The 105,273-nt window shown below is 38.0% G+C and overlaps 3 protein-coding genes across 4 annotated transcripts; all 3 read left to right on the forward strand.

The window, feature by feature from the left end:
• The first annotated feature begins 34,629 nt into the window (after positions 1 to 34,629).
• On the forward strand, positions 34,630 to 42,029 carry LOC149835831 (uncharacterized). Its single transcript, XM_090010687.1, has 6 exons — positions 34,630 to 35,032; positions 37,285 to 37,786; positions 38,516 to 38,717; positions 39,982 to 40,452; positions 41,179 to 41,814; positions 41,914 to 42,029. Exons 1-5 carry the CDS (start codon positions 34,636 to 34,638, stop codon positions 41,620 to 41,622), a joined length of 2,016 nt encoding a protein of 671 aa, XP_089866813.1. The 5' UTR covers positions 34,630 to 34,635; the 3' UTR covers positions 41,623 to 41,814; positions 41,914 to 42,029.
• A 20,386-nt stretch (positions 42,030 to 62,415) lies between these two features.
• Positions 62,416 to 81,143, forward strand: LOC149835832 (trihelix transcription factor GT-1-like). 2 transcript variants are annotated; one of them, XM_090010689.1, is made up of 5 exons: positions 62,416 to 62,437; positions 75,054 to 75,101; positions 78,888 to 79,022; positions 79,111 to 79,374; positions 80,734 to 81,143. In XM_090010689.1, exons 3-5 carry the CDS (start codon positions 78,890 to 78,892, stop codon positions 80,943 to 80,945), a joined length of 609 nt encoding a protein of 202 aa, XP_089866815.1. In that variant the 5' UTR covers positions 62,416 to 62,437; positions 75,054 to 75,101; positions 78,888 to 78,889; the 3' UTR covers positions 80,946 to 81,143. The 2 variants fall into 2 exon arrangements, with proteins under 2 accessions (XP_089866815.1, XP_089866814.1); XM_090010688.1 differs by lacking the exons at positions 62,416 to 62,437; positions 75,054 to 75,101 and having other exon boundaries at positions 78,780 to 79,022.
• Positions 81,144 to 83,231: 2,088 nt separating this feature from the next.
• LOC149835833 (uncharacterized) lies at positions 83,232 to 91,678 on the forward strand. Its single transcript, XM_090010690.1, has 4 exons — positions 83,232 to 83,313; positions 84,143 to 84,467; positions 91,280 to 91,376; positions 91,460 to 91,678. Exons 2-4 carry the CDS (start codon positions 84,149 to 84,151, stop codon positions 91,530 to 91,532), a joined length of 489 nt encoding a protein of 162 aa, XP_089866816.1. The 5' UTR covers positions 83,232 to 83,313; positions 84,143 to 84,148; the 3' UTR covers positions 91,533 to 91,678.
• Positions 91,679 to 105,273: the final 13,595 nt, after the last annotated feature.

Genomic DNA, 105,273 nt, shown 5'->3' on the forward strand with positions numbered 1-105,273 from the left:
AGGCGGCAGCCAGCGTGTTGGGGGGCAGACCCGCGTATCCGCAATCTGCAATCAATGCACTGGTCCCCAGGCGGAAGCAGCAGGCCATGCGCAGGGTGCAACCCAAGCTGCTGTGATATGGCCCGCCGCACAGCATGCTGAAAAGGGTCAGTGCGTCAGGCAGCTGGCCTGCAGGACTGGGCTCACAGCAGGACCCTGCGCAGGCTCCAGGAGGAAACAATAGAACGCAGCCATGCGTCTTGCAAGAGGTCATGCACAGTCTTCCATGGCAGCCACTTTCTGCTGCGCTGGCCACTGACATGCAGCAGTTGCAGGTAGACGTATGCATGCTTCTCAACCTAAAAGTGAAAAAGCACACCGCCCAATGTAGGCGACCTACAGTGGGCCGGGTTTGGCAACAGGGTCCAGATGCTCAGCCTTCTGCAGGGATGGCAGAAGGTTGAGTGTTGACTGAGCAACCTGCTCCCTTTTTGTAAACGCAGCCTCGTGAGGGAGGTTTCATTTTGAAAGGGCTATAAGAGTGCCCTTGTAGGAAGTTTGATATATATGAATTTTTGGAATTGAAAGGCCCTAACGGGTTTCCCCCTCTATCTCTTCAGCCCCTTGAGGCGCAGGCCCTGGGAAGAGCCCAACTTCACGGTGGGCTACCTGAGACGTGGTTCTTCTCAGGTCGGTCGCTGGTCACGTGGTTCTTGACCCCGAAGTTCGTCGGTTGGGGCAGCAAGGCCACCAGCACCTCTCCTTCACGAAGGGAGTGTTCGTTGGCTGTCGCTTCCCAACCAGGCCGGATGCACGACGTGAAGACGTGCACTTGGTGCTGACACGGCAGCACACTCCCACCTCGAAGGTCATGGACTCGCACAGCGAGTAGCCAAGGGGCGTGGTTCTCCCCTTGGCAGGTCGGTGGTTGCGTGGTTCTCAACCTCGGATTGTATGGACTCGCTTGGCGAGTAGCCAAGGGACGTGGTTCTTCCCTTGGCCGGCCGGACGTCGCGTGGCTCTCGACTCCGGATCTTCTCCTTCAGCTTCGGCAGCAGCAGGCCACGGCGTCGTGCACCTACCCCTTCCCGCAGCCGCTCCTCCACTCCGCAAGCTGCCGCGCATGCCTTAGCTGCGCGGCGCTCCACCCCACCATCAGCACCGCACCGCAGGCCTCAACGCCGCGCGCTCCACGCGCTGCCTCCGCAGTCGCCCCGCGCGCCACAGCACCGCGCGACTCCCCGCATGGTCGCCCCCGCGCGCCACAACGCCGCGCGCTTCACGCGCGGCCGCCCCAGTCGCCCCGCGCGCCACAGCGCCGCGCGGCTCCCCGCATGGTCGCCCCTGCGCGCCACAACGCCGCGCGCTTCACGCGCGGCCGCCCCAGTCGCCCCGCGCGCCACAGCGCCGCGCGGCTCCCCGCGCGGTCGCCCCCGCGCGCCACAACGCCGCGCGCTTCACGCGCGGCCACTGCTGTCTCACCTGCGGGCTGCGCACACGCCCAACGCCGCGCGCCCCACGCGCGGCCGCCCCTGTCGCCCGCGCACCACAGCGCCGCGCGCTACGCGCGCGGCCGCCCCTGTCGCCCGCGCACCACAGCGCCGCGCGCTACGCGCGCGGCCGCCCCTGTCGCCCCGCGCACCACGGCACCGCGCGACTCCCCGCGCGGTCGCCCCCGCGCACCACGACGCCGCGCGCTTCACGCGCGGCCGCTGCTGTCTTACCTGCGGGCTTCGCACGCGCCCAACGCCCCGCGCTCCACGCGCGGTAGCCCCTATCGCATCCCCGCGCGCCTCACGCGCGGACGCCCTGGTCGCGCTTGCACGCACCACGCCGCGCGCCCAACGTGCGGCCGCTCCCGCCGTGCCTCGCGCCCAACGCGCGGCCGCTCCAGACGTGCCTTGCGCATCAAGCGTGTCTCAAAGCCGCGCACTTCCCGCGCGGCCGCCCCTACCGCACCAAGCGTGCCTCAACGCCGCGCGCTCCACGCGCGGCCGTCCCTGTCGCCCCGCGTGATCCAACGCCGCGCGCCGCCGCCCCTGTCGCCCCGCGAGCCACAGTGTCACGTGGTTCTCCGCGCGGTCGCCCCTGTCACACCCTCGCGCCACACGCCGCGCGCTTCACGCGCGGCCGCGGCTGTCACGCCCTGCGGGCTGCGCGCGCGCCACCCGCCGTGCCCTACGCGCGCGGCCTCCTCTGCCGCATCTCACCTTCCTTGCACGCCTTCAGGCCCGCACAACCTCTCTACATCCACGGGCCTGACGCGGCGCATTGTCATCCGCAGGTCCGCCTGCGCCCTCAGCACGCGACCCGTATATGGGTCACCCACAGCTCGCTGACCGCCCCGTCTTCCGCCACTTCCCCACATCAAGCTCCGAGGGTTTTTTTTGGAGGTTAATTTTTTCGGGGAGTATCACTAGTAACCCGACCACAGAGGAGTACCACCTGCATCACCACACCACTTGCTGCCTTCAAGTGGGCCCATAATTATGTAACACAGTAAGGAGGAATTTTGTATCTAAGCTCCCTCGCGAGTTTGGAAGATGTCTGGCATTGAACATTTTTGTATTGGTTAGTTTCCACGAGAGTGGCGTGTTGAAGTAGTTGCCATTGCTGTTCTCACGAGTTTATTTTATGATTTGTAATGAGTTAAGGTTTGGGATTTTGAATGTATGAATTTAACATATGTAAGTGCTTCAATTAAAATATCAGAGTCTAAATCGTTTTGTATGATTTATGACAGATTTTTTAACGTCAAGCAAATTTTTGCATTAACAGACTTGTGAGTGAACTGTTTTTGGTTTGAATGCATGTGATGGTTCTAGAAGTGAACCAAGTGGACTTTGTGGCTTGTTATTGAGCAACATGTGAACCTATTGAGGCAGTGTGCTGGTGCAATCTTTTGTGAATATTATATTGAATGTAATTTTAAATTTTGTCATGATGCATATGATGAATGATACATATTTGCATATATCGGTATATATTGGCACATGATGGGTGCATTGTTGTGTCTGAGTGAAGAGATCACCGAATTGGATGATAAATGAGATCATATGCTTGTTTGAGCTACATGGCGCTCATGTGGCATGAGTTCATGCTATGAATATTATAGATCCAAAACCATTTTTAGTAGAAAGAAGATCTGAAAATTTAAGATGTAAAAGATACTCAAATAGTGTACTAATTTGCACCTTGGTTTCCCTCTAAGATTTGATACTTGAATGGTTGTTGTGGAAGAGGGGATGGCACTGAACTCCATAGAATTTTTTCAAGTGCATGATATTTGGGCTCATTATTCTCGACCATGATAGTCGGGAACATTTTCTACCATTAAGACCCGAGAATGGTAAGGTTTTGGGCTTCAACTAATAAGCTTTATTGGTATACCAAGAAGTGACCTCCTAGGGTATTGTATCTTGATGTCGCCTTGAGGAAAAGGTGTATACCAAGTTAATAAAATATAATTGTGTGAACGAGAAATATACCTTTAGGGATTGCTTTGTACTTTTTTTTTTTTTTGTGAACAGTACCTACAGTTGGGTCAGGATGAAGCTTAAATTAATAGCATTCAAAAGTAAGTGTCAATAAGAAAGATAAAAGTTACCTCATGCATTATGCATTGGTTTATGTATCTTTTGTTATCGCAACTATATTTGAAATGTTTCACGTACTTTAACATTTTCTAATGTTGATGTTTGTTAGATTTATGCTTTATGCCAGACTTTTGAATTATGTAAGGTTTTGTGAGAACTGTAGTTCTCACCCATTGTTTTATATTTCTTAGGAAGTGAGACTCAGACACAATTGAGTGGTATGATGGTAGGACTGGTGCTGGAGAGGACAAATCTATGAATTATATGGCGTTCTTTTCATAAGCGGATGGATTAAATAAAAAATTTGTGAACTAAATTTGAAGTTTATTAAATTTTTATTAAGAGTTTGAACTATTTTGTTTCATCAATAGTTTGAAATGAATGGTTGGCTTGATGATAGAATGTGGGTTCCGAGTCTCTGATGTATCCTGAATCCTTGGGATGCATTTCTGTTTTCATATAAAGACTTCTTTAAAAAAAACAAGATATTCAAGATGATTTTGTTTAGGGCAATGACATTGATATTTTGTTAAAAAGAAAAAATGTCAATAAATTCTTGATAAATTTAAAATATCACAATTTTGTTGTTTCAACAAGTTTTCAATAAATATATTTCTAGCAGCAAAATTTCAGAAAATTTTTCATTAACTTTTTTTATATATTTTATGTTTTGGCTCTTTTTTTTAGTGTGCTTGATTTCCTTGGCTCTGCAATCATCGATCCTGGGGATTTGAGATCCCTAGATCTTTGGTTTGAAGCCCCCCCTGCCTGGTTTTGGATCAAATAATATTGAAAATCAGCCTCTGATTTTCAGTGATTTGCACCAAATGCCAAATTTCCTAAAATTGTTTTGAATGGGGGATTTAGCATCTGACCCTTGATCCACCAAGATGGGTAGATATTGAAAATCACCATGACCAGATTTTCCTCCCTCTCCACTCACTACTCAATTGGATTAGAAACCAGTTGGGTTTTTTTTTATGGATCTCAGTTCCTCAGGTCTTAGATCTCTTGTTTGCTTGAGAGTTAGATCTGGTGCATGCCCGATCCCAAATTTTACAAGGGCAATTAAAGGCACCCTAAAATTCTTTGTTTTTTTTTGTTATCAATATTTCCCAAAGAAATTGAGAAAATTGCACATGTTGAAAAAACTCATTGCAAGTAAATTGCTACTTCAAACTTTTGTCACGCCGATCAGATATTGAGTGATAGGAATTAAGCCAAACAGAGCAACAATAAAAACAGTGGATGTAACCCAAAACCCTGCTAATAATTATTGATGAATCCTTTTCTAACAATTATTGTATTAGACGTACAGAACATTCAAGCAAACAAACAACAAGCTCCTGGTAGGTCATCAAGACGATAACCTTCATGAGCATTCCCACAAGTACTATCAATAAATAATCAACCAACTTAAGAGCACTGTGTCAAGTCAAATCCTAAAGAGGATGAGGTCTAGATCGACGTCTTGGGGTATGCGACGTCTAGAGGGCAACTTTGGAAGCGATTTGGCAATAAACCTTGCATTCTCGAGATAGGTTGCATACTTTTGCTCGAGCCCAGCTATTGCGGCATTTGGATTGGTGGTGGTGGTAGCTGATCTTACACCATAAGTGTGGTTGTGAACTGTCCTAATGCCCACGGCCATGAAGTTATTGAAGGCAAGCGCTCGCTCTTCTCCGACCAAGTTCTTCATGGAGCTCTTCCTGAACGTCCAATCACCGGTCTTCCAGTTGAAGTGGTAGAGAGGGAGAAATCGCTGACCGTAAATGGCGACAAACTCAATGGCAGCAAGGATGAACTCAAATTCTTCTTCAGATATGTAATAGGTGAAGCTGATCCTCGTCCATCCAGGTTTCAGCCCATTATATCCCTGAAAATATGTTATGCCCAATCATTTTGAATAATTCAGATGCTCTCCCATGATCTTCCTCAGTTTCGAAGATCATTAATTCAGGAGAAAAAGAAGTGTAAGAATGCTTTGAAATTCATCATTTGGGAGCCTTTAAGAACTAAAGATGATTGTTTACAAAAAGTACCTTTTCGATTGCAGAGCGGAAGGCAAGGGACTGCTCCTTGTCGACATTGAGCAGGGTGTGACCATAGGGACCAGCACAAGCACACCCACCACGGGCTTGGATGCCGAAGAGATCGTTCAGTAGCTTCGTGACGAACCGACCGTGGAGAGGCTTGTCCCTCACCATGACTCTCTCCCTCCACATGAACGCCCCTGATTCATCACCAGATGTACCCAAAGAAGTCGTGTAGACCAAGAAGGATACAATGGGTTGACGTTTCGCCTTGGTGTTTCCAAGAACGCTGATGTTGGGATTGGGCAGAAGCCTCTCAAGTGCGTGTTCAATCCACAGGCTCTCCTGGGTGTCGATGAGGTGATAACCCATGTACTCCTTCACCCAGAACGCCAGGGCAGCTCTCACCTTTTGAACTATAGCAGGAGTTCCTGCATCTTCTCTCTCTTCTATGTCCTCATAGTACAAAGTGTCCTAAACAAATAAGAGAGGTAATTTAGAAACCAATTAGTTCATGAATAGGATGGATAGGATAGACTATGAATATATAATTATTCTTAGGAGGAATAATTAAGGTACGTCAAGCGACAACTAGTTAGTTGCATACCTTCTCATTGAAACCGTTGACAAAAGCTACGGTCCCTCCACCACAGGTGGAAGGTGGCGCAGATCTCAAGTAATAGAGGGACTTGCTCATGAGCAGTATCCCTGGTGTCCCGGGCCCACCTACGAACTTGTGGGGGCTCAAGAATACTGCATCATACCCTTCAAGCTCTCCAGATCGCATGTCGATTTGTGCATAAGGCCCACTGTCAAAGGAAAGCCAACAAGATAAAGCTTAATATTAGCTATTGTCTTTTGAATTCCTTAATTCTAGATAGAGACGGTAACAATATATATATATATATATATATATATATATATATATATAGAGAGAGAGAGAGAGAGAGAGAGAGAGAGAGTACAAGTTTTACATACCTTGCAGCAAAGTCAAAGCAGGCGAAAGCACCGTGTTCGTGCAGGAGCCGAGCTATGGCTAGAGTGTCTGTGTAGATTCCGGTGACGTTGCTGCAAGCAGAGAAGGAGCCCAGCAAGGGACGGTTGGCATATTTGGGCGACTCCAACTCCCTGCGTAGCATCTCCGTGTCCACCAGTCCGTCACGGTCCACTCCCACCTCCACCACCTCTGCCAGGCTTTGCCGCCAAGATAGGAGGTTGGAGTGGTGCTCGTAGGGCCCCACGAAGACCACCCACCTCTCCTCTGGCCTGAGGGACTTTACCACCCTCGACCTCATGGTGGAGGGTACAGCTATTCCCATCACCTCCTGCAGCCTCTTGATGGCGGCCGTCGTCCCCGACCCACAGAACAGGAGGGCGTCGTCATCTCCTCCTCCCATGCAGCTCTTTATGTACTTGGCCGCCTCGTGCACCATCTTGGTTGTTCGGTGCCCAACGAAGCTGTCATCCGTGTGAGTGTTGCCTATTTTCAACCAACATTGGTTGCGTTATTAAGGAGTTTTTACAACAATTCCCTTACTAACCATTTTTCCATATCATAATTGCAAATCTCATTCTCGAGAAAATATTGTCAATGAATAATCTCACTTTATTTTGCAAAATAATAGAGGTAAAATAGTAAGCACTTACCATAAAATGGTAACACATTCTCGATGATGTAATTTTCGATATGGTGCAAGCACCTCCCCGAAGCCGTATGGTCAGCATAGGTAAGAAGACGCTTTCCAAAGGGAGTATCAAACTCCACATCGTCCCCAACCAGTTGAGAACGAAGCCAAGCACATTTCTCATCGATGCTCTTGCTACCATCAACCACACCCTCGTGAAGCACCTTGAAGGATTCGGCACGATACCGGAGATCGTCAGCTTCCCGTTGTCCATCGGTGACCACAGACGAACTCCCATCATCATCATCATTTACATGGACAAACTGAGTCATGTTCGATGGTTTATTCAACCTCCATTTACCCACATTCACGCTCTCCTTCTCCTTCTCTTTGATGTTTTTGTTGACATAGCTCTTGGGCAACATGGAAGTCTTCTCCAATCTGATATCACCATCTTCAAAACGGTTAGTACTGTAGCCAATACTACTGCTGCTTTGGCCAAGGTTGGGCTCAGGGAAGATGAGAAGGGGACCCGAAGACATGATCGTGGTGGCACAACGGATAAGAGTTTTAGAGAGAGAGAGAGAGAGAGAGAGAGAGAGAGAGAGAGTTGGGTTAATTAAGTAGCAGATGTGAAGTTAAGAGGGATAGATGGAAGGCTTCCTTCTTTGTAATTCCTGTTGCTCCCCAGCATGTGTTTATATAGGTATGGTGAAATCAGGGGTGGACTTGGAGGGCCGTGTCCTTAGTTAAATTCCCGACTGTGTTACCTTATTGTTATGGGCACCCTGTTGTGGACCGGACCCGGTCAGTCAATTAAGTCATGCAGCTTGTACACACGATTGTTTTAATAAACGGTATTTGGCAATGACTTTTCAAAGTAGGCATCAGCCTTAGCCTTGGCTAAGGCGAGACTTCTATAATTATTTTTTTTATGTTTAGGGTATCATTGAACGAGTCAAGATTTGCAATACCGGAAAACAAGTTGCTCAAGATCTCCCATGTAGTGGGTCAAGAAGATTGGCTTCACTCGGTTTTTATAACCGCGTGTGTGTGGTCTTTTAGGAGGCGTTAATTTGTTTCACACCAATTTCTATGAAAGAAGCCTTCTTTCTTATGAAAGAGGGTCTCTTTCTCGCCAAACTTGAGATGAACACTCCCCTGATAAATAAGTGGCCGGCCCACTTGTTAAATGAGTCCAATGTGTGTGTGTGTGTGGGGGGGGGCGACCATTTTCACGCGAAAAAGGCCTTCCGGGAACGATTGTCACTCCGGTTCACCCCTTTCGTGGAAAAGTGGCCATCCCCTGTGGTATCAAACACGCCCTTATGCCTCCTGATCGGGATGGACCTGTCCACCATTCAAGATTGTCTCTCCTACTTGTCCCCTGCAGCCCTGTAGTGGGGAGGGGCGGTCCTTAATTCCCCCAGCTTCTTCAATCAAATGGAGAAAAAAAAAAGTATACTACATAAGGAGCTGGCCTTCGCAAGACTGAATGAAAGAGATTTTAAGTGAGAAACTGGTAATTAGAAGACAATTAAAAGTGCAACGATTCTTGCAAATACACCTCGAGTCTTTGGTGGTCTTGGATGACTATACACCTGCTTGGTCTACCTCAAATAGACTCCATGAGACTTACCAAGAACCTTGTCACAAATTTGATGGGCCTGCCTTGGCAGGCATGCCTATACCTGCGAGGACTTGATAAGTGAATAGGTGCCATATGATGCCAATAAGCCTTTGTTCATCATGGTCACAAATATCACAAAGATTTTGAAATATTATTGCAATATCCAATTATTCAAAAGTTTCGGTTCTTATGCATGTGCTCTACTAAATAAACTAGTAGAATAAGTCTGTGGTGAATAATCTGAAAAACATGCAATAAAAAGTCCAAAAAAAATGGTGTCTACTAGGTAGTGATGGTACTATTGGTAGTACCAGAACTTACATACGCAAACACGCACACACACCCACACACTTGGTTTAACACATCCAACATGGTAAAACAATGACTTGTTGCCAAATGACACTTCCTGTTAGCAAGTTTATAGAGGGTATTGTTAACGCAATTAGCTGAGATACACAAGATCATAGAGTGAACCACAAGTGTTTGGACTAATTAACCAAACAATGACGTTCTTATTACAAATCATAAAGTACATTTTATAATTTAGGGAAACATCAAATTTCATCATGTACAATGGAATGAACTCATATAAGAATTTTTGCATAGGGCATATATTTGCGAAAGAAGACAATCTCCACTCACTCACGAGAACAAATGACATCTCATGATTTGTTGATTCTCTTCACTCAAAACCCTTTTTGGTAGTTAGTGTAACAATTTATATATATGCTATGTCACAATGACACACCATTTCGCAGACATGTTCTTAATGACACAAGCAAACATGTTGGAAGGACGTGAGAGTGTCGAGTGGTTCTCAAGACTGGAAGACAGTCTGCCAAATTAGACGAAGGTGTGCTTACCCTTAATATTTGATTCCTTCCTTCGAAAGCAACCTCTGAGAAACTTGCCTAAGAGACTAGACAATTCTCAAGGGGGAGGGGATGATGCAGTCTCAATTTCTACAAACCTACCTTCTGATCCAAAGGATGCATACTAAATCTCAAGCGACCCTGAACCAGCTCCTAGGGTCTATAAGACGCAAATACATCCCCTGAAAGCCAATCTGGATTCATTTGATGTTGCTCCAAGCTCCAAGTTTCAGATGCTACAAGCCACCTATACCATCGTGAGACCCATGTCACATCAACTATCACCTCATCCATGCAACCATCTCAATAAGTGGGGCTCACACTTGAACACCCCCCTATAAAGAGCCTTGAAGGAAAGTGGGGCACACCCTCTAGAAGCCTCCAATGAGTGGCCTCCCCTCTATTCACCCCCCCCCCCCCCCCCCCAAGAATCTTTAAGCTCTTCCAAGGAAGTCATCTAGCCCTGTGAGCTCTCTCTCTCTATTGGGTGTGTCCCACTCCTCTGTCTCTCTTCTATGGCCCTCTTCTTCTAAGATCGGACACTACAAGAATTCTATGGATTAGCGACGAACGCTATCCGATGCTAATTCATCACAAATCCATCGTTGAACTGTTTAGCAATGAATTGGTGATGGCTTAGCAATAGATAGCATCTGTCATAATTCCTTGGTCGCTAATTAGCGACAAAACTAATTTGTCACTACTTTCATCGCTAATTTGTGACGGATTAGCGAATGCTATGATCCGTCGTGAGTTCAACGCTAAATAAATACTGATTTGGTTTTTGAGACAGATAGATATTTGTCCTAATCCGTCGCTAAAAACTAATGACATAATAAAATATTATAGACATATACGTATTGAAATCTAACGACATAAAACTAATGACATGAAACTTTAGATATGTATTGAAATAAACGTTATATGTACTTGACAGGCACCAGAGCTCATGTTAAAGGTAGAAGTGTTCCCATGTCCCAAAAAAAGTTGCACAACTCATTATGGATAAGGTTAGGAATGACTTCATGTAAAAAGTCACGCATTGTGTCATGAAAAGCTGGCAGACACCATCCCAAGAAATAGCAGGGTCAATCGAACGTTGAGAGTTGATGTTGGTGAGAGAACTCTGAGAGCCCTAGCTGCAGAAGGCAACGAGTATTGTGGTGTTCATATTACTCTCAAACCCTAACATACGACCTATTTTGGGTTCACCAGTTGCAGTCACTTATGCTACAAGATCAAAAGGCGGACATTGAGTTGAGTCATCGCCATATCGCTCTACCATCTGTTGCTCGTATGACTTCTACAAAGTAATGATTACAATATGAATTAATAATTAAGAATTATAATGTTTATGATAATGTAATTCATGGTAATTTATATATTATAATGTTTATTAATACAATAAATGCATACCATTGTCGCTCTCACTTTCTCTGATACGAACTTTCCCATGCTCTTACATTTATGTGTTTCAATAAATATATCCTTGTAAGGCACATGGCCTCATTTTTCTGCTTCCTGCAAAGTTAAATGATAAAAAAAATTAATTAGAAAGTATGCATAAATACTTATAAATTTGACTATATATATATTGATAAGTTACCATTTTCTTCTAGTGGCTCCCAAAAGTCCTAGAACCATTTGTGTGTAGATGGGCATCAGACATCTTTACTCGGTTCTGTGCAGCCTTTGCTGAGCAGTTTCAAAATTCATGGATCGCCCACTTGTTGCACATTGCATCCCCATAATCTGTCCTGATAGTAGAAGGGTCATGGCCCTTCCACAATAGTAGATCATTTATCCCACCAGCTGCTTTTATTGTTGCAGTCTTCATATTGTGAAGCATGTCGATAAATCGATTGACAGTCACCTTCTACCACAGTAGCCTTGAATCTTGCTCCTCATTCGCAGTCGCAAAGCAATTCAAAGCCTACAAATAATTTTAGAAAGTTAGTACACATGACTATAACAAAAAATTAAATATGAAATACATTAGCTATGATAAACAATTGTATATCATGAATGAGGATCATAATCTGCCCAACACCTCCTTCGGGTACTCTTTACATTGAGTGACTGGTCCTGGAAGATGTTGAACTAGTGACTTCCTAATTTCTCGAATCACTTCTTGTGGCTCAAACCTTGCGCTGCATATGAATTGATATATATTAACAATCGACTATCGATATACACTTTATAAGATAAGTATTGAACAAGTGACAATGAAATACTTACGGTCGACTATCGATATATACTATTTCAATGAGTCATCGTGTGTCAGACTGAGAAGACCCAACATTCGTACGACTCTCTTAGACTATTGTACAAAATAAGAAAATCCATGTACACATTTCATCTACATGTTGAGTAAATAACTTTAACCATTATGGAACTATACATACCAATTGGCGTTGACTTGTGATGTGTATGAGAAGCTGGTGTAGGTGGGTCATATGCAGGCGAAACATCATCTATAGAATAATGAGTTAGAAATTCACACAATGCATATTTAAACTAATCAAGTATATAATTATTTAAATGATATACTTATTAAAGTTGTACGTGAAGACGAAGGCTGAGACTGGTGATCACTGAGCTGGGATCTTATAAAGATGATTAACAAGTAACAATTTTTATATCAACATATAAGCAAAAATATAATTAATGTTTATATTTAAATATAACACAAAGACATCTACCTAATGTTGTCCCATGACCTCCACTTGGTCCTCGACCACTGGGTGCTTGACCACTGCGACCTCTATGAACCATATTCTAACAAATAAAATTGTTATTTGGATCAATTACCATGGTCCTATAAGAGGGAAAATGATAAAACTTCTATACCTGAAACTCTATGATGTATACATAAAAGTGTCAAGAACCCTGTTTTACGAAAGAAAATCTATAGGAAAGAATTAATCCTTAAAAGAGAAAATGAAAATATAGGATATAACACTTCGTATCTGAAACAAATACATGAAAGCTTGCAATATATCCTAGAACTTTCATTGGAAGTTTGACATTGTTCTATCTGTAATTACTGATTACCTTTCTTACTATTGAATTAATATATTTATATTGTTCTTTGCTAGCATACTGAAGCTTTTCTTTAACATTTTTTAATGCTTCATGCATGTGGCCAAATAATCATGTTAAACAGGTTTTTTTTTCTTGTTCCTTTGAGGTATATGTGAAGGATAATTTTTGTTCTGAGCAGTGCTTTTGCTTCTTTAGTACTTAGCCACCGTGATTTGACAGGAGCTGTTTTCTGTGGCTTATGAAGAGATAGACTTCCAAAATGCAATAAACTTCTGTAAATTTGAGATTGAACATCACATCTGGCATGAAATAAAATTAGATTGTCAATGTTATGTCCTTCCTAGGTTGGCTTGGTGCTTTATTTGTGTAATTAAATCAGATCTAACTACTTGAATTTGAATTTTTTTTGTGGCCATATGGTCCTATGGACACTTATTTGTTGTGAACTGTTTGAAGGTGTTTTCACATATATCTCTTCTTACATATTAATTATTGGCAAAAGAAGAAATTTGTTGTGAACTATTTGAAAGTGTACTCATAATTGCAAACCCATGGTGACAGCTTTCATGGAGCCATATGGTCCTATGGAAACTTGAAATTGTCGTGAACTGTTTGAAGGTGTTTCTATGTATCTCTTCTTGCATATTAATTACCGGCATAAGAAACCAATAGTATCATTTTTAAGTTGAAAGAACATCTCATACATGGGCTAGCATGATCGGTTGTATTTTCTATAACCAAATAGTCTGAAATATCTAAATATGTTGTATGCCTTAATAATCTTAGTTAATTTTTTTTATTACTATGTTATCTTATTTTTTTCCATGAAAATCATTTCATGTCTTTTACTGGAATGGCCTCCAACAATAGAATAGTTTTGGTCTACTCATAATCCCATAAATTTTTTGCAGATTATTTTTACAAATGTTGGAAACCCACATGCTCTAGGACAGAAGCCACTTACATTCCCTCGGCAGGTTCATTACCATTACATTTCTCATCTTCTATTTGGATACTTGAAGTGTTCCTGTAATTTTTTTTCTTTTGATGTTTGAGTTCTTTGTAGAACTTTTACTTGCTCATGAATGTAGATCTTGACATGAAGAAACTTTGCTTGTTACGAAACACATACAATGCAATTTAACCATTCTTCCTTTCTTATTTTCTTATTTTCTTATTTTCTCCTTTTCAATATTTTTGTATTAAATTTTTGTTTCTCAATGTATTTTGTGCATTTAGGATTTCAGTCATTTTTCCCCATAGCAAGAAAAATAAATCACATTTTATGCTGGTTTATTTTTCTTTCAGATTTAAATGCTTAGAGGCATCTATCCATTTATTTGTTCATTATTCAAAGTCAATTGGAGAAAATATCTACTTTAGATGATTTAGTATGTGGTCACTTACAGGTGATAGCATTATGTCAAGCACCATTTTTTATGGATGATCCCAATGTGGGACTTGTATTCCCTGCTGAAGTTATTGCAAGAGCAAAACATTATCTTTCATTGACATCAGGTGGTCTAGGTAGGTGATGTGTTTATATGTTTTCTTATTTGGTTTGGAGCAAAATATAGCCTCTTGAAGGCTGCTGAACCAAAATTATCATCAGATTACAGTTAACTAAATATCATGCCTCTTTAAACAAATAGGTGCTTACAGTGACTCAAGGGGTCTACCAGGAATACGAAAGGAAGTGGCTGATTTTATTGAAAGGCGTGATAGGTATCCAAGGTTCTCTGCTGCCTTCTGACCAAAATATTTCTACTTTTATTCACATGTCTTTTCCTTTGATATAACATTAATATTCTTTCTTGATATGGCCTCTGAAGGTTGAATTTTTGTATTCATGGATCCCACAAGCTTGTTAGATATATCATGCAGCATATTTTATTTTGTTCTCACTCTGGGTATGCTTGTTTCGAATAAAGGTGCCATGTGTGAAACGGCTATTAAGGACATTCTCAAGCCTTTTCATCATCTGCTTTTGTTCATGTGTCTTCTCCCGTGATTTACCATGAATTTTCTTTTTTGATATGAATACCCCGACACTACAAGAAAAATGTTAATTAGGGACAGAAATTTGCGACAAAAATAATTCATCACAAATTTGCAACGGATTAGCTAGATAAAACTAGTCGTCTCTAAAATTAGAATTAGCGACAGAAACATTCTGTCTCAAAATCCGTCGCTAATTAGCGACAGATTAGTGACGGAAAATTCTGTCTCAAACTCAGTTGCAACTTAGCGACGGATGAGCGATGGAATTTTTTTGTCGCTACTCCATCGCTAATTAGCGACGGATTTTGAGACAGAATGTTTCCATCGCTAATCCTTCACTAATTTTCGATAAAAATTGGGCTCCTCAAATTTCATTTTCCCGCCCATTTTTTCCCTCAAATTTCTTCTTCCCCTTCTTTCTTATTCTCTCTTCTCTGGTCTGTTGTTGCATTCCCCTTTTTTAAAATTTGTTTCTATTAGCACCCACGATCTAAAATTTGTTTCTATTTAATTTCCTCTTTTTTGTTCTGCTTTGCTTGTGTTTGAATCTTTTGGAGTGCTCTAACTTGATGGCTGAAGATCAATTTCTAGATTTTATATGCAAAGATTAATTTTTTTCTTTATTGAAAATTTTTGTGGTATTACTTGTAAAACATGTGTTGATCAAACATGTTGTATATTATTTGTTTATTTTGGTGTAATTTTTTTATTTATGCATTCTCTCTGCAGATTGCAGGCTTTATTGCATAAAAACAATAAGGGATCATTTTTCTCAGGGTACTGAAGGAGACTATTCGCTTTTAGAGGGTGCCCGTAAGGGGAAAAAGAATGACGAAGGAAGATGGTGGTGGCGTTCCGCAGAGAGGGAATGGTGAGGTTACAGAAAAGAAGGAAGGAGAGGGTGGGAATCAGAAAGTTGCTTTTGTCCCCTTCCACAAGTTGTTTGCCTTTGCAGACCCACTGGATGTTGTTCTGATAACGGTGGGAACTATTTCAGCCATTGGCAATGGGCTGGCTATGCCGCTTATGACTGTTCTTTTTGGGCAGCTCATCGATTCATTTGGTCAATCCAACCAGGGAAATGTGGTCCGTGTGGTCTCCAAGGTAAGTTTGTACTTTGTAATTTGTCTTAATAATTGATTTATTTGCAGTAATTGCACTAGTTAACAACATAGATCTTTGCTTGTGCTTTATATTTAGTTTCCTTTGAGGCCTTGTAAAAGATTATTAACACAGTTTTCTTTTGTCTAATATGTTGGTGGTTTTGTTTTTATTTAGTTGCTGTCATTTGTGATCATTACATGGCTTTCATGGTTATTTAGATTTGCATAAATGAAAACATATTTTGAGTGTTCAGTTTGGTTGTTTTGGTGAACTCTTTCTTTCCATTGTTTAGCCTTTGAGAAATTAGCTTTTGCTGCTGTGGTTTCAGGTTGCGCTTAAATTTGTATACTTGGCCACTGGCTTAGCCATCGTATCATTTTTACGTAAGTGCATCATCCTTCTTGTGTTACATAGCTGTAGTGATTCATTTAGTTATCATGAATCTACTTTATATATGTGATTCTTTTGCATGATAGATGTGTGCATGTATTAAATTGTTGCTGGTGAAATGTGTTGTGGAGATGTTTCCTGATATAACCAACTGCATATTTGTTGCATCTAAACTCTTTTTTCATCAAAATTGGCAGAGGACACATGTTGGATGATTACTGGAGAAAGGCAGGCAGCTCGTATTAGGGGTTTGTATCTAAGTAACATACTAAGACAGGACATTGCATTTTTTGACAAGGAGACAAACACAGGAGAAGTGATTGGGAGAATGTCAGGGGATACCATCCTCATTTGCTGCTTCCTTCTCTAGGCAATCATGTAGGAAAAAGTGACAAAAATATGTCAATTGGGATTTCTTTTTAATGTTAAATTCACAGGTCTCGAGGCTTCGGTTTCATCACGTTTGACTCTGAACAGGTGGTGGACGACCTCTTAGCAAAGGGAAACAAGATTGAAATGGCCGGGACACAGGTTAGTGTAACTATCAGGAAGGTGGTCTCGATGGATTCTGTAACGGATATCCCCTTTTCGTTACTAATGAAGAGAGAGAGCAGTATTTGATTTATTTTCTTGTATATTCGGTCATCATCATTCAAACGTTTACTATACTAAGGTGTTTTATGCCTGTTAGATGAAATTGTGATAAGCATCAGCATTCTGTAGGAAATTATCTAGGCATGCATACTTAGTTGCCATGACTGTCATGATACTCTAGCTTGAACATTGCTAGTTTTGTTTAGAATTCTACAGTAGCTGATTTTGGATAAGAATATAGAATTATAGTGATTCTTAAGAGCACCTTGTCGCAGGTATGAAGCTGGGTCTCATTGACTTATATACAATATGCTAAGGATAACAAGTTAGGTTAATTGTTTTGTTTTGTTGTAGGTGGAGATCAAGAAGGATGACAAGTCATTTCTTTGAATGCTACTAGATCTATTCTCTCCTTCCATTTTTCAGATCAATTATTTTTTAGTGACATAATTAAATATTTGTAAGGCAAGCTGAAAACCGCCTGTTCCATGCTTGTTTATATTTGTATCTTGCCTACAGTTGATATTTTTTCGTAAGTCACTTTCAGACCTCATGACACAACAAATTTAGAGCATTAGTTTGGCTTTAGTATTTTGTTCAGTAAATGCAAAAAAGAAGGAAAGAAAAACAATGCAAGTTTTTTTTCCCCATAAGCATGGGTGCACACACAAATATATGTTTGCAAACCCAGTAACTCTGTTTGCAAGTAGCTTTGTTATATTTTTACATGTCCCTTTTGAGTGGTTAATTTGACCTTGCAAATAGCTTTGTTAGTTTCTAGCCAAAATATACAATTTATCTTGAGTTGGATCCCAACATAGCAACTCTGGTAGACAATATGTGGTTTTAGGACCAGCTGGAAGTAAGCATAATCCTTATTCAACCATATCTCTCTGTCTGAGAAGACTGGAGACTTGCTTTAGTTGGCCACACTGAAATATAAGGTTGGGAAATGTTGCGTTAGAGTTTCTTCTCGTCTTTTTTAACATAGCTAGAATATCATGATTTTATCATTGCCTCCTTTATAAGTTGCAAATAGCTATTGCCATATTCTTATGACCCTTTAGTGTTGCATATGTTTGAAATTTTACTTAAATTCAATTATTCGATGGTAGCTTGTGTGTATATTGGGTTTTCTTTCAATATTTTAGTCATCTGACCAAGCTAATGGATGTGTTTTTGTCTGATTTTCAATTGAATTCTTTGTCAACACTGATAAGGTCCTATCACTGAATTCCCTTTGACCGATGTTGGCTATAGCTATTACAAGTTTTGGCCAAACTAAGGTACAACAGAACGCAGTTTAATACAGCCAAGGCATTGCTGAATACAGGTGGCTGTGGTTAACAATAGACAGGGCCAATGACCAGCTTCATTGAGATCATCTCATCTCAGATCACTACAGTAACAGTGCAGAGGAACTGTGAAACTTGTGCAAATGTGTTGCTACTGATTTTTCCATAATGCACCTACTCTTCTTGGAAACAGATGCAGCAAATTTAATTAAAGAGCGAAGATGCTGCAAATTGGTATCTATTACAGATGGGTTAGGAAGGATGGACAATTCTGGTTTGTCTGTTGATCTTCATTTGTTACTCAATATTTTGGAATCTATTTCATAATTACAGTTTTCATTACTCAAAACATATTTTGATGGAGTCTTTCTCATCTAAAAAATTCCTATTGATTGCAGGTATGTGGCACTGTTTGTTGCCTCACTTATCTGTTACGTGATGACATTCTCATTTACAAGGCTCCTCTTCCATTGGTTCACACCATCTGAACATGATTGTGGTCTCAACACCTTCTTCATTGTCATGACTTTGAGCTCACAACAAGAGTATGCTCCTGTATTTCTTGCTGTGGCCACATGGACACTTCATTTAACATGCATATCCCATGTTGACATGACACAACACTCAGAAACACCAGGACATCTCAGGCTTTTTATAATGTAGTTGAAATTCATCTTAGATGTATATCTTCTTCATAGGTGGAAGATGTTTCTTGTAGTACAAATATTGTTTTCATCATCCGCTGTTGTATTTTAAATCATACATTACCAAGTATTTTGCATTTTTTGACATTTTATAACAAATATGGCAGTCAATGATGATATAAGTAATGGCATCTGAAAATTGCTCAGCAGATGATGCATATATATGGGAAGCACTAAGGTTGTGCACCCAAGAAAAAAATGTCGAATATGATGCTTGTTCATGGGTGGATTATTATGAACTATCAATGACTCCCTTTTATTTCATAATTATCACAAATTTAGCATTTCTCAATATTTATATTTCAAACAAATTTTTAAAAAATTTGCGACGGATTAGTGACGGATATTATTCGTCGCTAATATTTAGTTTTGCGACGGAATGTAATCCGTCGCTAAAATAGCGACAGATATATATCTATCGCAAAACCAAATCCGTGCTTATTTAGCGACGGACTTGCAACGGATCATGTCTGTCGCTAATCCATCGCAAATTAGCGACAGATCAGTTTTGTCACTAATTAGTGACCAAGGATATGCGACGGATAGCGTCCATCTCTAATCCACATTTTTCTTATAGTGTGAAGAAATTATCTCTGTATCTTATGTTGTAATTATGTATATATGGATTCCACAGGTTTGTTAGATATATCATGCAACATATGTTATCGTTTTCTCATTCTAGTTATGCTTGATTTGGAAAAAAGTTCCATGGTGAAAGGGATTGCCAATAACATTTTGAAACATGAGACATGGTGAAAGGGATTGCCAATAATAGTATTAAATGGAACTTGTCAACCAACTGAAGAAGGGAAAAAATAATAACATATTGGTTCATACTTCATGCCCCACATGCAATTCAAGTTTTTTATAAGAAATTGACCCCAAGAGATTGCCTATGTGGTCACAGACTTCCAGTCTCAATGTGATCGCCCCCTTTCACAAGGCAAAGCTGGAGGCTACTTGGTACTGTCGAGGGAGACATTCAAAGAGTTTTTTGCCACAAGATTAGCGGCCATAGCTAAGATAGTGTGACTCTCGCAACCATTCCACAGTGACTCATCAGCATCTCTAAGTAAGTCATAAAATCTACTAGTTGCATCGTTTGGTATTTCTTCCTCTACCTCAGTTGGTACATCACTAGGACCCATAGCAAAATCCAGTTTTGATCCTTCGGCATCAAATATCAAATCTACATATGGATTATCGTGCACCATATGCACCCGTGCATTGAAATTGTTCCAAAATTCTTCACCGTGAAGGGTCCAATTCTGATAACCACTGACAAAACCCCTTCTATATAGGTGATGTCTAACGCCATGAGGTTCTATAAATCGATTGTTCTTACACATCGTACAGGGGCACCGGATCCGACCAGTGGGATCCACTGTACTGACACTTGTCGTTGCAAATTCAATAAAACTGTCAACACCATCCATATATTCAAGCGACACCTCATTATCAATTATCTTACGGTACATTTATTCACGGTTTGCATCTATTTTGTTCTATTATGTTACGGATATTATTTTAACCAGTTAAAAGAGAATCATAATAATGTTATGATGAAGAAAATACTAATTTATCATGCATTGATGATGGATGTAATGATTTGATATATATATATATATATGATGTCATTCACCTCCAAGAAAACTACTGTAAAGCAAAAGTAGTTTTCCACACATTCAGATGAAATTATAAAGTAGGTTCCATTTTTCCAAGTTAATGAGAATGAAATAACTGATTTCTCCTTATTGGTTTGTTATAATTTTCATATTGTAGGTCATAAAGTCTTCATTTTGCTTGTTGCTCATGTTGAGTTGGTTAACACTTTGTTGTAGTTTACAAATCTATTAGAAATTCTTGTTTGGTGATTGTTGGTGAAGAATTTTTTTGTTTCAGTTAATGAGTAAATTTTCTTTCCCTCTCTGCCACAAACATGCTTAACATAAAATGCAATTTCAAAAAATATTATGCATGCATTAATAATTCAATATTTTCGTGTGTAACACCATCACATCATATTTACACACATCACAAGGATATTTAGAAAGATGAAATCACATTCACAAACACGATACATTCATTTTATTTTTCTTATTTTTTTCGCATGGCATTTTAAGTCGCATACAATGCTTAACATTAAGCATCATGTATCTTGCTCTGCTACTCACCTGCAATGCACATTTATATAGGCAATGATGTCTGACAAGCTGAGCCTCCCGATGGTGTGGCACTGATGTCCGGCAAGCAGAGGAACTGATGGAGAGGGTGGTCAGTGACGACACAGAACCGTCGCCACGCAGCAAAAGCAGTGAAGGCAGTGAGGGTTACGACGGTGGCGCAGAGAGAAATAAGGAAAGAGAGAAGGAGAAAGGAAGGGAAGGTCGGTGACGGCCCGCAATGGTGGTGCCCTTCAGCAAGCAAGGGTGTCGGCGACAATGCGGCGCTAGTGATGGTTGACGGAAATGGCATCTGGCTGCGGACGGGGAAGGGGAGAAGGCATCACGGTGGGTCACGATGGTGGCTGTCTCCAGTCAGCGCTCAGACGGAGGGGAGACACCAGAATGACACAGGAAAGAAAAAGGGAGAAGAAGAAAAGGGGAAATGGAAACAGAGGAGGAGACGGTGGTGGTCACGGCAGTGCCGCGACTCTGGCCGATCGGCAAACAGAGAAGGAAGGAGGAGGAGGTCATGATGGTGACAACCCCTCTGGTCTCCGATAGGCACCCAAATTGACACTCCACGTCGGTGTCTCACCCGACTTTCAGCATCAACAGTGGAGAGTTTCTGAAGAGAGGGAATCGCCGAAATGGTGAGGCGATGTTGCAGGTTCCGGCAACGACATGGCTTGCAACTGAGGTACCCTCAGGTCGGCTCTCGAAAGGAAACAGAACAAAGGAGAAAGGAGGTGAGAAGAGGGGTCAGTTGGGGGTGTCAACGACGACGCTGCTTTGACGAGGTCGCAGACGGGGAAAGGCAAAAGAGAAGAGGGAGGAGGTGGCACCGCAGATAGGGCTCTCGACGGTGGCACATGGCGATGAGAGAGATGGAGTAAGGGAAGAAGGAGGAGGTGAAGGAGAGAACTTGGGCGACGGGCGGCGACTGCATGGAGGAATGAAACAGAAAGGGACTCGCGCCCTAGTTGGCTGTATAAAAAAGTAGCGATGGATTAGTGACGAAAACATTCTGTCTCAAAATCTGTCCCAAATTAGCGACGAAGTAGCTACAGAAAAATTTTGTCACTCATCTGTCTCGAAGTTGCGACGAAGTTTTGAGACGGAATATTTTCGTCACTAATCCATCTCTAATTAGTGATGGATTTTGAGACAGAATTATTTTGTCACTAATTTCGCAACTAATTCTAATTTTAGGCACGACCAGTTTTCTCTAGCTAATCTGTCGCAAATTTATGATAGATTATTTTTGTCACAAATTTCTATCGCTAATTAACATTTTTCTTGTAGTGGAATCCCCTTCTTGACCTTGTTGTGTGTCCCTGCCTCTTGACTTGTCTCCCTTTCTCTAAGGGCTAATCTCTACCTTGTGTGGTTCTATAGTGGTTGATCATTGTGATCAATTCACTCTTGTTGACCAAGGTTGCTGCCAAGGCCTACCTTCAAAGTGGTTAGAGTTTGGTACTGACGTTTCAAACCTTTCCCAGCCTCAACCATGAAGCTTAGACCTTTCCAACTGGACTAAGATTATAGCAGACCATTAAGACACTCAGATAGGTTTAGTACTGTTGGAGAAATTGCATCAGGCAAGAGTGTGATGCCCTCTTGCTAGCGAAATCGAGAGAGAGAGACCAGAGACTTACAGGGAGAGAGCGAGCTCCAACGAGGGGACAACAACATAGAGAGAGGGACACAGATTCGAGGAGAGAGGGGGGGGGGGAAAGAGCGTAAAGAGGGAGATGGGGGAAGTCAGGCTTTATTAAAAAGACCCCCCCCCCCATGTGGGGGGTATAAATAGAGTAACTTGGAGGGGAGATGTTGACATCCAACCCAGATCCGGGTTGGGTCCGATTGGATCCAATCTGGATCCAAACCCTTTTTTTAATGACCCATAACAAATTCACAGATTTTACATTTTTAGCGTGTTGAAAATATAAAATCTTATAGTTTAACTGATTTTTTTTAAAAAAAAAATCTAAAGAATGCATTTTTAGAGTCCAAAAATGAAGTTTACGCTTGTAAAACTTTGAAATGATGGTCAATATTGAGGTGTCTACAAAATCACAAAAATATAAAAAAATCAATTTGCTTAGTATTATACTAGATTTTAACTCCTTTCAGTGCATTGAGTAGCAAAAACATATGTAATGACTCCTGAAAGCCATCACAACTCATCTCAAACATCTGCAACCGTTTTTTGAAAAAAAAAAAATATCAAATTCAACACAGATTCAAGCATTGTACTTGCTTTTAACTCTAGATGCATGGTTTTATAGAAACAAACTCTTGGATCATCTAATTATGATGTATAAGAATGATCTTTTAAGGCTTGAAAATCAATGGCTCTGAATTTTTATAAATATGCAAGCATAAAATATCACATTTCATGGTCTGATTATGATGATTCAATAGTCAATTCCAAGCAAATGGACCACTTCGAATGCATCTACAAGGTTATTTGAAAAAAAAACTATGAAAAACTCAATTCATACCAATTTATATATTTTGTTAGTTTATATATTACAGTTTTCCTTGATCCAGGGTAACTAAAATATTTAAACTAGTCAAATATGTAAATTGGTATGCACTAAGATTTTCATAGTTTTTTTTTTTAAATTGCACTGTACGGATGCGATCTAGATGCATTGTTTTATAGAAACAAACTCTTGGATCATCTATAAGAAGGATCTTGTAAGAATTGAAAATCAATGGCTCAAAATTTTCATAAATATGCAAGCATAAAAAATCACATTTTTTATCTGAGTATGATGATCCAATAGTCGATTCCAAGCAAATGGACCACGCTGAATGGATCCACAGGGTTAGATTTGCAAAAAAAAAAAACTATAAAAATCTAAGTTCATACCAGTTTACATGTTATAGTTTCACTTGATCCAAGGTAACTAAAATATTTAAACTAGTCAAATATGTAAATTGATGTGCATCGAGATTTTCTTAGTTTTTTTTTTCTAAAATTTTACCGTACTAATGCGATCTAGATGCAGAGTTTTATAGAAATAGACTCTTGGATCATCCAATTACGATGTATAAGAATGATCTTTTAAGGCTTGGAAATCAACAATTCAATTTTTTTTTAAGTTTGCAAGCATAAAAAATCATATTTCTTAATCTGATTACGATGATCCAATAGTTAATTCTAAGGAAACGGATCATGTTGAATGCATCTGCAGGGTTAGATTTATAAAAAAACTATAAAAATCTTAGTTCATACCAGTTTACATATTTTGTTTGTTTACGTATTCCAGTTTCCCTTGATGTAGGGTCACTGAAATATGTAAACCAGTTAAATATATAAACTAGTATGCACCGAGATTTTCATAGGTTTTTTTTATTTTTTCTAGAATTTCACCATACGAATGTGATCTAGATGCATGGTTTTATAGAAATAAGACTCTTGGCTCATCCGGTTATGTTGTATAAGAATGATCTTTTAAGGCTTGAAAATCAATGTTTCAGAATTTTCATAATTATGCAAGCATGAAAAATCATATTTCTTCATAATGTTAATAGCAACGACGTTACATTGTGCTTGCTATTGGAAAGGTAAATAGCAGCGGCATTACATTGTGGCTGCTAAAAAATATTAATAGCAACCACTTAAAAGTCATCGTTATTTTCTTTTCAATAGCAACCATTAATGTGGTTGTAGTAGATTATCAAAGGTCACTTGAGAAAGTTGCTGCAAATACACATGCACTAAAAATATAGTTTTTATTGCTTAATAGTTGTAGTAGATTATCAAATGTCACTTGAGAAAGTAGTTGCTAATACACATGTATGAACAATCACTAAAGTGTGGTCACTTGAGAAAGTTGCTGCAAATACACATGCACTAAAAATATAGTTTTTATTGCTTAATAGTTGTAGTAGATTATCAAATGCCACTTGAGAAAGTAGTTGCTAATACACATGTATGAACAATCACTAAAGTGTGGCCGCAGACACTAATGTGGTTGAAGTAGATTATCAAAAGTCACTTGAGAAAGTCGCTGCTCATACACAAGTATTAACAACCACTAAAAGTGTGGCTCTTATTGCTTACCAAATAGCATTCACTAATGTGGTTGTAGTAGATTGTCAATGTATCAGCGGTCACCTTTAATGTCATCTCTATTGCCCACCCAACAAGTCACTTTTTGAGTCGTTGCTAGAATGTCAGTGCTATTGTTACATATTCTTATAGTGAGTATTGGGCTGATTCAGAGTTGAATCGCCTGATTTTACAAGGGGCCTAAATCCAATTTGGTTTCACCCATCCCGGGTCATCTCTTTTGGGGATTTCAATTATGTAAGTTATTTTGATTAAATCGGCCATTATAGATGTCATCAACATCATTCATTTAGTGAAATCAACATTTAAATCGCAGGAATCCAAAACATAGCATATTTTTTTGTAAAAAAGAAATACTGTCTTATTAAATTCATTATTCTGAATCCATCTATGGGGTGATTTGATCAAAACAACTGAATCGATAAGATTACAAAGGGGTATGAAGACGAGGGATGACAGGGGATGGGTGAAGCCCAGCTACCCTAAATCGGCCGTATCGAATCAATTTCAAGCCAATTCAATCCGATTCCTACAACATCGGGTGAAAGTCACCCATTGACACCCTTGACCCGTAACCCGACCACAGATGAGTACCACCAGCATCACCACACCACTTGCTGCCTTCAAGTGGGCCCATAATTATGTAGCACAGCAAGGAGGAATTTTGTATCTAAGCTCCCTCGCGAGTTTGGAAGATGTCAGGCATTGAACATTTTTTGTTTTGGTTTAGTTTACACGAGAGTGGCGCGTTGAAGTAGTGGCCACTGCTGTTCTCACGAGGAGAATTGTTCATTATGGATTCCCAAGTCGGTCAAGTTTATCAAAGAAAAAGAAGTGAAATTTTTACAAAAGTCGGTCGATGTCAGGAAAGTCTCTGTTTGGGAAAACAATTCGATGTTCGGTAAATTTTGAGGAGAAAAACAAAGGTGGCTGAATGTAATTGCTAAAGTAGCTATGTCACATTGACACGCCTAAAAGGATATAGGACACCATTTTTTTTGTGTAGCCTTCCATTAGGAATAATATATACCGAGGCCTTACAAGGGGTATAGGCTCATCTGGAAGGGCCAACTCGTGTCATCATGAAGTCAAAAGCTGGGTGCACCCCCTGGTTAGAAAGGAAAATTCAAGGGTTTTAAAACCAATAAGCTTTCGAGTGTCGACAGGTGGTTCTCTCCGGTTATCCGAAAAGAAATAGTATATGAGACACAATATTGGAGTGAATTGAAGTATTTATGTTATGTGAGATGGGCATGGAGTCAATAAAGCTCGCATTAATTTAGATATTTATGAGCTCGTTGTGTTAAATGAGTTGACCTATACATGGACACTGCAAGAAAGACACGACACTTTTGTGGAATTTTAGTCAAGATATAAGAGGAGACGACGTTAGAGTGGATTGAAGTATTCCTGTGGCATAAGAAGAGCTGACCTTGCAAGGATTCCTGTGACATATGAGACATGCATATATCACATAATAATATGGAAATAAATTAGTCAGTAAACATCACATAGAACCAAGAAACTGAAGAGTTTGCTTCTTCACGTTCGAGAGAAAAAAGCAAATGCAAACAAAGACGTAGGTATTTATTTTCTTACACATTAAGTCAGAAAGTCACTGTGAAGCGTATCAGTTATGTATCACACCAAACTCAATGTTTTATTCGGCGATAGGGGGTTGTGAATGGGTCGAGAGTCCGACAGACCCACAAACCCGTTCAAATAACAAGCAATACGGTTCGGGTTCAAGTTACGGCAGATTGAGAAGATAGAAGCCCAAACTCTACCCACATAATTTAGAGGGTATTTAAAATATATTTGTTACATACAAATATATTTAAAAAAAAAACACTGGTGTCAGCCAAATAAAGTCAGATATCCAACCCAAAACCCGACCAACTGTTGGTGGGTTAGGTACTCAAGACGAACCCGATCCGTTGACAGCCCTAAGTGACGTGTACGGTTAACCCATTGTGCAAATGAAGGAATTGACATTTGCCTTGCGTGCCTACCCAGGGTGATCACTTCTTAAGACTTGAAAAATATCATCGGCCTAAATCGGGATCTCAGCTTTGTTGTTTCTTTCACGCATCCATTTCCTCTTTATCAAACATGTCGGCTTTCCTCTAATAATAAAGTTTGCCTTTGAAAAGTATTCCTTAAGACATGGAAAAACCTCCTCTAATGATATGAAAACTTTTTTTTTATTATTATTATCATCATCATTACTATTATTTTATTAAAGGAAAGTGATAACGAACAATAAGGCCTCCTATAAATCACAAATACAAGAATAGTATGGTCCTGCAACTTTAAGGAATTTATTTAACAAGTGGTAGCTTTAGACTAGTGGATGGAATTCTGACATCTGGTAGGGGTGACTTGAGAACATCAACAAGTTGACGTAACATCTTGAGTTCGAAACACTTTGCAACGAGACTAAAGATGGGTTTACTCCCTAGTAGTCAAAGGAGACTCGGGGTTTTACACCTGCAACGAACTTGGGGATGAACGAGGTGGTTTATCCTCAATTATCCAAAAATATGTAATTCTCACAGTCATCATTCCGAACTTTCTCTGATCTGTCTTTCACGCAAACAATTGAAATATGGGCCCTTGGACATGAATTCTCACCTACTATTTCCAACCCGTGCCCCAGCAAGTATCTAAGTCATACCATAGTGACAAACGTTTTTATGGGCAATTTCCCGTTTTTCAAAAAGTCATGAGAAATTGAAAAAAAACCATAAATCTCGCATTTTTTTCTGCAAAATCTCGGCAATAAAAAATTTAATTAAAAAATATAAAAAAAATATTTTTATATGAAATTATTAATAAAAATTATTTAAAAATAAAAAAATACATGATTTTTTTTGGGATAAATGGCCGTTTAAAACGTAAATATCGCATTTAAATCATGGTATTTATGTTTTTTTATAAATCTCACGATATTTTGTAAATCTCGCGAGAAATTGCCGTTTTAAACTTTCAGGCAATTTCTCACGATATTATCGCGAGATTTTCATAAATCTTGCGATATTAATTTGTCACTGAGTCATACATGTGTAACCCGTCCCAAGTACTATAAGCAAAAACCTTCAAGAGAATCTGAGCATCCTAATCTACACACTGTTTGCGTAATTAGGACAAGGGGCTTTATAACAAATCGGGTATATTTTTATCAAGATCTAACAAAATCATCTTAATTAGATGCAGCAGTAGTGAATGAAAATTCTATACTAGAAGTTGCTGTTTGGATATCTTATGACGAGGAACTCACATCGTGAACCAGATCACTTAATGGGATTGCCCCTACCAGGTGAACCCTGAGTGGGATCACGACACCTAAGCCCACCAGTTAAAGGCAACCACACATGCGGTGGGAGTCGAACCTGGGATGAAGGGGTCCTCACCTCCTCTCTAGACCCACAACCACTCGATCGGGTAACCGGGGCAGGTGTAAAAAAAAAATTGACTTGAAAAAAAAAACATGTTGGTCTTCATCAAAATGGTAATGCCTAATTAACAAGCAAACCATGTTGGATTAGATTTGGGAAGTAATGCCTAACAAGCAAACCATTTATGGGGTCAATTGAATGGGACTGGTTTACATCAGTACCATTGTATTTGGGCTGATACATACCAACAAAAACAGGTTCTGTTCTATACATGGATTGGACTCGGAACAAGTGATTTCGTGTTCACTCTGATTCAGGTTGAGATCGATAAACAATTAGGGTTGGAAGTGGGTAGATCTTGATTCCGACTTGACCCATTTTATATATTTTATAGCAAAACCTATATATATATATATATATATATATATATATATATATATATATATATATATATATATATATATATATATATATATAGTTGATGCACCTTTTTCGCATCCAGTTGAATCACAACCCGATTTGGAACCCCACCATGTGTTTCCAGTTGGACCTGGATCAGGAGCTGATCCCACTCACCCATGAAAAGTTGGATCTAATATCGGTTGAACCCAGATCAGACCCATATGCACCCTAACGAAGATCAGGGGACTCCTTGCCGGATCCATTGGTTTACCCTGATGGATTGAAAATTGTGGGCAGTAATTTTACTATGGGCAGACTTAAACCACCAATGCATTTGTAACTATATGGGAATTAATAGAGACAAGATCAGTCAGAGGTGCCTTGAATGTCGTTCATCAATGACATGAACGACAACCACACAAGGGCCGTGTGCCTGATAGTTTACCTCTTAGATATGGGTCGTCTCACAGAAATTTTCAGAAGCCATTCATCTTGTAGATGAACAGCAGCAAAAGCACAAAAAACTGAAACTGCACCTCACCTTGTGATGGGGACGTAGCACGTTTGAATCCCAATGGTACAATTATAACTGGTAAGGGTCCGCCAAACCCCCAGCTTTATCTATCGAAAAAAAGCTAGGAGCTCTACGGGGTTGGGAAGACCGACACCTTTCTAAAAAGCGCTTGGTCAAGTGGGAGCGATTGGACCGATAGGTGTAACCGTGTTGACCAGGGTACTCCCCGGTCCTATTCCTCTGCCTTTCGTCAACCGCATTAGTCAATTAGGGTAGCCACTCCTAGTTTTTGCCAACAAGGAAAAGTCCATGCTACAGTTATTCGACATAATGACCTATATATGTCACAAATAGGAGAGGGTGGTGTATGTTCGCCCCCGACGATTCACTGAATCCCACGTCTGTGTTCGGGGCTTTGAATGAGAACCACGTATACAAGCACATGGGGCTCGTATTCCTGTGTATGTTGACATAACTTTGCATCGGACTCTGGTGTTGTTACAAAGACTTAAGTACAATTTCTTGTTATTCTTCTCATAAAGTGATGGTTTGAGAAAATGACAAAAATGTCTTTCATTCAAAAAAGAAAAAACAATCAGTTCAAAAAAAGGACAAACATGTCCTTCATCCAGAAAGTTGACGATGATGTTGACTCTTCAAAGTCTTCTTCTTCTTTCTCCGTTCAGAAAAAGGACAAACATGTCCTCTATCCAGAAAGTCGAGGATGATGTTGACTCTTCAAAGTCTTCTTCTTCTTTTTCTGTAAAACCCTCTCTCCCTCTCTCCAGAGAAAAAATCAAGGGAGACAAAGAGTTCTCTCTGGAGAAGGCCATGCACATCAACCCTCTCACTCTCTCTCCCTTCTCTCTCTGCTTCTGTGCACATCCAACAGACGATCCTACATTGCTCCATCGTCATCTTCTTCTTCTTCCTTCTCCGTAAAACACTGTAAAACCCTCTCTCTCTCTAGAGAAGAAATCAAGGGAGGTAAAGAGTTCCCCCTGGAGAAAGCCATGAACATCAACCCTCTCACTTTCTCTCTCTTCTCTCTCTACTTATGTGCCTGATTTAGAGTTTTTGCCCTTACAGGAGGGGGGTCCAGGGGCTCCCCCCAGCGCGGATCCCGCTGATTTGTAGTATTATCGGGCTTTCCTACAACAATTTGTAGTATTTTTGGATCTCCAACGAAACACTATAGTGATTTGCAGAAGACACTACAAATCGCTATAGCGATTTGCGGAAGACACTACAAATCACTATAACAAATCGCTATAGCGATTTGTAGTGTCTTCCGTAAATCGCTATAGCGATTTGTAGTATCTTCAGCAAATCGCTATAGCGATTTGCTATAGTGATTTGTAATGTCTTCCGCAAATCGCTATAGCGATTTGTAGATTCTTCCGCAAATCGCTATAGCGATTTGTAGTGTCTTCCGCAAATCACTATAGCGATTTGTAGTGTTATTCAGTAAGCAAATCGCTGTAAATCGCTACCCGAATTAGGACAAACTTGTCAGGGTCATATCTCCCTAACCGAAGGTCATATTCCAAATCCGTAAAAAGTGGTGTCTTCATTATTGAGTCTAATTTATTTCTGTAAATTTTCAAAGATTTCTATTGTCATTTCAATTCTCATTTTAACTAAAAACTAGACCCCTATTATTTTGTGTTATTTGAGTTGCACAACACCATTCTCGCTTGACATCCACATCTTGATTTTGACATGCTTTTTGTTGGATTTTCCATTGATTTCTTCCAATTAGGCTCCACAACAGTCAATGTGCAGGTCAGTCGATGCTTGATGGAGCAATGTAAGAACTTATGTTGGATGTGCATAGAAGCAGAAAGAGAAGGGAGAGAGAGAGAGTGGGAGGGTTGATGTTCATGGCCTCCTCCAGAGGAGATTTCTTTCTCAGATAATCCTGCAGTGCAGAGACTGGGTCTTAAATAATCATCTTCGGGGCACAAAAATATGTCTTTCTCACCACGATACTCTGTGCATTTTTTTATCACGACACCCAGGACCTGTGCCGGGGGGAGCCCCCGGACCCCCCTCCTGTAAGGGCAAAAACTTTAAATCGGGTTCCACAACGAATCAAGTTGAACGATGCTACCCACGCTGGGAGGAGCCCCCAAACCCTCCTCCTATAAGGGCAAAAACTTTAAATCAAGTTCTACGATGAATCAAGTTGAACGATGCTATCCACGCTGGGAGGAGCCCCAAACCCTCCTCCTATAAGGGCAAAAACTCTGAATCAGACTCCACAACTCATCAAGTTGAATGATGCTACCCACGCTGGGAGAAGTCCTCAGACCCCCCTTTCTGTAAGGGTAAAAACTCTGAATCAGACTCCACAACTCTTCAAGTTGAATGATGATACCCACTGGGAGGAGCCCCCAGACCCCTTTCCTGTAAGGGCAAAAACTCTGAATCAGGCTCCACAACGAATCAAGTTGAATGATGCTACCCACGCTGGGAGGAGCCCCCAGACCCCTTTCCTGTAAGGGCAAAAACTCTGAATCAAGCTCCACAACGAATCAAGTTGAATGATGCTACCCACGCTGGGAGGAGCCCCCAGACCCCTTTCCTGTAAGGGCAAAAACTCTGAATCAGGCTCCACAACGAATCAAGTTGAATGATGCTACCCACGCTGGGAGGAGCCCCCAAACCCTCCTCCTGTAAGGGTAAAAACTCTGAATCAGGATCTACAACTCATTTAGTTGAATGATGCTACCCACGCTGGGAGGAGCCCCCAAACCCTCCTCCTGTAAGGGTAAAAACTCTGAATCAGGCTCCACAACAATGAATGTGCAGGTCAGTCGGTGCTTGATGAAGCAATGTAAGATCTTTTGTTGGATGTGCATAGAAGCAGAAAGAGAAGGGAGAGAGAGTGAGTGAGAGAGTTGATGTTCATGGCCTCCTCCAGGGAAGATTTCTTTCTCAGATAATCCTGCAGTGCAGAGACTGGGTCTTAAATAATCATCTTCGGGGCACTTAAGTCTTTACAACCACTCCTTTTCAAGAATCGTTATTTTTTTTGCACCAATGGAGGAGAGGGTACTTAAGTCTTTGCAATCGCATCAAACTCCAATGCTAATTAATGCTGACAAACATGGGGATACGAGACACACATGCTTACATACGTGGTTCTCTTTGGGACCCCCGAACATGAGATGTAGCTAACTGCACTGTTCGGGGGGGAGGGAACATATAACCTGCTTTGCACAAATAGGGGTGGGCAACGGCCAGCCCGTCATGGGTCGGGTTTGGGCCATGATTTTAAGCTTGGGCCCGTTAAGTACTGGGCCAAAATCAGTCCCGTTATATATGTGAACCGGGCTCAGGCAATATAAATTTTTAAAAATTAACTATTACACAGTAACTTGGATAGTTATTAATATCTACTTAATTAGTTGTACGAAAACTTTTTATTTGTTAATTCTTATTATTTACCTAATTAGTTACACTAATTAAGAATTAGGTTTTTGTGTAAAATTAAAGAAATGAATGGGTTTGGGTGGGCCTGGCCCAGACTCGACCCACTTCACATTGGCTCATTGGACCAATGTGTTGAGCCATGGCCCATGGGCTTCTCTTCAAACCCAAGTCCATTAAGAACCAGGCCAAAACCCGGCTCATTAGTAAACAGGCTCGTCAACGCTGGACCGGGCCAGCCAGATGCCCACCACTAGTCACAACGACAAGGATATGAACTGTTTTAATGTAGAAAAACAATTTTATTATTAAAATAGCAATAAATTATTAAAATATTAAAAAAATCGTCTGTACGTGTCATGAGTGTGTCACTTGTCGTGTCCCCATCTCGTGCTGTATCCCTGGACACAAGGACAAAAATGGAGTGATCCCGTGGCACAGATTATAACTAAAGAAAACCTACAAATAACCACACAGTATGTAACTTTGTGCGAGTTGGGAAATCACTCTTCATTTTTTTTAAATTTAATTTTTTTCTGTGAATGATTTCTTCTGGATAACTGAATTTGCCCTTTTAATGCAAACACTAACACGTAGTTTTTTTTTATCTGAATTGGTTGGGTAAACTTTAATGAGTTGTGCTTTGGATATAAGTATGGCAAGTAAGGCCATAATTGTTATGTTTATGATGATTTAACAAAGTTTTGAGGGCAGGAGGCTGAATTTGATTAATATCCTAAAAACACATCAAAACTTTTGTGGCAATTGAGCGTTTTACGAATTTTCAGCAAACAAAACTTTTCTTTTAGGTGTTCTGGAACTCTGGTGAGGGTGATCAAATGATCTGTTAACTCATTTCTATCGCAATCAATCATATGGCACCGTTCCATGGCTTCACAGCAGCAAATTAGGCTCCATTTGGATGACACGAGGCAAAACAGGGTTTTCTAATAACTTGGTTTGCTATCAAACTTTGGTTTGCCAAAAACCAGGTTTTACTGGTGTTTGGATGACCCAAAACCTGAAAAACTAAGTTTTGGATTTCTAAAACTTAAAAAAAATAAAACAAAAATAGGCCAGCTATGTTCTAGCCAGCCACTCAGATGGAGAATAGTCGGGCTAGTGCCAACCCGACCCGATTGCGGCCCCACTAGAATTTATGAGTCAAGGTTAAACTTGGCCTTTCACATATCAGTTTATCAATTTATTTGCAATTTGTCCTGTAATGCGAACGCTTTGATTTTCAAAACTGACGGTGCAGATTAGTGAAGCACCTCGTTTTCCTATCGTATTCACTTGTGCAGAGTTGTCTGCTTTCCTTGTTAAAACTGGAAATTTCCTCCTCATAGAAATGTACTTGGTCATTTTCTATATATTATTTCTGAAATCAATATTGGCGGCACAAAAAGTCACCACTGTTGGTGATTTTCAATATGACGTGATCTCAACCCCAATTTCCTTGACCAACTTGCAAGTGGTATTTTAAAAACATGTCATTACGTCATATACCAAATCCAAGCAGAGAAGCATATAAATAGGACTCCAAGCTCCGTAGCTTTCTCCCACCAGTTAGTCATTGACACAATTAATTCTTCTTAATTTGGCCTTCCATCTCTCTCTCTCTCTCTCTCTCTCTCTCTCTCTCTCTCTCTCTCTCTCTCTCTCTCTCTCTCACGATGCCTTCTGGTTCACTTCTCATCTTTCCTGAACCCAATTACAACAACACTGGCCATGAAAAAGCTAGTGAGGGATTAATGGATAGGCCTTCCATGTTGCCCAAGAGCTATCTCACCAAAGAGAAGCAACCTGGCTTGGTTGTGAAACCAGCCAAGCATACAGCCGCAGCTGCCTCTGCCTTCCATGGTGGTGCTGCCGATGATGAGTATGATAATGAATCTTCTTCACCTGCAACCGATGAACAAGGGGAAGCCGACGATCTCAGGTATCGAGCCGAATCCTTCAGGGTGCTGCACGAGGGCGTGGTCGATGCCAGCAAAAGCATCAAGGAGAAATGCGCTTGGCTTCGTTCTCAACTGGTTGGGGAATATGTGGAGTTTGATACTCCCTTTGGCAACCGCCTCCTTACCTATGCTGACCATACTGCATCAGGGAGGTGCTTGCACCATATCGAAAATTACATTATCGATAATGTGTTACCATTTTATGGTATGTGCCTACTCATTTTCCTCCCTCTTTATATATAGTTTTAGCACTGATTTGATATGAAGATTTTTCTCTAAAAAAAAAAATCAATATAAAGACTTACCGATTAGTAGTAATTAGCAAGAGAGTTCCTATGAACACCTATTCATTTCTTTACGAAAAAGAAGAGAAACAACTTTTGTAAAAACAATCACTGGTATATTGAAAATATCACGATATGTTATGATGATATTTTCAGAGGCCGATACTCTATGCCACAAGAACATGCCATTTTAGCCGTGTGTCCCTGATGACATGATTCACATGACCGTACCCGTGATGAGATGCAGTTAGTTAAGCATGGGACGCGGTCAAATGCGTGCCCAAGCATAGTAATAAATATCACCAATATTTTGAATTTATCATAGAAAAACACAATACATTCAAGAACCAAAATAAATGCAGTATATTGAATAAATCATTTAAATAAAATATATTACGTATTTATCTTGCTTTTTAGAAAAACATGATAATACAATGACAAAATAAACACAATTATCTTTTAATTTGTTTCCCAAAAAAACGAGAGAGAGTGAGTGGGGTGCGCAAAGGGCCTGCCGGCCCCGCTAATGGCAGGCAGACCCCACGCGATGTCGGAGTAGACACTTCTTATGTAAAACCGAGGGAAGCCCTGACATTTTATAAGTTGTGGAGGGCCTGCCGTGCACGTTCCATAAACCAGAAAAATACGGAGACGTGGTTGTGTGATTGGCGAACACGTTATAAGTGTTCAGCTCTCTTTTGAGTAAGGGGCAGAGCGTGGGTCCCCCGTTTAATGGGGAGGGGGGTGCTTAGGCCTCAATAATTGATTCTGCTTTCAAAAATGCATCATGCCTCCGGCCCCAGTCATACCCTTTTTAAAATGTTATCGTCCAATGGTTTATTTTATAATAATAGATCCTCATATCGCATTTTTTTCAATGAAATATGATTTTTTAAATCGCAAAATTTTGTGTTTTGTTAACAGTTGATTTTTGAATAGCCAAAAAATCCTTGACACAAGTTGGATTTCGGTATTTTAAATATGGGTCTTATCTAAATGAATGATATAGATCACATATGTGGAGCCCCATTTGATCGAAACAACTTGCATCAATGAAATCCAGAAGGGTACGAAGATAGGGATGACAGTGTTGCACTAGGTTCCCTCCCGTTCGCATCCCAACTACTGTATCATCGTCACATCTCTCTCTCTATATATATATATATAAAAGGGTGCAACAGTAGACAAACATTGGCGTCCACTATTACGCCTAATATATATATATATATATATAGAGAGAGAGAGAGAGAGAAATGGGTCGGTGCTAAATGAAATATACTAAGGGCATGTTTGGGATCGGTAGCTGAGATAAGGGTATATAGAGTTTACGGATTTGAGGAAGAGGAGGTGATAGACGTCAAATCCATCCTTTAGTGTAAATAGAAAGGAGAAAGGGCCCCACTCACATTCCAAATGCATAAACACTCGTTCTAGGGACGAGATTCCAAACGAGACCACTATGGGTGTTTGACCAAGATTTTGTCTCGGGAATTAACACCAAATGCATAAACGTCCATCTCAGAGCCGAGATTCCAAACAAGCCCTAAATGAAATGTGCTAAATGAGTTTTTTAGGGTTTTTTTAGTTTATTTTTAAATTTTGACCGTATAGATGTGATTATAACATTCTAAAAATCAACAGTCCAAATTCTTTGTAAATTTTTATGCTCTAAATATCACTTTTTTCATTGAAAACACATGATCCAGATGTTGATTCCTGACCATGACCAACCCATTTATTCGAAAAAAAATCCAGACAGAAAAACCCATTTAGCATGTTTCATTTAACACCGACCCATTTCTCTATATATATGTGCGTGTATTTTACGGATGTTTATACAATTTAGCAATTTTCTGTTGTTTTTTAGTTAATTCCATTTTATGGATGTGATTTAGATGTTCCATTTAGTGGAATTGGCATTTGAATCACTGGATTCCAATACTGGAACAGGTTTTTTCAATAATTAAAAAATTAATGGCTATAATTAAATTGTATCGAAATTTTTGGACTAAAAATACGTGTTTTCATTAAAACATGATCCAAGGGTCGTTTTTCACTAAATCGAAATCGATCGAACATGCTGAACACATCCACAACAATATAACAGAGAAAACTTGATTTGTGACTATGGTGTAAACTCCATAATAATACAATCAATGTTGGTTGAAAATAGGCAACACTCACACGGATGACAGCTTCGTTGGGCACCGAACCACCAAGATGGTGCACGAGGCGGCCAAGTACATAAAGAGCTGCATGGGAGGAGGGGGCGACGACGACCTCCTGTTCTGCGGTTCGGGGACAACGGCCGCCATCAAGAGGCTGCAGGAGGTGATGGGAATAGCCGTCCCTTCCACCATGAGGTCGAGGGTGGTCAAGTCCCTAAGTCCCGAGGAGAGGTGGGTGGTCTTCGTGGGGCCCTACGAGCACCACTCCAACCTCCTATCGTGGCGGCAGAGCCTGGCGGAGGTGGTGGAGGTGGGAGTGGACGGGGACGGACTGGTGGACATGGAGATGCTGCGCAGAGAGTTGGAGTCGCCCAAGTATGCCAACCGTCCCTTGCTGGGCTCCTTCTCTGCTTGCAGCAACGTCACGGGGATCTACACGGAGACTCGAGCCTTGGCTCGACTCTTGCATGAACACGGCGCTTTTGCCTGCTTTGACTTTGCTGCTAGGTAAGACGACAGTTTATTCATTTCCTTTTGTGTTCACATTATTATAGAATTTTTCAAAATGGCACCTAACTTTTTGATGTAATTCTACGGCTCACATTTGAAAAAAAAAAAGGCACCAGGCTATTGTTCTTGTAAACTAGAGATTTTTTTTTTCAAATTAATTAATGCTATTACTAATAAGCTATATCTTCTTAGTATGTACAATTTTATCCTTTGAGATGCCTTAGTCTAACGATCCTACTTGAGTTTGTGAGGCTTCTGAATTAGGTGGGTTTTAATTTGATATCTTCCTCCCTTAATACTTTGTTTCCACAACATTAATCCTCCCTTAATACTTGATTTTATTATTTTTTATTTATTCATACAATGTATTCGTCTCGTATATAGACCATCACCACCTCTATTACAACAAATTGTTACAACCTATAGAAAGAAAAAGTTTGAAAGATTAGCAGAAGAAAAAAGAGGTTAATGAATTGTAAATGTCATATTTGAGATTTTCTCTGTATATTTATTGGATAATAAATACCCTTACATTTCTTTTTAACTAACCATAACAAAGTTTAAGTACTTTTTTGAAATTTTGAAAAGATAGCCTCATTTTCAAATTAGGCTGAACACTTAGATTCCAATTTTAAAAACTACCTTTTCTTTAAAAACTACTCTCAAATGAAAATTAAACAAAGGCAAGAAAAGATTTGCTAATGGGCTTTAGTTTTCATTTTCCAGTGGGCCATACGTGAAAATTGACATGCGATCTGGAGAGCTGGAGGGGTATGATGCAGTCTTTTTGAGCCCCCACAAGTTTGTAGGTGGCCCCGGCACACCAGGGATACTGCTCATGAGCAAGTCCCTCTATTGCTTGGGATCTGCACCACCTTCCACCTGCGGTGGAGGAACTGTCGCCTTTGTCAACGGCTTCAACGAGAAGGTATTAGCTCATATTCGTTCAATATTACAAGTGTTTTCCCATTCTTTATTCATTCGTTCAATGAAAGGAAGAAAAAATGATTTACATTAGATTCTATCACCTTCTACGTACCATCCCAAGTGATGAACGAACAAGCAATCGGAGCAATCACCACCCTTGAAAAAAGCAGACACCTGCCCCTTCTTAAAACTGGCTAGCAGATCACCGTTAGTGGTTTGCATGAAAATAGCCAGACCGAAAGAAGGAAATAAATAAGTAGGCAGAAGGGTGATTTTCAATGAGAGAGGATCACGTCAGAGGCACTTGCCTTGGATGTCGTTCATCTTAAAACAGAGCAACACACCCATCAAAACAGTGAATAAGTTCATCGTGATGAGCCGTTCATTTAAAACTATTCCGATGCCGTTGATTCGAAACACGAACGACATCATCGGAAAAAAGAGTGAGACCCATCCAAGTGATTGGCATCTCATTCGTACAGGTTTTGAATGCCGTTCGTCTTAAAATCAATGACGTCCAGAAGTGCCCTAACGGAATACCGTAGGGCGACGTGATCACATCTAATTTTCAATTATAATTACTGAGTTAAACCTCAAGTTAATGTCATAAGCGACTTTTAAGAAAGGGACAAGCGTGAAGTGACACTGTTGGATATCGAAACTGTTGGATATCAACCAGAAACTGTTGGATATCGAAAGAACCATATGAAATGACCATGGCCCATACAGGATCTCATTAATGCAAGTTGTTTTTTTATCAAGTCTGACAGTATAGATTCAGTGTGGACATTTTGATAGAAATCAATCTTTAGATTTGCAATTTTTTTTTTTGACAAAAAAATGACTTTTTAAATCAACAAATTTTAACATGTTTTTAGCTGTTGATTTTTTAATAGTCATAAAATCCAACACAAGGGCTGCATTTTAGCGACTCAACTGTTGATATTCACTAAATTGCTAAATTAATCATGTAAATCACATCTGTGAGGTTAGGTTTATTAAAATAACTTGCGCCAGTGAGACCCAAAGATAAGGTATGAAAATAGGGATGCGTAGGAGATTAGTGGAAGTGAATTGGAAAGGACAGACTAGATGCGTATTTGATAAATATCTGTATCAGATTGCATGTACAAATTCAGATATGGTATGAGTTTTTCTCCATCCGAATTCTATCCGACCTTAATCTGAACCATTTACATCCCTAATCTTAGGACCAAGTCTTACGACTTCTTGGCTGATTGGTTTTTACTTTTTTTCTTCTTTAGGACACTTTGTACTACGAGGACATAGAGGAGAGAGAGGATGCTGGAACTCCTGCTATAGTTCAAAAGATCAAAGCCGCATTGGCATTCTGGGTGAAGGAATACATGGGTTACCACCTCATTGACACACAGGAGAGCCTCTGGATCGAGCGTGCCCTTGATAGGCTTCTGCTTAATCCCAACATCTGTGTTCTCGGAAACACCAAGGCCAAACGCCAACCCATTGTATCCTTCTTGGTTTATACAACTTCTTTGGATGCAGCTGATGAATCAGGGGAGAGGGGTATGTACATTTGGAGAGAGAGAGCCACCAAGAGGGACAAACCTCTCCACGGCCGGTTTGTCACCAAGCTGCTCAATGATCTGTTTGGAATCCAAGCTCGTGGTGGGTGTGCTTGTGCTGGGCCTTATGGTCACGTCCTGCTCAATGTGGACAAGCAGCAGTCATTAGCATTCCGATCTGCAATTCAAAAGGTACATAGGCACGACAATTATTGCAAATTCATTAATGAAGCTTGAGTCTTGACAAATCCAATCGAATGCTTAATCCTAGTCATGAATATCACCATACTTTGAAAATATCGAAATTTTGTAGTGATATTTTCGAAGCATGACATATTCTCCGAATACCACATTTTCATTGCAATATTAATGTGATCAAAACACTTTTGCAGAGTTTTCGATGTTATTGATATTTTAATATATTTTCTGTGTATTTTATATATACCACTTTTTTGGGTGACTATCATGGTCGAGGGGTCCTGGTTTCAAAATTTGTCCACCCACCGGTTGTTCCCTTCAAATTTTGTATGTAGTTTTGTTTTTGGCAAATCTGACTATATGGATGTGATCTCCATGGTTGACAACCTATCAATATATTTTTTGGATCAATTTTTTTTATATGTAAATAAGATTTTACAAGGATTTAAAAATAATGATTATGAAATTTCTGAAAATTCACGTTATAAAATCCTACCTACACATTAAATATGTTAGGTTTTCTAGTATGACATCCATGTGGTCAGATTTTTCAAAAGACATCCACATACGAATTTTGAAGGGGAGGACAGGTGGGTGGACAAATTTTGAAACCAGGACTCCTCGACTATATATATATATTCAAATTATTGCAAGGTTTTTCCTTGGCAACATCTTGCTGAGTACGAGATTATTGACTGTGTGCATGGTAAACATTTGCAGGGTTATAATGGACTAAAACCCGGATGGACAAGGATCAGTTTCTCCTATTACATATCCAATGAGGAATTCGAGTTCATCCTTGCTGCGATTGAGTTTATTGCACTGTATGGCCAACGCTTTCTTCCTCTCTACCACTTCAATTGGAAAACTGGCGACTGGACGTTCAGGAAGAGCGCCATCAAGAACATTGTCAAGGATGAACACAATTTAGGCGCCAGAAACTTTCCACTAAATGGGAGGCCCTTGCCTTCTGCATACGCTCAAAGCCACCAAAGAGATCTCCCTGATGGAACTTCGTATGAGAACGCCATAACACGAGTTGAGCATAAGTACACATCGTATCTTGAGAATGCCAAGCTTGTTGCAAACTCACTTCCGAAGTTTCCTGGAGATCGCCGAGTGCCGCAAGATGTCGATGTCGACCTTATCCTCTTCAGAATCTAATGACTAATGGCTTCTTACCTTCTTATAGTTAGCTTGGTTATCTTCTCGATGACCTACCTATACGTGTATATCAATAAATGAATTATGTATTTCCTGTATTTCAAGACATGAATAAATTCCATTTGCGTTATAAGATGATAAAGTACTACAATTGATGAAAATCAAGCACTCTTTTTATATTTGAGCCACAAGGTAATCAAGAATTGCAATTGATGGACATCACTTTATTCTTTTTTTCTTCATTACATTTCACTCAGAGAGACGCTTAATTGATTTTTTTTCTGATAGAAGTAAACTTTAAACAGAAGAGGTGATGAGGGTTCACCCCCAACATATCATACACAGCAAGGGAGATGGAAAAGATAATAGAAAATGTTATGCAAAACCACAATGAAACTCAAGCAAACCACAAGATAAAGAGGAGCAAACAAGAGAAGACACAAGATTTATGTGGATTGACACTCAAGCCTATATCCACGGGCGAATAAAGAGCAAAAAATCCACTAGCAAATGTGAAGAAATATAGAGCTGAGGAACTCTCAAAACCCTAAACTACAATACAACCAAAATTCTCATGCGCAAATCTCAAAAAGAGGCGGCTATAAATATGACAAACGGACACAAAACCCTAACCGGTCTTGGGCCTAACCCCTTCCCTATCACCACAAACCTTCATTGGAGATCCCATTGTATGGTCACCAAAATATTTTTTTAATCCGGCAGAGTGGGTTCAAGACTCAAGACACCCACAACAGAAAAATAGGGAGAAAGTAGAATGATGACCATTATGAACCCAACTGTGAGCTACCCATTCAACCCAGATCTGAGTAAAGCCATCTGAGAGCTGCATAAAAGGGGATGTCCCCTTAAGTGCCGAAATAGATGTGCATGAGTTGAGATTGGGCACCCGAAAAGAGGTGATTGTTTCGCTACAACCGGAGGTGCCACCATGCTGAGTAGAGCCACCAATGCCAAAGAAGACGCCTTCTTTTCCCTCGCAGCAAATATGGAGGGCCGACGAGCAGGTATCTGATGCCACAGTTCTCCAGAATGTAGAATTTGAATTCAGGCCAGGCAGTAGTAAGGAGATATCGAAATGCAAGGCAATTTGCAAAGGGGTGCGTGATGGACTCTGATACATGTAGCAAATACTTGCTAATTGAAAACCTTTGGTTTTTTAGAAGAAGTTGGGTATTTACCTTTTCCATATTGAAACAAGCCACATGAATGCCATGGTCCTTGGAGATGATCCGAATTCGTGGAGCGGGGACTGGAAATGGAGAAGGCCCAATTTGGTTAAATATGTTGTGACAAAAGAGGTTAATGTGTAGAAAAAAATGCTATTGCCTAACCAGGTAATGGAGTCCATTGCTGAAGCATATAGACATAAGTTGTGCCCACTGGTCATGGTTTGAAACAGTAAGAGGCCTCTTTAGCTGAATGTTCCACCCCTTGTTAATGTTCCATCAGTCCCTGAAGAGCAATCTGGATTCTTTGAGGCATGCAGGATGGATGGGAACATACTATGAAGTTGATGTGGACCTGTCTATTTAAACGACACTCAATGTATTTATAGAACGCAAGGAAAAGAGGAAACAATAGAGGCATCCATGAAACTCAATCCATGAAAAGCATCACCAAAAATCTCACATGATGAGGTCGGCCCTCCGTTATTGGTCTTATTCTAGATACCAAAAATCCATGAAACAATACACGTCCTTGTTTTAGATACATGCCAACAATAGAGGCCCAAGGAAAGGCAACTCTATCACGTTACAACTTAAGTCATAATAGGACTCTTTTTATGACGCTACAAGAAATCTGTGTTTTACTGGCGAAACTTAGAAGTAGCGTCATTGTAAAATGCGTTTTACAGGCGCACCCTAGAAATAGCGTCATTGTAAAATGCATTTTACTGGCGCAAAAGTGATTGCGCCAGCAAAATATTTTTCTCTCAAAGAATATAATGTTTCGATGGTGCCACCCCAAATTGCGCCAGTAAAGAGTTTCAATATATTTTTATTTTGCGGAAGGACTCCTGCCTTTTTCTTTTCAGCCCCAAACTGCTCTCTCTCCCTCTCGGAAACCCTTCTTTTCAGCCCATTATCTATCTATCTCTTAATTCTGTTCACTGGCTTTTGGAGCTCTAATTTTGATTTCTTCCCAAATCTGTCGAGGAGGAGAATTGCTCGGTGGAGATTGAAGGAAGGATAGGATCCTCCAAGGCGATCGATCTGAACCATATGGAGGAGGAGAAGGGCCCTAAATCCGGTAGCCACGGCCATTGGACCTACGCAAACTCATGTAAGACCAACTTAATCACTCGTCCACTAGTTTCCCATTTCGATCTTAACTATATGGAGGCGATCTGTTTGTTTTGTCGTCTCTCTCGTTCTCTCTGGTTTTCCATTTCGTTTCTTCGTGTATTTTTCCTTTTTAGTGTTTTCACCCTCTGATTTCTTGTTGATCTGGGTAGCTCGTGGTTCTACTTTCTGTGATGGGGCGAAGAACACCAGAAAGAAGAAGGCCGCCACGCCATTGCAAGTTTCCGGCACTAAACGACTGTCAGAGGTTGCTGGAGCATAAGCGGTCCTTCCCCTACAGAAACCGTGTCGCGCAGCCGCAATTGCTTCCCTGTCGAACCTCAAGGAGATGCTCAGCCTCCTTTGAACAACACCGCTTTCAATTCTTAATTTACTCATTGGTAATCGTATTTTGGTGGATGCATTTTTTTATTATTTCTATCATAACCTTATGTTTGTTTTATTTCCTACACTCAAATTCTGATCAAGCCCTCTATGCATTCATGAGTAAATACTTTTAAGATTGTTTTTTCTTGGAATATGGTTTATTGAATTTTTTGTTTGAATGCTTCCGTCATATGCATCATCATCTCTCTCGTTCTTAGCTACTTCTGTATGGATTTTTTCACATATATATGAAATTTTTACTTGAAATCTTCCATTAGTTATGACTATAGTTCTGTCATTTTAAGTTTGAAGGTTTTTGCTGTTACTACTTTCTGACTGCATAGACAGGCAACTAGTTCGTTTGAGGGCCACATTGTTTTTGTTCTATGGGAAAGTTTTTTCCACTTATATTTAGGAAATAAATTTACTACTGTTTCAATTGCTAACTTTTTCTAAGGATATATAAGGTCTTCAAATGCTTGGGTTATATTGGAAGGAAGAAAACCCTATTGTACTTCATCTTTTTTAAATCTCTGAGACGTATTTAATTGGAACACTGGTTTGGGCAGTCTACAAACTTGCAGGGCTATAATGTATTTGGTTTTGGTTTGAGACTTTTTTTTCACAAATTACTAGCATAATATTGTGGCTTAAACTGTAATCCTTCTTTTAAGTTGCACTTGATTTGTTTCCTTTCTTTCTTTATCAGTAATTGTTTAAGGCCTGATCCACATTATGGTTCTTCTCTAATTCGGTTTCACGATTCGCTCCTGAGGAGGACTTTCAAAGGGGAGACTTATCAGAAGCTTTATAGTTACCATTACTTGATAAATGGATTTGCAGTTCTTGTATCCCCACAGCAAGTAGTCTCTGTTTATAGGGCTTTGACAGATTTTCTGCTTTCCGTTTAGTAGTTACTTTTGCAGTCTCCATGTTGCTAGTGCAAGTGGTTGTGGTTAGCTTTCATGTTTTTTCTATATTGTGACCTCCGCCTCATTGTTCTTCTCTGTGCTTAAGAGTTGACTTTTCTATGTAACACAACTATAGCTCATTTTTTTTCCTTTTTTTTTTGCGTTATGCTCAAGCCTGATTGTGGCAATCTTGCAACTTTGCATTCAATGGTTTAGGTGATGGCTGGTGATGGCAAAAAATCATAGTTTGGTCAGCTTTTAGTTATTGATGTAATGATTTTTTTGAATTTTAAATTCAAACCATAGTTTATTCAGGTTAAATTTTGTGTTCTTCTCAAGACTCTGATTGTGGTAATGGTGCAACTTTACATTCAAAGGTTTAACTATTGTTCTTTTGATCACATCAATTCAAAGTGTTGGTTGGTCTTGGCAGACTAGGCACTAAGAGGGTTATAGTCAGACCACTGATGTGACTTGGGAGGTTGCATGTGGGTGTTGGAAATGTCCATTCTAAAAGTGTTTATTGTTTCCGATGTTTGCTTCTTGATTCCCCCACATTTTTCTGTGTTTTTGTGTCATAAAATTTCTGATGCTCGAACACTTTTTATACAGAACAATTTTTTTTGCAAGTTTGGGGCTAATCAGAGTTGAGACTTGTGTATCTCATTTTGATGCAAGATAGTTAGATCATATTTGCCAACACATTTGAAGCTCATAAATTATTTTTCTTTGTTTTATTTGCTATTTTTCTTTTTCAAACTTTGAGAGATTGTGCTATTTTATATATTTTTTTCTATTAGCGCTTTTTCAGGCGCACTAAAACAGTGCCAGTAAAAGTATTTTCACTGGTGCAGATTCAGCACCAGTGAAAACTAGTCATTGGCTAAACATTTTCATTGGCGTTGTATTTGTGCTTGTGAAAAGAATTTTACTGGTGTTGTATTTGTGCCAGTGAAAAAAATTTCACTGCTAATGTCAATTGCGCCAGTAAAACCTTTACTAGTGAGGCTTTTATTGGCGCAGCGATTGCACTAATAAAGACTTTTACAGGCACAAAAGTTGTGCAAATAAAACCTTGTTTTCTTGTAGTGTGAATAAGCAAGTCCACAAGGACTCCACTTCTTTTCTTCTTGAGACATTTCGTTAGGTCTTCTCTCTAAATGCTTCTTGATACTAGATTGCAGATCCATATGGTTGCTGACCTACGATCTGATGCGGACCAAGTACCAGGTGAGCTCGATCCATCTCCGAAGGTCTAAATCATACAAATGGAACCCAACCCAGCCGATCCAGATCAATCATGTACTCCAAATAACGCAATCCATCTTAGCTACAAGAGACAACTTCCAAGTAGATGCCACCTCATGCAGCCACCCTAGCCCGGACATGCAGCTATCTCAACCATGCAATCCACATCATCAAGCTAAGTGTGACTCACATAGGTCATCCCTTCTAGAAGCCACTAATGGCTAGTGGGCCCCACCCAATTGGTGTCACCTAGGAGGCCTTCAAGACCCTTAAAAAACATGTGGCCCTTGGGCTTCCCTCCTTTATGTTCTTTGAGCTCAAGAGACTCTAATATTAGTGTCTTTCCTTAATGTTTTAGTTAGTACTTAGAGTAGTAAGTCATTTGCTTTTATTTTACTTAAATTTTTGTAATTAAGTAAAGCTCACTTAGCCTATAAAAGGGGCTCTTTTTTGTGCTTGAAAAATATGAAAACTATAATCAAGTTCTCTCCCCCCTTCCCCTCTCTCTCAAGAAATCCCCCCTCTAGTGGGATGTTTCTCTCTCTCTCTCTCTTCACCTCTTGGCCCCTATGCCCTCTTTCCTCATTCCTTATCTTTGTGAGTTCCTATCCCCATGACTCATTCACTCTATCTTGAGCTCTTTCCCTAGTTACTAAGGTGGTTCCAATCTTTCAAAGATCTGAAATTTGCCTAAGTGCTAAGTAGAACCAATTATACTTAGTACTTGTGTAGACTACATCAATTATCTGGTGAACGTGGGCTATCCCTACATCAAGTGAGATTCCTGAGCTTGTCTAGACGAATCAGACCTCTTTCCAGCTTTCGGACACCTTTCTTAAACCGTGTAAGCCTTTAAAACCCATTTTTTAAACCCCCTCTAAGAGTAAACCTCTCTTAAACCCAAATCTAGATACTTCATGTTGGTGTAACTTTAAAAAAATAGCCTAACTTCCTATCAATATTTCTCATAAACTTCACCTAGTCTAGCCCTGCAAAATTAACCTCAGACACCCCTATAGGTCCTTAACCAACCCACCAAATCCTGGATTCTAATTCTTTCTTGTTTAGGAGAATTAAATTTAAAACTAAAACTTGTTTTGCCCAAAACTCCCATGTCCTAATTTTGCCTATTTTTAATTCATAATCAAACCAACCCAAATTCCCAAAGATCACCCAGGCCTTATCTAATTTGCTCCTACCCCAACCCTATTTTATGTGAATTTTTTTATTTTTATTCTAAGAGAAATTATTCACTCTTTCATGCTCTATCAGAAATTGAACAGAATCAAATTCCCAAACAATCCCTGAAATTCACACAATTTTATCTCTACAAACCTACATCCTCTGATCCCAAATTTTTAACCCAAGCATCCCTGATGTGTCCTTATAAGTCATTTCCTATTTTTTCAGCATTTATTGTGTTGTATTTTAGGAGAACCTGAATTTTCTTTGAATTATGTCAGACCTTACCCAAATTTATTTAATAACATTGACTTTTGACTTAACTAAACCTAACATAAGCCTACCTAAACTCTAAAACTTGAACCTAGGCCCACAAAAACACATCAACTTGTATCAAAACAATGTTCCTATGGCTCTTAAAAATCCCTAAGACCAAAACCCCGAGTTGAACCTTGACACATTTAACCAATACACGGAAGCTGCCAACTCCAAAATAGATGGTATTGAAACTCGTGTGACCAACTTTGAGACTAGCGTATCCAACCTCACCCAAGTGGTCCAACAACTCAACATCACCATCCAAGAGGCCCTCCAGATCCACAACAATAACAACATCAAAGGCGGAAGCAAAAACCATGGAAATTTTGATGAAGAGGATATACATGAGTCCATTCTTGGTCAGCGCCCAAGAGGCTTCAAATTCGGTTTGAGGACTTCCAACAACAGTGTCTTCCTACCGCAGCCCGTGAAGATCCCTTTTTCAGTTTTTTCAAGATAAAATTCCCATGATTGGTTGTATAAGTCCAAATAATTATATATAAATCAAGAAATTCTCTACGAGAAAAGGTTAGGATGCGCAATTGCTCACCTTGAAGGTGAAGTAATCTAGTGGTACCATTGGCATGAGCAAAACTACATAACACTGACTTTGATAGAGTTTGAGCGAGAACTCTTGAAAAGGTTTGGACCCTCTCTATATACTAACCATAATGTGGAGATGAAACATTTGAGGCAAAAAGGGTCTATACAAGAATATCAAGCCGAGTTTGAGGACTTGAGCACCATATGTGGTGATTGGTCCGAACCCACCTTGATAGGTAGTCTCAAAGATGAGATTTGTATCGAGCTCATGGCTCTAGACCCCCTTATCTCGTAAGAGTGCTTTGTGAAAGCATGGATTGTCAAAGAAATATGGAAGAAGTCCAACCTTATAAGGAGGCCTACTTGACCTCCAATAGGTCGGGATCTCTCACCCAAGTCAAGGAAGAGGGTGCCAAAACAAATTTGGGCCTCCCATCAAAATCAAATTTGTTAGTAAATCTCAAATAACAGACCGATGTAGCAAAGATTTATGCTACAATTGTGACAAGAAGTGAAGCTCGGGGCATAGATGCAAAGCCCTTAAGATATATGTGGTAGAAGAAAGTGAAGAGGAGGCAAGTAAGGACGAACCAGTCCACACTTTGAGAGGATCAGAGGATGAAATATATTGAGGTCTTGAAATCTCTTTTCATGCTCTTGTCGGAGTCCAGATTCCCAACTCCATGTGTATGCAGGGAATGATGTACCAACTGCAAGTAGAGGTATTGATGAATACCAGATCAACCGATAACTTCATAAGGAGAGATCGCGTTCCAAGCCTCATATATGATAGGAAGAAACAACCTTTGTTTGAGGTTGTTGTGGGATGTGGCAACCACCCTCATAGCATGAGTATATATACAATGTTGATTTCATGATATAGAGATCTAAGTCCTATGTTGACCCTAGCGTACTTCTCATCAAAGGGGTTGGCACAGTACTAGAGATGATTGGGCCTCGATCCCAAAAAGTGGTCCATGAGAACTTCGTGAATGTGGAGATGAGCTTAAAACAAGGCGGACAAGTCATTTATCTTAAGGAGGATCCACCAAAAAATGATGGTGTTGAAGAAAGAGCAGGAGCTAATGTCCTCCCGACTTGTGAATTATGGGGCAGAGATGGTAAGGAGCAAAGAGAGAACATCCAAGAACCCAATATGCACTTTCTAAGTGTAAAAATGGGCCAACTTTAAAAAATTCTCCAGCCCAAGCCAGGAAGAGTTTAAATATGAAATTCAGACCTATGCTTCTTTAGGGTATTGTCAACTCTCTTGCCAAATTTCAAGTGTAGAGAACTTGAATTTTCTATACAGCCTCTCCAATCCCTCCTGCATAATCCTGAGATTTTATGAGAATTTCAAAAATCCGATCTCCTTGCTCCAATAACAAATAACTTTGAAATGTTGATCTTACCTTCTCTGGAGTATCAAGAATCGGTCCATTAAATTTCAAAATTTTTTGATGAGCCGTTTGGGAGAACAAAATTTTCTTCCCAGGTCAGTTTGCACCACCCTGACTTGTTGCCCATAAGCCCAATAATCATAGCTCACTTCATCAAGCCAACCCATATCCAATCAATAGAGAAACATGAGAGTAAGGATAAAACCTCAGAAGGAGGACTGATGTCTGAGATGAATGAACAAGGGAATATGCATGACGACATCTCGAATACATTCCCTAAGCTTGGGTCGATCTTAGTTGCCAAACAATTCATATGGCCAAATCAGACCATGCATTGTTCAATATGAAATAACCCGCGAATGATACTCTATATGAGTGTTCCCTTATGAAATGTGTGTAAGGGTAAGCTACAAGTAGCACTCAGAGGCATAAAAAGCGACAAGGCCATTCCACATGGCACCTTATTATACAACAAGAGGACCTGGCTCATACCTTGCAAGCTAGGGAGAGACATCCATGCATATTGAACAACTTTTTCGTATAAACTAAGAGGGGTAGTGGTCATATCTTGGAAGAGGGTGGTCTGAATTAGTCCCAAGCCAATTTTGTTTCATTTACACCTTGGTATAAGGAACGAAAGTGAGCCAAGAAGACCCCCTGCCACCACCCTGAGGAAAAAAGATTGTGTGTCAAAGCAAATGCATCAGGTAAGCAATAAGAGAAGGGAGTCATGGGAACATTAAAGACATTTGTGCCCACTTCAGAAGACATGCTCACCTCCAACGTGGTTTTTGCAACAAGAGGTATTTATTACCAAGAGTTTTTTGTCTAAGGGACTAGGCAAATCTAAAGGGGGAGGGGATGATGCAGAATAAGTACCAGGTGAGCTTGATCCAACTTTGAAGGTCCAAATCATACAAATGAATCTCAGTCAAGTCGATCTGGATCCATCACCCATATTTCAAATAATGCAATCCACCTCAGCCATAAGAGACAATGTTCAAGTAGATGCCACCACATGCAGTCACCTCAGCCATGATGTCACCTCATCACTACCATGCAACTACCTCAACCATGTCGCCACCTTATCCATGCAATCTACCTCATCAAGCTAAGTGGGACCCACATAGAGCATCCTCTCTAGAAGCCACTAATAGATAGGTTTCCCCACTTAATTGATACCACCTGAGAGGCCTTGAAGTCCATCCATAAATGTGTGGCCCTTGGGTTTTCCTCTTTTATAGCCTTAGAGCCCAAGAGTCTCTAATATTAGTGCCTTTCATTAATGTTTTAGTTAGTGCTTAGTAGTGGGTCATTTGCTTTATTTTACTTAAATTTTTGTAATTATTTAGGAATTCTCTTAGCCTATAAAAGGGGCACTTTTTTTGTGCTTTAAGGATATGAAAAATAGAATCAAGTTGCTTCTCTCTCTTTTTTTTATGAAATTGCCCCCCTCTAGTGGAACATCTCTCTCTCTCTCTCTCTCTCTCTCTCTCTCTCTCTCTCTCTCTCTCTCTCTCTCTCTCTCGGCCCCTAGACCCCCTTTCTTCATTTCTTACCTCTATGATTTCCCACCCCATTGACTCATTCACCTTATCTTAGCTTCTTTCCCTAGTTACTAAGGTAGTTTTAATCTTCTAAATATCTATAATTTGCCTAAGTGCTTAGTAGACCCAATTCTACTTAGTAATTCTACTTAGTACTTGTGTGGACTGCATCAACTCTCCGGTGAACGCAGACCATCCCTGCATCAAGCGAGGTTCCTGAGCTTACAAATTAAGATAAAAAAAATTCCATAGATACAAGTCTCATATCGAGCTTAGGTAGCCCTTTCTACGACAAAGATGAACACGACTTCAAACAGGTGGAGCTTCTGCTAGGAAGAGGGTCCAGAGATAGGTGAGACAAGGATCTAGATCTTGGGTTTGGGTCTAGACTCTAGTAGGGTATGAATATGGATTAACTAGGTTGGGGTGAATCCGACAGGATTTGGGTGCTAAGGAACTTAGATCATAGATGGTCTAACATGAGGTGATAGAACCCCTATTATGGGTATAAGACTAGGCCCTCAACCTCGGTTTGAGACTTTTTGGGCCATCATATTTAGATTCAGGTGCCATGCATGAGCCTAAATCTAATTGGCTTGAAGAATGACATGACATAATTTGATTGGCTAGGGTTTTAGTGTTAAGGCTTAAAGGCTTGTTTGATGCCTTGCCCAGGATTGGACATAATGAACGAATGAAATGGATAGAACATATGTTCTATCTATTCTGTAACAACAGTACCAAGTCCTTTTGTTTGGAGTATCTACTGAGATTGTATTACTTATGTCTATTGTTCGATTTATGTTTTGCAGACAACTTGAACACACATTAATAATGGGTAGGATAACTTCATTTTGGATTATACAACCCGATATGCCCACTGTTTTAACATATTTATTATGGATTTTAACCCCAAATATGGATCTTATATTAGATTTAAATGCCAAAATGATATAAAATTTATGTAAAAACGGTATAAAACTTTGTATGAATACCACTTTTTTGATATCCCATTGTTATAATTGGTATCATATTGGATCCGATTATGAATATTGGTAAAAAATCATGGTTTTTTTTCCTGAATATGGATCTTGAATTGGATCTAAATACCCAAACAATATAAAACCTGTCTACAAACAAATACACAACCACTTTTTGTTATTCAACTGTATCATATTTGATCCAATTATGAATGTTTATCAAAAATCATGGATTTTTTCCTTTATGGATCCCAAATTGGATCCAAATACCAAAACAGTATAAAACTCATGTAAAAAAAAATATGCAACCATTTGTTTGCTATCCCAATGTTATAATTGGTATCATATTGGATCCAATTATGATGTTTGTAAAAAATCATGGATTTTTTGCCTTAAATATGGATCTCGAATTGGATTTTTACCCTAAATATATTAAAAAATAAACCTACTTATACATACATTCATTCCATCTATTAAAAAATAAACCTACTCATACAATCATTCATTTATTTAAAATGAATATGCACATCCATGCATTCATTTCATCCATAAAAAAATGAATCTACTTAGCTAATCTAGGTTTCCATTCATTAAAAAACAAACTTGCTCATACAATCATTCATTTTGTTCATTCATTCAAAATGATTATGTGTATCCATACATTCATTTCATCCATTAAAAAATGAACCTGCTAAGATAATCTCAGTTTCCATCCATTATAAAATGAACATGCTCATACAATCGTTCATTTCATTCATTCAAAAATGAATCTGTTTATACAATCATTCATTTGATTCAACAAAAAATGAACCTTCTCATACAATCATCCATTTCGTGTATTCATTAGAAATGAACATGCATATCCATACATTTATTTCATACATTAAAAAATGAACCTGCTCAGATAATTTTGGTTTCTATTCATTCAAAATTAACCTATTTATACAATCATTCATTTCATTTATTCAAAAATGAGCATGCTTATATATACATTCGTTCCATCCATTAAAAAATAAACTTGGTCATACAACCATTTATTTTGTCAATTCATTTGAAATAAACCTGCACATCCATATATTCATTTTATCTATTAAAAAATGAACCTGCTCAGATAATCTTGGTTTTCATTTATTAAAAAAATAACATACTCATACAATCATTCACTTCAATTGAAAAACATGAATAACATGAACACAATAAACATGCTTATTGAACTATGATAACATGCAATATTTTAACATTTAATATTGTTATAACATATAATATTTTAATTGAGAAATATTTAACATGCACAAAAGCAATATTGGACATTCAACACAATGATAACATTAAATAATCAATATAAGTAATGACTTATGCAAATGCATACCTAAATATTGGAAGACAATTTATAGTCCAACCATTCGACCCGACAATATGGATCCATGCTCAGGAACATAGTTTTGATCCTAGGAGCTATTAATAAGTCTAATGCCTTCACGCGCATGAGAATGATAATATGATCATTATTCAACATTTATTTTAATAAAACTTTACATTGTGTTTCCAATTTGTAGGGGATTCATCATTGATTGCCTTCACATACGCAAAAATATTGCCTAGCATGTCCACGATTTGATCATCACTATGATTTTTGTGCTTTCCTTGAATTGAAAGCCTATTGGAAGATGAAGGAATGCTAGGTGATGGGGCACTCATGAGTCTCTCATCACCAAGATCTTGTGATAATGAGCTCAATTCCTCTATGCTATGTTTGACAGGAGTTGGTTGTGGTACTTTCAATTGAATGGTCTTATAACTGTCTGTAGTAGTTGATTCCCCATAAATCTCCACAGCATGTTCATAATATCTCTTTTTTTTTTTTGATAATTCTTCTATGTTGGGTTTTTTCTCACACATTCAATTCATATTTTAGTATTTTCCACAAGCTTCTTCTGTTATGAATCTCATCTAAACACCGAAGTGTTTAATATTTGGTTCATTATTGTTAAGTTAAGTCTGACGTGCTTCAACTTGTTCTTGATTTTTTTTAAGGTGAATTCAGCCTCAAACTTCTCTTTTATTTGACTCTCCACCACCTACATAGTCTTGTCTTTCAAACTTTCTTAACATTTCATTCAAGGTATTCTAAACTGCTCTAATATGTAGTAAATAAGTAGTCTACCTGAGATATACTCCATTGCATTTTTTAGTTTGATTAGATTACACTTCTTGTACTTCACTTATTACAATATATGCCATTCTGGATTCACAATTTAAGATGAGGCAATAATATGATAATGACATCAGTGATCACTACATGTTTATACATGCACTCAAAAGGAAAAAATATCATATATGCATTGTTTTATAGCTAGAAGAAATCGAATTTTATGACTAAATAGTTGAATATCACAAGCTCCAAATGGCCTTTGGGAACCATCAACATCATGGTTCATTCTATCACCCTCACCATCCAAAGTTGGGATCCATATCACACTGACTTCAATTCAAACTTGTTGAACACTAAATTAAATAATAATAAGCATCTAATTAACCCAATTTCAAACTAATATACATTATATCATCATCATCTTTAATATAAAAAAATTTAGGCCTTTTATATATGCTATACAAATTATCTTTTAATATGCATATTTTTTCTTCTTAGACTTCTATATTATACCAAGTATCAACTACTTCATTTAGCTATAAATTAATTATAACGCCCCAAATTTTGTATCTCAAAAATTGTGGATTTTTTTATTTTTTGAAATGCTTTTAAAATACTTTTATAAAATTGCAGCAAAAAAATCAAATGGGACAAAAACTTGGTGCGTTACTTGTTTATATTCATAACTATATAAGCATTTAAATAAGAAATCGAACATTCACAAATTGAATTAAATGTCCATACATGTCCAAAATTAAATATAATTATCCATTTAACAAATTAAATTTATCAGAGCCTATGAGCAACTAAAATTGCTCCCAATCCAAAACACTCAAAGGTTTGGAAAAGGTATGGCTCGGTCCCCGTCACAACCTCCCGTCATTGCACATGAGCTCACTCACTTTTTGAAAAATATTAAAATCCATAGGGTCAGACAACACTTGTCTCAGTAGGGTAGAACTATACAAAACATATAAATTGAAATTTATAAGCAGGAATTACTATAAATTTGCATGCATTTAACAAAAGTAAATACAACGAATTTAAGCATGCATTCCTAATATCTCGTACAAGCATACATTTGTGAAACTAATCTTAATCTATCATTTATTCAAGCATAAATAATTGAAATTACACAAACATAATTAAAAAATGCATGAATAGTTAAAAATGCATGTACTTTCTTTTATTATCTTTTCTTTCTTATATGATGCATGTCATGTCTATTTAATGCACATACATTTAGGTTTTTCTTCTTAGCCTTGTGGGTACAAATACAGGCATATACCTGTATCGAGGCTATGACGTAGGCGGTGTTTTTATATATTGGCGGTTTTGGCCTGACCAGACACCTTTCACCAGTACCGAGTGATGGATGACAAGAGCGAGAAAAGCTTCCAACACCACTATCTCGATGCATCAGACTTCCACTCATGAGTTTCTTCTTTCAACACTGCAGTCTATTGCAGAGGGTTTCTCATATCTTCATGGTTGGGGAGAAACAATCTTTCATACTAAAAAACATACTCCCACAAAGTCATAAGTACTGCTTGCCCTCTCCTTGCAAGCCCTTGCTTTAGTGTTACATGTTTCACTTATTTAAATTAAATATCTTACATGCAACACCATATATGAATTCATTCAATGAGATTCGACCACAATGGTGTCAATGGATGCATATTTAGAACATTACATTTGAATATGAGCCCATGCTTCATTCTTGTTAATCATATGCGCATATGCATAAACAAAATAATGAAACTCTTAAACATTGCATGCATCCATTCATTTACATCATCATCATCAACATGATCACCATGGCAGTCACATAAGGAAACATACATTACAAACAGTCCATTCACATATGCCCTTAGTTCGCAATACAGACACCTCGGCCCCTTAAGTAGCGAAGGGCCACATAGGCGAGCACATTCATTCACTTAGAATTCAATTCATACCCCGTAGATGGGCATTAAATTTCACACAAAAAATTAACTTATAGCAGTACATAAACATGCTGGCATCCATTCGTAAAGGCATGCACATCGATGTGTAATTTATGCAAACATGCAGAGGTCAGTTCTTAAACCGGTTCCATCTTGCGAAAACTCAACTTTGTCTGACTGTTATAGAGGCTATACAATATTTTTCAGTCGATAGTCAGAGCTAAATTTTTTACAATTTTTAGAAAATTTTGTCAGCTTTTCGATGCTGCAAACCATTCATAAAAATTCATTCGTATGAGGGAGTTAAGAATGTTTTGGCGCAGACTTGTATATTTTTGTTCTGAATGTCGCATAATAGTCCATAAACATAGCTCAAAATTTAACAGTAGTTGTGATATTTTATTAGCTTTCTAATGCAATAAACCACTTATAAAAATTCCTCCGGACGAGAAAGATATGGGCAATTTACCAGTTGGATGTCAGGCCAAAAACATGTAATTTCGAGAAATATGCATTCTGGTGGTCCAAAACGGGCCACCCAAATTCACACTTCTAAATTTTTTCCACATAGATCCATCTTAAAAATTTAGGCAATCACTTTTACAATAATCTTAATTAATCTACCATAGACAGGTCATGTTTTCACTATTATTAGGCCAAAAAATAAACCTGTCTCCCTGAAGCCGATTTTCTCATAAATAGATTCGGTAAATTTTATAATTAAACATGTAAGACATATATTTTTTTTATGAAATAAAATAAAAAAATCATGTTAAAATTCTAGAGTATTCACATGCACATACACTAAAATCTTCAATTAAATTTTGCATGAAAACAATTAGATATATCATGTTTTTTGCTAAAATTATCATTCATATGAATATGATCTACTAATTCATATGCATATATCATTTTAATTTTTACAGTGCATTCATATGAATATGATCTACTAATTCTAACCAAAATTTGCATAAAAACAATTAAGTAACATATGTATTTTAAAAATTTTATGGATTTTATTTTTGAGAAATTGATTTTTAGAGGGATTTTCTTTCGAAAACCCTTTTCTTCCTTATATTTTGACAACCTTAAGCCAAACCTACGTGTGGGAGGCATGGTTTAGAGCGTATCTTTATAAAAAATTGAAAGAATTTATGCCTATAAATTTTGATTTACGTGTAAAGCATAAGACCCCTACCTCAAATCGTCAAAACCGTTGGATCGAAACACCGAAGTGAGAGAGTTGTTGGTTTGAACCAGATATCACCTCCAAACTATGGTTGTACCACATTGTCTAGCCACTTCTTCAATTAAATCCTAGACCTCCAAAGTCGTGTAGAGGATGGAGAGACAAGAGAGAGGATTAAGATAAGAGAGAACTTAGGAGGGAGAGAGAAAATAAAAAGAGAGTGAATCGTGAGAGGGGCCTTGTATAGGCCTCTCAACTTTCTAAAGCAAGTCTCTATTGCCTTATTTCTTTCCTTTTTTAATTTATTTTCTTTGTATTTTCTTTATTTTGTATATTATTTTAATATGACAACAAAGGGGGATTGTGTGAATGAGACAACTCTCGCTCTTTATTTTATAAAAGTCTGGACTATTCCCACCAAGCAAACAGAAATTCCCTATGCAATTTTTTTTAAAACCTCTTCTAATCATTACCACTTTCTAATTGGTTTAGCAAGTTGGTCCTCATTGGTCTCTAGTTTCCTTTTTCTTGTTATATATATATATATATATATATATATATATATATATATATATATATATATATATATATATATATATATATATATATATATATATATATATATATATATTTTGCTTTCCTACATAAAATTAGATATGGTTTGATAGTTCATAGGATTGGTAGATTTTTCACGTAAGTCCAAGATCGGGTTTGCCATACATAAAGAAGTCATTCTATTGTGCCAAATAAATCCATTGACAAATGTTATCCTCTTATTTTTTGGCCATCAAGATTCAACTGGTTAAGCAAACTCACCTGGATGTGAATTACTCATGACCTAACTCATTTGCTAATTTTGACCTAAACAAAACACTTAGCATGTAAATTTTGGTGAGATAAGATGTAATCTAGCCTACCGTTCATTAACTAGGTTGCAGCAATACCAACCAACCGAAAATCATATATCCCCACTAGTGTAATTATATTAGGGTGGATTTAATAGTAACCAAGATAGTATAAAATTGTTTGGAATCATTTTTTTTTTTGTTCTTCCTTTCTTTCTTTCCTTATTCCACTATTTTGCTAATTTCTTTTTAATCCAGCCATCTAATATGAAATAGACGTACCCCTCATGGGAGGCCTCTATAATGTAATGTATAGTAAGTATGGACTTTTAAACTTTTCACTTGGTTTTGGAAACTTTTAAATACCTTTGATTTTAAAAGTTACATTTTAACTTTTTTTTTAAGGTTTAAATGGAGTGTCACATAAGATGAGACGACCCACCTATGGACTCCTATAAGATTATAAAATTTAATTTATTTACAAGTTTCATTCCATTAAATAAATTCCAAATTAATTCACCTTAAATTCAAATTCAATTAAAATATAGAATTAATGAAATAACTCTAAATAAAATTAAATTAAGCTCAAATGTAAATGCATTTCATCTATTGAAATTTGAATATCCATATATTTTTAATTATTCATTAAATACATTCTTTTTAAGGATAATTTGAATTCTTAAGAAATAATTTCTGAAGAAAGGGAATTCAATAGAGTCGATGAAACCCTTGGGCGTGTGGGTGTATTTCATACACTGATATTTTCCTTTTCTAAGTCCTACACCCTATGGCACAATACTTAACTCAAACTATCATTATGTAATTTCTTTTCTAAAGATATCATTTTCTCATAAATGAACCTCAAAAGTGATTTCTACCAGGGTCGGTAGGACCCAGTGTCGATTTGAGTATTTTATTTTATTTTTTTGTAAATTAGATTTCAAACTCATGAAACTAAATTCAAAATTATTGGATTTATATAACATATCAAATTATCATAAATTCATCTAAAATCCTATTCGTCTTTATTTCGATAAAATTTATCAGATATTTTATTAAATTTTATCTTTTTTTTATAAATTCAATTCTGAATATGAATTTCACTTAAATCAAATCGAATCAACTTTAATTTTTTATAAGATATTTCTTATAATTTATCTTAAACTAGTTTATATTTTTATACTTATTTTTCATAAAATTTATCATTAATATTATTTTATTTATTAAAAATACCCCAAAAAATTTATAGGTATTATCTTTAAATTCAATTTAGAATTCCAAATTCACTTTTAACAAAAATCCTAATTATTAAATAATTGAAACTTGAATTGACATTCAACCAAGTTTTGATTTAAACTCGAATTAAACACGAATCTAATTATAATATTCAAGATATATTTATTAAATTTGAATTTAAATCCAAATTCGATCCAAATTTGAATTTTTAAATCGAAATCTAAATTGATAAAACTTCAGAAATAAAAATCAAAATTCACTAAGACTTCATATTGAAATGCACACTTAATTCAAATCCTTAGCTAATATTGAAACTCAAATTATATTTCTTTTAAGTTCAGCTTAAATCTAGATTAAATCCAACCAGAATCAAAACCTTGATTCTGAATAAATTCTCAACTTGAAATTTTTTTTGAATCATAATTAATGTTTGAATTATAATTTAATTTTTATCTTAATTTTGAATAATATTTTATCCATAATTCAATATTATTTCTCATAAAATATAAAAAATTTATGAGTTTATCAATGGCCTACCAACAAGCTTCCACGTACAAATAACCACCCTAAAAAACCTCACTCTCACATAAATATGAAAATAACTCTCATTTGCCTTTGTAAATGACAATAAGTTTCTCATAGCTAACTTTATGATATTTGGTTAGTTGTAGCATGTTCATACATAATAATATACAACTACTTAAAACCTATAGTGCACAAGAACCAAAAAATCCAGCAACAGTATAAATGCAAATATGATTTTTTGTCATAAATCTCATGTTTTTGTCATGAACAAAAAATCATCATAACCGCCTTGCCATGCAAAAAGGCCTCACTAATAAAAAATTGATTCACTCAAGATTTGAAAAAACCCTCGCTAAAATCTAAGTATATTTGAAACAAAAAAAATCAACTTAGCATGCTTCACTCAAGATTTGCAAAAACAAGGGTTAAAATCCATAAAATCTAAGCATACTCGAATGTCCCTCCCTAAAATCTAATCCTACAACATGAGAGAGAGAGAGAGAGACGTATTTGTCGGTAGGATGCCAAAAAGATGAGAGCTTGGAGAGAACCATGTTGATTAAACAAGGTAAGAAATCTATAATCAGGTTGATTAAATGATTTTAGTTTCTCAAGTGTCTTGTTTAGTAAAACACATGAAAAAGAAATAAAACTTATTGTTTTTCAGAATGTAGGTAAAAAGGTTGTACTTTTGGGAGGAAACTTTTAGAACATAAAAATTTATATATATATATATATTTAAAAATACTTTAAAAACTCTAATATAGATAAACTTTTACTTAACCTCAAGTTTTAGTGACACTGAGTTTTGAATTCAAATGTTCTTATAAAAAAGTCACATATTATGTTTGTTGTCTTACCTTATTTTATATAAAAAAAACTTGCACGCATTATTTGCCCACTTTTATTTGTTTTATCAATTTATATTTAATATAAAACATTTTTATTGATATATTCATTCTTGAAAGAGAGGGCCATTGCTTGGTGTAACAATAACGTGCTCAGGCTTAACAAATTGTGCTCATACTGCTAAGCATGTTTTGGCTATCATAATGAAAAGATACTTTAAAAAACATATAGTTAACAATTAATTTGATAGCCAAATTACTACTATATATACAAAAGTAAATAAAACATGCTCAAACTTTTTTAAAACAATAACATGTCACTAATTACAATTTTGATAACCAACTAAATGATTCACTTCTCACTATAAAAAAATAAAAAAATACGAATAATAAAAAAAATTGGGTAGGTTCAGTCCCGATTCAGCTTAATTCGGGCGGGTTCAGACAATTTTGGCTTGAATCAACTGTTTTTTTAGTAGGACGCTATGCTACTTTGACCAGAATTGATTTGGGACCAACTCGATCCAAATCCAACAGTTCGATTCCATTACGATAACATAGCTTTCTAAGATCTCAGATGATCAAATTTGAGATCGTTCATTTGCTTGAGAGTCGGATCTTGTGTGAGCCTTACGCTACATTTGACCTGGAGTCATGGGATCCTCACATGTGGAGCCACTGACCGCACCTTTAAGCTCATGTTCATGGGTCTGACGATTCTGACCTAGACTAAGGAGCTCACTTGAGTCAGACCCTGGCATAAGCCCGGGCCGTTGACACACAAGTATCGGAGTCAAAGATTTGACTTCATTTCATCGAGAGAGAGAGAGAGAGAGAGAGAGAGAGAGAGAGAGAGAGAGAGAGAGAGAGCATTTCTGTCTCCAGCTGCTGCGGACAGGTCGGATTAATGGCGGCACTCGTCATCACCATCCCCTTCTCCCTTGGAAAGGACGAGCTGCAGACGCAGAAGTAGGAAAACGAAGGGACAAATAGAAATTTATGGGAGACGACGCGATTGGTTCTCTCTCACTCTCAATATGGTGTTGTTTTACCTCCTTTTCCTTTTCGAGCACTTTTGCGAAGATTTCGTTGATTCTCTTCTCCATCTGTAACCAAATGGGTCGATGATCCTTTTTCTTTTCTCCCTCTTTCTTCTGCGGGGTTGTGGGGATTTCTCTTTCGAAAAATGGAGCGTTTCTGATGGGAATCGTTTCGATGGAGCGGGCTGGTGCGGATGATCTCCGGGCGTAGGAAGGTATCCTCTTCTTTTTTGCCTCCCTATTTGGTATTTCTCGTATTTTATTTGTATTTGTTTCGGATTCTTGGGAGTTTGAGACATACTATTTTGTCGGTACTTGTTGAATCGAGTATTCGGATCGTTAGCCAACATTTGACAACGATTTGGCATCAGAGTATTGGGATTAATGAAAAGGAGTTGTGGGAATTGTGTTTGTCTGGTTTTAAGTGGCTTTGGGGAACCTCCTCTGAGCTGGTTCTTTTCTTGGTTGGTTGGTTTGATTTTGTTGTGCCATGTTTCTTTATGTTGAAATTCATAAAAACCATTGTAATGAATTCTACTGCATGTTCTCTTTGTGGGTTCCATATGGTTGAAGGGTGGGACGTTTCTCTTCTACCTGCTTCCAGCCATTTGGGCAAGCTCAAATTTAAATTTGTTGTCAAACTTGGGATTTCTCCTGTCCCATGAAATTCGCATCATACATCATTGTCAAGGTTGTCTCAACTACATGCCGATGCTTACCTTCAACGACTTCATTTTGTTGAGAAGTTCTAGGAATGCTTACCTTCAACTGCTCCATTTTCTTGAGAAGTTTTAGAATAATTCAACTAACATTGAATGTCATTATTATGCAAATAACGTGTGAATTCATTTGGCATGTATTCACTACCACCCTCACTTCGTAGGTCAAGAATTTTTCTTGAGAATTAAGTTTTAACATATGATTTAAATCTATGAAAAGTAGAGAAAACTTGGTTATTGGATTTCAAAAAGAATATCCAAGTGAAGTGACTATAATCATCCACAAAAATTAAATAATATTTGGATTTTGATAAAGAGATAACAAGGAAAGGACCCCATACATCATAACGAATGAGTTCAAGGGGAAATAAAGCTCTTTATTAGATCTTGAGAAAGGAAGTTCATGACTCATAACTCGACAACTAACACAATAAGAGGAATTTCTTCTTTTGACATCAATTAAACCTTTATTATATAGATTATCAAGAAAACTTGAATTGCAATGTCCTAATCTACAATGCCAAATATCGATGTCTTGGCTGACGATTGAACTTGACGAAGTAATCAATGCACGACTAGCTAAAGGAGCGGATGACTTTGGAGCTTCATTGAGTAGGTACATATTCCCGCATCTCCTTCCCTCAGGAAGTGTCTGAGTCATGTGAATGTCCTTCACAACAACAAAGGATGGAGAAAAGTAGGCACAAAAATTAGTATCACGACAAAGTTGGCAAACAAAAATAAGATTTTTCTGAAGATTAGGGACCAAGAAAATATTAAATAAAGAAGAGGGACCTTTACTAGTAGTAATAGTAGTAATGCCCACATGAGTGATACGGTGGTGTATTTTATCCCCAATGATCACACATCAATTTCCATGATAAGGTTGATATTGAGAGAGTTTACCTGAATTTCCATTGACGTGATTTGCTGCCCCGGAGTCGATGAACCGGCCTGGATGAGTCTTTGATGGGTAAAGCACTCTGGTGTGTGCAGCCTAAGGATTTCCTTTAGGATTATGAGTCGGTTGAAGGTTCATCTGCCCAAAACTTGTATTAAGAGCTTTCAAATCATGAGGAGTTGTTGCGCGAGTAGGACTCTGAATAAAGTTAGCTAGGATCCGCGGTTGGGGACCAGCTATAGGTGCAGCAGCTGCTGTCAATGCCCAAAAACGAGGTGGAATCGACATTGTGGGTTGTCTGTACATGGAAACATAGTGCTAGTAACAGTTGAAAGCAGTATGACCCTTCTTCCCACATATATGACATATAATGTTCAAGCTATTCTGGGAAAGAGGGGTAGGTAAAATGCCTGTGCCTCGATCACCAAAATTGCATCCACGCACTCAGCCTCTTCCTTTAGAGTTGGAGAATCCGGTATATCTTTGGGCAGCTACCATAACCTCATGACTCACTTCATCTTTCTGAGACCTGGATGATAAGCTAAACATGGCCTCATGTTTTAACATCATAGTACGCAGGCGATCAAAAGGCAGACGCGGTACCGTGCTGGGATATATGGCAATGAACATATTGTATTATGCTCTAAGTCCTCGAAGAGTCTTTGTACATATGTCTTCATCTGACAAAGGAGAACCAATGGCAGCCAGCTGATCTACAATCACTTTTATCTTATTGAGATAATCAACAACTGAAGAATCACCTATTTTTAACTCAGCAAACTCGGCCTTCAATTGATATACCTTTGGGGTGGAGATTTTTTCATACCAATGGTACAAAATATCCCACAACTCGATTGCAGAAACTCTAAAGGGAATATGTAATAAAACTTAAAGGGAAAAAGTAGTTGTAATGATGGCAACGACTGTCTGGTCTGGTCATCTTTATGCCAAGCAATATTCTAACCTAAGTTTTCAAGATCTTCTCCGTACTTCCTTCCTGGACTGAAGATGATTGGGAAACAAAATCTAAAAGTACTGGGATCGACCCGTCAAGGTGTCCTAATAAATCATAGCTGCACAAGAAAGGAATGATTTGTTTCTTCCTAGTGATGAAATTGGAATAATCAAGTTTCTCAACGAGGTGGCTAAGAAATGAAGCATTAAGGGTGGCCATTGGAAAGAAGGAAAGAACAAGATAAATAAAACCAAACAAAGAACGGGGAATAAGGAATAATGTAAACCTAAAACAGGCAACGAATATAAACGGGGATGTCTCATTTTTTTTTCGAGACATGAATTAAATCACCGATAACACAAAATATCTCTTATCACAGATGTCTCCTTTTCCTTTTTTTTTGAAATGATCTTCAGGTACGATAAGAATACCCATTTTTTTAAAGGAGGGACGATGAGCTAAATCTGATGGAAGTAGAAAGCAAGCAGATCTGATAAAACAGCAATCAGGAATGAAAAGGAGATTTAAGGAAGAGCGTGTCAGATTTGACACAAAAGAGAAATCTGATAGCAAAGGGAAAACAATCAGATCTGATAAAACAGCAATCAGATCTGTCGATTAATAAAAAAGCAATAGGGGAACAATATCTTTATTGAAAAGAGATCAAATCTGACAGGAAAGATTTAGATCTGGGTTGGAGGAAAAGACACACCAGTTGGTGACAGGAAAGATTCAGATCTGATTAAAATCAGTTCTGGGTTTGAGTTTTCCTTTTTTTTATTAGAAAAGATCAGAAAAAGACGATTTTAAAAGAGGGTGACTATTTACCTTTCGTAGGCCCTAATACCATGTGAAGACGTCCTCTGGATTATGGTTCCTGCACAAACAACAGACAGGAGAAGAAAGAGAGGGAGAGAATCTGAAATCTCAAAGTGACGTCCTCTCTTAGGGTCTTACCTCTCTTAGGGTCACGTCCAGCCTTATATAGAAATATCAGAGATTACATGAATACCCTTTAACTGATTGGGTATTTACAATATGTTACAATTAATCATTATGATACAAAAACATATTCTAGATCAGATATGATCCAGATCCAAACTATATTCTTAACAAAACAATCAAAGAATAGTAACATTCTGCATGTTGTTAGTACAAGAAATGAAATTTAGGCATATTCTATTTGCAGGTGTAACATAGAAGAAGGGGTGGAGATATTACTACAAGAGGTAGTGATGATGCTCCTGATGCTCCACTTGAGACATAGGATGCAGTCCAGTCATTGCATTTTTCACCTAGGGAAGGACAATTGTGACAGTGACAATACCAGCTATGAAATTGTCCAATCAGTACAACCAGTTCTTCGTAGGTCTGCTAGAGAAAACACCCCACTGATAGATGGGTTTCATATGACACTTTTAGTGCTGAATGCCAAGTATATTTTCATGTTCAGCAAGTGCAAGAGTCGGCTAACTACCTTTAAGCAAGTAGAGATTATAGATGGATAGATGCCATGAATGAAGAAATAAATGCACTATATGTTTCTAATGCTTGAGATATAGTAGATAGACCTCATGATAAAAACATCGTAGGATGTAAGTCGGTCTACAAAATCAAGCGCAAGGCAGACATAGAGAGGTACAAAGCAAGGTCGCTGGTGAAAGGGTATACTCAAGAATATGGTTTAAACTACGATGAAACTTCTTTTAATTAATATGAAAATAATTTGGCTAGTTATCCTTGATCATGATACATGTTTGACAGCTATTCCAAATGGATGTAAAGAACACATTTTTACATGGCAATCTTAAGGAGGAGGTCTATATAGAGCAACCGCCAAGATATGCAAAGGGAAATCCTGTGAAAAAAGGTATTAAGGTTAAAAAGGTCTTTATATGGTTTGAAATAAGCTTTAAGAACTTGGTTTTAGAGGTTCTCTGATGAGATTAAGCCGTATGGATTCCAGAGAAGTCAGGTTGATTATTCTCTATTTATCTCCATTGTAAAGGGGGTACTTAGGTAAAATGCCAAACCTTAATGTAACTCTAACACCTATTTATTTGTTATGTGAAAACTGATCCATCAAGGAATCTGAAGGTGGGAATCGGTTTCTACTCAATACCATCTCCTTCCTCCTCTCTCTTGTGCACAACCATTTGATGACTCTGAGCCAAACTTAGAGACCCCACTACTACTATCCACCTGACCATCCTTGGGCTTAGAGCCCTCTGCACTAGAAGATGCTACAAAGGCTTCACTCTTCTTTTTCGTCAGGACTGGGCATGTATTTCTCATATCCGCATATCCTTTACAATAATGGCACGAACTGAACTCACATCTCTAGGGACTCCATTCCTACCACCACCTTTGCCTCCTCCCCTACCACCTAGATGCTTGGCAACAATAAGCACTACCTCATTTGAAGACCAAGCACTGAAAGACTTAATCTTGGCCTCATCAGCCATCAGCTCAGCCAAAGTTTGAACTAGAGAAGGAAGGAAGGGGCAGTGAAGTATACTGTTGCAAATACTATCAAACTCTAGATGAAGCGCCATTAGGAAATCAATAAGCTGTTGTTGGTCTCTAGACTCAGAATCACGATTCTTGCACTCTATGCATTCATCATATTTGGTGTGCTTGTTAGGAAGCATCAAGGCCAATGTATCATATAGTTGTTGAAATCCTGTAAGGAACACTTGAATAGACTCATTTTTTTCTCTCAATGCCTTGCTCATAGATCTACTTTCAATAACTCCAAGCATCCTTGGCTACTTTATATTTCAAAATATTCACTGCAGTATTTTTGCTCCACAGAATCAAAGAGCGATAATTTAACTTTTGCAATCTCGACATCATAATTGGCATCACCCTTCTTTGTCTTCGATTTAGTACCATCTAAGTACCCCCATAACCAAACCCCTTCACCACAGTCTTTGCAAACCCAACCCAATAGGCATAGTAAGTCCCATCCAACTTGATGGAAATAACTTGAATAGTTTCCTTCTTTTCCATACCACAACTACAAATCACCACTTCCACAACTACAAACCCCTAAAACTCCTCAAAGATGCTGCACAAAAGTAACAAACATAGCAAAACAATGGCACACTATGTTGTATATGACCAAACGAGAGAATACCACATAATACTTCCAGTAATAACCCAAAATCCAAGCCTATGTCTCATAGGTGCAGATGCGGCACTTTAAAAAAACTTGGGTGCGGGGGTGCGGGGAGGGTATATATATATAAAGTTAACACTAATGAAATAAAAACAATTATCAATTCATCATGCATAAATTCATGCAATAGATCAAATTAAGAATCTGCAAAATAACACCACACTGGTGCGGAGGTATATATATATATGTGTGTGTGTGTGTGTGTGTGTGTGTGTGTGTGTGTGTGTGTGTGCCTTTATGTATTTATATATATATATATATATATATATATATATATATATATATATATATATATATATATATATATATATATATATATATATATATATAAAACGCGACTTGGTTAGGGTTAACTGAATCTACTTTTGAATAGAAATGGACCTCAGTGTGGTTGATTTCACCTGACACAAAGGAAGCCGTGTCCAAGGGTCGCACCCGCTATTGGCACAAGGCAATAAGATGATCACTCATCAAAAACCACACCAAGAATGCAAGTATTGTGCCAAATATGACAGTGCCGAAAATACTGTCAGAGCCAAAAACTCAACAAGATCAACCCTCTAAAATCAGCCGATGAGCACAAATAGCCAAGAAATAGGTACAATGTGATATACTCTCTTAAATCTCCACACAACTTTCAAAATACAGCAAGATAGGGCACAAAATAGGTTTCTAATTACTTCTAACAGAAAAGTGACACTAATAGAAGCAATCTGATCCCTTAACAACTGCCAATAAACTCAGAGTCAACGATTTTGTCAAATCTGTTTCACATAGAATTCAGAAAATCTTAGGAAATTTGTAGAAAATCAGATACCTAACCAAATTGCATGCTATTTGATTTGGAAAGCTTCTAAAATCACCCTCTAGCAAAGCCCCAAATGAGAATTTCCAATTCCAAACTTTGTTCCGTGTATCTCGGCGACACAAAAACTGATGCAACAGAATGAAGTCTCTTTTATCTTCAGCATAGTAAGATGACTCTCAAAGCAAGAATGGCTCTGATGCCATATGGAAAATCACATGCACATGGTTCAACCATTAATGGAGAAGCAAGAACAATAAAGAGACAAGTAGAACCTTCATTACAATTGCAAATGAGAATACAATACAACAAATGAAGGGGACTTCCCATCCTTCTAACCTCCTTTCTAAACTGAGACAAATATGCTCCTCTTACTTTGACTCATACAACTGAATTACATGAATGGACAAGAATACCCCTATAAATAAAGAACTTGTACAAGAAAGTATTACAACACATGACACACATAGAGTACATATCTCAGCAAACATCATCAACGTGGTGGGTTTGCTCTAACCCATCACTGGAAGTTAGAGTTGTCCCATGCATGGTCTTTCTGATTATGGTTTGTATTTTTCATATGGTATTGTATTTATTTTTCTTTTCTTAGAGAAGAGTCATGGGATTCTCAATAATTTGAAGAACAACTTCATATGAAGGCAGCTTATTGTTTCTTGGCCTTGGTCTCATGTGACATGCATGCATACATACATACATATACATACATATATATTTATATATAGATATATATGTCTCGACATCTCTCAATTTCTTTTTTTTTCTTACATAATTTGAACCAATATCTGTAACATGTTCTATCCATTGTGTTTTTGTTGTATGGTCTATCTTTGTGGTAGTTAAAAGTAGAAACCGTAATTTTGTTGAAATTTAAGATCATTCCATACTAGGGTTATCGGAAGTGCTATAGGGAGCGGGGAAGCACACTTCCCCGAGATGCGCTTCGGAAGCGCGAAACGTTGTGCTTCCGAAACGTTAGGGGAAATGACCTTTAAATTTGAGAAGTGCACTTCCCATTTAGGGGAAGCGAGATTCCATGTTTAGCCTCAAGTTTTTTTTTTTTACAAAAAAAAATAAAAAAGTAGTAAATACCCTTTTCTTAAGGGTATAATGGTTATTATCCCTTATAAAAAGGGAAAGTCTAATAGGTTTTTGACTTTCCCCAATCTCTCTCTCTCTCTCTCCACCTTCGACGACCATCTCCATTAGCTTTCATCGATGTTCAACGGGCTTCAACGGCCTCCGTGATCATGGACTTCTTCAGGGCCTTCAGGTACGCCTGATTTCTCTCTCTCACTGGCTCACTCTTCCTCTCCCTCTCGCTATCTCTCTCGACTCTCCCTCTTTCTCGCTCTTTGTCTCTCACATTCTCTCGCTCTATCTGTCTCACACTCTCGTCTGATTTCTCTCTCTCTTGCTCTATCTTTGTCTCTTGCTCTCTCTCTCTCTCTCTGATTCTCCTCTCCCTCTCTCTGTCTCTCGCCTTGTGTCTCTCACTCTCTCCCTCTGCTCTCGCTCTCTCTCAGTGTCTCACTGGATCTCTTTCTCTCACTTGTTCTCTCTCTCTCTCTCACTCTCTGTCTCTCTCACACACTCTTTGATTCTCCTCTCTCTCTTTGTCTCTTGCCATGTCTGTCTCTCACTCTTTCCCCCTCTGCTCTCTCTCTCTCTCTCACTCACTCTTTTGCTCTTGGATGTGGATTTTAGGGTATTTTTTAGACCCTTCTCTTCCAAAGTAATTATACTTGTGTTTGGCAACTACACTTTAAAGACATGCACCTTTTAGATTTGTCTTCAGTTTAGCATGCTTGGGAATATCTGTTTATTGTTTGGCCTAGTTTTTTTTTTCTGTGTGCATGTGTGATATCACTGCCAAGTTATTTATTAAATGGTTGCACTTGCATATATGATTGTGTTTTGAGATTAATAGATCAACTTTAATGTTATCTACTAATGTTTTATTTTGTCAATGATAACATAAATCTTATATTTTGCTAAATTAGAAAAAACATAATTACATTTTCGCTTCTCTTTCGATTCCTATATGCTTCCCCTTCGCTTCCTACTTGAATCCTAGGTTGCTTCCTTATTCGTTTCCCCGTTGGATCCTGGTTCGCTTCCGAAATGATTCCTGGTTCGCTTATAAGCCGTCCCGTGCTTCCCGCTTCCTAAAATTTTAGAAGTGTCTCGCTTTCCGTTCTGGCTTCCTGCTCCCGCTTTCTCGATTGACAACTCTGTTCCATACTCTTGATTTAGGTTAGTTGACTTTTTTTTAGTTTGCACTTACTTTTTTAGATTTCTTAGTGGTTAGTTTTATCTAGTTTACTTGCACTTATGATCTATCCTAATTTCTCTGTGTATATTGGTCTGAATTATTCTCTATATCATACTTATTTATAACATTTCTTACTTTGGTCCTTTGATGTTTACCTGGTGCTAATTTTACCACCCTCATATTGGATAAGAGTAAATCCAAAACTGTAATATTTATAATTTATCATTGTCTAAACCATCATACTTCATCATGGTGTATGCATTGGTTTGCAACTTTGTATAGGTCCCATTGTTGAAATCTGCATCTAGTGCTTGACACACATTGAGCTTTATCTTTTCACTAATGTGGTATAGCAGTTGAGTACCATAGTAGTTTTCCTTATGACACTAAATACGGTACATCAAAATATTGTTTAGGGTTAATTCTGAGCTGTGTTTCCTAGACACTCCTACCAGCAGCCATGTTTGTGTGTAACAGTTGATGAGATTGACAAATTATACCACCACCCTTTGGACACATTTGGGCCCTAGTGTTTGGTTCATGGAGGGCCCATTACTTTTTAGTTCACATAAGGTCCCATGTCTAACTTATGAAAATTTATCTTCTTTTGTTTGTTTTTGGATTTATACACATCTTTTGTGGTTATTTACTTATTTTTGTTAATTTTGTCCAAAATTACAGGCTCCCAGATGATCTAGTTTTGAAATCATATCTATCCGTGGTTTTACATGAAACATCAAATAAAGGACTTCACAATAAAATTCATCAAGTTTTTGTCTCTCATACATTCTTAGTTTGACACCCTCTTTATTTCATTCCAAAGTTACCATGACCAGAATCAGAACTGATGCCATCAAAGAACCGTCTATTTCGAATATAGTTACCGGAAGCACTACTATAAGGTGTGAATCATGATTCCCAGCAAGCAGGAACCGTGGAATCCCGCTTCCTATGCATAGGAATCCCGATTTCCATCCATGAGAATCTGAGTTTTTATTTTCATTGGAATTATAATTCCCAAGTTGAGGAATTCAATTCCTCATATATAAGAATTCTAGTTCTTCACCATTTGTAGTGTGATTTTTGTCTAGTGCAGCCACAAGCACCTCTTTTTCTCTTGTTCATCTCAATTAAATGCACAGACTTACATAGTATATAGAATATAAATGCACATGACTTTTGACTTTAGTCTTATTGTTTTGATTGCAAAAAAAATTTGCTTTTATTTTTTTTGAATTACCATATCTAGTTTGATTTTTTTTTATATGCATGTTGGACTGTTGTGCTCTCTCTTAATTGTAGTTGTTCTTTGTTTCATAATATGGTTACATATGTTCAAGGAGAAATAGTTTATCAGCCTAATTTGTATTACTTTTTGTGCAGCAACTCAGTAATTTATGTATCTTATATGCAGCTTTATTATATTACAATTACTATATTCATACCTACATTAATATGAAATCATTAGCAATACATAATTAGCTATATGTTGTTAGATGTTTGTTTTGTTAAGACACACACACATATATAACATTCTCCACTCTTGTACATTTCTTATTGTTTAAAGGTATCATATAATAATTGATTTTATTGTTAGGCTTAGTTGAAGTTTCATAGAATTGTAATATGTGATGAATTACACATCAATTGTTGCACAAATTTTTTTATTATATCAATGTTTTGTATCCAAACTCCGAAATAAACTTATGAAGTTGTAGTTTTTAAAGGTTTTGCATTTTTATTGATTGTATGTGTTATTTATTTATCCAATTAAATGATCTTAGGTAGTTTTTCTAATAAAATGATATAATTGTCAATTGTGGACGTCATTTCTTAATTATTCATTTTGACATACTTCTTTTTTCTTCAAAAAAAATCATTCTTTAAAAGTTGTTTTCTTACATCCATCATTTTATCATTATTTCTCATAATTTCTCATACCACTTTCTGAATGGTTCCCCCTACCGCTTCCCACTTCCTGAATCCTCCAAAAATTTGGATGGACTGCTTCCCGATTTCGATGCCCGTACTGCTTCCCGTTTTCGATTCCCGTTCTGACAACTATGGTTTCAATTAAGGATTTACCTCTTGGCTCTAGAACATTTCTTAATGATGATGTTATTGAAGAACAGGTGATGTAGTTTTGTTTAGGCTAGGGAGCCAGTCATGTAATTTTGTGGATTTGACAAGGTTAGGAAAAAACTGTAGAAACAGGGCATGGCATCTCCTTTCAACAACTTATGAGGTCTTTAGTAAAGTTTATCTTTGCAATTCAAAGTTGTGCCATTTTCCAGAAATTGTTTTTTTTCCAACTTGGGGTAAAATGTAAAAGATTAGTTGAATTGAGGTCTTTTCTGGGGTATCTCCAAGTTGGCTACTGCCTAGCTCTAGTTTTAATCATTTGATCTTGAAAGGACACTATAGGTGGTCTATGTCAATCAACCTTGTGATTCTATCTTGGTCATGGTTTTTCCTCCTTTTTGTAAACTTTTTAGATTTACATGTTAATAGCAAGTCATATATGGTAACTAATTCTCAGCGTTGGGCAAGCAAATATAATTTGCTTTTGGTACCACAGCATCCTGCAATTTGAAAATAGCTTGCTTGGTATTTCTACTGTAATATTATTCACAATTGACTTATGGTGTTGCTGCCATCTACAAGCAGTTTCCATTGCTTGTTACCTGCATTTCCTTACCTGCAAAGAGGTAAATATGGTTCTTTCATACCTCTGCCAGTTGCTTGCATTGTGGTGATATTTAAGTTGTTCCTCTCCAGCTATTATCATACCTCTTTTGTACTCTTATTTCTTTTTAATGACGGTTTGACATTAGCTGGCAATATAAAGGGAAAAGGGCGAGTATATTGGTGACCTACTATTTAAATTGATCATGCGCATGGTGGTAATGATAGTATAATTTTTTGACTTTTTATATCTTATTCTCTAGAATCCTGTAAGCTTGTGCTGGTATTATAGACATCAACATTTTCCCTATTCTCTTTCCTTTGTGTTGTAAATTTTTTGCATTTAAAAGTTTTTGTTGCCTTTGTGCATTCTTTATTTTCTTTTATAGAATTATCGACCAACCTTAAATATTATGGTTTTACTAAGTAAGCTCAAGCAATATATCTGCAGAAGCTCATAAAAAGGGCTTTACCCACTGCAGTCCCATATTCTGGGTTGCTCATACTGGGTTGGTCCTAACATTCTGCTTTTCTGCAAGATGTGGCTGTTCTCAGTACTCAAACCCACATCACCACATGGACAGCTTGAGCACTTACCATTATACTCAAGCAATGGCCCTCCAACAGAAGCTCATATGAGCATAAAGTGTAGCATCTTCCTAAACTGCTCTACCCAGTGTTATCTTCTGCTTTCATAGATTGTTTCAACTTTCTTTGAATGGATATGTATTCTCTTCTAAACATTCAAGATCTTTCTCGAGGATAAAGAAAATATGCTTGATTCTTCATTTGAAACAACTCTTTAGGATAAGTTTGTATGCTTACATATTGCTTCAACGGGGCTTATCTTAGTTGAATAATTCTTCTCTGTATTTGTTTCAATTCTCACTTATGCCCATAAGCAGGTGTTATATGGTTGGTCAGCAAATTATGTAGGGGAATGATTTCATGCTAAAAACTTGGGATCTGAATATCTCTCACCTATGATTGTTGCTGCTTATCATTTCATTCTTAATTTATCTGGAAGATGTTTTAGTCTTTATAAAATAGTTATATTTGTACTTAAGTTCCTTTTGTTCTATTTCTTGATTTTCCCTGAACATGCATGAAAAATTGAAATTCATGCAGCATTCATATGTTGTTGCTGTTGGAATTATTGGTTTACCTTTTTGTTGGTAGAGGATCCAAGGGTTCAAAACCAGCATGATGTAGTGTAACTGGTTTAGCGAAACTTTTCTTGAATAAAATTTACACTTTGAAAAAATTGATGCTTGTTGAATTAACTTTGCTAGGTTCAGCTTGTTAGAGCCTTTCTGGAGTGGTGTAAGAACTAGTACAGGGTGAGTCCTTTTCAAAACGGTTACTGGATGCAACAATTGTACCAATATTCTGTTAATAACTAAGAGATTTTAAGCTCACAAAGTTAAAAGCCATTTTTTTCCGTTCTTATTGATAGACTATTTGGACATGTAGGAATAAATTATCTATCAGGTGATTCTAAAATGTGAACTTGAGTTTGCTTTAGATAGTTGAGAGACCTGTTTCCATGGATTCTTGTCTTTCTACATACTCTCGGTTAGTGGAGTGATCTGAAAAGCTTAATGTTCCTTTATTTAATTACAAAAGTTCCCTTCCTATTAATACCATGGAATTATTTCCACTAAACATCTGTAAGATTGAGTTTTTATGTATACAGCTAGTGCAAATAGCATTTTCAAATTTTCCATTGCCAGTATAACTTTTTCTTAGTTTATTGGTTTTTGGTACCCCAGGAAGAAAATGAAATATTTTTATACTCTTTACTAGCTGTCCATGTATGGCTAACTATTTGTTTTCAAGTAAGCAGAAACTGCAGCTTACTGACAAACTAACCAATACCCATGCACTGCTCACCATTTTGCTGGCTCCATTGACTAGTGTCAATGTCTTTTACTATTAGATGATGGATACATGTGATCTGGTGGAATATTGACCCCATTGGAACAATTATTGTTTCTGAATGACGCTTTTGAATTAATCATTCCTAAATCTGTAGTGGAATTGGAAAAGAAAAAAGAAGAAAAAGAATTGCTATAACGCCCCAAAATTTGGCCATTTTTTTTAATGCACAATTTAATGCGAGATCTCATTCATGGCATTGTCTTAACCAAATTAAACTCTAAGGAGTCAGCTTGTGCGCAAGCGTTAGTGTTTAATAGCCTCTTAGAACCCGTTCTAGAAAAGACGATCAAGGACAAGTCTATAAGGCATTGCTCTATAGAACTAAGTTCTAGTGAGTCAGCTTGTGTGCAAGCGCTAAGGTTTAATAGCTCCGTAGAATCTAACTCCGGAAAGAGACTACCCAATGACAAAACATCAAATATAGCAAAATAATTCTAATTGGCCATTGGTTACAAATCTTAGGTGGGTTATAGTTATTTTTAACCTCATGGGACTGGATTCTAATCCCTTGGATTTGGGTCCACATCCATTGTCGTAATTCGGTTCTTCTAAAAAGAATTTGAATCTGAAACATAACATATGATCTATAATCGGAATTTCAAACCATTCATATAAGTAAACAGGCTATCTAATTCAAATTGAAAATGTAATAGTCTTAATTACATCAACTTAAAATAAACTGTTTATGACTTAGGAAAAATCTAAGTCAGTGTTTTCCTAGGATCCTAAAGAAAGTGTGGTTCTTGGCTCGTCCATTGTATCCCGCCATCGCTCATAAAGCCACTACTCATCACCTGAATGATTTATATAATGATAGGTACAATAACAATGCAAGTTGCACATAACTTAAGTATACATAACCCTCATTCATTCGTGATACAAGACAATATAATACATCAGTTTCATAATCATGATATACGAATATCAATTGCATACTTTCAATATCCAAATTCAACATAAGCATAATACAATAGTTTTCACCAAAACTATTCCATAAACTCACCAATGGTTATCTTACCTTGCCATCCCATATCATGCATCATACCAATATTCATAATTATGTATTACACAATTAGGGCACCTTTTCAATATAAGGTAATTGTGATTACAAGGTCATTGTTTCTCTTGCTTAACACTTTCATCAGGTACTCGTGGGACACCCTGAGATAGAAGAGACCACAACGGACGCTTATTATGCTATTTCATTTCTCGTGTATCTAACTGCTTGGTAAGCCAAGCGGGCTGTTTGTAACCGGGAGGAACCCCGCAAGGCCTGCAATAATTAGGATGCACCATGAACTTTTGCAGAAAGTATGAATCTACTACCTAGGACACATTGGTAGTCTGGTCTCCTATACCCTCAACGACCGAAGACAAGGTAAGATGCCTAACTCTCACAAAATATCAAAAAGAGGTCACAAAGGGGGTTGTACCACCTACCCTCTCCAAGGTAAGCCTGAAAATAAATGGGTCATATTCATTACTATAGGTTGATTTATATTACATGTCTTATCTCTTTAAGAAATCCAAGGCTAAAATAGCCTAAGTACCCATTTAGGGTAGGGACGGCAAAATCTGACACGACCCGCCAACCCGCTTCTTAGGCGGGTTCGGGTTTGGCTTAAACGGGTTCGTGTCATAAACGGGTCGACCCGCCTAACCCGTTTATTAAACGGGTCGGGTTCGTGTTAGGGGTATGCCAACCCGACTGACCCGTTTAATAAACGGGTTAGGCGGGCGGGTCAACCCGTTTAACCGAACCCGACCCACCCACCAACCCGTTTACCCGACCCGACCCGTTTATTAAACGGGTTAACCATGTCGTGTCGGGTTACCTGTTTAATAAATGGGTCGGGTTCGTGTTTGTCACAACCGACCCGTTTAATAAACGGGTTGGGTTCGTGTTGAGGTATGCTGACCTGCCGACCCGACCCGAATGCCACCCCTACTTTAGGGTAATTTGTTATTGATGTGCTTAGGTTTAACTTAACCCCAACCCATTCATGTATGTTATGGCGCCTTCAACCCATATGAGCCTATATAATAGGGATTCAGCTAGCAGGGTGTCGCACCCACGTCGACGCGGGTGCGGGTGCGGCACCGGGTGCGGTCAACCCGACCCTGGGTGCGTTGACCGCACCCAGGGTCATTTCGGTCCATTTTTTGGATTTTTTTTAAAAATTTGCCCTATGAAATGGGCTGCGGAATTTAAAAAAATTTCACAGGTGGCTCTGGCTTGCCTGCCGTAAAAGTAGAAGAGAAAGGGAGGGAAGAGAGAGGGAGCAAACGAGGGGGGGGGGAGATTGGGGTTCGAGCATGGGAGAGTTGAGAGAGGGGAGGGGCTCGGATGGCTTCTGCGTGAAACATGTGGGGGGTTTAAATAGAAATACGGGGGAGTGTGTGTGTGTGTGTGGATCCAAAACATCTATTTTCTTTTTTTTTAGGAAAACCATGAGTCTTACAGCTAGTGAGAATAAGGGTGGTGGCTTTAGAAGGAGAGAGAGTGGAGTGCAAGCTTCTCCACACTTCCCTCATGTGTTGCCCTAAGTGGTAGTCCCCACCACCATCATCTCACTAGGGGATGTCATCTAGAGGAGAGGGAGAAGAAAAGAAGCTTCTCCTTCCTTTCCACTTGCCCTAAGTGGTCCCCTCCACTACTTGCTCCCACTTGGCCCACTTGGGCATATGCGCCCCTCCCACTTGGTTCTTTGCACAAGTAGATCCAAATCAATTCTCACATGGATCAACCCACACTTGAGTCCACATCAAGGTCCAAGTTTATTATTTAGACCAAATTTAATATTTAGTGATCCAAACCAAGAAATGTCATTTAAATGTAAATTATTATTTAAATGTCTTCTAAACTCCAAATTAATTGCTAATTTAAATATAATTCTAACTAAATGTTAATTCAATTAAAATTAGCAATTAAATGCCAATTTAATTTAAAATCAACAATTAGATGACATGTAAAAATTTAAATATCAATTAAATTTGCCCACCATATTTGGACAAATTCTGCTTTTATTTATGAATAATCATAAAAAATTCATAGAAAATTCTTGGATTTTACAATTGCCTATGTGACATTGCATATTTTTATTAAAGTCATCTACCCCCCCCCCACACTTTTTTTATTGTTCTGATATTTTGACCAGAAAACATAATGGTACATTTCTTTTTAGTTATGGATCCTTCACCACTAAGTACAGAGAGGAGGTTAGAAAATAATAACCAAACAGCAGCAACTATTATATGCCAAGAATGTCCCACACAAAACAGAAGGACTGCATGGAATTGGAGGGATGGCAGTGAAACTGGTGAGCTGACTAGCTTCCTCCAGTAAAATTCCTGGTCCTTCATGCAATGTCACCACATTTCTGCTCCATTGTTTGTTGGGCATAACAGATATGACCCCTTGGGATGGTGCTATGGGCTGCAATTTTGCTGCTGAGCTGCAACGGCCTGTAGGGCGTGTTATTGTGGTGAAGTGGGGTGAAGTGACCAGAAGGATTGGAATTGATGGATCTGCAGGTGCGATCAAAGATGCCATTAGGAGTGCTTTTGGATTGAGATCCAAGCGATCATTTTGGGTGGAAGATGGGGATGGTGTAGTTAGAAGCTTTGATCGTGCGATGCCCTTGACAACTTATACCCTTCATGTTGATCCTGGTATATTTTTAACTTCCACTTGTTTCTGATTTGTTATCTGTTTTAGTTAAGGTTGGTAAATAAGCCAATTGAACCGAACATGGGGTATTCAAGCTTGACTTGTTTTTGTGATGATTCGGGCCGAGCTTGTGTTGGCTCATTTGGAAAACAGCACATTGTTCCAAAGTTGGAATCAATGGATTTGAACTCTGGACCAATTGAGCAAGCTCAAGCTGACTTGCTATTGCTTGCGAGCCAAACATTTTGAGTATTTATTTTACACTATATGATACGATATAAAATATATCTAGAATATATTTGTTGCTACTTAATGAACCTATACGAGTCGAGCCCATCCAAATACCTGTTGCTTGTGTTCCGCTTGCCAAGCCCATTTTACAGGTTCAAACAAGTTCTTTACAAGCCATACCATGAGCAGCTTGTCTCTTTTTCCTAGCTAATGTTGTTAAATTCGTGCCTCATGGTGCAAAAAGTGCGCCTCGCCTTGAGGCGCATGTCTGAGGCTTAAATGACAAAAAAAATAACAAAAAATGCATTTTCAAAACATTAAAATGCATTATTTATTATTATTTTAAAGGTTTATTTTAATAAAATGCATATTTTAACATTAAAATAACAAAAAATTAGTTTTTTATTAATTAAAAACTTCAAAAAATTGTGTCCTCATATCTTATTTTTCAAAACATTTTCAAACTTCCGAGTTGAACCTGCTCATGTGTCCTCATGTCTACGACATGTCTTTCTAACATTAGTTGAGATGGATGGTCATCAGCAATGGATCTGTATGCTAAGCGAATCGGAGTCCAATCTGAATGCATGTTTGGATCTTACTTGAATGATTTAGATATGGAAATAATATGCCAGACTTGGATTGGATATTTGACGGTATCAGATCCATTTGCACCCCTAGTCCATAGGATGTTAGGCTGGTAAGTCTAAAACCAAACTGAGTGTTGATGGTAGAGAAGATAGTTAAGGTAATGAATATCCTGTGTAGTTTTTCTCGTGGAACTCATTTAGAAAATAAAAACCAATAATTTTTTGTATAATTATGTGATATGAAAAAGTAATTATGTATAATAAAAATTTCGGTATTTATTTGAGATTTTCTATCTTAGTGGTTGTTGCTTTATCAATAAAGCATTTTTTTGTTTATTTGTATTTTTAGATATTTTTTATAGTACTTTTTAGGTTTTAAAAAAAATTGAGGCTTAGCTCTACTTCTGGCCTCAGTTTTTGATAGTGCGCTTCGCTACGCCTCAAAACTTTTCACAACATTGTTCCTAGCCCTATTTCTAGTTACTGTTACTGTTATTACTAATTGCAAGTTTGCGCCCGGAATAAACTTGAATGTTTCAGGTGTGACTATCAAGCTTTACCATTATGATGAATGCAACCAACAACCTGTGAGCAGTGAGGATGCAACCTTGTATAGTGAAGATGATTTCAAAGAGCTTCTGTCAAAGTATGGATGGAGAGCACTGAGGGAGGTCTGTACTTACAAGGACGTTGAGTCTATTGCTGAACTACGACAGAATGCAGCATACCAGCACAGTGGCTTCAAGACATGATGAGTCTTTTATACATCCAGATGCTGTTCAGATTTACAGAACTGTTGGATACTAGATAATATAAGCTATGGATTACAGTTAGCCATATAAGAATGCAAATTACAGTCAGACTATCGGTAAAATGGTTCTCAGTTCTCTTTCAGCATGTCTCAGACAGAAATGCATTAGTACATGAATATGCACGTGTTTGTCTTGTGTATATGCGTGGACCGTGGAGAGAGAGAGAAAGAGAGAGAGAGAGAGAGAGAGAGAGAGAGAGAGAGAGAGACTAGAATATTCTGTCTGAAAGTGTTTATCTTCCAGATGTTTTACTCACCAAGAGAACCATAACATGTTTAAAGCACATTCAAAAACAGAAAGTGAGATGCTAAAATTTTTTGCACATACAACATGCTTAAAATACATTCAAAGACAGAAATTGAGATGTAGAAAAATTCGGCGACTATAACAACATGCTTAAAAATATTAAAAAACAGAGATTGAAACATGATCATGTTATCCACTAGCTAAGTATTCATGGAGGGAGAAACCATACCGCAAAAATGCAAAAATTCCAAAACAAAATGCTAAAAAGATTGCCAAAGTCAGCCTCTGGGCTCCACCGTTGACCTCAGAAATATATATATAGAGAGAGAGAGAGAGAGAGGAAGGGAAATACGGTGGAGAGATAAGAAGAGAGATGAGGGTGAGACGTTAAGGGAGGGGAGAGTGAGGAAGGGGTGTGAAGAGAGAGAGAGAGGAGTAGATGTGTGAAAGGTGTGAAAAAATAAACCCAAAAAATAAAAATAAAAATAAAAATAAAAATAAAAATAAAACCAACATCATTAAAAGAAAAAAGGGGGTAGACGTGTTTGGAGAGGGAGAGGTGGGGGCTACTTGGCCCTCACCCCAGTCAAATGTCCATGCAAATGAACACTTTCGCCCTTGCAGCCCAATTAAATCTTTAAACTTCCTTTTTCATACCCAAATTACCGATGGCTGAACCCAAAACCTCAATCACTCTATTCTCGTACAAGCCAGCTCTATCCTCACAAGGCCACACGTTCCTTTCCCAAAATGCCTATGGGCAACCTAAAAAATGATGACTATGCCCTCGATTCCCAATGGGTCTAATCCAAACCCAATGAAGACCCAAAACCCAAGAAGAACTGATAAATCTTCAATCTCATAAAAAAAAACTTATATTTATAAAATAATCACAAAATTACAGGATTAAAAAATCAAGGGTGTTACACTGCATGCCAAGCACAATGTCTTCAAGGGTGTTACACTGCATGCCAAGCACAATGTCTTCATAGGGCAGGACATACATGTCCCTAGACAGGGTCGTCCCTTGAATCTTCAAGCAGGATAGAGAGCGGTACATCGTAGCTTCCTGTCATTCCCCACTACCACCTCAAAGAGGTGTTGGGGGTATCGTTCTATACTTGCTCTTTTAGCAGTCTGCACGCACAAGAAGTTGTGCATAGACCTTGTGTCTATGAGGACCGAGATGCTCAGTTGGCTGATCCACACGGGTACCTAAGAAAAGTGTAAGAAAGGGATACAACAAGTTTGGTACGGGCCATCCCCCGGACTGGTCCCCATTAAGGGATCGCATATAGACTCATGTATTGATTCTTTTGAGAATGAATTCTGGTAGGGGTCTACCTAACCCCAGCTTGCCTTTAAAAAAAGATATTGGTCTCAAGTGACTGGCTTGCCCAACTGGAACTAAATCAAAGTGTTTAATCAAACTTGTTTGTGTCACTTCTTTTTTTTTTTTTTACTTCGAAAGAAAATTGGGTCCCGACACAGTTGCAACTAACACACCCAACATGGGTTTAAGACTTAGTGATATGGTTCCTTCGAGATTTGCAAACGATTGGCACTCATTTGACCCCGACCCGAATCTGATTAGTCGGATTCAGTAGCCAAATCTGGATCCGATTAGAAATTGGTTTCAGGTTCAGTATTGAGTTTTCATTAAACCTCACTCGAATCCAACTAAAATCCAAATCCGACTAAAACCTGAACAGATAAGTGTAAATATCGGGTTTTAAGCTAGTTGGATCCAGTTCGGTTTTAACTTTTTCCATCTGAATCCGAATTTGATTAGGTCGGATCCCATTCAGTTTTATCTTTTTCATCCGAATCCGATCCGTTGAATGATCTTGGTGGGTCGGAACCTTGGTCCGGGTTAAGCCCGAGCCGTTGACCGCCTTGGTCATAGCACGAGAGAGAGAGAGAGAGAGAGAGATTTGAACTTCAAATATAAGGAAAAGTGAGTGACCGTCCGATCTTTCCGTTATTTTCTCTTTCCTTCTTCTGCCTCTGCTTGTTCACGTTTCTGTGCTCTCTCGCGTCTCAAGCCTTCGCTCTGAACCAGGTACTCTTATCATCCTTCTTTCTTTTTCTTCTTTTTTTCTTGAAATGAATAAACGATGGGTTTTTTCCGTTTGTTTACAACGAAGCTAGGGTTTCGAACGCTCTTTTTCGTTTTCTTTCCGCTTATTGTATTTCTTGATCTTGTTTCTTTCCTTTGGCATTCAATCGGAATGATGTCGGTGGGTTCAAAGATGATTTTTTATATTAATTCTTCAAGATTTTTCGTTATGAGTTTAGATTTCTAATCGAAGTGATTATATGTAAGAAACTTAGAAAAGGGTTTTTTTGATAGAAGATCAATATGGAAAGCAATTTAGGTCGAAAGGATCTCAGGGTGTCACAAGCTTGAGCTCAGGTTGGCTCGCCACAAGCATGAGTCTGAGCTCAAGCTGGGTGTGAACCTAAACAAGTGGAATTCGAACAAGTTGAGCTTGGTTTGTTTTGTTTGTTTACCAACCCTAACTGCATGCATTGGGGGAAAAAACTGCTAAAGGCTGTTCCCCTACCTTTTTCTGAGTCGAGTTGTATGTATGACAAATTACCACAGATGCAGATGTTGGGCTTTTGATGTCATGCCAGTACAAAAGAAAAGAGAAAATAAAACAAAAACAAAATTAGATTTGCATAACCATTTTGAGTTAACCGTTAGCTATAAAAAAGAAGGGTTGCAATTAACTGGCATCAACACACATATTGATTTTATGACTTTACAAAAAACTCAGAAAAATCTGTGGTAGATAAATTTGAATAACAATCAGGAATATGTAACCTATTTAGTACGATAGATGGGATTGCGCTTAAATGTGACCTTTTGTCTTGGATGATTTCAGAGAATAATGGCAAGCCGAGTGCCAATCCAAGCTTCCGCTCTCATACGTCGGTTCCTGAGACCCATCCCATCTTCTTCTTCTTTATCGCAGATTCTGTCGGCTCCTGTCTCGTCCTACCATCCCCAATTCTTCCTCAGAGCAAACGAGGACCCGCATAACGATCTTTCAGGATGCTTGGGGGCTCTCTCCCTCTCGTATATGCAGATTCACAAGGTTTTTGGGTCCCCTGAACACGTTTCTCAGGTGGGTGCAGCATCTCCGGCAGTCGATCCGCTTCTTCTCCCTTTTGGTGTCCCGGATTTGCGTTTCTTCCTGAAGGAGGAAGGTTGGTTTTCAATTCATTCCCTATTTTGATTCCGTGTTCTAGCACATCCTTGTTGAATCCTGTGTGGCTTTTTTGGATTGAAACGAGTTCAAATCTTTGTGTTTTGAAGCGGCAACTGCCTGTTATGCTTCTGGTTCCAGGAGAATGATTGCACTGTTTTCTTTTTCCCATTGATTATATGGTTTAGAATGGTTTCTGTGTTTTGGCCAATCTTTCGGATTGAAATGGATTCAAGTCTTTGTATTTTGAATCAGTAGTTTCTGATAATGCTGCTGGTTCAGAAGGGTATGTTTGCACTTTCTTTTCCACTATGATATGGTTTAGACGGGTTTCTCGATTTAGGGAATGGGCTTTTGTTGAATGATCATATTTTGCAGGGTTTGGTTAAATCCACCATATGGCTGTTAGGAAAATTTGATGAAAGAAAGAGTTTGATTTCAAAGTGTTCCTTTGTTCCTTCTGTCTTTTGAATGACACTTGATGGTAGAGCAAATTGGAGGAAATTTACAGTGCCGTAAAGACATATGGTTTCTATATTTGGAACATGATATCAAGGCCAGTCTTTTGCTGTATGTTATTCCCTTCCTTTAGGTGATCTTAGCTTGAACATTTTCCCATGATGAATTTTCTATGTTGCGTGTTGCATTTTTTATCTTGTTCAATTCAGATATTGTGAAAATAATTGTACATTATCAACTAATATATCTACTCTTTCAAAAAAAAAAAAGGTTCACACGCATCTCATGTAGTAATAGCTAGGTGCATATTCATTGTTTAGAAGATAAACATACATAAAAGTGATGGGAGAGAGACCTGAAAATAGTGGTGGATGGAAGATGAAGATGAAGATGAAGGAAGCTCTTTTTGTGGCAGCCCATGGCATGAGATGTGTTGTGGGTGAATGGTTACCCTAATGCAAAAAGAATTTTTGATATGAAAATTTTCTCCACCCCCAAGTGGAGGAATTTTTCCTACCATGCAACTCAGAATTGTCAATGTAAATAAAAGGCAACTACATAATTTAAACACAATTAAAATCTTAGTATAACTCAAAAACATTTGGTTCGTGATTGAAGACTCTTTGCATCTTTACAGGGGGAGAGAAGAAGAAGAAGAGGCCAATGAAGGGGGAGAGAGAAAGAGAGACAACGAGAGAGAGAGAAGAGGCGAAGGAAGGGGGAGAGAAGAAGAAAAACAAAAAGAAGAAGGGGAGTCAGAAGAAGGGGGATAGAAGAAGAAGAAGAGGCAGAGCCACGGAGGAAGGGGGGAGAGAAGAAGAAGAAGAAGAGGCAGAGCCGCGGAGGAAGGGGGGAGAAGAAGAAGAAGAAAAAGAAGAAAGGGGAGTTTAGAAGAAGAAGCAAAGGAAGGGAGAGAAAAGAAGAAGAAGAAGAGGCGGACGAAAGGGGAGAGAAAAAGAAGAGGGGGAAGAAAGGGGAGAGAAGAAGAAGAGACAGAGGAAGGGAGAGAGAGAAAGAGAGACAGTGAGAGAAGAATAAGAAGAGACGTGAGAGAAGAAGAAAAATAAAAAGAAGAAGAGGCAGAAGAAGGGGGATAGAAGAAGGAGAAGAGGCGGAGCCGCGGAGGAAGGGGGGAGAGAAGAAGAAGAAGAAGAAGAGGCAGAGCCGCGGAGGAAGGGGGGGAGAAGAAGAAAAAGAAGACAGGGGAGTTTAGAAGAAGAAGCAAAGGAAGGGAGAGAAAAGAATAAGAAGAAGAGGCAGACGAAAGGGGAGAGAAGAAGAAGAGGGGGAAGAAAGGGGAGAGAAGAAGAAGGAGAGACAGAGGAAGGGAGAGAGAGAAAGAGAGACAGTGAGAGAAGAATAAGAAGAGATGTGTTGTGTACTTGGAGGTTAGAGCGGTAGCAGATGAGGGCGACGACGGTGGGCAGAGGGTTGTGTGTGTGAGAGAGATAGAGAGTTTATAAAACCTTGCCCATTCGGTTATTATAAAAAAAAAGAGGGTACTTGTTCTCGTGCCTAGGCAAGGATAGGTTAAGCATTGACTGGGCGCCTAGTTAGAAAAATCGATAGCTCTGATGGGGGTAAACTAGGAATTAGACTGATTCCTAGTTGCCCCTTCGACTAGCCCGACTAGGCGCCTAGTCAGCGACTTTGACTACATAGGTTGATATGCATTAGAAACAACTTGAAGAACGAAGGACCTTTGAGTTTTTGCAGGATTTCATCCTATATATGAATACATTCAGGCTCCAATCCTGGGACATGAGACTTTACCATCACATAATTCCACTTATGCTCTTTTACAACAAGAAGAACGCTATAGAGAAGTCAACATTGGTTTTTGAAGCTCAGAGTCCTGAAGGGCGAGGCTCTGGTAGAAGTTTGGGTGAACCTTGAAAGTGCTCGTATTATGGTAAGCCAAATCATACTCAAGAGACATATTGGGATTTTCATGGTCAACCTGTAGTTAATGCCACTACTGGTACACATTATGGATCCATGACTACGGGTATCATTGTTGGAGCTAACACGGTGTCTTCCCCCATGTGGTACAAGTTCCCTTGGATCAATTCAACAATCTCGTACTACTGGGTGTGCTTTGTCCCCATCTACGTCTTGGATTGTTGATTCAGGGTTTACTGATCACATAATCGGTAAGTCCACAATGTTCTCTTCCTTTACATTCTTCTGTCTTTGAGAAAGTTTGAGTTTCGTTTTGGTCGTGGAAAGCAAGAGAGCGATAACAAGGAGGATCCTTGCCCACACACCAAGACAAGGCAAGGCAAGGATCCGATCCGAGAGAGGGCTGGTCCCTCGGTTAGAGATAGAAAATTCTCGTCTAGTTTTTTAGGGCCAATTATGAAATGAAGAACCCCTAAAACCCCTTGGATAGAGTATGAAGCCAACGTCAGTCGTTTCAATGTGCATGTTAGGTTTTCCCACCATCGAGACTCATGCGAGGAGGCTGGGTATTCTATCAGTGAGGTCTTACAACCCTTGATCCGCCCTTCTTCCCGAATCACTGTTGTCTTGTCTTCCCCCTGCGATGAGAACTGCTTGTGCCCAGTAAGAATCACTCCCCTTGGGTGGTTTTACGTGTCACGCTGCATCAATGTGTCCCGCAAGCTGGTCTCAAGCCTTGTTGGCTCCCAAACACAAGTGTTATCTCATCTTGAATGAGAAGGTTCAATGATTATTTACAATAAAACAATTGATGATAAAACTATCAAATTATATCAAGGGTAAGATTGACGAACCAAGGGAAATTAATCCACCCAAAGTGCAGGAGCCCATTGGGGCGACAAGTGAAGGACCTGGCTACAATTCACCTGATTAATTAAATAAATGTTAGGGCCGGGGTTTAGGGTTGGGGGAAGCAAAAGCCGACGAGGGAAAGAGAGAGAGGAAGTGAGAGAAGAGGAGAAAAGCAGAGTGAGAGAAGGAGAGAAAGAAACAGAGAGGAGGAGGAAGCTATGCCAACACAAGAAAATGAAAAAAAATTGTGATATAAAAAAAAAATCTATCATTTGTAAAATCCTTGAAGTTTGGATGGAAGAAAGATTGTTAGGCACCTTTAGAAAATGAAGTCAAAAAGCTATTTAGTGCTGCAGGTTATTACTATTCACCCTATGACATGTCATCCTTAGTATATCTAATAGTGTCGAACATTCTGAAGTCCAAAAATAGTTGTGTTCAAACCGTGCCAAGAAGTGTCGGTGTCGAACAACGCTATACATCTTCACATTGGACCTCTAAGTGTGTCCATGTAATGTAGATAACAGTATTTTTATATACACCTTTTAATAAATTTTAAACATAATATTCTTGTTTCAGTAGTGATTTTTTAAATGTTGAGAATTTTTAAATTATTTTCTTATTTTTTATTATTTTTATATATTTAATTCAAATTCTTATAGTTTTTGTTGTTCTCTAGGTAGAGTGTAGCTCCTAAGGGACAACACCTAGGCACTGCCTGGTGCATTTGATTACTAAGCTTTATTTGACCATTAATGAGCAATTATTAGTATGCATGTTTTTTTCTTTTGGTTTCCTCATATTAGGAGTTGCAATGTACTTGGAAGTTGTTGTTACTATTTGTGAATGGGATCTCTTTTAGATGGATGTCATTAATGATTTTCCAATTGAGTATATCTAAAATTGTATGTTGGCTCCATCTAGGTGAAAATATTGGCTACAAAATGCATTTTATCATCCTAAAAAGTGTCTCTTGTTTGATTTAACAAATCTGTCAATACCATATTGAACAAGCATTATCACATTATGGGGATTGCTTTCACTTTTTATTCTTGATGAATACTCTATCTAGATTTGGCGTTGTTCTTGCTTCTCTATTCTCACCAAACACATGTTTCTTTTATTAATTTTAGTGCTATTCTTAGGGTATGATGGAATTAGAGAAGCTATGATTGTAGGGATGTAAACAGTATGGGTATAGGCTGGATATCTAATCATCCTGAATCTGCTTCATTGGATTTAGTAAAATCTGTCCAATGACACTTCACTTAGCATGTGTATCTTGTGTCTACAAGACAGGACAATCAGACACTTCACGGACATGACATGACACTTCATGGACATAATCAAACTAGTTTTACAGACAGTCATCATTGTGTCATTAACTCTATCTATTTTCTTTTGTGATCTTATTTATTGTGTATTCAATTGAGTTATTTTTCTTTTAAAATTTGCCATCAATTACATTACATTTAAATTTCAACTTAGTTTCATTATTCTTCATCCAAATATGAATCAGATCGGGTCTCGATCTTGCAAGACTGAATTCAGTATCGGATTCTGTTTTATAAGAGGATCAATAGAAACACTTGCTACTTGCATGTTTTAAAAGCAATGGTGCAATAAATGTACTACAGAGTCTATAGCCATGTCTGTAGCTTTATGGGTTTAATAAAACCTATATTAAATTCAGATCAAAATTCTGTCAGGAATCCCAGTGATAAATGTCCTACAGGCTTTAAGCAATAAAAAGGACCTGCACTCTGGTTTAACTGAATCCAGTTACTCTACTGGATGCTGGTTTTGTACTTGTATTTGGATTCGGATTCGGTTTCAATGTTTTTGCATCTAACCCTGATTTAGAATCTGAATCTGATTAATGAAAATCTGAATATTCAGATTTGGTTTAACCTATGTCCAACCGAATCCGACCTGTCTACATCCTTATTACTTGGGTTTGTTTTTGCTGTCTATGATTTATAAAACATCCTTGAATCGTGTGCCTGCTACTGTTAATGAGGCTCACAACTTTATATTTGGTTTTTTCCATCTTTTCTAGGATCATTCTTTTTCCATTTTGACACAATGCATTTCTTGTTGCTTGTTACTCTACTTGCATGGACATCCATGTGTATGATTTGCCAAACAGAAGTGAGTGAAATCTTCTGGATTCTCCATAAATGGGCACTAGATCGAAAGAAGCACCGCCTAGCAACCAACATGCTGGTTCTGTCCCGGACAAGCAACTAAAGTCTTGACCTAGGTGTCCATAGGGATATTAAGTTTCTTGCATCAGAAAAGAAGTCTATTGGTTGTAAGGGGATCAACATGTTCTTTTTATGGTTCCGTTGGTTGCTCTGAGGCTTATCTTGTTTGTTATAAAGTTTTTATGAAAAGTTTATGTGCATATTCTTTCAGGTAGGGAATTCCTTACAAATTGGTTTTAAACGCTAAATGCTTTCAGAATTCAACATTTTGTTGAACAGGTTTAGGACTAATTTGCTTTGCTTCAGATGTCATAACTGCTACATTTATGCTGCTTTCTTTACTTGATTATTTTTTAGTGGCATTGCCATCATTGTATATGACGTTTTGGTGTTGAGCCTATTAAACATAAAATTTATCCTTAATCTGGAATAAAAAACTAGAATTATTTTGGGTTTGTTTTTGACATCAGACTTGTTCTTCTAGATGATGTACCTTCAAATTGGTTCTGTTTGAGCTTGTCTTACTATGATATATATTGAGATGTACCTTCAATTCGGCATCTGTACATAGCCATGGTACCTTGTAAAGTCCCATTATATATAGCTTTTTGGATGTCTGGTACAGTTGCACTATCAGAATCAAGACAGTTTCTAAGATGCGGCTCTACACAGGAAATAGCAGCTTAATTTAGATTCAGCAGGTGAAATTAGCGTAAACTGTTTTCATGGCTATTCACTTATTCTTGTGCTTGCTTTCAGTAGGAAAGGTTAATAAAGAACCATAGCTTTACATCCATCCTATTTAGTATGGATATTTCTTTTCCAGCTTCTTTATTCATTCGTAATGTTAAGAATCTTGTGTGTTGTTTCAGCTATCTTATATAAGTACATGCAAATATGCTGGGCTTGATTGTTGCAATGTTGGAGAGCATTTTCCTGATAGCATTCTGATTGTAACATGGAAAGTCAGAACGCTGTGGATCTTTGACCAGAGGATGGGTTTCTTATTTAGAGACATGGTCATAGGAGTGAAGTTGGTTATAGAGTTAAACCTCTATCTACCTCAAAAAGTGAGACTCGAGGATAGAGGGCAGATTGTTTTTCACGGTGTTCTGTCTTTGTCCAATTCATGTTTATCTGCCTGCTATGCCTGCAAGTCTGATATGTAGAGGGGTGGTATATTTTCCAATATTTCCTTCTTCTTATGAGCATTTCTTTTTCTTTAGAAGTTCTGTTTTCTTTATCAGGGATTCAAGCCTAATGGCATGTTGGTGAAATTATCTTCAAGTTGTTTTGGTATTAAAATGCGTGAATGATGTATATTAAAATTATCTGCTCTCCATAATATCTTCATGGTTTATTATTTGTTGATAGTAGCTCGTATGTCCTGTAGGAAATGGTGATTCAGATGAGCAGATGCTACTGTTGCCAAAAAGAACGTACCAACCTAGCAACATCAAGCGCAAGAGAACTCATGGATTCTTTGCACGGTATATTTCTGCAAAGTAATGATTTCATACTCCACGAGGCCTTAACATTTTGTGTTGACATGTATTCCTTTGCGCTTATTCAGAAAGGAGACTAAAGGAGGTCGAAGGGTCATTTCCCGGCGGTTGGCCAAAGGCCGGTACAGAATTACTCCTTGATGAAGAATAAATGGATGCTTGCACTTTAATGTATGTCTGCCTTGTTTTCCTTTTTGCAACAACTTTTTCCCACCATGAATGTGAACCGTGTTTTACCTTTTACAACTTTTTCCCTTTGCTAGTTTTTAGTTATTCAATGGTGCAAATTTTTATTTAATATCTAGCCTGTATATTGATTGGTAATGCTCGACAGCCTTGTCATTTGGTTCATTGCTTTTGCCAGCCTATGTCTTGCTTTTTGTGGGCTGCATTCTGGTCCATCGTGTATCTTTACTCAGGCGCAATCGTTTAATATTGCCAAAGTTACACATCCTGTACTTTATAAGTCAAGAAGTCTGATGTGGGATCTTGCAGGCTATTTGTTGGTTTGGTCCTACATGCATTGGGAAGCAATATTGCTTTTTCATGTTCTGAAGCTTGTGTTAACAATTGCCATATTTGGTCATTCTGATAACCAAACTAAAAACTAAAAAGGCCCGCCAAGTGCCAAATTAAACTTTTTTTAATGCTAAAAGCACACAAGTTGAGCATAAAGTTAAACAAGCAGAGTGCAACACCAAGTTGTTCCTGGGTTGGCAGAACAAGATTGTTTAGTGATATCCTTAATTACTAACATTTGACATTGCATATGAAGTATCTTTTTTTTTTTAAAGGCAAGCTGGGGTTAGGCAGACCCTACCAGTTATACAACGATACCATTGAGATTTGAACTTGCAATGTCCCAACACAAGGTGACGTGCACTAGCTGCTCCTACCAGACAAGTGGAGATATGAAGTATCTTTTATTCATAAGAGCAGCTGAGGATTCAGTCGGCTGAGATAGCTGGACGGTAAAGTTGCACTATCATAACCTAGGGGACTCAAACTCGAATCCCACGGGATTACCTCTCAGCTTACCTATCAAAAAGAAAAAAAAAAAAAAAATCAAGGAAGGTGATAACCATTGTTGATGCTTCTATAGAAGCGTTTAAAACAAGTGTCCAACAATTCACTTTATGTTGACTGTTTAAGTTTTTAAGAAGAGGTTTGCAAGCTGGGGAGGATAGAAGGTTAGTCTATACATTCATGTTGATTAATCTCTTGCTGTCAATTAAGATGATGATGGCCTATCAAGCCATATTGTATATGTCATTGCATTGGGTATGAATCAATTTGGACCCATATAGGGTTGGCCAGTGTCAGGGTTTGCTAACAAACAAAAGGGTCTGATTAACTATCCAGGTCAGACCCATATAGGATTGGCCAGTGTCAGTAATCTGACGGATCACCTTACAAGGTGATTGTCCCATCCAAAATGGACGCGTGCGTCTTTCATAAAAGAGTAGCTAAGAGCATCACCAATACATATTCACGTGAAATTTGGGTGTTTGGAGTATTAGATCAGGTGAATATAAACGATTCACCCAATGTTATCAGTATCAGTGCATATCGGCCTGTATCAGCTGATACACATAGTATCGTCAGAATTTCGATACGCTGCAAGACCGATTTGGTTATTTTTTAATAAATATTAAAATTTGTTTTTAAAATTTATTTTAAAATTATTTTAATGGTTTTAACACGTCATGTAATAAATTTTTTTTATTGTTTTTCGGCCTATACAAAACCATTCAGCTGTGTATCTGTATCGGCTGATACAGCTGAATCGGCAGCCCAACTATTCAGGGCCAGCACCGATACTGACAACATTGAATTCACCTATTGTCTTCCATCTCTATCACACATCTCACTTGACGGAGATGGGCCTGGCCCCACTCACAGTTCCAAAGTAAGATGCATGGTTGTCAGACCCAACGAGGTTTTTGTAGTGGGGTGGGGTCTTGGCCACTAGACAGGCAGTCAAGATTTGATTTTCATGGGCGTCTCCCTTCTACACAAGCCAATATCCAGAATAGGCCCCTGGAACAGGGGTCCTAGCTTCGCAGTTTTATGCTGCCAGCATGATGATCATAGATATGGCAAGCTGGGCCAGCACATGACCAGGTCTTTGTGCTGGGTGCAGTCTCTTCGGGTTATAAAAAAAAAGAATTGCATGGTTAAGATGTTTGGAGGAGTTTGAATATTACTATTGATCGGTTATATTCAATATCACCAAATCTGCACTGAGTTTGATGGGTGATTGTTGTTTGGATGCAAGTTTGATTCGTGACTTTGTTTGGTTAATAAAGTTGGATGACCCTCTTTTTTTTCTTTCTTTTATAACCAGGAAAAACTGCTTAGTCCCTTGCGAGCTCAATGGTGTAAAAGCCCCAGCCTCTCTTACCCATGAGGAAGTACACTCAACAATGGTGGTCAATGAGTGCTTGGCCACATAAACTACAAGAAAAACTCCAAATAGCGACGGATATTGGCGACGGATTTTTTCCGTCGCTCATTAACGACGGCTTAGCGAGAGCAAAATATCCGTCGCTACCATTCAAATTATTTGTGAAATTAGCGACGGAAATTAGTCTGACGCTAATCCGTCGCTACCTAACGATGGATTGGCGACGTACCAATTGTGTCGCTACTCCGTCGCACAGTTGCGACGGAATAGGCGATGGCATTTGGCCGTCGCTAATTCGTCGCTAAATTTCCCGTAAATTTCTATTTCGAGCCATTTTTTCCTTTCTTTTCTCTCTTGTCGGCCATCGAGCTCTCGTCGCCCGCCCACCTGTCAACCTACCGTCGGCTGCCCGCCGCCCCACGACCTCCCATCGGCCGCCTGCCGCCCCACGACCTCCCATTAGCCACCCGGCGCCCTGCGTCCTCCTGTCGCCCACCCGTCGGCTGCCGTCCTCTCGTCTGACAACCGGAGGTGACCCCGCACCCCTCTTCTTCACCTTCCTCTTGGTCCCACCCCTCTCACTCTCTCTTGGGTTGTCGGAGGGCCGGCAACCCCTGTCGTGCCCTCCCCTCTCTTTGTTTTGGGTTGCCGGAGGGTCGGCAACCCAAAACAATGCCCTCCCCTCTCTTTGTTTCATTGCCGGGAGGTCAGCAGGAGGCCGGTGGCCCCCTGCCGCGTCTCTCACCCCCTTCACTCTGTTTCGTTGCCGGAAGATCGGCAGGAGGCTGGTGGCCCCCTACCGCGTCTCTCGCCCAACTCACTCTGTTTCGGGTTGTCGGAGGGCCGGCAACCCGAAACAGTGTCCTCCCCTCTCTCGGTTTCGTTGCCGGGACGCCGACAGGAGGTCGGTGCCCCCCTGCCGCGTCTTTCTCCCCCCTCACTCTCTTAGGGGTTGTCGGAGGGTCGACAACCCCTGTCGTGCCCTCCCCTCTCTCTGTTTCGTTGTCGGGAGGCCGACAGGAAGTCGGGAGGCCCCCTGCCACATCTCTCGCCCCCCTCTCTCTCTTTCGGGTTCTGGGAGGCCGATAGGAGGCAGGAGGCAGGAGGCAGGAGGCTGCTTGGCCCCCTCTTTTTTTTTTTGCAAGGGAGGGACTGAGCCCCCTCCCTGATAATTTTTTTTGCTAGGGAGGGGTCGAACCTCCTCCCTGTATTGTTTTGTATATATGTTCTTTTCAGGTACGTTACTAAGCAAGAAGTCATGCTGGTTTGATTGTCATCATCAATTTCTATCCAGCGACCATCCGTTCTGAAGACAAAAGAATGTGTTTGGAGCATGTATAACTGAAATGGAAGGTCCACCGATAAAATTGTCTGGCATAGAGATTTTAAGAAGATTGTGATACTTTCTAGATGTATTAACAGATGACCGTAGTCCGACGCCGTTCCTTGGATTTGAGAAGGATCACAATTGGACAAAGAAATTTATATTTTGAGAACTACCATATTGGTCGACCTTATTGATATGACATAATTTGGATGTGATGCATATGAAGAAAAATGTGTTTGATAATGTGTTCAATACAATAATGAATGTTAAAGGGAAAACGAAAGATAATCTGAAGGCCCGTATGGATTTAAAAGCAATATGTAAAAGACCAGAATTGAAACTCAAAGAGTATAATGGCAAAGTATTGAAACCAAATGCAAGATACATGCTTCGACCTGATAAAAAAAAGCAGGTATGTCAATGGTTGAGACAGTTGAGATTTTCAGATGGATATGTCTCTAACATTGCTCGAGCTGTGAAGATCGACGATGGACAGTTATATGGGTTGAAGAGCCATGATTGTCATATCTTTATGCAACGATTGATACCCCTAGCATTCCATGATATGTTAGACAAACCTATATGAGGGGTATTATTTTAGTTGAGTAGATTTTTTAGAACATTGTGCGCATCGAAAGTCATAATATCTGAGGTAAAGAATCTCGAGGATTCTGTCATCACTACTATTTGTCAGCTAAAGAAGATATTTCTGCCAGCATTTTTCAATGTTATGGAACATTTGATCATATATTTGCCATATAAACTAAGGGTTGGTGGTCCTGTACAATATCGGTGCATGTACCCATTTGAAAGGTATATTTTTTCTTATATTTTTCTCTTCAATGACAAATATTTCAAATTTGAGATGTATATTTTTGACAGATACATGTTTGACCTCAAAAAAAAGGTTCGGAATAAAGCAAGAGTAGAAGGCTCTATGTGTGAGCGTATACTTTAGAAGAGATTTTAAATTTCTCATCTATGTACTTTGAACCTCATATTCTAACACGTTGCACATGCCCACCTCGTAACGATGATGGAGAACAATTTACTGTAGCTGATAAGCTATCGATATTTCAACCACTTAAGCATGCATTTGGTAGTTGCCGATCAAGACTCTTGGTAGATCAAAAGCAAGATGCAACACAAATCTATATTCTTTTTAATTGCTCAGCGATCGACCCATACATCGAGTAAGTACATGTAGACGTAACACAAATCTAAATCCTTTTATGTTCTATATGTGCATACATGGTTCGAAAATATAAGTATTTGTTAAGTGCAGATGATTTGATCTGGAGTTGCGAAGAGAAGTTTCACATCTCACTGATGTAGAAGTGCAAAAAGAATGTGAAACTAAGTTTATGTAGTGGTTGAAAGAGTTGATAAGGACGATGATATAAATTGTCTACATGTAAACGACACTAAGTTACTTAATTGGTTGCGATCATAAATTGTCTTCTTCATTGTTTATGTTTGTAGGTTCGCCGTGGTGATGTTAAAGATCAAGGAATATGTGATTTACAAAATGGTCTGACCAAAGTTATGCAATGTTACAATGGGTACATCGTAAATGGTTATCGATTCCATACAAAAGACTACGGTATAAACAAATCAACGATGAATAGTGGTGTGTGTATTAAGGGTAGCAGTTACGGTGAAAATGAACATGATTACTACGGTGTTATAGAGAAAATAATGGAGTTGACTTACATAGGCATAAATAATAGGGTAGTTTTATTCATGTGTCATTGGTTTGATCCAACTGCAACAAGAGTTGACAAAGCCTCAGGCATTGTGGAGGTGAATCATAAATCAAGGTTTGGAACATATGAACCATTCATATTGGCCTCGCAAGCTCAACAAGTTTATTATACTTCATATCCGAGTACAAAGAAGTCAGATAGAAATGAATGGTGGTCAGTTTGCAATGTGAAGTCCAAACTATACCCTGAGTATGATCAGTTACAGGAAGACAAGTTAACTGAAGAGAGTGATTACTATCAATCAGATGATATCTATGAGTTCTCTTATGGTGACGATGTCGCACATGATATGCATGTCATATCTTCATTGGTCGATACTTTATTCATGGAAGAATGTGATCCAAATGATATACCAAGTGAATGGGCAAACAATGAAGAAAAAGAAAAAGAGGAAGAAGAGGAAGAATATGAAAGTCAAACAAGTGATGATATTTTGCCTATACATGACCCACCTACACTAGTTGTTCATACAAGTCACGAGTCAATGCAGGATGCAGGGTCTTCTCAGTCTGACACAAGAAGACTCATTCAAATAGTGTATATCGATAATCGACCATAAGTATTTCATTTTCACTTATTACTTATCTTATAAATATTATATATTGATAGTTAATATGTATCAATTCATGTGCAGCGCAAGGTTTGAGCCACAAGAAGTAATACGAGATAGTAGAAATTCATTACTTTAATATCTATTAGAACTAGTCACTCAATGGAAAGAGTACCCGAAGGAGGTGTTGGACAGATTATGGTCCTCATTCACGGTATACAATTGTTTCTTATAGTTAATGTGTTTCATATATAATTTTTTGTTATAGTCGTGTCTACTAGCTTTCTGAAAATATTTGTAGGCTTCGAATCGCTTCGCGACTACGATGGAAGAACAAGATGCAAGAAAAGTGTGGCAAAAGGTGGATGTCAATCGATTTGCAGACATGCTGCACAATATGAAGACTGCAGCAAAAAAAATATCTGGCGAGATAAATAATCCACTGTAATGGAAGGGCCATGGACTTCCTACTATCAGGTCAGATGTTTAGGATGCAATGTGCGACAAGTGTGCAGTGCATGAATTTCGAAACCGCTCAGCGAAGGCTGCACAAAACCGAGTGAAAATGCCTGATACCCATCTACACACAGGTGGATCTAAGACTTTTGGGAGCCACCTGAAGAAAATGGTAACTCATCAATATATATTGTCAATTTTATAAGTATTGTTGCAAACCTGTTAAATAATTCTTTTATCATTTAACTTCGCATGAAGCAGAAAAAAGAGGCATTGTGCCATATAAGGATGTGTTTATTGAAACACATAAACGTAAGACCACGAGAGAGTTCGTATCAGAGAAGACAAGAACGACAATGGTATGTATTTATTATATTAATAATCATTGTAATATATAAGTTATCATAGACATTGTAATTCTTAATTCATATTATAATTATTACTTTGTAGGAGTCATATGAGCAATAGATGACAGAGCGATATGGCGATGACTCCACTTAGCATCCACCTTTTGATCCTGCAGCATGGGTGACTGCAACAGGTGAACCCAAAAAGGGTCGTGTGTTCAGGTTTGGGAGTAATATGAACACCTCACCAGTTGTTGCTTCCTCCAGTCACTGCTCACAGAGTTCTCCCATCAGCATCAGCTCTAAGCATCCGACTGACCCGCCTAATTCTTGGGATGGTATACGCCAGCTCGTTAAGGACACAATGTGTGACTACTTATATGAAGCAATTTTCGACGTTGTCCATAATGAGTTGGGCAGTTTTTTTCAGAACAGGAGAACTTCGTCTGCAGGTGAAACTCAAGTATAAAAGTTTCATGTTATATATTATATGTCGTTAGATTTTATGTTACTTTGATTGCCTTAACTTAGGTGCATTGCATATAATTTATTTCAGTATATTTTGTTTATCAATACTAACCTTTCTTTTTTTATAGGTTGCTGGCGCTAATCAGCGTAGTGGAGCTGAAGGCGCAGATCGAGACAATGAAAAAGAGGATGCACAAAATCTTGGTGATGATTAGATTCATGTGTTGTATTTGTGGCACCTTCTTTTTGTTTAAAAAATTTTAATGTTCAATTGTAAATAATTAGAACTTGCGAATTTTATAGTGGATCGATTAATTGTTTTAGTTTTCTTTTATATGTGTTTTGATGTGTACTTTGTATTTTATTCACAGAAAATATAAATTGTACAAGAAATACAAATTATATTATGAGATTTTTTTTCTTGATATTTATGTTTTAAATATTTTTTTTATTTTTTTCCCTTTTTTGCGATGGATTGGCGACGGAAATATTCGTCGCTATTTGGTACTGGTATGCAATTTAGCGATGGATTTTAATTCGTCGCTATTTACTAGCTGGTCATTATTTTTGTGATGGATCTTAATTCGTTGCTGGGTTCGTCACTATATTAGCGACGGATATTAATCTATCGCAAAACCAAAATCTTCATATAGTAACGACGACTTTGTGATGGAACTTTTCGTTCATTAATTCATCATAAATTAGCGATGGAACTAGCGACAGATAGTTTTCGTAGCTAATTAGCGACTATAATTTTGCGATGAAAGCTATCCGTCGTTACTCCGACACTAATCCGTTGCTACACACGTTAGCGACGGATTAGCGACGGAGTAGGGTCATCGCTAATTCACTGATTTCTTGTAGTGATACCTATGACTTGCCCAGCGTTTTTAAAACTGATAACTCATTATCGTCTATTTTTGCTACTAAAACCCTTTTCTAAATTCCGCTGCAAAGAAAAAAAGAAAGCTATTCATGAAGTTTTGAAAATTCAAAGTGTTACAGTTAAGGTGTGTGTTGTACCATAGCGTCGAATAATGTACATGAGAATTTGAGGCCAACATGAGAGACAAACATCCTAACATTTTTATCTAGTTGTATAATATTATTTCGACGAAATCCTTTTTAAATAGGATCTAAGACCCACAAAAAAATTTAGTAATATAAACAAGACTTTCTGTATTCAATATGAGAAAATTTCAATCCACTTGTCCAAATTGTTCTATAGGTGTGATGGATTTATGAAAGCACCTAAGTTTTGGTTTTTTCCTAAGTATTGTGGCAATTATCATTATGATAGATAACAAAAAAACTAATAATAATAAAAATCATAAGGAAGTTAATCAATTAGCCAACTAGAGAAAATTAATATTTTGTTATGACTAATGGTTAATTACTTTGATATAAAAGTATTAACTAGATATATTAAGCAAAACTATGGTTGATGAAGACATATACTAAGTCTTAAATAAATGGAGGAAGCTTAGATTGGATCGGACCCGATTGGAGTTGGATCCAATTGCGGATTCAATATGGAAATTACCTAATTAGGGATTTTTAAAATAAGAATCAATGAAATAAATATTTTTAAATAAAAATAAGTATATTAAACAATATAATATTAGAGTTAGTTGAACTTAGTTGGAATGGAACCAACTAAGCCAACCATAGGGGGAGCGATTTTTGCTAGAAACCTTCCTTGGAAAACGTGTGAAGGTTGAGACACAAGGATCCTCCTCACATGGGATCCCAAGGAAGGATCTCCACCTTCCCCAAAGGAAAAACAAGAGTAGCAAGGCATGTGGTGAGGCCTTGTAGTAGCATACCATTTTTGTGAAAGTTCTCACAAGACTTGAGAAAGAATAAGTCAACATAGGAGCATAAGTCAACATGAGAAAACATTTTTGTAATAGAAGGTTGGACTCTACCACAACCCTCCATCTCCCCTCTTGTATGCACAACCACACATATCACATGGCCCTAAAAATGCCTATAAATATCTCTCAAAAAGTAGAGAAGAGTCATTCCTTGTCTCTCTCTCACACATCCATCGAATTTTCTGTTAAAGCTTTTCACCAATTTTCCACATAAGTGTAGTATGGGGGTGCCTTTGAGGGCCTCTATCGTACACGATTTTGTGGTAGATGATTCACTTAAGTCAAGCAAGATTCATCATCAAGAGTAAGTTAATCTAACACTTATGTAGTATTTTGAATATATATATATATATATATATATATATATATATATATATATATATATATTGTTTCTCCAACTTTTATCTATACACACATGCATTCATGTAATGCATGTGTGTGGACAAGGATCTTCATTAGAAAAAACCATGAATACATATGCAAATGTTCTTTCTCTTATAATATTGTCTTTATCAATTCAAAATCATGGTAAAAAATGATATCCATCAATTTTAATGGTATTTCATTATTTTGATACATATCAATGGTTAGAAGCCTTGTTTATAAAAGATTATTATTGTTTTATCAATTTTGAAAATACATCAATGGTTAGAAACTTTGTCCATATATTATTTAATGTGTCTTATCATTTGTGAAGCACATCAATGGTTAGAAGTCTTGTTCATAGATGATTTATTATTGTCTTATCATTTTTCAAATACATCAATAGTTAAAATTTTTGTTCATATATTACTTAATGTATCTTATCATTTATGAAGTACATAAATGGTTAGAAGCCTTATTCATAGATGGTTTATTATTGTCTTATCATTTTTAAAATACATTAATGGTTAGAAAATTTATTCATATATCATTTAACGTGACTTATCATTTTTGAAGCACACCAATGGTTAGAAACTTTGTTTATATGTTAATTATTATTGTCTTATCATTTTTGAAGGACATAAATAGTTAGAAATATTGTTCATGCATTTTCCTTGGAGTCATAATTTTTAAAACATGTCATTAAGTCATAAATGCACTACACGAATTTTTTTTAATGTTTTACCATTTTTTAATCATCTCAATGGTTAGAAGTATTATCCATGTATTTTTCATAGTATTGATTCATTCTTGAAAGCATTTCAGTGGTGGGAAACATAGATTATAAATGTTTAATGTAGTTCTTATCTTTTTTTAAAACATTTCAATGGTGAGAAACATGTTTAATGTAGTCTTACCATTTTAAAAAAAATATTTCAATAATGAGAAACATATTTCATAAATTTTAACAATGTCTATCAATAACACCTACAAATTTGTTTTAATTTTTAAATTCGAGCAAAATTCAAGTTAAATTCAAGTTAAAATAAAGTTAAATTCATGCAACATTTAAGAGTTTAAATTGAACTAGGTCTCTAGTTAGGTATTTTGTGAGCCATGGATCTCATAGGAGATCATATTTGGTAATTTCGCTTATGGGTTGATTCAGAAAATGTAATTTTTTAAATTAATCGGCCTCTATTTTGGATTTTTCAACTTAGATAAAGTTTATAATTTGGTTATTTAAAATTGATCAGATTGTATTTTGAGTCCAACCCAATTACGTTGGATATAATCTATGACATTTGGATCTAATTAGGGATGGATTGGATTGGATTCATAGGTTTAAACGCTTCAATCAATGTCATTATTATTTTGATAGAAATTTTGGTCGATCAGTGGCTCGCCTATTAAATCGTAGTCAACCTTGATGTTCCTCATTTTGAGGGCATCAAAATTGACTATCTATATACCCAAATTGGTGTTGATTTGAACATTTTATCATCGACCATAGTTCATGCTTAATTGTAGGTCAAAAATCAATGTTTTTTAGCATCGACTAAATTGTCTTGCTTATATGTATGCATACGATTAAATCTAAGACCACCATGACGATCTATGCTTTGAGCGCTAACAAATTGATTATTTAAACATCAAATTTTATTGAGTCTTTGGGTCTGTAGGCTTCCTAAAAGATTACCATGTCACTGAAGCCCAAGCCAGGGTAAGAAGACCCTACCTTTCTTCTCTAGCTTAGTTAATTTAGAAATTTAATAAGTTATAAGTCATAATTTATTTATTTATTTATTTATTTTATTAATAAAAGAGATTAATAGATATTAACCTCTTATATTATATATGAGACTCTTGGCTAAGCTCATCTATAAATAAAGGTTCTCATGAGGAGGATTGTTAGTTCTTTCTGCCTCTCCCTATTGAAGTGCATATTTTCCTTCTTCTTCCTCACATCTCCTTCTTTCTTCTAACCCTAAAAGTATTTTAGACTTCCATTAGAGACCTACAACCACCTTGGTGAATGTCTAATCCAACTCAAAACGAGGTACGAGTGGAGGAAAAAGCGATGGTGTCATTGCAGAAAGTGCATTTCGGTAAAAATTCTCTACTTTTATAATACTTGATTTCAAGATGCATTAGCATACCCTCTTTTTTATTCAGGACTTAGATCTTCATGTAATCTATGCCTATTAGATCTACATGAAAAAGATTTTTGAAAACCCAAAACAGTATTTTAGAAGATCGGTTTTGAGAAAACAATTTGGAAAAGACTAGTTTTAAAACCCTAAAAGTAAAAATTGTGTGAATAGATAGATTTGGATATTATTTGGTTGTTTAACATGAATAATGAATGCAGAGGCTTGTTTTTTAGTGTTTTTTCATGGACCTTGATGTGATAAATGTCTCTTGCATAGATCTTGGTTAAAAATACATGAAAATCATTTTAAAGAAGGTTTTACCAAAAATATTTGAGGGTTTTGGTACTTTATGATAAAGAAAGTTAATTTCATCATATATGGTAGATTAAAACATATATAACATGATTAAACAACATGATATTGCATAAATAATCAATGATTTCATGTTATTTTTATGTCTCTTATCATTCTTACGTAGATGAAATTGTATTTGAGATATTTCATAATGATTTTTGTGATTTTGGGATTATATTTGTTAATGTTTTAGCAAAATTAGCATAAATATGATCAAAGAGGTATTGTATAATGTTGTAAATGTATTTAAAGCATCCAAAAATAATGATTGTACGAGTTTCACCATGATTCTTATTTTTTAGTAATAGATCTTGCATTAGTTTGGATCTTGGTTATTCTGTCTTCATTTCTGTTCTAACCAGTCTTAGAAACAAATTGATATCTCTATGAAAACTAGGATAATAAATAAAATAAAAAATATTGAAGTATTGTATACATCTAGGGATTGAATTTAGAATCTTATTTCATCTTGTTTGATTTTGTTTTGTGGCCGATACATCCATTGCAATAGAGCAAAGATTTCCTGCCCTGTCAGCAGGTCTATTCCGACCAAATATTTTGAAAGCTCTAAAACCCTAATCAAAATCGATAAAAATAAATTATGAAAAATATGAGTTAAAGGTAACATGTATAATAAGATTTTTTAAAAATAATTTTGTCAAAAGGTGTCTTTGTAAATCTTAAAAAATTCCTCAAATCGATTTTTTTTTTTAATTGACAAAAATTATCTGGTATTTTTTTTGAATAGGGTTCAATGCCAAAAATTTTCTGATTTTATTACAATGAATTTTATAATTTTATTTCTTGGACTGTGTTCCTAAGATAGTGGGGCAATCTCAGTAAATGTTTGAGACTTAAATTCGATTTCTGTGATTTTTTATGGGTTTTCTAAGATTAGGCTAACAGGGATCTGAACTGTACAATATGGCATGTGTTGATGTCAGGTTGTATTTTATTTTGTGCAGCATATTTATTGATGCTTAAATAGGATATTATACTGATATTCATGTTAATTGAATGTATTTCACTATTGATTGTATTGGGCATGCCTAAATATCAATGATTAGGCTACCTTGACTGTGTACATGCATATTGATTGCATTATTATATTGATTTTTATAGTAGAAACTAATCAAAAATATGCATTAAGTGTCATGAATATTATTGCATATGAACCCTAAATATAGTTGCATGTTTGCATTGGCACTATTAATAAGGAAGTTAATTAAGAAATCAAAAAAAAAATTAATTCTTTTGCGGCGTGGTACTCACGATTCTATTGAATATTGGCTTAGCACGTAAGGTTGCTTTTGTCCCCCATCCACAGGACCCATAACTGGAGGAACTACTATGATTTGTTCGTGGGTAGTAGGTAAGACTTATGAGAAAAATATGATATATTGGGTTACAGGAGTTGAAAACTCTCTTTTTAAAATTATATTCCCTCTTCAGAGTAGTCACAATTGGGGCATAACGCAGGTTAATAAGACACAATTGTTTAAAAATACAAACTTGGGTCATACCTTCGTCTGGGAGAGTATGTGTTGTACCCACAGACAGATATTGACAAGTAAAACAAAATTATGAATTATATATAAATAAAATATGACATGCATCATTTACGCAAGAAAACAATAATTGAATATAAGAATTTACTCATGCTTGAAGGACTCACATCATTGGAATGGTAAGTTCACGCATATTGTATATGTTCATGCATTTTGTAAATATTCATGCATGTGCATAATGTATTATATTGTTGCAAATCTTAGCATGAATGAATGTGCATTAAATTGATTTTCTATTTTGTTGCT

This window comes from Nuphar pumila, chromosome 6 (genome assembly GCF_984573655.1).
Source record: "Nuphar pumila chromosome 6, dmNupPumi1.hap1.1, whole genome shotgun sequence".
Taxonomy (NCBI): Eukaryota; Viridiplantae; Streptophyta; class Magnoliopsida; order Nymphaeales; family Nymphaeaceae; genus Nuphar; species Nuphar pumila.

Bases quoted from the DNA above. Each gene is read 5' to 3' on its own strand.
- LOC149835832 (XM_090010688.1), top strand. From the start codon at position 78,869: ATGGTACATTTCTTTTTAGTTATGGATCCTTCACCACTAAGTACAGAG. The intron at 79,023-79,110 runs GTGAGCTGACTA...TGGGCATAACAG, and splicing joins GAGGGATGGCAGTGAAACTG to ATATGACCCCTTGGGATGGT. The intron at 79,375-80,733 runs GTATATTTTTAA...TGAATGTTTCAG, and splicing joins TACCCTTCATGTTGATCCTG to GTGTGACTATCAAGCTTTAC.
- LOC149835833 (XM_090010690.1), top strand. From the start codon at position 84,149: ATGGCAAGCCGAGTGCCAATCCAAGCTTCCGCTCTCATACGTCGGTTC. The intron at 84,468-91,279 runs GTTGGTTTTCAA...TATGTCCTGTAG, and splicing joins TTTCTTCCTGAAGGAGGAAG to GAAATGGTGATTCAGATGAG. The intron at 91,377-91,459 runs GTATATTTCTGC...GCGCTTATTCAG, and splicing joins ACTCATGGATTCTTTGCACG to AAAGGAGACTAAAGGAGGTC.
- LOC149835831 (XM_090010687.1), top strand. From the start codon at position 34,636: ATGTTGCCCAAGAGCTATCTCACCAAAGAGAAGCAACCTGGCTTGGTT. The intron at 35,033-37,284 runs GTATGTGCCTAC...GGTTGAAAATAG, and splicing joins TAATGTGTTACCATTTTATG to GCAACACTCACACGGATGAC. The intron at 38,718-39,981 runs GTATTAGCTCAT...TTTCTTCTTTAG, and splicing joins TCAACGGCTTCAACGAGAAG to GACACTTTGTACTACGAGGA.